This window comes from Mytilus edulis, chromosome 14 (genome assembly GCF_963676685.1).
Source record: "Mytilus edulis chromosome 14, xbMytEdul2.2, whole genome shotgun sequence".
Lineage (NCBI taxonomy): Eukaryota > Metazoa > Mollusca > Bivalvia > Mytilida > Mytilidae > Mytilus > Mytilus edulis.
The window spans coordinates 48011254-48127940 of NC_092357.1; the positions used below are offsets into that span (position 1 = coordinate 48011254).

The 116687-nt window shown below is 31.1% G+C and overlaps 3 protein-coding genes across 15 annotated transcripts; 1 reads left to right on the top strand and 2 right to left on the bottom strand.

The window, feature by feature from the left end:
* Nucleotides 1-3366: 3366 nt before the first annotated feature.
* Nucleotides 3367-17273, top strand: LOC139503784 (alpha-1,6-mannosyl-glycoprotein 4-beta-N-acetylglucosaminyltransferase-like). 2 transcript variants are annotated; one of them, XM_071293664.1, is made up of 5 exons: nucleotides 3367-3640; nucleotides 9614-9729; nucleotides 11959-12026; nucleotides 13822-13948; nucleotides 14898-17273. In XM_071293664.1, the coding sequence occupies exons 2-5, from the start codon at nucleotides 9627-9629 to the stop codon at nucleotides 16064-16066; spliced, it is 1467 nt and encodes a 488-aa protein (XP_071149765.1). In that variant the 5' UTR covers nucleotides 3367-3640; nucleotides 9614-9626; the 3' UTR covers nucleotides 16067-17273. The 2 variants fall into 2 exon arrangements, with proteins under 2 accessions (XP_071149765.1, XP_071149766.1); XM_071293665.1 differs by having other exon boundaries at nucleotides 3412-3640; nucleotides 13831-13948.
* Nucleotides 17274-27292: 10019 nt separating this feature from the next.
* Nucleotides 27293-108574, bottom strand: LOC139503029 (alpha-1,6-mannosyl-glycoprotein 4-beta-N-acetylglucosaminyltransferase-like). Of its 12 annotated transcripts, none has more exons than XM_071292695.1 (8): nucleotides 108449-108574; nucleotides 57221-57285; nucleotides 37048-37114; nucleotides 35819-35885; nucleotides 33403-33517; nucleotides 30786-30853; nucleotides 29821-29938; nucleotides 27293-28495 (listed from the first exon to the last, which is right to left on the bottom strand). In XM_071292695.1, the coding sequence occupies exons 5-8, from the start codon at nucleotides 33503-33505 to the stop codon at nucleotides 27336-27338; spliced, it is 1449 nt and encodes a 482-aa protein (XP_071148796.1). In that variant the 5' UTR covers nucleotides 33506-33517; nucleotides 35819-35885; nucleotides 37048-37114; nucleotides 57221-57285; nucleotides 108449-108574; the 3' UTR covers nucleotides 27293-27335. The 12 variants fall into 12 exon arrangements, with proteins under 12 accessions (XP_071148796.1, XP_071148799.1, XP_071148798.1 ...); XM_071292698.1 differs by lacking the exon at nucleotides 108449-108574 and adding an exon at nucleotides 96448-96558; XM_071292697.1 differs by lacking the exon at nucleotides 108449-108574 and adding an exon at nucleotides 62878-63059.
* A 1662-nt stretch (nucleotides 108575-110236) lies between these two features.
* On the bottom strand, nucleotides 110237-114206 carry LOC139503032 (complement C1q-like protein 4). Its single transcript, XM_071292709.1, has 2 exons — nucleotides 113832-114206; nucleotides 110237-110729 (listed from the first exon to the last, which is right to left on the bottom strand). Exons 1-2 carry the CDS (start codon nucleotides 114157-114159, stop codon nucleotides 110272-110274), a joined length of 786 nt encoding a protein of 261 aa, XP_071148810.1. The 5' UTR covers nucleotides 114160-114206; the 3' UTR covers nucleotides 110237-110271.
* Between the last annotated feature and the right edge of the window lie 2481 nt (nucleotides 114207-116687).

A 116687-nucleotide genomic window follows, 5' to 3' on the forward strand; every position in this document is an offset into this window, starting at 1 on the left:
CAGGTCCGCAATAAGTGGTGCACAGTTAGTCCCCATTGGAATTCCGATAATCTGACGATATACGGAATCCCCAAAGCGAACAAAAATGTTATATAGTAAAAATTCAAGGGCATATATAGTATCAAAGCATGTCCAATTAACATAGTTTTTTTGTTTATTGCTACTAAAAAATGACCTAAAAGAGTTTGAACATATATATTCACATTCTGATTTTTTGAATGCCCATTTAATTAGGTGTGTGAATTTTTTCTTAATGAGAATGTGAGGCAATGTGGTATACAGGGTAGAAAAATCAAAACTTTGAACAGATTCAAAATCACCAATATAAGCATGCAATTTATCAAGTACTTCCAACGAGTTCTTGACACTCCAAAAGTAATTTATTGCACTATTTTCGAAGGCCTTATTTGAACAATTTATTATCAGGTTTGTAATTGTACCAAGTGTGCTGGTAAGAAGAATAGACAATTTAGTAGTTGAACAATGGCTTGAAGACGAAATAAATCTATATTTGTAAGGGGTTTTGTGTAGCTTCGGAAGCCAATACATAGTTGGGACTTTCATTGTATTTGGCTCTGCTTGTAAAGCGGTGGCTAAAAGTTTATGTTTGTTACAGATTTCGTTTTCTGAAAATGGAGTCAGTTGGAATGTTGGTGAATTGGTGATTTCCTTTTTCAGAACCTCAATGTAAAATTTACGTCAAACAATAATAATATTATTAGCAGCTTTATCTGCCGGGACAAAAACAAACTCCTTGGCTAGTTCTTTTAGTTTATGTTTGATACGAGAAATAGGTTTATTGTGGTTATTGTTTATAGTAAAATGTTCTTTAAAATGTCGAATACGTATATCAACTATCTTCATTACTGAATTAAAAAAAGAGTCCAAAGATTTTTTGTCAGCTTTTTCCCGTTTTATCCATTTCATACAGTAAGTATGGAGTGAGTCGTGGATGATATTACGATACTCATTCCAATTAATAATTGACGGGGGACGATATTTAGGTCCTTTACTGAGGAATGATTTTAACTCTCGGTCTTGAATAATGTTAAGATCTCCTGTTATAACATGGGAAATGGGTCCATAAATATATTCAGAATTACTGCAATTACATGAAGTAGGTGTATTTTCACTGATATTAACATCTTTACACAATTGCCTATAATTAAACACAAATTTCCGGGTAGATTTCTTGTAAATATAACAAATGAGAGGTAGCTCAGTATTGTCAAAATATCCAGGAATTTGTTCTTTAACAGAATGGTCTTAAATATACCGGCAATATTTACAAAATCAAAGCCTTTATTGACATACTTAATTTTAATAAAATGTTTTTTATGATCTTCAGGGCGATCAATTTTGGGAAATAATTTAGAATAACAATATGCCATAATAATTTGAACAATTTCATACTTAGGACTGCTATATGAAATTGTGTTGCAATCCTCCAAAATTTTATTTAACTTATTAACCGGTAACGAACAGAGTTTTGTTAACAGATAATGTGTTATTCATTTGTAGCTGTTATAATATGTCGAATACAAATTGTAAAATACATAAACCGATATATCTCATCCGTACCAGTTTTAATAAAATCTAACATTTAAAATCATCATAATACAGTGCAGTTTAAATAGATTTACATCGTGTACTTTTTCGGGTGCATTATATAAACACTTCTCATCGTGACATACATTTTATGAATCATCGTAATACAGTGGGTATGTCACTCATTATAATTTAAGAATGCAATGCTGCTTTCATAGTTTCATGGAATGTAAACAGATTTTACTTAAGATGTAAGCTTTTTAAACCAAGTGAAAAACAATAAGCATTCAAACATAGTACTAGTTATTATATTTTTATGCTACAATAATGAAATCGAGATTTTTTTGTTTGTCAATGCACTAACATTGGTTATTAAAGATAGTTATCACAGTTATATATGTTGTATGTTATATGGAAATAAAATTTGATCTAGGAGTTCCTCGCGATTGTTGTTAGCAAATAAGAATTACTGATATTATTGAAACAAACATGTAATGTTTGAATTGTTTTAACATTTGTCATTTCGGGGCCTTTTAGTTGATCTTCTGTATGTTCAAGGTTGGAAAACAACTTAAGGATGTCTGCTTGTCATGTTTTGGAATTTTTGTCAGATTTTCGGAGTCCTCTAGTTTTATCCATTTGAATGCCTTAAAAAAAATTCACCATGAACCCCCATTTTTCGTTTTATAAATCTTTTATATGTATAATTATAAGTCATTTGTAAAAGTCTTATAAAATTTTATTTATTTTTTAATAGTATTTGAGAACTTTAACTGGCCAATGATAAAGCTATGAAAAATCAAGAGAGAACATTTTCCCGCCAAAATTCCAATGGCTTATATCTCGAAAACAAGCACACGGACCCCTATATTTTTTTTTGCTTTTTTAATTCCTCAATTTATTCCCTATTAGTACATACTAGTTTTATGAAAAGTTATTTATTTAGAAACTGAGCAGCGAACATCCTTAAAACGATTGAACGATGCAAAAGATCGCATAAAAAAACAAGTACTGTGCATGTGCGTCTTATTAGTATACAAGTGATATATTTCTTTTGACAAGAATTGTTTACTGTTAGGCGTGACCGTAAACCATGCATGATGGTCCCTGTCTATTGAATAGACTTCATATTCCTATATATTTAGCCGTTTATTAGCCTAAAGTATTAAAAGAAAAGTTAATTAGAAAATATCACGGACATTTCAGTGTATCCAGTTAATACGCAGATTATTCACACGCTCTTTGTAACTGTTATCTTTGTAATATCATTTAAATGATTTTCTTAATATTTAGTTAATTTAGAATAAAAAACAACTAAAGATGATTCATGAAGGTTTATGATCAATTGATGTAAAAAAAAAATCTAACGACAAATGAATAATGTTTAACGTTCATACGTTTGAATGTAAACAACCTGGTTTCTGTTTGTAAAATAGGAAGTGTAAAAAAAATAAATACCGATATATATAAAATGATTAAAAATGTTAAAAATAAAAATGCTGGTTATAATGACTTATAATATATCTTTGTTTAAATAAGAAATAGCGGAAATGAGAAATCAATTAAATCACAAATTATATATATTTTGAAATGTCAAACCAAGATTAGATATATAAATCTTTTATTGTATTTCCGAAGTATTGACGAAGAAGATATGTCCATTCATTGATCAAATTAGGAAAAAAGTGTAAAGAGTAAATATACTGCATGAATTGATGTGACTATTTACAAAAAGGTACATAACGTACAATATGATTAAATTCAATGTCGTTCTCAGTGATATAGAGGTTTAAATATTAAATAAAATCATAAACCGTATAAATATTTGAGATGTCGTTAGGTACGCAACACCATGAATGGAATGATTGTATGTGATTCGTGGTATGGACAGTTCATAATTTAATCTATATTATATAATATAGTGAAAGACATCGTTTTTCATGCATCATAGATATTGACATTGTTGATTTAATAATCAATCGGTGAATTCTTTATATGTAATCACCTTGTTTTAAATTGTCGTTTATGGTTTTACATCTGAAAAAGGCAAGGAAATTAAGTATTTTAGATATATGCTTAACCAATAATTAAGGTAAGTTTCTTTTATAATTTTGTGTGTATGTTATTAATCTTTCTTGTTCCTAAAAAATTAAGAACTATTGTATTTATTTTGAAGGTTAATGTTTGTTATTAATTTTCTTTCATCGGAATAATTAAATTAAAAAGCAGCAAACAACCGTTTTACTTGAATTTCACCATAATTAGTAAATGATTTGTTTTTAATGTTAAACGGGTATGTCCTCACTTTGACATGAAGTATAATAACATACATTACAGTCTATATTATCAATAAATCAATCTTTCCTCATGCAAGGTATAATCAAGGCTGGGGGTAATTTTTTTCGAAAGATAATGATGAATTTTAACTGTCTGATCAAACAGAATGCCAGCTATCGTCTTGACTGATCGGCTGTTTACGGACTGTACATAGTAACTATAAAAGTTAAGTTGAAGACAAATTAGAGGCCTTGGACTTTTATTGCTCTGGTTGGGTTTTTCGACGCATTTCCTGTTTCTGTTATCAGTTAAATAAACATGTGACCATTACAAACAGTATAATTTACCTGTGCCGATTCCTGACGTAATAAATGTCATTAAAAATCTAACTACGCTCTGTTATGGTTATGAGGGAAAATCTCAAAAACTCATCCCAATAAAATTGATATAGGAATGGGGATTGTTTCAAAGAGACAACAACCGGACCACCGATCAGAAAACAGCCGAAGGACACCAATGGGTCTTCAATACATGCAGCGAAAAAATTTTACATCCGGAGGCGTGCATCAGCTGGTCCCTAAAAATATATGTACTAGTTCAGTGATGATGGACAATAAATGCTTTAGGAAGTACGATTGTTTTTGACTTTATGTCAGATATTCGGAACCCTCTTGCTTTATCCATGTAGTGTTAATACACCCCTTCTTTTTCCATTCATTATTTGTTTACATATAGTTTACGAGACATTTTTGATATTCTTATAAGATATCCTAGTTTATTTTTTTTTAATTTGTGAAAGAAAAGGTACCAATGTTAAATGAAAAAAATATCTAGAGAGAAACATTTCTTGTCATATTTTCAAAAACAAGATCGTGAACCTGTCATTTCTTTTTTCTTTTGAATTCCTTTATATGAATACTACTACTATGTAGTAGTCTTTTAAAACGAGTTTAATTTTAAACAGAGGTGCGAAAAGTAAAATAACAAAAATAAATGAAAAGTCCCTTATCAAATTGCCAAATCAAAGTTCAAACATTTGAAAAACAACTGTAATATTCCTTACTTGTTAACGACATTTCCTAATGTAGAAAATGTTGAATTGAATCTGGTTTTATAGATAACTAAACTACTCACATGTATGACAGACGCATATATCTCAATTATATTGACAACAGTATGCGAAAAAAAAAGACATCAAAAGTTAACAGGTCCCGTATCCCACTTTAGTGCTAGTTGTATTGTTTTATTACCCTTTAATATTCCTTAGCTACAAAGGAGACTAGTCGTTTGAGGAGTAAAACATATAAAGATCTGAAAAGCAAATAGAAAATTAAAAAACCCGAAATCCGAGGAAAATTCAAAACAGAAAGTCCATAGTCATGTGGCAAAGCTCAAAACACACCAAACGAATATATATCATCTGTCATATTCCTGACTTGGTACAGGCATGTTCCTAGTAGAAATATACCATTTTACTATATTATATATCAACCCGTTAAGCAAATATTTTTGATATAATTTCGATATAAATTAAATTTCTGATAGATACTTTATTGACCATTAAAATCTTTAAATTCTATTACCCGAAGACAAAGAAATATCTCAAATAAATTACAAGACATTTGTAAAGTTTATCCTATTCATAGTATAAATGAAGTAAGCGAACTATGTTTTTTTTCACGATTGAACGAACAGTCGCAGTGGAAAGCCACCGTTAATCTTTCACTAAAGGTCAATGGCATTTTAGTTTTCTTTACAAAATTGATTAGGTTCCATCCGATTAATATTCATTATGTGAGATTCGATGAATATTCAAAACCATTGAACATAATTAACATGTTTAAAGATGATACCCATGTAGATTTCCGGTTGATAAAAACTACAAGTAATGTTTTTATAGTAATATTATTGATTTGTTAAATTACAAATATTGATTAACAAGAACTTGTTTATTATCTTTATAAAGTTTAGCATACATACAAATTGATAATACAACTTAAAACAATTGAGTTATCTACGTTAAACAATGACGAGAAAGCCATTACAAACGTACAAAGTAAGTACTTGTAGTCAGCTGTTTTATAGCGGAATGAAGAAAAAGTAACATATTTCTTATCGTGTACTGTTTAGAAATTATTGCGAGGTTTTAAAAATGCGAAAAATGCGACTGAATGAGTATCTCAATGTAAGAAATCGCATTCTGTTATCTGATAAATATCCTACGTTTAGGTCCATTCTACTAGATTCGCAAAAAATAAATGCACGCAATATTTTTGAATAAACAGTATTTATTTTTATCATTTATCGCACTTAGTTATTATTATTCATTTTCTAAGTTAATTTCATTCTTATCCTTTTCAATAAAACTGAGAATGGAAATGGGGAATGTGTCAAAGAGACAACAACCCGACCATAGAACAGACAACAGCAGAAGGTTCCCAATAGGTTTCAATGCAGCGAGACACTACCGCATCCAAGCATGTTTTGGTGCTATAAATTAAAAATGTAATAGCAAACAGAAATAAATGAAAGGAAATTTTTGACTTTTGACTATAACAACATATGTAACTTTAGAAATCTTTATAAATTTCTAATGTGATCATGCCTTAACTTCTCGCGCATGAATAAATATTAACAACATTCACTCAATATCAACTTAAACAGCAGACAGACAGTTTATAAAGCAATATAACCCTGTTTAAAATGTATGACGAGTAATCAAAATTAGACATGTATTAAAGTGGTGTGATAAAGGGTCTGCATCAAAGTTTATCGATACGGATTAAACATCAAGCTATTTATCAAATATTCATAACTAATGTATGTACTACTAAATATCTGATAAAATCTAAGAATATTCTAGAATAGGGCAAATACATGCCGAATAAATTGTAATAATTGTTTTTCGATACATTTCATCAACTTGTGTTTATAAATGAGGTAAACAAAGCCTTTGTAGAAATACATATTTTTATGTCTTTCAGAGAAAATGAAAATGTTTTAGTTTTGGAGGGAGAAATGGTAATAGCTCAATTGATAGACCATGCTTGTATGCTCCTAGATAATCAGTTTGTGTATCAGCCGTTATCATTATCAATAAGTTATATAATGCATATTTTGTGTCGTATAACATACCGATTGGTGTCAGGATTGACCAATTGGAAAGCTGACATTAGAGAGGTCAATCGCTAGGACATCCTGACATAGCAAGGCATTATATACCACAGTAAAAAGCTAAAAATATGGGGTTTTAATTACCTATATTGTCAAAATATATTATTTGCTACACATATTTTGCTGGATTGTATTCTATTTTACCAATAACATCAAAGTGGACATGGTTTTCCTATGCGTTACAGTCGATTTCATTGAGTGTGTTGCCAAAGGTAATATCTTTGGTAAGCTTGCTTGTTAAATGAAATCAGCTGTAAGGCTAAAGTAAGAACTACAGCTCATGCATGATGTGACATTAAACTTATTAATTTAGATGTATACTATAGAAATCACTGTCTAGTTCCAATACAGATAATACATAGGAAAACACAAATTAATTGTTACGGTGTATGAAAAATACAAGTCCCTTTGTAATATCTATTATAATCACTTTATAAAAGTGAAAAACATGTTTTTAAATTTCTCTTGTTGTATGCCATTTTTTTTTAACAATTTCTAATGAAATATTCAGAATGTTTGTTTGCTTTTATACTGCACTCGTTCTATTTGAGCAGTCAAAATGCGTTGACCGTATACTTCTATGTCATATACAGTCACTGACCTGATATCACTTTTCTTCATGAATATTTAAATAGAAATTGTCGAAATTATGTTTAATTATTTATACGACCTCTTCAACCTGTTCTTGTTTTCAATGTAAACAACGATGCGTTTAACGACTCAAACTTGTTTCTTTTGCCAATTTCGGGAAAACATATTTCACTTTTTAATATTTTTTTGTTTGCAACCTATAAATCATTATGTTTTATGTTTATTGTTGATATTTTAATCTGCAACGAATTCGTTCACCATTAATTGCGGTAATGATGTACTTTTCATCGTGTTTTATAATTCAGGCTCCGTCTGTGTGATATGAGGCCTTTTTAAAGGGGAATTTTCCCAATATTTAAATAATAAAAAAATAACATTAACATAATAAACAACAATTGAAAATGTTTTTTTTTAGATTGCAGTATAAAGACAATAATAGTGCATTGACTTGACATATCAACGATATAAGGATTCGGCCCGAAACGGGGAAAATGCTTGGCACAGCCTCGCATTTCCCCGTTTCTAAGCCTCATCCTTATATCGTTGATATGTCAAGTCAATGCACTATTATTGTCTATTTATTAGTCTGGCAATTTATTTTCTATTCAAAAATTGATTATCAGAATGCAATTTGACACCTTCCCACTGTTGTCTCTTGAAAAAAAAAGATAAAAATAATCCTTTGAGCGATTAAAACATAAAACAGAAATTAGAACTGGCACGAAGACAGCATGAATGGATAATATTATCTATCAGGTTATGTGAATATAACCTGGTTTTCAATCTAACCAAATCTCTCACTTGTATGACAGTCGCAATAAATAAGTCTCATGTTAGAATAATCTAATATGATTACTTATTGTGACAATAAAAGGGTTACTTAATTTCCAACAGGGCAACAACGCCATGACTCAACATGAATTAATGGGTATTACCTCGTATTTTCAACCGTTACACATAAATTCTCACTGTTGCGTTGTAATTTTAAATAAATAATTTATATTGCACTTAATTGTAAAATGTACTGCAGTATTTATGTTGGGAAATGATGATATCAATTGACTTTTTTTGAAGTAAAAGATGCTGTTTAATGTATTTAATTTACGCTCTGAAATAACTAATGCGTGAAATACTTCAGGTGTCTTTTAAGTTAACAAAATACACTTTTATGGACTTAAATTAAAGCATACATTTTCAATGCATCTGTCGTATCCGTAAAGTTCAAGGAATAAATTAAGAATAAAAAAAATCAAAATAACCATTAGATTATCAGCATCAAAACCCCAGTTAAACTCATATTAAGACATTGTATAGACAGAGGAAACCACTGTCGATGTTCCTGACTTCAGAAAAGAATGTGAAAATGTGATATTGAAATACGTTTCAGAGTTTAACCCATCCTCTTTTCTAAATCAATCGACCAACGAAAGGTATATATGAATAATCCGATAAAAACAGTATAGGAACAGCACTAGGCACTATTCCACCGGCACACACACATACATAAAGTGATCATTACCAGTCCTGTATCAAGGAATGATCATCGTTATTGAAAGCAAGTTCAAAGAACTTAACATAATATGATATGCATCATATGGAACCGTGCCGTCTAACATCATTTTTTCGATAACCGTAATTCATGTTAGATTTCATTCATGAATTTTATTAACAGTAAAGCAAATTTATCAAAGTATTCGTACTTATTATAAGTAATATAGTTTGCTACTGACCCTCTACGGATCGTATAACAATTTTATCGCACGCCGGACTTTTTATGCTTCATTTTGTAGAAATAGAAACAACAAAACACGACGACATTAATAGATGACGTTACTATTAACAGTAGACGTGACGTCATGAACTCCTATGAAATCCCATACGAGTCCAAAGGGAGGCACTACGGGATTGCGTTTAACCAATCACAAAGTCACAATTTACCGGCGATGGGATAACAATTGTTTGTATTCTGATCGTTTGAAAGTTACGTCAGAAATGGTACAATTCTTTTTTACTTTTATTTCAGGATATCAAGGAATATGAAGAAAAAGAATAATATTCTACAAACAATATTGGGCTTAGTTACAATTATGGTTATCATAGCTGTTATGCAATTAATTTTGTTTTTCGTTCAAATTCAAAGTAAGTACTACAACAATACATGAGATTAAAAGATATGAAAACCGGTTGGCTAAAAATTCTTGAACAACGTTACTGATTTACTTTTATGTTTTTATAATCAGTGTGATTGTTCTCGGGTATTATGGATGCTAATTCTTACAATGCAGAGAGCTGCTTGACGAGCTTTTATTGTGTACCTCTGAAGGTCCCTGTAATCATTGCTTGATACCATATCAGTAACTGTTATTTACTTTCACAATTTGTTTAATAAAACATGATACCTTTGCGCGACTTTTATCATATTCATAAACTTTTAATTTTTCTACACATTAAATTTTCTTTTAGAATACTAGTATAACAAAACACGATTTTCCCTATGTTTGACAGATAAGATCTATCTCCTGTAAAAAGTTGTAGTTCCATGTTGTTTTATCATGAAATAACACTTTGTCCGAAGTGAAAATACGGTATGGTCGTTTGTTCAACTGTGTTCTTAAGGCGATGTTATATAGGCATACATGACCTTTTTCACAGACCTAATACACATTTTTATTTAGGGACCAGCTGAGGCCCACCTCTGGGTGCGGATTTTCTCGTTGCATTAAAGACCCATTGGTGGTCTTTGTTTTTTATCTGCTCTTTGGTCGGTTTGTTGTTCCCCATTTCCATTCTTAATTTTATTGTTGCACGACCGTATGTGATTTATTAAGCACACTTTTTAACTGGTATTTTTTTGTAGACGAGTGGTCAAAATGGTCATATGGGTTCGTGTTTTTGAACTTTGACATGATATCTGTCCAGGGTTTCTTGTGGCTATTTTTACGTATGGTTTTTTATTAGTTCCTATTGTCAATGTCAATGAAACAAATTGGGGTTATCAAAAACCATCGATAAAATTTTGGAATTTTTGGTCCTTAATGCTCTTCAACTTGTTTGGATTCATAACTATGATGAGTCTCATGTGGATGAAACGCGCATCAGGCGTATTACATTTTAATCCTGATACCTTTGATAACTTTAAATGAAGTAAAAAATCCAGATACTGTCAACTTATACGGCAAATTATATTTGAATTTAAGAGATATAACAGTTTGTTATTATAGGGAAACAGATTATTATCAAAGTCTTGGAAAATAATGATATAATTTGGAATGCTTAACGACCGTTAAGTTTAGTAAAATGGAATGATTGGTGTGAATTCAACATTATACATGTTTTTGTAAGAAAAAGGTAACATCACAAAAAAACTTAAAATATCAAAACGGAAAGTCTCTAATCAAATAGCATAATCAAAGGCTCAAGCACATCAAACGAATGGATAACAGCTGTCAAATTCCTGACTTGGTACAGGCATTTTTTTAATGTAGAAAATGATGGATTGAACATGGTTTTATAACTAGCTAAACCTCTTATACGACAAATGATATTGAAGTTAAGAGAATTGACAGGTTGTTATTATAGGGAAACAGTTTATCAAAAACGACTTATACAAAAATAATGATAAAATATGGAATGCTTAATGACCGTTTAGTTTGGTGGAATGGTATGTTTGGTGTCAATTCAACTTTATACATGTTTTTGTAAGAAATAAAGTTACATCACAAAAATGCTTAAAATATCAAAACGGAAAGTCCTTAATCAAATGGCAAAAAAAAAATCTCAATTATATCAAACGAATGGATAACAAATGTCATATTCCTGACTTGATACAGGCATTTTCGCATGTAGGAAATGGTGGATTGAACCTGGTTTTAAAGCTAGCTAAACCTCTCACTTGTAAGAACAGATCGTGTTGGAACTATAATTATTATATAGGGAAACAAATCCTGATACTTTTGTAAACAAGCTTCCGTATTTTGCACATGAAACATACCTACCTCTTTTCATTATTTAACGGGTGAGTACCTATATGTGCAGTCAATTATTTACCTGTCTTGTTATAACCATGACGACGGATGGTAAATTGATAGTTTGCCTTTTGGTATTCTTACTTCTGTAATACTATATAGATATAGGAAGATGTGGTATGAGTGCCAATGAGACAACTCTCCATCCAATTCACAATTTATAAAAGTTAACCAATATGGGTCAAGGTACGGTCTTCAACACGGAGTCATGGCTCACATCGAAAAGCAAGATATAAAGGGCATAAAAAATTATAGTGTTAAACCATTAAAACGGTAACACTAATGATCTCATCTATACAAAAAACGAGAAATGCTTATTTTCTTTCATTTTGTTTTACTTCAGAGAGTGTTTGGTTCTACCAGAATAACAATGACAAAGAACCAGTTTTTAGATATTTGTCAGATACACGGGTAAATACACTAGTTATATGTTTAGTGTAGACTTATTCACTGTACTGTTAAAATATAAATATTATGTAATCCTTATGCGTACATAGTAAATTGTAACTTTTAAACCTTTAGGTGTGTATTCATGAATACAACTAGAACTACAAAAAATGCAATTTATGATATATTATATGAACATGATGTATACAACAATTGTTATTAGTAACGTTATACGTGCATGACAAGTGAAATATGCATGACATTAGATATATGTATGCAATGAGATACAAGCCTCGCACATAATTCATGCATGAAATGGTAGATTGACTTTGCCGATACTTGGCTTTTCAGTCTATACAAATATATTTGTTTTCATCCAATATGAAAAAGAATAATCATTATTTTTTCTTTGTTTACAAATCAGTTAAATGTTCTATTATAACGTTTATCTATAATTCATAAGCCTATCGTCTGTAATTATCTTTTTGTGTATGAAAGAAAATGATTACCGGGCTGAGAAACTTTATCTCTTATCCAGCCGATTGATTTAATATCTTATTCTGCTGACAGATTTGTTTTTGTAGTAATTATTTAATCGAAAAAAATCCAATCATTGAAAATATAAATTTAATCACACTCTGCAATATAAATATACAATACTATGCAAGTCTATAACAGTATAAAGCAAAACTGTTCAATTTAATACATTAATATGTATGATAATGATCAAATTATCACACTCTCCCTTTATATCAAATATGTCTGAACCAAGCCAGGAATATGACATTTGTTATACATATCCATTCGTTTGATGTGTTTTAGTTTTTGATTTTTTCCTTTGATTGGGGACTGTTTTAAATTTTCCCCGGAGTTCGTTATTTTTGATATTTCACTTTTTATTACTATGATGTGAATTTCACCAATTTCAAGTTATTTGATAGTATTTGACCATCTCCCTTTCCACATAAGTAAATATCTGTTCATCAAAGTATTGATATGGTCATAATTATAAATTAACAGTTTACAAACTTTAAATTTAAGAAATACTAGGCTTTTTTTTACCTCAAAATTAGATTACCTTAGCTGTAGTGGCAAAACTTTTAGGAATTCTTGGTTCTCAATGCTCTTCAACTGCATACTTTTTTTGGTCTTTTAAACTTTTTTCTAGTGAAGAATCACTAACGAGTCTTTTGTAGACGAAACGCGCGTCTGCCGCAAATAAAAAATAATTTTAAATTCTGGTATCTATGATGAGTTTATTTAGGGAACATTATCAGATATAATGAACATGTAAGGATCAGAATAGACTTGTTTGATCGGTTGTAATCCTATTTTTGAAAGTTTAGAACTATCCTAATACAAAAAACTGTTTTTGTTTTGTTTAACTAAAATGCTGATTTAAAAGCATTTTCGTAGACAAAATCTAATTCAGTGGTTGTCATTTGTTTATGTGTATTATATTTGTTTTTTGTTCATTTTTTGTACATAAATTAGGCCGTTAGTTTTCTCGTTTGAATTGTTTTACATTGTCATTTCGGGACCTGTAATAGCTTAACTATGCGGTATGGACTTTTCTCATTGTTGAAGGCCGTACGGTGACATATAGTTGTAAATTTATGTGTCATTTCATTTATTGTGGAGAGTTGTGTCATAGGCAATGATACCACATCATCTTTTTATAAATATAATAGTTCTGACATACTTATAACGTCATGTCATGGCGACGTAACATACTTTTCATTCCAATTTTTGAAAAGGAATGACCACTTGAAAGGGCATTCTTTTAAGGTAATGTTTATTATATATTGTGCGTTTTTAGAATCAACAGAACAAACTACCATCTACTCCAAGTCGTTCCTTATTTCCGAGATTTAATTTGGACGCATTATACCCAAACTGGACAGAAAACGCTACTCTGTGGAAATTACAAGGACACACGAATAAACGTAAGTATTATACTGCCCCACTTTTTTTTTAACTTGATGAAAAATGTCGGGTTACATTCACAAATAAGCCGCATTTAGCGTAGTCGCATTAATTTTTCATTCTCAATTACAATTAAAAAAAACATTCTATGCCAAGGTCCCTGAGAAATGATTTACCTCACGTAAAATTAAAATTAATTTCGATATGACGAAATTTTAACATGAAAAATCAATGAATTTCGAGTTATATGAAACATGTTGTAGAAATTAGATGCATTAAAAAATATGTTGCCAGAATTTAGTAACAATTATTTTATTAGAATATTGGAAACCAATCAGATTTTCGTAACAATATTGACGGAAAACATAAGAAAAAAGCAAAGATACAATTGAGAATTTCGGTGAGGTCAATACGAGAGTATAATGTATCCTTATTTTTATGTTTTTTCATTGATCATTGATCTTTATTTCAATATTAAACTTATAAAACGTTTGATGCCAATTGTCGAATTTTTGACACGAATCCTTGAACAACATTGAAATTTAGAAAATCAAAGTAAAGAACTTGTTATTGAAACCCTCTGTAACAAACTACATCAATTACTTTATTTGAGACGACAAAAATGTTGACTATTTTAGAGTGCATAAGAGAAATCGGATTGCTTTTTCAGCTGAATGTCTGACTTATGTACTTTGATGACATGAATTTATCAATCAAATTAAGTATATTAAATTTTATATAGTTTTTTTTTCTAGTTACACATATATTTAGAAAATGAATAAAATAAGGAGATGTGGTATCATTGTAAGTGAGACAGTTATCTATAATAGTCTTATGACGTTGATTCTAGCAACTAAAGGTCAGCACAGACTGCTACAATTAAGCGGATTAAAACAGGTTTAGGAGCATCCCCTTATAACCGGGACAATTACATATAACAATATGACATAATTTATACATCTTTTGTAGGATATTTAACAATAGGTATGGTGACGGCAAAGCGACGAAACAACACTGTTTACCTCTTTGAAACCTTAAATTCTCTCATTACAAATGCCAATGGTGAGGAATTGCTAGACATATACATCGTTATATTGTTGTCTGACATTGACGAAGAATGGAGAAAAAATATATCTTCCACAATTCAAATGAAATATCCTGACGAAGTCAAAAATGGAACAATCCAAATAATAACGAGCTTTCATTGGATGTATCCAAGGTTACAGAATCTTACTCATCATTATGTAGGTCATTCGGAAAATAAAGTCAAATGGAAATCAAAACAGAACATAGACTTTGTTCTATTGTGGTTATATGTATTCAAATCGAGGCTCTCAGAATATTATCTCCATCTTGAGGATGATGTTATAACAGTCCCTGGCTATATCAAAATGATAAAAGACTTTGTCAATGAACAGAAAAAAAGATGGACATGTTTAGAGTTCTCAATTCTAGGAATGATTGCGAAATTGTATCGTACACAAGACTTGGAAGCACTGGCAAAAATGGTGGCTTTATTTTACGAAGAGCAGCCTGCAGACGTAACATTTCTTTATTTTAATCCTCAAATGCTTCAATTTAAACGTATTGTTAGAAAACCGACTCTTTTTCAACATATAGGAAAAACTTCGTCACTTAAGGGTAAAACAATGTTAGTGCAAGATTGGTTCTTTATTGCAAATTTTCGGAAGACATTGAAAGGAGACAATCCGCAAGCAACACTATTGACGAATTTAAAATTCAGCTCTGTATATTCTCCTGAAAATGCGTACAATAAAGACTTTGGTTACTTTTCCTCCGAAGTTGGTCCGAAGAAAAATGACTATTTCAAAGTTGTATTTAAAACACCTCAAATTATTCAAAGAATTGTTGTAAAATCAGGGCTAGAAAGATTTCCAAAAGACAAATTTTACAATGCAGTATTAGAAGTCAGTTCGAGAACTGATAAAACAAACAATTGCACAGACTACCATGTTATAGGAAAGTTTGTGAACGGAACAATTGATGTTCAAAACTTTACCACGGTCACGAATACAAATACTACAATGTGTATTCAAATAAGAGTTTTGAGATCTCAAAAGTTTTGGGTAAAAATTCCAGAAATATCAGTTTTTCTTACGCGTTCAAATAATAAATGATGATTTCAAAATAATACCTTATGGTTATTGAAATTGGGCTTCAATACCGGATAAAGAAGAGAAATTTCACAATGCAGTAGTAGGTCTGTTATATAACTGATAAAACCAACGATTGCAGACTGTAATGCTATAGGAAATGTTTGTGATTGGAAACAGTTCATGTTAAAAACGATCGGAAATACAAATAAAACAATGTGTATTCGAATATTTTTTTAAATTCCAGAAATCTGCGATAGATTGATTTAAATTTGTTAATTGTCATTCCGTAATCGTATGAAAGCTTTGGAAATATGAATTTTCTTGAATGAAAAAAATCTTCATATTCCTCCTTCAGGCCAGAGAACTAAATGTCTAGTATTCTACATTTCATCAAGAATCAATGGGTCAATTTCCTACAAACTTTATAAATATGTATTTATTTGTGGTTCAATACTTGATTTTGAGTTTTGAATTTGAAAATGACATGTTTTGTCGTGCCAGAATATGACATTTTCAACAGTCATGCCTGACGATATTTACTAATTTGCAAAGTGATATTTTGGAGTTCATTTTCTAACACACCCATTTTCCTTACTTGTTCTAAGTTATTCTAGATTATTCTCACAAAAAAATATAATGCACATTTGGGTATCATGTGTTCAAGTTGTAACCGTTAATATATTTTTTTTTTTGCTTTAGTGGCAAAATTATTGAATGAGTATTGGCAGTGATATGTATTTTAGGTTTTCATGTACATAAATATGCAGTCAAATACGTGTTCATGTTCATGTCAAACAGTCTGTACGATTTCTTTTTGACACAAGGCTTTTGTTGACAAATGGATTTATGCCGATATGTTGCTTATCCAGTTTGAAATAAAGTGACATGTAAAATAAAGTAATATTGAATCAAATGACATACTATCAACTAAAACAACACATTACCAACTACTATTAAAAGACTTTTATAGCTGACTGTTCGTATGCGCTTTGACGGTGACCTATAGCTGCTCATTTCTGTGTCATTAGGTCTCTTGTGGAGTGTTGTCTCAATTGCAGTCATACCACATCTTCTTTTTTTTATATTTAATATTAAATGCAATTAATTTAATCAAAACTACGCATGTTATACTTTGTTTAATTTATATTTACTCTATTTTTCATATAAAAATGTAATAATTACGCTTATTTTTTGCGAAGTAATTTGCAAATAAAAATATTAGAATGTTTGTATTGTCTTTACTTATATTCTTGTGTTTTATTTTTTTTACTGAAGTTCAAGATTGTCGATTGTGTTTTATGTACTTTTGTTTGTTTTTTATAAATTGAAATATTGTCTGATTTATTTCCCCTTTATTCGCAAAGTTAAAAACAAATCTAAATCATTAAAATATTCTTCTTTCGAATCACAAATATTTATCAGAACTTAAAATTAAATAAATATATATGAATATTTTTTTTTAAATTGCACTCCTTTATCATATTAATCACAAATTTAGTCCGAATTTGTTCTTTTATTTTATAATTTACTAAAGAAGAGGACATATATACCACCTAAAAGATGTTAACACTTCTTGTTTTTGAATTTTTGAAACATTTTCGGAATTCTCTGGTTTTATCCATGTGTTGTCATTTGAAATTTAACCCACTTACTCTTACTTTTATTTTCATAATATCATTACATATAGGTTAAAAATCCGTGTTGGACAAACCCTTGTTATTTTTTCATATCTTTTTTAAACAGAAATGGCTTACATCTCGAAAACAAGCAAACGGATCCTTCATATGTTCTTCTTTTTTAGTTCCTTTATTTATATACTATAACTTTAGAACAAATTTCTGAAAAGTTTGATATTTTGGAACAGAGTAGCGAACACCCTTTAGTGCGTTATATATGTTAGACTCAGATCGACGTCCGGCCTCTAATCGACGTCCGTTCCACAATTCGACGTCCGTTCCACAATTCGACGTCAAAATCTGACTTCACATTCTCAAATCGACGTCCAATATTTTGATACTCTAATCGACGTCTAATGTGACGTCATATATTGCCAAAACGACTTCTGATTGATTGCAGTCGTCTTTGATGTCCAATATTAATTTACACTTTTACATGTATATGTTTTTAGTGTTCTTATGACTACATTTTCAAACATCTATATATACTTTCCAATAGTAAAGGGTGTCCCATACATTTATTATCATAACTATAGTATTACCAGAATCTAAAACATAGAGAATATAAATATGTTTCTCACTTCTACACTCGTAAATTGAAATTTAAGTCGAGTTTACAAATTTCTGTCTAGCATATTCTATAGATTAGTCTAGTCAATATCACTGCGCATTAAAAATGTAAAAATATCGGAAATTGATGAGACTGTCATTAAAGTGAGAGGGTTAGCGCTATAGAACCAGGTTTAATCCACCATTTTCTACATTTGAAAATGCCTGTACCAAGTCAGGAATATGACAGTTCTTGTCCATTCGTTTTTGATGCGTTTTGTTATTTGATTTTGCCATGTGATTATGGACTTTCCCAATTGATCTTCCTCTAAGTTCAGTATTTTTGTGATTTTACTTTTTATTCAATTTTTGTCTGAAATGCAAGCTAAATAGTATCCTACTTTTACTTATTTATTTTTCTTTTGTATTGTTTTGTTTTCTACATTTCACAGTCTCACAATTTACAATTACTGCCTACATCTTTGTAACTCTAAAACAAAGATTATTGCATGAACACAGACCTTGCTAAAAAAAAAATTCAACAGTATCACAATATAAGTGATAATTGATATCGTTAACATTTGTTATTTATCAATGTTTTCCTATTGTATATATGTTATGTACATGTATGTTTTGTGTTGTACTTTATCTCGTCTAGTTTTGAGTGTCCTGTTAATCAATGCATATGCCAGCTTTTGGTTTCGAAGGTCTGTCCAAAGTGTACATCATGTGCTTATGTTTCACTATATATTCATTATAAGTTTTGATAGTTTTGACTGATCAATGTTTTAACATTAATTTGTAAATTTGTAAACTATAATATTAATCACAAAATAATCCTCCCTATAAGCATAAAAAAATGTTTTTTTCCTCAGTAATATTATACAGTTTTTGTTACTGGTTGCTGGAATTGAGCAAAATCCAGGTCCAGATCAGAGTAACAAAAAGAATTTGAAAATAGTACACAATAATGTGTGTAGCTTACTTCCTAAGTTAGATCTCATTAACAATGAACTACATGAGTATGACATTATTTGTATATCATAATCTCATCTTGACAAGTCAATTACTGATGACCAAATTAAATTAAATGGGTTTCATAAGCCTATTAGGTTAGATAGAAATAGACATGGTGGAGGTGTGACCATTTATGTGAAAAATAGTCTACATTTTATTATACAGAATGACATATCTGTAAGCAATCTTGAGTTGCTTTGGGTTGAAGTGAGGAATGTAATGAAAATTTTTTAGTTGGTGTTTTATACCGGCCTCCGAACTCTAATTCTAATATATGGGACTTATTTAATGAGTCAGTAGATAAAGCACTTGATTGTAATTTGCCAATTTTCCTTTGTGGTGATTTCAATTGTGATATGATGTCAAACACAAGTAACTCTTTTAAAAAGTTACTTAACCGTTTAAACTTAGAAAATGTTGTTTGGGAGCCTACCAACTTTACAACCCAATCTGGAACTTGTATTGATTTATGTATGACTAATCGCAAGAACTTAATTAAATCAGTAACTGTTCTTACACCGATATGCAGTTCTCATTCTCCTGTTTCAGTCGAAATTTCATTTAAAACTTTTCAACAACACTCGTTTAAAAGACAAATTCGTGATTTTAAGCGTGCAGATTACGAAGGTCTTAAAAACCAGTTGAATGATACTGACTGGGATGATGTTGTTTTTAATTCAAATAATATAAATGATGTTTATATGAACTTTGTCAGAACATTCGAAAGTACTGTAAATAGATATATACCTACTAAAACTATTACAGTAAGACCAAATGATAAACCTTTTATGAACAACTTAATAAGAAACAAGATAAGACATCGTAATAGAATTCACCACAAAGCGAAAACTTCAAATAATCCAGATCACTGGAAAAAATTTAGAGAAATTCGTAATGAAATTATCAGCTTAGTTAGAAAGGTAAAAGAAGATTATAAGTGCAAACTGACATCTCAACTTATTGACAAAAATATTCCTCCTGGTAAATGGTGGCGCATTGCCAAGTCTGTATCAAATTTTACTAAAAATAGAGAGTCCCCCCCCTTTTTTGGAACATGATGGCCAAATTTTTATTCATCCATTGGACAAATCAGAGATCCTGAACAATCATTTTGCTAATATAGCTAATATTGATACAGAACCAGAAATTCCGGATAATAACGAGCCTCCTTCATGTCATTTAAATAAATTTGTCATCACTGAGAAAGAAATTTTAGATCAGTTAAAAATCTTGAATGTTAACAAACCAGCTGGACCTGACGGTATCAGTCCTAGAATTTTAAAAGAGGTTGCTAGCTTTATTTCTAAACCATTAACTAAGTTATTTAATATGTCTCTATCAGTTAAACAGGTTCCACTGTTATGGAAAATTGCACATGTTAATCCTATGTTTAAAGGAAAAGGTAGTCCACATTCAGCTCTAAACTATCGTCCAATATCTCTTACTAGTATTGTTTGTAAGATTATGGAAAAAGTTCTATTTAAACATTTATATAATTATATGAGAAGTAACAACCTTTTGTCAAAGTTTGGGTATATTTAGAAGTGGACTGGAAAAGTTTTATAGGACTGATGATATATTTAAACCCTTCAACTATGGGATAAGGAAACTTAATATAAGTCATTGTCAACTCAGAAATAATGCTAGCAACCTAAAATCTCATCTGTTTAATCAATTCTTATCCGAGAACACTTTTTGTGCAAACTGTAATCACCCTGTTGAGGATAACAAACATTTCTTTTTCATTTGCCCTAAGTACAATGATGTAAGACAGATCCTTCTTGATTCCATTAACTCCATTACTGATAATGTTGATATAAATATTGAATTATTACTTTTTGGAAACAGATTATTTTCATATGATATGAATATTGCTATTTTTAAATCTGTTCATAAATATATCAGTGACACTCAACGTTTTGTTTGAAACTAACTTATTTTTTGTTTCATTTAGTTTTATTTTTTATTTTTTTCCTCCACTTAAACATTAATTCATTTAATCCACTAAGCAAGCTTAGTGTCTCTTTCAAGCCATATATATATATACTTCTAATGACTTATAAAGGATATTTGCATGTTTCAAGGTTCTTGAATACATGATGAGTAATTGCCTATATACTTAAATATACTTTGCATTTAGTAAGTAACACTGTAAACATATATTTGCTCGTGTGTGCTCATAAGTAGCATGCATGTTCCACTACATGTATATTGCATTATTTTAATACAGTTGTTATAATGGAATTATACCTTGAACATGTAAGAGAGCTTTTATAGGCTGTGCCTGTTGCTCAATCCTTTTCATATCTTAATGAATAAAATATGTTTAAAATCAAAATATACTTTCCATATAGATTTTTTTCAACCCGAAATGGGTAACATGCATATGCATATATCTTAATAAAAAGTGAATCCAATCTCTTTACATAATAGAGTGTCATTCCTTTTCATATTAATAATGACATTAATAAAGCAATCCAACGACAAAGAAAATCACACGAAATATTGGAGCATTATTCAGTCTTCAACAATAGACAAAATAAATAAGTACAGCCAATTGTTTTTTGAGTATTATAATTCAGAATCTGTAATATATATTTTTTTTTAAATTCTGAGTTTTATACCTGGAGTGAAACATATACGCAAACAGTTGGCATTATATTCTTATGTTGTGCTGTTACACCACTGTTTTATGTTAAGTGCTAACACATATGTTTTACCCCGACATATTCTTTATGGGCCTGTAGTGAAGTGGTTTTCGATTGTTTATGTCTGTCATATTTGTTTTTCTGATAATTATAAATGAGACTGTTAGTTTTGTAATTTTAATTGTTTACATTATTCATGTTGTGGCCTTTCATAGCCTTTGTGGTATGGATTTTTATCATTGTTGAAAGCCATACGGTTGCCTATAATTGCTCACATCCACTTTATTTTAACTCTGGTGGATAGATTGAAAATCATACCACGTCTCCTTATTTTAATATATAAATCTCTAAAATTTTTAAATTTTAAAATTGACAACCTTTTTACATACTTAGTCTAGTATGTAGTAAATTAAAAAAAAATATTTTGTTTTAAAAAGATCTTCACATATAATATGTTTGAAGGTCTAAAGGTTTCAGCTGCGAACGGTTCAGTTCGATTTGTTTTTTTTTTGTGTCAAAACGGACGTTGATTAGAGAAGCCTAAAATTGACGTCGATTAGAGAAGCCAAAAAATTGACGTCGATTAGATAGGCAAAGCATTGGCCGTCGATTTGTAATGTCTTTTTATTGTGACGTCATATTTGGACGCCGATTTGAGGAACGGACGTCGATTAGAGACCGGACGTAAGCAATCTTTCCATATGGTAAAACAAATGTCGCAATGAAAGGTTTGCTTTAAATGGAGTATGATTTTCTTTAAACGTTCTACAGTGGTTTGTTCCCATGGTTTATCTTACCATGAGTCAATGGAGACAATAGTAAATAAAGGCTCAGTAGAATACCGCTGTTCTAAAGTCATAAATCGATAGAGAGAAAACAACCTTGAATCAAGGGAAACACATCAACTGTAAGAGGAAAACAACGATAGAAGAGAAACAAGTGGAACAAAAACAAACGCCAATGCAAGATACAAAGACACGAACTAATTGATAACAACTACCATATCCTTGACTTAGTACAGGACATTTAAAAAAAAAATGGTTAGTTGAATCTAGTTCTATGGCTAGCAAAACCTCCCACTTATAATGAAATGTTTGAACTATCATAACGTGGCAGCAATTTCGCATAAACAAGAACAATCATCATCAGCAGAGAAAAACGCACAAATAAATAACGTAAAAGTCGTTACAACCGCAAATTAAAAACGAACATCACCATTTAACGACAGGAAATTATTAAAGTCATTTTGCCAATTAACGATTTAAATCTGTTATATCAATCTTTAAACACAAGTTTGTTCCATTTGCCAATCATATACTTATTTATAATTGTGATGCTAGTAGTTACGGACGTTGAAATCTCGTCAATTGAGTAAAAAAGGTTAAATTAAGGCTAAAAAAGAGCGAATTGCCTTTATCCCCTAATTAAGTCGGAAATGGTGTGTTGACAGGCCACTTTGCATGCATCACCCGCCATACGAATGTGCACTCAATCAAAATGCAACAATCTCCCACTTTGCAACAGTAAAACATTCTCCAAAATGCCACAGTCCCCCACTTTGCATGCATCACCCGCACTACGAATGTACACTCAATCAAAATACAAAAATCGGACAAAGTTGTTTGCCTTTATGCAAAACACTACAATTTAAAAAGTGATCTAGATGAGAATTTTAATAAATTACAGCTCATCAAAAAGTTTAGATGCAGTTAAAAGATTCCAAAATTCAAAAGTTTACACAAATTTTTAAAATATATGTCACTTTTTACGTATAAACAACGTTATCTGCCATTAAATGATGCAATTCAATAATTAGATTATTGACTGCCATTAATGATTCTTATATGGCGAATTATCTTTTCTAGTATGATATTTGTCGCAAAGTAAAAGAATACAAATAGGGAAATTTCTAATGGATTTAATTAATTACCAATTAATCAAGTTTTGAACAATATAACAAATTCATTGAATGTGTTACATAAACGCATACAGGTTTTGTTTTCTTTAACGTATCTCCTTGTGTAGAATTAAGAAATCCTTCAACCCACCATTTTTCTTCAAATGTCCTGTACCAAGTCAGGAAAATACTATTGTTATCTTATAGTTCGTTTCTGTGTGTGTTGCATTTTAGTGTTTCCGTTGTGTCGTTGTTTTCGTCTTATATAACATTTACCCTTTATAACTGACGACGTGATCCTAAATAAAGAAAAACAGTAGTATACCGCTGTTCAAAATTCATAAATCGATTGAAAAAAACACAAATCCGTGGGTTACAAACTAAAACTGAGGGAAACACATCAAATATAAGACGAGAACAACTTTTTGTTAAATCATTTTACTTATATGCTTATTCATTGAATATTGAACGTGCGTTTATAAAAAAAAATGACATGTCAATTTATAAGCATTTACTTTGAAAAAAATTGACATGTTAGCTCATATAGTTGGGTCACCGTACTTGATTGCTACCAAACATTTAGAAAATAAGTCTCCTGTACATTATATATAAAGTATTATTATCTGAGTTCTTTCCCCTTTTTTTGATTTAGTAGGTAAGCATATCACACAAAATCTATTTTCTTTTTTATATAGTCGTATTAACAAAATGAAAGTAATTTTCTCTATCTAGAAGTCTAGTCATATTCATATTGTTTTCAAGGTGTACACCGATTGTTTTCTGGTATTTTGTAGTTATAATACAAATTGACGGATGACCTCCTTGTAGTCTTTATTTTCTTCTTCTCATTTTTGTAAAGAACAATATATCAGGATTTTCCCCTTGTATTTATTTCATCAGGAAATTGAAAACAACACGTTTCATATTTTTTTGCGTCCGAAGCGATTTTCTGGATTTACCTTCATCAGGAACGATTAAAGCCAAACATTTGAAATCCGAAGATGCATAAGTTCCGGAACCGTTGAAGAGCTATATGTCAAAAATGCCTAAATTAAATAGCCAAATTAATCTAAAGCCAACTTTGCCTGAGGGAATTGAAACCTTAATTTCTTAATAATTTCAAAATTTATAACGTACAATTTAGAAATATGTTCTTTTCTGTTGATTTGTTCTAAATCCGGGCCCCTCATGGGGGGGGGGGGGGGTCCTAGTAATCACATAATCACCATTTGTTTGCCAATATAATCACATAATCATTAAATATTTGCTTATCTTTAATAATCAAATAATCATAAACTAAAAATACAGTCCTAGGTAATCAAATAATCATGAAATATTTGGCTTAATAATCAAATAATCATTAAAAAAACGGCCAAGTAATCACATAATCAAAAACCCCATGAGGGCCCTCTAAATCCGGTTGAGCGTGGAAGAAGCTTTACATTTATAATGCAAAACAATTTAATTATTTTTTTTCTTTTGAAAAGTGATATTTAGGTGTAACGGTAAATGAATAATTACGAATCTGTACTGAATAGCCTCTAACCACATTTGTTTTAAGTCGTGTTTTAATCTAAAGGGTTTTGAATGTCAACCGGAACAAAGTCAAATTGTATCATACAAGCATACTATTTAGTTACACACCATCCTTAAATGTTACATAAGCATTTTTTTCTAATTTGTATAAACTGCGTTGTGATGGATAATACATTTTGATGAATAATGAATATACAGTTGGGAACCAATCCATATATATATATATTTAAACATGATCATTCAATGATTTATAAGTATTTATTTATTTATCTCCATACAAGTAACAATTCATAAAAGTAACGGCCTTCAACACCGAGCTTTGGCTCACACCAAACAGCAAGCTCTAAAGGGACCCAAAAATTACTAGTGTAAAACCATTCAAGTGGGCAATACAATGATCTAATCTATATAAAAACGAAAAACGAGAAACACTTATGAACCACATAAACAGACGACAACAACTGAATATCAGATACCTAGATTCAATATCCATATTAAAATAAGATCTGCCTTCAGCTCTAATGTCCTTTTAACAAAGAAGTCAATAATTCCATCATCTGTATAGGAAGAGAGGTTTACTATAAAATATAATTTATGTTTATTAGAGAAATGAATGAAATGTTCATCATATAATTGTATATCATTACATAAATATTGTCTGATATTTTCGTTTACCTTGCAATTAAGAATTGAATACTTCTTTTTGCAACTTTATTGGGGTGTAAAAGCGTTGACCGGAGTACATTTTGTATGAAGCGCGGAAGCAATCTTTAAAAAAAGAGAAACACATAAATACTAGGATATAGCACACAAAAAATGGCGAGGTTCATGAATATGTGCCGAGATTGAAACATATTTTATTTTAAGGGATAAACCCTTTCATGTTTGAAATGATCTACCAACGAAGATATTAATGTTTATTTTGCGGGGAATGGACAAATCATTCTTTAGAAGGACAAAAAAACCACACATACTTAAACAAACTTTTCTTCAAATTTATGATCATTTGGTATTGATTTAAAACAAATCTAAGAATTCAAAGATGGAAATTTTTCAAAGAGTTTTTTATTAACACACGAATTCACGAATGCATGTTATAATGTTCTTCAAAAAACTTAGGGAAGATAACTGTGTCGAAATACGAAGACATTGATATGTCAGCTGACCAGGATGATCAAGATTTGTGTTTGTTTTTCCAAACTTACTCGAGCATCACTGAAGGAGACATTGATTGTAGAAATGCGCATCTGGTGCAGAACAATTGGTACCATTCATGCTATTACTTCTTGAAGTATGATTTGATGATTTGTATGAATGTTTTTTACAGAGATAAGACGGTGTAAACGACGTCATTGAGGGATGACGTAAAATTATAAGCATTGTACGGGAAAAGTAAATGTAAAACGGAAAGTCGTCAAAACATAAAAACATACAAACAACGAAACAATTAAAGTGGTTTTTCTATTGGATAAAAAATGATACATGTGGGCTTGCATTTTTGTTGATTTTACCATCGGTTGACCCTTAAAGCATATATGTTACTCCTCGTTTTTGTTCTAGGCAACATATTTACCACCAAAGTCAACACGTTGTAAAATCAATATAAACTATTTACATGTATCCTATTTCTTAATGAAGACGCCTATTGTACGTCGCGTAATGTAACATGACACGTCCTGTGATTGATGTCCGCTGCCGAATACACACGAGTCTGGGTGAGGTTTGCAGAATAAAAAAATTAAACGAAAACATTACAGAATGGAGAAAATTGGGGTCCTGAAATAAATTAAATAAGGGAGTTATGACTTTAGAATTCAAGAATACAGAACTAAAGAACCTCCTATTAAGACTCTCCCATCTAGCTGCATACCTTAAGCTATGATTTTCAATGAAAAATATAAACGAATATAATAAACAAAATATGTATAGAGAGAAATCTTCGTTCCTTTATTGTAAGTTTAAATTTGTTAGCGCCTTAGAAAAATTGATATTTCATGAATGATCACCCAAAAGTTTTGTGACTTTTGGAACCGTATTTGAATACAATGAATGTCTGTTGTATTTAATAGATGAGGAACATTTTGAACATCTACTTTACCATTCACAAATTGTCCTATTATTTTATAATCTGTACAATCGTTTTTGTTAATACTCTTAGAGCTTATTTCTAATAAGGCGCTGTATATTTTGTCTTCTGGGAATACATCTAACCCAGAATTGACAACAATTCTTTTAATAGATTGAGGTTTGTTGAAAATAATTCTAAAGTTATCATTTTTCCTCGCCTTAGATTTGGACCAAAAATATCCGAAGCTGGTATTGTATGCATTTTCAGGTGAATGTTTTGAAAGGGACCTTAAACTGGTAAATACTTTTGCGGGTGGATTATCTCCTTTTAAAACTTTCTTTTGATCATTTGCAACAAAAAATCGGTCTTTAAGTGCCTGTACGTGACCCCATTGTGAGGAAGTCATTCCAATATGCTGAAACAAGGTCGGTTTCCTTATTATTCGACGAAATTGAAGCATCTGTGGATTAAAATGTAAATACGTATTGTCTGCAGGTTGTTCCTGGTAAAATAAAGCTACCATTTTAGCAAGTGCTTCTAAATCATGTGTGTGATATAATTTAGCAATCATTCCTAACTCAGAGAACTCTAAACACGTCCATTCTCCTTTTTGGTCGTTAATGAAATTTTTCATAGCTTTGATGTACCCTCCAACTGTTATGACGTCATCTTCAAGATGCAAATAAAACTCTGAAAGCTTTGTTTTATAGACATACAACCACAATAGAACAAAATCTATGTTTTGTTTTGCTTTCCACGTGGCTTTAGATTTTGAATGCCATTTTCGATGGTGAGTTAGATTTGTCAAACTAGGATACATCCAATCAAAACTTCCAATTATTTTAATTGTTCCATTTTTAACTTCCTGTGGATATCTATTTACAATTTCTGACGTCATGCTTGTCCTCCATTCTTGGTCCAAATCCGATAGCAAAATGACGATATATATTTCTTTGAAGTCTTCTCTATTAGCATTTGTTATAAGCGATTTCAGTGTGTTGTAGAGGTATACAGTGTTCTGTGGTCGCTTTGCCGTCACCAGACCTATAGTCAAATACCCTACGAAAGAGATGATTAAGAAATCATACGTTTTCTATATTGTTTAAACAACATGAAATACATTTGAATATGTTTTTCTTAAAATACCACCTTCCTTACATGTCACAGATATTAGAAGATGTGGTATGAGTGCCAATGAGACAAATCTACATCCAAATCATGAATTGTAAAATAAATCAATTATTGGTCAAAGTACGGTCTTTAACACGGCCCTTGGTTTACACCGAATTTCTAACTCTATATGTCAGGTTTGGCTCAGGGTCGTAATTGACTTAGTTAATTTATAAATACTTATTATTAAGTCATTTCGTCATGCGTTGATTTTTGAAACAGTTCGAACTCGACATTTACCCAATTATTTATTAATATCATCTTTTTTACAGATTTTCTAACTAGAAAAAACATGTTCCGTAAACTAACTTATTTCGAATAACCAAAAGATTCTCATTTAGTTTTGTTTTCAAGTGATGCGTTAAGGTGCAAGCACATTTTTCTTAAGATTTGTAACTTTACAATATGACTATGATGACCGTAACATAGAATTTAAAATTTAATGAAACATATCTTTACGTTTATATTTATAAAACAATGCAAAAGGATAAGGGATCTGACTAAATAGATTAATGTCAGTAACTATTTCCTTAGGGAACCTATGCAACGTTTTCTTTTCCATTTTGGAGATATCTTGCCATATCATACCACTAAAACAAATGTATGATAACAGAAAAAAACCTACCTCAATTCAGCAAATAAATGTTACATTAATATTTTAATCTACTTAAATTATCACTAAATGGCTAAATAATAAGGATTTTCTTTTCCTAGGCATAGATTACCTTAGCAGTTTTTGTGACACCTTTTTTGAAGTTTTGGTCCTGAATGCTCTTCAACTTTAAACTTGTTTGGCTTTCTTACTATTTTGATATGAGCGTCACTGATGAGTCTTATGTAGACGGAACGCCCGTTTGGCTTTTTAAATTATAAGCCTTGTACCTTTGGAAACTATTAATAAAAATATGAGATTAAGGTGGTACCTTACACCTTTACTAAAATTAATTTGGCTCGTTTAATTTTCTTAAAATTTTGATAAAGTATTTACTTTGAACCTTTGACAAAAATATAAAAATTTCAAAAAATTTGAACCAACCGTTTAATCAGAAAAAATACACTGGTTATATAGCAGTTTGACAAAAACTTGTTTTGATCATTGAGAAGCTTAATATTCCTTTGACAACACAACGTCATTAAAACGTTCTGCTGATTTTACAGAGTTGTCTCCCTGTAGTGTTAGGTACCACCTTAATAAACATAAAATATACACTTACGTCTATTAGTTTCTATTGATGATCTTATTAATGAAACTGTATCTGTCCAATTTCGATTAACGTTATCCAAATCAAATTGCGGGTATAACATACGTTTTGGGGAACGTTCGATAACTTCCTATCAAATACAAAACACAAAAATATGCAATAAAATAGTAATCAAATAGTTTTAAATCTAATTTTTAAAGCTGATAACAATGATAAGAATAAATATATACAAGTGAAATATAAGTAACACGACGGTTGCCATATGTGGAGCAGGATCGGCTTATCATTCAGAAACATCAGTGTTTAGCCTAAAGGTTTTGTTGTGGTTTATGTTGCTAAGTCTTTAGTGTCCTGTATTTTGTTTTAGTACTGTTGTTGTCTGTTTGTCATTTTCTTACCAACGGCGTTGTTAGTTTATTTCTGACTTAAGAGTCTAAATGTTCTGTTCGCTCCTCTTTTATACCATTATCGTTTTCCTAATTTACTCACTACTCCAATTATACATGTATACAGAGCGGATAGTATAATTTTCAACTACAGTTTTAGTTCGTTTCAATATGTGATCTGCAACCGATAGAAAATGAGCTTCGTCTAATGCAACAGTCAGAGAAGTGACAAGTTTAGCTAGACATAAAACCAGTTTTAAGCCATTCCTTTCTACTTAAAAATATGCCTGTACCAGAAATATGACAGTTACTATCCATTCGTTTGATGTGTTGGAGCTTTTGATTTTGCCATTTACCGACTAAACTTTCCTCGGAGTGCGGTATTTTTGTTATTTTCTTTTTTGTTTCAGTTTGGAAAACGTTTTTATTAGAACCGTAAAAAAAACATTCATTTTTTATTTCGTAGTTTCGTATTCAAAAGTCAATGAAAGTCTTATACATGTACATGTATACGTGCGCTTGTAAAAGATCGATTCCTATCCAAAGCAGTTCATGTGTGAACACGGAGGGTTTTCTTTAATATATATATACCTTTGTTGATGTAATAGGTCTGATAGATGATTCTTTGCTGTTATAATTCTGATAAAACTGTGCATTATCTGAAGGAAAATAAATAAAAAAGTCAACAAAATTATTTGTTAAATATCTGTAAATTAACATGGTAAGTTTCTACCCATCATCTTCCGTGTTTTCGTATCACGAATCAAAGTAATGGGAAATATGATCATCATTTGTTTCTTCCGATGAGATTGTTTTAGAAATAGGACAAAACATTCTTTGACATAAACCAGGTTCATTAAAATTTTGCTCAGACACTGCTGACGTTTATTAAGGTCTTGATAGCAGCTGCTAGTTCTTATACACCGAATCAGATGGAACTGCGTATCCCATATACAGGTAAATTTCTACATTGCAACTTCGGCGGTGGAAATAGATAAATTTAGAATAAAAATAGTCTGGTACTGAGATTATAAAAAAGAAGATGTGGTATGATTGCCAATGAGACAACTATCCATAAAAGACCAAAATGACACGGACATTAACAACTATAGGTCAACGTACGGCCTTCAACAATTAGCACATCCCATATCGCATAGTCAGCTATAAAAGGCCCCGATAAGACAATGTAAAACAATTCAATCGAGAAAACTAACGGCCTTATCTATGTAAAAAAAATTGAACGAAAAACAAATATGTTACACATAAACAAACGACAACCACTGAATCACAGGCACATACATAAATAATGTGGCGGGGTTAAACATGTTAGCGGGATCTCAACCCTCACCCTAACCTGGGACAGTGGTATAACAGTACAACATAAGAACGAACTATAAAAATCAGTTGAAAAAGGCTTAACTCATCAGATGGACAAAAATACAAGTGGACGTGGCCCGGTATTTATACATCCCGACACAAAAAGACACAATGAACAGATATGAGAGTACTCGCAGTTATCTGACAGCTAGTTCAAAAGCCACTAACAACTAATTAAAAAATAATTCATCTTAGACTAAACTATCAATCCGTACACATCCAACATCCAATGGATTTAGTGTAAAGACGTCATAAACAGCCAGAGAAAAACATGACATTGTGCAATGCCAAGTTACAGGTATCGACAGATTGTAGATCCATGAATATGTATATGCATATAACATACTAGTAATATTTAGTTAGCTTTTAATTTACTGATAACAAAATCAATATTTATACCAATAAAAACAATATTCAATGATCTTATTACAGTGTTGAATAGGTAACCTTTTAGAATAAGTTTATTTAGAGGAGCGACAAGTTTACATGGATCATTTCTAAATTTCCGGGCACGGTTAACAACATTTCCGTAAATGAGGATGTGCTATCCCGTTTGAAATAAGTTTTCTACAGGTACAACCAAACTTCAAAACCAAATTGAAAAATTTAGTAAAGGTTTTAAGTAGTTTATGGTAACGATATCCCTGGTTTAATAATTTACCAGTAATACATAGGTTGCGTTCGTTAAAATAAAAAACGTCACAACATGACTGCTTATGTCATATTTAAGTTCTTAGTGACGCGGAAGAAGCAGTGTGATATCTTCTTAAACAGACAATGAGACAACTCTCCATCCAAGTCACAATTTGTAAGGGTAAACCATTATAGGTCAAATTACGGTCTTCAACACGAAGCCTTGTCTCACACCAAACGGCAAGCTATAAAACTCGATCCCGAAGATAACTAGTGTACAACCATTCAATCAGGAAAGCCAACAGGTTAATCTATATATAGAAAACGAGAACCTAGAAACACTTATGACCCACATTAATAAACGACAACCATTGAACATCAACGTGCAAACAAATGCAGCTTTAAACGTAAATACTTAGCTGAAATACAAGTGTACCATCAAAACATAGAGTTTAGAATTGAGATACTGCAGACCATATTTTAAAACGATGTGTTCTGTATCTATGTAACTGATATATTGTTTCGAAATAGATATATTTTCCTTTATGTTGGCCTCTTCAAAAATATCACAGACCTCCCTTTGTCTGTAGACCATATTGGAAAACCTTATACTAAACTCCAAAACATACAAATGAACTAAATTTGAATATCATACAACACTAACAATAATCTACACTTGCTCTTTTGTTAGTTTAGATTGTACTCGTACTGCTGTTGATGTCATATGTTGAAATGCATTGAATTTTATCCTAACAACGATCTAGGTTTTTGTACATTCGATGGTTGGATTTCGCGGCTAAATGGTATACCTAAAACAAACTGAAACACAATATTTTGCATCGCGTTATTACAATCTTTACAGTTTAAACTGTACCTGTCGTTCATATATCTAAGTTTCACCTTATGGTACACGTCTGTTTGTTTTGTTCACACATCGTTGTCAATATAATTGAATTTGATGTGACTGTCATACAAGTGAGAGGTTTAGTTAGCTATAACACCTGGTTTTATCCACCATTTTCTCAATAAGAAAATGCCTCTACCAAGCCAGGAATATGATAGTTGTTATCCATTCATTTGTTGTGTTTGAACTTTTGATTTTGCCATTTGATTGGGGAGTTTCCGTTTTGAGTTTTCTTCGGGGTTTGTGATTTGACTTTTTAAATGTTATCAATCAGCTTTTGTAACTTATACTTACTTTGAATTTGAATAACAAACAAAACTGTTTGAAAAACAACTATCACAACCATAATTGTAACTAGGCTCAATATTGTCTGTAAAATATTCTTCCTTTTCTTCATTTTCTTTGAAATCTAAAACTTAATTAAAAAAATAAATAAAGATCAATTGATCAGTACAAATTCATAGTTATATTAGAAATCACCGTATGAATCAATTAAAACCCATTATCCAAATTTAACCAACTTGACTCAAACTCTAAACTAAAAGATACCAATAAAGATATTTTGTCGAGTGTTGTAAGTTATATAAAGAAATCCATGGGATTGAGAAAAATAGGTCCAAATTAATCAAATATCTATATACTTATATATGTATATTATTAATATTGACTTGTTTAACACGTTTTATGTACTTTATGTATCTTGTGTTCATTAGGTTTGTTTTTAACCAGTCAGGGTTTTCCTTTTTGCAATGCTGTTTATTATTAGGATAATTCTGAGCTGATGATAGTAAATCTTTGATATCATCTGTTTAATTCTTATTTACACTTTAAAACATAATTGAGATGGCAGAAATTTAAAAAATTGGATCTCAACCTGTCGTTTCTTGAGCATTGTATTGATCTCTATTAATTATTATGTCGTTTTATTTCTGAGCATTTATTACCTCTTTTTATTTTTAAGTTATTTATACTTATTCAATATCTTCTTTACTGATTTACACTTGCACATATCATATTGATTTATGTTTGTCTTACGTTTTGTCCGAATATAAACCAAAGGTGTTGAACAGGAATATTTTTCAGAAAATAAGATACTGATATATGTTAGATTTTCAATCAATCTGATATTCCATTGGTGTGTAAATTGCTTCTCTTTCAAAAACTGTCATACGTATATCGATAATATGAAAAAACTATTAGTCTCAAACATTATTACTTTCCAATAAGACAATCGTCAGATGCATCATAGTACATATTTTTAAATAATTTTAATTTTAACTGTCTCGGGAAAGTGTGAAGATAGGCGCCTGTTAGAACATTAGACCCGCCACGGACTGACCCCGCCACATACTTTATGTGCCTGTCCCAAGTCAGGAGCCTGTACCATTACATCATTGTCGCAGGAAAGGAGGCGGGTATGGCGTCAACAAAATGAGTTTATACCCGCTGCATTTTATGCACCTATCCTAAGTCAGGAGCCTGTCGTTCAGTACTTGTCGTTTGTTGTTGTGGTTCATGAGTGTATCTCGATTCTATTTTTTAAATATATATGAAATGGTTGGTTTTTCTGTTTAAATGGTTTTATACTAGTTTTTTGGATGCCCTTTATAGCTTGTTGATCGGTGTGAGACAAGGCTCCGTGTTGAAGGCCGTACTTTGACCTATTATTGTTTTCTTTTTTTATTAAGGGATAGAGAGTTGTATCAATTGCACTCATATCATGTCTTCTTATTAAGAAGCATAATGAGGATCCTGTTGCTCGGGTACATTATTCAACGGATTGAGATAGAAATAACGCCTTACGACACACGAAGTGAGATTTTTAATTAACTGGAATTTCAAAACGCATATTCATTACTAAGATTATATAATAGTTGTATCATGTGCGTCTGTCATACATAATTTAAAACCGGTATATATGATGAGTTTATATACATACACAGTATACACCTAGTGATTAAGTTGATTTAAAAACAATAAAACAAATCTTTCGGCTTTCACCTATGATATTAAATGGGTGGCGTTTAAATTACGTGTCTAATATCTGTTTAATTCAAACGATCTAAACACTGAAATATTTAAATGCAATTAACAAACAATCCTTCCTTTAAACGACAGTTATACAAACATATGTAAACAAGTAATTTGTTGTTCAGGTACTAGTAGTTATTTGTAGAAGGAAATTATTTGTGAATACAACAGAGATGACGTTTGTCAGCACCCATAATTTCATATAAAAAGGGAAATTAACAAAAATACTGAACTGCAATGGAAATTAAAAATGAAAAGTCCTTTATAAAATTGCGAAAATCAAACATGAAACGACAAATAAAACTGTCATATTTCTGATACGGTACAGACATTTCCGTATACAACACACATTTAACTTATTTTCGTTCAATTTAACGCAGACGATAGAAGAGGATGTTTTGCATTCCGGTCTTTGCGTCCGTCATTCGGCAATCATCGGTAGAATCCATTACTCTCTTTAAATGAGGGTACGGAATCGGCCGAATTGTGACGAATTTGTCTCCGTTTGTCTGTTTGTCTGTTTCCTGTTTTAAGTTTAAATGGTTGAAACCGGTCAATCAGGAAACAAGAGACCGCACAGCCACTGCAGCCCCTTGCACTTAATACAAGTCAAGCGGGAATCTTCTAAAAAAAAATTCAGCATAGAACATTTCTCCAGATAGATATACAAGAATCTTACCTTTTGACTAATAAAACAATAAATCTAAATTCTAATAGATGAATATTGTTGTCTTTCACTAAATAGACTGCCAAAAAAAATATCACAAAATATTATTTTTCAAAGTCAATATTGAAACAAACTAATTCACATTTCACTTAATTAAACATTTCATTGTATGTAAACTTATCTGTTAGTTAAAATTTCACTGATGATTTGTCCTCTTTTATGGCTATTTTTCATAATCATATTATTTGATTTCGAGTCATACATGTGAGTGATGTCATTACATCTTATTTGTTTAAATAAATCAATTATGTCGGAACATAGCTTTCCAATTGACATTTTGTATATAGATACGAAGGTGACATTGAACTGGGTTTTTTAATGGAGGGTGACTGTCATTGATACAGATAACCTTTGAAATTATTTTTAAGGAATCTTTAATTTTATGACTTTGTTCTCTTATATGAATATATTGAATATGTACAGCTTGATAATTTATTATTATGAAATATATTAGAATGCACTTATTCATTTGTCTATTTTAGAAATGTATGAAATATGTTTTCTATCTATGAAAAAAATAAACCCGCATGGCTGATTATTTAAAAGTATGCATCACATTTATTATGTTATTTTGTATAAATCCTGTACCTCGGATAAAATCTTCAACGGATTTATAAAGAAATAACGCTTCACGATACACACAGTAAGATTTTAAATTAACTGGAATTAAAAAAAACGCGTTTTACTGAGTCTTCTTTTTATGTAAGTTAGTCTGTTGAATCATGTGCACAATTTTCAGCCCAGTATCTATGATGAGTTGATATGCATATACGGTATACGCCTGGTGATAACGTTGATTTACAAACAAAAAAAACAAACCTTTCTGATTTCGGTTGATTATTTCTATTTAACCAATGTTGTTCTAAGGATGGTATTTAAATTACGTTCTTTGTAATTTGTTCTTTAATACCAACGATAAAGGAGTTCTTTCCATTGAAATATTTAAATACAATTAACAAACTATCATTTTTTCAACGACACTTATAAAAACACATGTAAACAAGTTATTTGTTGCTAAAGTAGTGACTTTTGCAGAAGGAAACTTTCGGTAAATACAAAATTACGAATATACTTAAACTTCAAAACAGAAAGTCTTTTATAAACTGGCAAATCAAAAGTTTAAACACACCGAACGAAAACAAACAACACAAAAAACTGTCATTTAAGAATACATGTCTTACCTTTTGACTAACAGAACAATAATTCCAAATTTGTATAGATGACTATGACTATCTTACTCTAAAGGGACTGTAAAAAAGCCATACAAGAAATTATAGCTTCACATTTGGGAATATATTCCTTAATTCAAAATAGCACAAAATGTCATTTTGAAAGTCAATATTGAAACAAACTGATTCACATTTCACGCAATTAAACATTTTAGTATATGTAACATTTGTAATATTATCTGTTAGTTAATATGACTAATTCTGTAGCTTATTTTATGGTTATTTTTCATAATTATATAATTTTATTTTGAGTCAAACAAGTGCGTGATGTTTTACATCTAATTAGTTTTGAAATAAATTAATTATGTCTGAACTAAGCTTTCCAATTGACATTTTTAAATAGGAAGGTTAAATGGAAATAAACTCATCATAGATCACCGGATTAAATTTTGTATTTTCGCCAGACGCGTATGTCGTCTACAAAAGACTCAGCAATGACGTTCAAATCCCAAAAATTTAAAAAAAAGCCAAATAAAGTACAGAGTTGAAGAGCATGGAGGACCAACATTGCTAAAAGTTTGGCCAAATACGTTATAGATAATGCACATTTAAAGGTTTTCTTGTTGAGAACACACCGAGGGGTGTCAGGATTGATCAAATGAAAGAACTACCGTAGGGAGATCTTTCTTTGGGCAATACTGAAACCCCGAGGTGTGTTTTACAACAAGAAAAACTTTAAAATATGCATTATCTAACTTACATACCGTCAAGAAAATACTGTTTTTTTTTCTATAAAGACTTGTAAAATTTAGCATCCTATTTAACTGACATTACTAAAGTAGGATATTCCTTTCTCATGCGTTTAGGGTTTAATACGCCGTACGGCTCATTTAGAATGTGAAATAAAACTCACTAATTAATTTAGATATAAACCTTAGAAATTATTTTCCATACACAATAAAAAATGTTACTGTAACTGCATGACGAAAGACACAATCGAATTGTTACCATCCGATAACGGTGTATGAAAATACAAGACACATTGTAAGTAGTTTATTGTACCAACTTAGTTTATAGAAAAGAAGGGGGATGCTATGTTGTTTGATTATTTTTTCAACAATTTAAATTGAATCGAATGATATAATCAGAATGATTAATTTTGGATTGCAATACATTTTTTTAACAGATAATCAGAATATAATTATATACCCTCCCCACGCGACAACATATATGCGTGAATGTTATTCAATAGAATATAAGAATATTTTATTAGTTGATCATTTGATAGGGTAAAAGGTATACATAAATGTAAAAAAGTTAAGAACTGACACGAAGGGGAAAAACGGATATAAATGCATATAGTTTACAGTATGATTTCCTATTCAGTGTGTATCGTCTGAACATGCATGAAATATTTTCCACTGGACATGAAGTAACCATCAATCAATCAACCTATTCAGTGTGAATCAATGAGATTTTAAACTCTTTAACACATATGAAACCTCTGGCTTCATATCTCTTTATTGTAGCGATAAATTAACACGACGTCACATTATTTGATTCTAAAATTAAAATGCGGACAAGGACGATTTTTTTTTCACCTATCATAGATTAGAATAAATTCCCAAATCGGCAACAAATAAACTTTCAGAAAAATATAATTTTTATCAAGGAAAATAATGACCTCGCGCAGGTCAATATTATGTGCCTTGGAGCATATTTAATTGTAATATGGTATCGTCCGGGCTGATTCTTCAAAAGAATGACCTATCGTTCTGAAAAAAAATAACTCCATATAGTTATATAAAGCTATAGTAATCTACAAAACCTTAGTATTTCAATTTTTTGTTTTAATAATATGACCATATCAATGATAATTCATGTCAACACCGAAGTCCTGACTGGGCAGGTGATACGCTCGTGAAATTAAAACTCCACTAGCAGTGGCATCGATTTAAGGAAAGACAATATAATGATTTCTATCTATGAAGAAATAACATAAAAAATGTGGTACACAATGATTAACCTGCAAGCTTTATTACTAGTATTTGAAAGGGAAAATCACAAAAATACTAAACTCCGAGGAAAATTCGAAACGGAAAGTCCCTCTGGCAATATCAAAAGCTCATACACATCAAACAAATGAACAAAAACGGTCTTACATGTGTAGACCACATTTTAAAGGTTATGTAAAATACACAGAAAAAATATTACAGTACTCATATATTTCAATTCATTTTTTGATATAAAGGAGTAAATCATGTAAAACGTTTATGACGTCACGAACACATGACAAAGGTGTCCAATAGTAATTCGACATTTTGGATATTACTTTATTGCATAAGCATCATACTGACTGACCAAATTATATCGTGAATATAAAAACAAGAAAGAAGCAGTAGAAACAGTCTTTTTCATAAGAAGGTTGAACTATAATATTGTGTCTTTATTTTGAATCACTTGTAATCATTAGAATGACATTAATGATTGTATATGTTGTATCCATAATCGGTAATAGGGTAAGACTTAACGAAGCAGTATTCTTCATACTAAGGAAATTACCACAAAAGTCAAAGTATTTTTACTTACAGTTCAGTAAAATGTTAAATCAAGATTAACAGTAAATCACTTGTAGTTTGATTCGATTTAAAAAGAATATAAACGAAATCTTTTAAATTACGTTCATATATCACCTGTCATAATTGGTTGTTTTGTGAAAATGTTGTAGGCGTATATTCGGTTCAATGGTTTTATTATATCCCTTTTTGGTCACAAAGAATAAGAAGTATTTCAATTGAGATATTTGACCCGAAGATCATTTTTAAAAGATGATTTTTAAACATCAAAATCACATGTTTTTTTTTCTTCAATTAATTTATATTTCGTTCAAACATTTGAAATATTCATCGCACCATTCATTTGATAAATGCATTCGCGTCAGTCTTTGCTTTACGATTTTTGTTTTAAACATCCCCAATTCAGTTTTTTTTTATCATACGCATGCGACTTCATCACTTTAATAAGTATATCATGTATATACACATATAGAAGGGAACGTTACTTATCTGCTCTTGCGGTTATCTGTCCATTGATTGTTGTTTCTTCTTGTTTAAGATTTGGGTGAACACTGATTAACAGATATATCTCAGTTCAATCCGGGCAAATAAAGTATACATAATTTGAAAAGTTATTCATAAATAAAAATGAGGGATTATTATAGTTCCGGTCTTATTGTCCATCTGTATGTTTACTTGGCGTTTTTCTTGTTTAAGATTTTGAAAAAAAAATATTACCCGGATCAAATTAAATTATATCTATTCATCGAATGGATTATATAATGCACAGAGGAAGTTACACATGACGCGCACATAAAAATGATAATCATGCGTGATATCTACAATACTTATCTAAATATAATACAAAGAGATGTGGTATGATTGTCAATGATACAGCATCCTATGTAGTATAAAAAACGTGGTTTAAAAATATTCGTTTCCACTTACAGAACAGCAGGCCGCATCTTGGCCATTTTGTTTATATATATTATCGATTAACAAATAGGCGGGAATTGATACCCTCTACACTTTTCAAAGAAAAAATAACAATGATTTATGACAGTTTCACTGTATGTAATAAAATTATTCGAAAAAAACAATGTGATCGTTAGCGATCACAATTTTATTTTCTCTTCAAAGAGAAACTAGAGAGTTTAGTATTACTGGAAAAAAATCCAAAAAACAAGAGAAGCAAACACCAAGAAACAAGCAACTCCAAATTAAAAAAAAAATCACCTGGTTATTTGTGGGGTTCGTGTTGTTTATACTTTAGTTTTCTATGTTGTGTCATGTGTACCATTGTTTGTCTGTTTATCCTTTTCATTTTTAGCCATGACGTTGTCAGATTTATGTGTTTGATTGTCCCTCTGGTATCTTTTGTCCTTCTTTAAAATAGTTAATATAGATTTCCAATGGAATTGAATAACGCTTGAAGAAACGTGTTTAGCCAATTTCTTTAAATATTTTTTTTCGTAAAAGATGAATATGATTTGATTTCTGACCGTTTTAGTATTTAAAATAAGTAGACAAAATGATTTGGATTTAAGGAACAATGTTTCAGCGAAAGGCATTCACAAAGATATAATTTCCTTTAGACAGCCATAAACGGCTACACCATGGCAACATGTAAAAATAATTTTAAAAAAAGTAAAAAAAAAAAACAAACGGGTAAAGATAGGGCTTGAATTGTGACAAAACAATAAACAATAAAAATATATTAGACTGAAACCAAAATCTTGATTCATCAGATTGGAACGAAACACAAATAAACAAATTGCATCAGGAAAAACTGCAAAAAGATTCGTTCTTAGAATAAGCCAATTTACTAAAAGCTATTACAAACAAAAGGCATTATACTCTTTTTTTATTAAATAAATTGATAAAAAAAATCCTACCTTTTTCTAATAAAATGATTTCCAAATGGCACTTTTTGTAAATGTTTCACAAAATAATTCAGATATAATCACTGGGTGTTGGTTTCGAGGATCAAATGAGTTTGCTTGAATTTAAAAAACTCATTCACATTTTATTCATTTAAATTTTCTCACGTCAGTTATCTAACCCATAACATTTAAATAACACTGTGGTTTCGTTTTATCTGTTTTATTTTATATTAATTATGTAATTATATATTAAGTCAACCAAGGTCGTGACTTATTTCAATCATCTTATTCAATTATTTTAATATATTATGTTAGATTTGGAATTGATATTTCAACAAGCATCAGACATTCTTCTTTAAAGAAATATTCAAAAGAATTAAAAGGGTGTGCTGTGAAATCATTTTGCATGGATTAGCGTTATAATGCACATGAATAAAGGCAGAAGTTGTTAACCGCTGTTTAAAAGCCACAAATCTATTGAGAGAAAACAATTCCGGACTACAAACTAAAACCGAAGGAAACACTCCAGAAAAAACTGGAACAACAGAAATACTGAATTGCAACAAACATACAAAAAAGCATGAGATGAAAATAAGTTCGATATCTATGTGAGAGAAGTATAAGAACTATTTTTGTTTTGGGGGAACAAATGAAAGACTAAAATGGGGAAAGGGGAATCACAATCGATTATGATATTAAAAAAAGATTCAAATTTATATAGCTTCAAGTGGAGATAAAATTGATATATTCATTATCAGCCCTAAAATTATTGAAATATTATTAAAAACAAAAGGAAATTTAAGTACATCGCAAATCATAAGCAAATTATAGAAAATATTGTTATGAATAATAAAGTTTTACGGTTTCTAGATTATGGGTTCAATTTGGCAATTTCCCGCTTTTTTTATTCTTAACTATTGAACGTTAAAAATTATAATCTAATACACAGACACAAATTTACATTTTTCAAATTTTCAAAACAATGAAGCGGTACGGCAAATTATTTAACGTGACCCTGTTAGAAAATTAAGATACCAAGAGAAACTGTTTATCGTTTTATAAAACAAGCAATTAAGTGCCAGTCTGCCTAAGAATCAGGCAGTGGTGAAAACATGACCAAAAAACCCCACTCAATTTGACATTGATTTTAGTTCATAATATGTAGTTATGCACAAAAATAACATTCATTTCTGTTTTCTGCTCTGGTAATAGAAGATACAATTTGGTTGAAATGCACTAGAAATTAACGAATAAGGGGAGATAAGTCTGTAATTTGCTATCATTCTAACCAATTTTCTAACCAAGTTATTTGATATTACCAGACACACACAAACGAAAGACTAATACTTTTTAACTCAGGATGATGGTTAGTATTATATAGCATGATTAACTCGGTGGGTTTTTTCTTATCATGTTTTAATTTTTACCTAAATTGCCTGATTCTTACAAAGACTGGCAATTAAATTACAAAAACAAAATATGAGAAAACAAACCATAACAAATGATAACATATGAACCGAATGATTAAGTAACGCAAACGCCACACAAATGGTGTTGAATCAAATCCTCTGGAAAGGTAGGGATTGTTGCTTATCGGTGGCAATCCATACCATGTGGTTTCAAACATTTATTCAATGAAAATAAAGCAATTTAAGCCTTGTTATATCTATACCATTTCAAACAAAAAGTTATAATCGGATATGTTATGTGATATACACATAATAATTAAGTTTTGACAATGTACAACATGTGTTTATAAAACGCATCAAAACAATCGTTTTCAACATACCTTATCACTTACCTAATCATTATATTCAAATAGGCACTCCTATCTTATATATTTTCTTTATATCTATTCAGTACGAAATTTTAAATAATTTAAACAAAGTTTTTATATATTTGAAATTGATAACTGTTTTTAATCGTTGTTGAAAAAATGTCAGTTATTTATTAGTTTATTCATTATTCTTTCATGATATATGCAGTTTATATTTTGTTCGTGGGGTCCTGGGTAAAACTCGATGTGGGAGGTCTCCGTTGGTACTCTGCAGTTTACATGTTGTAATTTTCTATGATATAATCTATTTACTATTATGTACTTCTCAGCGCTGAGTGAGTTGTGTTTGTATGTATTATATTCCTGTCACGTAGTATTGTTATTTTAGTGGTATTTTTAGCATTGCTATATAAGCGGAAGTCTGTCTTGCCAGAAAACCAGGTTTTAACTTCTATTTCCTGTATAATTATGGTAACGTTAAATAAAGGAAACAGTAGTAAACCGCTGTACGAACCTTTATATCTTTTTGCTTTTGTATTAAGGAACACTCTTCGACGATATTTAGTTATTTGAAGTTTGCATAAAAAATCTGCGTACCTCTTGTACCATTGTGAACGTTATTCCAGCACTCGAAAATGAGTATCACATATCTATACTTTGATCATAAAGAATATGGAATTTTTTTAAAAATTGAATAGAACGATATAATCACTCAAGTTATATCGTAACTATAAAAAAAAAAAGAAAAATTGTAAAACTAACGTTTATCACTTAATGATCCTTCAAAAATCATAAAATAGTGAATTACTTCCTCCTAATCTGGTAAACTCAATTGCTTGTATTTTCAAATAGCCTACACCGTGTAATCAAAGTCAATAACATTATATAATGTATTTTATAAGTTGTCATTCAAAAATTATAGCTGAAAGCCGAAAAGCCAATGAAATGCGTATCAAAATTGGAAGACACCTATTACGTTTTTAAAATAAAACCCTATGTCAATGATCCCAAACAATACCAAATCCAATTTATGAACAATAATAAGAAACACGTTAGATATTTAAACAAGTCCCACAAGACGATTGCGAGTGTTCTAGAAGCGTCAGCAGTTCTTTTTCACTATTGGTTCATCCTTTGTGTGCTTATGACAGTTCAAACCCGATAAAAAGTGTCCATCCGATGCGGTTAAAACAGAGGAACGAGAAACCAGTTTTATAGTCGCAACCTATTGAGCAATTCAGTGTTATTTATGACAATGATTATATACCATAAATTTTCTATGGTATATAATCTTGACTTCGATTTTACTGTTTAGAACTATTGTTCAATGATTTTGTGACAAAATTTTCTAACTATCTAGGGAATTCGAAAAATGGTATTAAACGGGAAATACATATGCATATACTTAGCTACTAGGAAATAAAAAATCGGACAATTGAAATCATCTCTTTTACGTTAGGTTAAGATCTAGTGCATGCATTTTTATCTTTTTCTTTTGCATGTCAAGATAATAAGAATTCATTGTATTGTTTGTATCCTTAGATTCGATTTTGATTCCATTAAATGCACTTAGTGGCAATGTTTCCTCATAATATAACAAAGGTAGTTGGTTAGAACAGATGAACATTTCGCTCAAATGCAAATTGCGTGTTAAAACACCAATACAAAAATCTAGCATCTTCAAGATTATGCCTTTTGGTTTGTTTTTGTTCAAACGAGAAAATGTAAACAGAGAGATTATTTTAATACATTTTCAATTAACGAATGATACATATCCGATTTTGTGCTTTTTTAGGGGAGATATATTTTAGGTATTCAAACGTCGATTTTGATAAGCTATGCACAATTCTGATTTTTCTTTGAAAATACTGAAATTGTAAATTCTCGATAGAAATAAGCAATTCTGTTCAAACGTATTAATACTCAATGTTTGTTCATTATAATATTTTATAAAATATTTAGCTGAATTCAATCATTATCTTAAAGGAAATTCACAATGAATTTAAATCATAAGGATTGTTAATATACTCAAATGTTTAAAAATAGTTTTCCCCATCTAATAAATGTATGATACCGTTTCATTACAACGCTTTATGTTTTATTAATCTAATAAAAACATTATAATATAACATCCATAAATATTATTGTCAAGATAAATCATTTATAGAACATGTTATTGATTGCATCTTCAATTTATTTTACAGATGTCAAAATATGCGGATATTTTCTTATTTACATGTTTTGAGAGGGATACAAGGGGCTGCTTATGTCAATTGTAATCAATTGTAATCAATTGCTTAGCTATTGACAAATATTAAAAGATGTGCTCTTCATTTAAATTTTCAGTGAAAAAAATAAGCCACTATGCAAAAAAAAATACTGATATTGATTGCTGGATTGATTGGTGTTTGCTTTACGACGCATAAGCGCAAAAAGGCTATATCTCAGCGATAAAAAAAAATGACTGACACGTTCATTTCCAGATGATGATGACCATAGAAACTTTATCAAATTTTTTTTTACACTTTAGATTTCCACGCTATTTTGATTTATAAAATGACATTCTATAAAACAAGTGACTCCGCACCCGGTGATTTTTTTTTTCTAGCACTCTGCAATCAATCTTTACTTCCGTAAATATAATAAGGAATTTTCCAATGAATATTATAGAACTTCCTAACCATTAATGTAGTATTGAACACTATTTCGAAAAGTTGATGTCATATCACTTAACGTAAGTCTAAAATATTCCTTGACAATTCAACTTAATAATTTTATCGTAAGATTGATTTTACACTTAAGATGTTTTGTGAAAAGTGCTACTGTACCCTTAGAATGTACTTGGGTCAGGTTTCCCAACGGTACAGGGTAAAATATTTTGCCTCATGATATCCATGTTTCTTCTCATATAAGACTTCAATAGCTTATCAGGTCATATTAAAATTTAAGCATATTCTATATTCAGTCTCGATTTGAGACCCAAAGGATACATTTTATACAACTGCAAATACAACGAACGAAAAAATCCGAGTCAGTCTTTCCCTCCATTGTTTTAAATTTTAAAGCTCGAAAAAGAGCTTTATAACCTTTCAATAATTAAGCTTCCTTTGTGTCTTACTTAATACTCTTCTGACTTGTAGTACCAATACTAAATTCTAGAGTTTGCTAATATAACCTAAGTAAATATTTAAAACAAGATATGTGACCGTAAAATGTAAAAGCATATTATTATCTAAATTGCATGGGGATTTAAATTAATATTCACTTCAAGTAATGTTAACCTTAGAGAACCTAAGCCAATTTTGAAAATTTGGTGCAAATACACTTAAGGTTTCCATGCTATAATGTTTAATGAAATTTATATTTTTGAAAACTGTCGAAAGTTATTCCAGCATTTTTATATCAGTTTTAAATGTCTTTACCTTCATAATTAAAATAAAACCTTTTCCATATAAATATTTTTAAGAGCTGTCTTACCGGATATCTAAAATATGTTGGTGTCTTGCAATCGACGTTGATCATTTAATAATCCTTTAAAAATCCTAAATTGTTGAGTGCTTCGGTCGACTACCTTCTATCGTCAGAGTAAAATGTTGTCGTGATGTAGCGGAAGTGATTTAGTCATAAAAGAAAAAAAGTATTAACCCGGATTGCTGATGATATGTACTTAAAAAGGGTAAAATAAGCTGGTGATGCATTTATTGATATTCAACCCTTTCATTTTTTTTTAATTCATGCGTTACTGATGCGTCATTTTTTAGAACTTCTGGCGTACATAATATAAGTCTGTTATATTTGATAAGGTTTTCGTAATAAGATTTAAAGATGAATAAGTTCATCTATATATAAAATCTACATTTATCAATCTATTTCGAAGGGAAATGTCTTTAACCATTTCAGAATAAAACAGATAATTTCCTTCCGTTTCGTTGGTTGATATAGTCGAGCGTTTGGGTTTGTCAGATTTATGAATTTATCCTGAAGTTTGGTATTTTTGTAAATACTGGAGTTTTTTTTTTATTTTGCAGTAAAATCCATTTTAAAGAAAAACTGACAATTCAATAATAAAGTAGATTTTTCTCATATAACTTAAGTAAATCATTAAAACAAAATGAGTTACCGAAACGTAAAAGCATATTATTATCTAAATTGCATGGGGATTTAAATAAATATCCCCTTCAAGTAATGTTGACCTTAGAGAAGCTAAGCAAATTTGAAAATGTTGTGCAAACACACATAATGTTTCAATGGTATAATGTTTACTGAAATTTACAGTCTTAAACACTGTCTGTTTACCTAGTGAAAGATCTTCCAGCACTTTGATATCAGTTTTAAATGTCTTTACCTACATAACTGAAATAAAACCTTTTCCATTTGAATTATTTTAGATCTTTCTTATTAGCTGACTTATATACTATCATAACTATCAAAGTATGTTGATGTCTTGCCATCGACGTTAATCATTTAGTAATCCTTTAAAAATCCTAAATGATTGAGTGCTTCGGTCGACTACTTTCTATCATCATAGTAAAACTTAATTTCGTGATGTAGCTAAATCTAAGTAGTCATAATAGAGACAAAAAAAACGGTATCAACCCGGATTGCTGATGATTTGTACTTTTAAATTGTAAGATAAGCTGGCGATGCATTCATTTATCTTTAACCTTCTATCTGATTTGGCCTTTTAATTTTTTATTCATGCATCACTGATGCGTCTTTTTGAGAACTTTTGGCGTAAATGTTATAAGCCTGATATATTTGTTAAGTTTTTTGTTAATTAGATTTGAAAATGAATAAGCTTATCTATATATAAAACCAACATTTATCAATCCATTTAAAAGGAAATGTCTGTACCCATTGAAGAACATAACAGTATATTTCCTTTCGTTTCGTTGGTTAATATAGTCGGGCGTTTGGTTTTGTCCGATTTATAAAGGACAAGGTATGATAAGGGCCGTTTCTGGCCCCCCTTTTTTGAGAATTTTTAAACTTTAAAGTTGAAACCCATCACGCCTGTGTAATGAACTGCAGTATCTGATCGTCCATGTAGAATCTTATTTTAAGGTGTTATGTACTCAAATATGTTCAAACAGAGACCTTGAAAAGCCCTAAACGACGAAAAGTGTAAAAAATCTACAATTTCGTCATGCTCGGAGACAAAATTTGACATCAGCGCCAACGTAGACCATCTTGAAATTTTCAACCATCAACTGTACTCTTATGTATCTTTCACATAATAAAATATCATGTAGGTCTACGTTGGCGCTCATGTCTAAAAATTTGAAAAATAATCCGATTGTTTACATATTTTGACAAGTCATTATAATACGTCACAGTGAACGGCACGGGTACGAAATCATTCCGGGATCCATAACTGATCAGAATATCACGTACGGATTGTTTTATGTCATATCCGTCATCAAGACATGCCACTTTCTTAAAGAAATATGTTGTACGTGAAATTAGACCAATAATGATCAAAATAGTCCAACACTGTGCAGCCAAATACAGAGTTGTGTCCCTTGAAATATGGGGAATTAATTTTTATTCATTATAATTTTCAAATATTCAACGAAATCTTACAAATGAATTTTATAATAAATTCTCAATATATTAAAACTCTTTTTGTAGTTCTGAAGAAAATCATTTCATCAAAACGTATATATTTTGCACTTTGAAATTTTCTATTTAACCATCTACAGAAAAATAGATTTATGTATCATATCAATTTTGTGCACCTTTCGTTCCAGGCCGACCGTGCGAGGGCTGATCAAAGGTATTGAAGTGTCAAGGAATATTGACCCCCCTTTTTTTTCATCTGGTGACAGTAAAGTACTACAAATTGATCAAAAGTGCAAAACTCTTCCATATATTTGTTACCTGACGGTTTAGGACTTCACTAGTGCAATGTCTATAATTTATTAGTTATTTGAACAGACTGAATAAGAATAGTAAAATCACTTGTATCATATATTACTTGCATAAATACAAATTGGATAAGACCCATGGCAAACAAACTTATGAAGTATGTGCAAAAAACATGTGTATTTTGTGTGTCTGGAGTTCTATGTAAGTGACAAAATGTCGAGCACGTTCGTTTATTTAGATCAGTTCGTCCATTCATCCGTCCGTTCGTCTGTTTCTGTCCGGACATATACGTCTAGCTATCTCCTTCAGTTTTGGACCTAAAAAGCTTTTTATTTATAATAGAGGTGTGTATGTCTACATGGTTTTGATTTTTTAATAAAATTTTCTTTAAATGTCCGGTATATTTGTTACAAGTTATAAATATAAAGAGTCGGTTATCCTCCTACAGTTTTTGAGATACAGCTTTAACACCTAATAGGTTTAATGTACACATAATTGAAGCATGTATTGCCATCGGATTTCTATTATTCTTCAAATATTCTAAAAATGTCAGATTTTTGGACTTAGTCAATATTTCTTGCTACTTAAAAAACAGTTATGGTAGTTGTTGAATATTCACCAAAAACGGTAGCTGAACTTGTTTTCCCTCTCACTTGCTATTGTAGGCACAACTTGCACTACTAGTACTATAGTTTTATATCCCTAATGCAATAAATAAGATTTTTTTAATTAACTTCAAATATCTATTCAATACCGGAAAGGTTGAACTTGGTGAATACTACTGCCGATTTCATTGAGTGTGAAGTCAAAGGTAATATTTTTAGTTAGCTTGCTTGTTAGATGAACCATAAAGTCATTGTTAGGTCAGGTTAACTACCCTCCTTTAAGAATATACTACTCCAGCAGATTACCAATCTATCTGTCTGATGGTCTATGCTACTTCGAAAGGAAGGTAGAAAACCTTACATAATAATGACTTCACAGTTCAGCTAACAAGCAAGCTTACCAAAGATTTTACCTTTGGCTTCACACTCAATGAAATCGGCTGTAAACCTTGAAAGTTGAAACCTTTTAGTTGGCTGGACATTCAGTCCTGCAAGTGAAGACATTCAGAATGAAAATAATAAATAGATCAACATTGAAAGGAGAAATTAAGGTTGAAGACGAGTGCACCCGCACCAGCGGGGATCGAACTCACAACATCAGTGTTGACTGGCTAGTGATTACAGAAGTAACTTCTTAGACTACTCAGCCACCGAGACCCTTTAATGAAGTATGTCTACGTTTCTAATCAAATTCGAATGTTTTGGGGTTTCATGAAATACTACTTACCAACAACTGTTTCATTTAAAAAAAAATCATAAAATTTTGGATAAGATAAGGAGATGTGGTATATGATTGCACATGATACTATACACCGGCGATCAATGTGCTAATTTCAGGATATATATCGTAAAAATAATGAATTTTTAGAGAAGCTTGAAGATGTTCATGCCTCTTTCGTCTACGTATCTTAATGAGTTTTTAACGTCTTAAACCCTGACCTCATCGAAAACTTTGAACTTTGTTTTCAGCATTTCAGTCTTTAAAATATTGTGTTAAGTGTTAAAAAGTTCACAGTGTACGATTCTTTAAGTGACAAACAATGACAATTGTACAGGCTGTGCATATTTGCTATACATACTGTATATATCTGATACTGAATCTTCAATAGTAGTTTTAATCCATTTGCGTTTTTTAATGTACCGGTAATCATCATGTAAATGTGAAATGCTATATTCATAACTTCAACTATTATTTATGAATTATAAGTGCGCCACTTCTTTTATAACTTAAAGTTTTTTTATGCCCCAGTTATGGGCATTATGTTTTCTGGTCTGTGCGTCCGTCTGTTCGTTCGTCCGTTAATCCGTCCGCCCGTCCCTCCGTCCGTCCGTTTGTCCGTTTGTTCGTCCATATGTCCCGCTTCACGCTTCATGGTAAAGTTTTTGGTCGAGGTAGTTTTTGATGAAATTGAAGTCCAATCAACTTGAAAATTAGTACACATGTTCCCTATGATACGATATTTCTAATTTTAATGCCAAATTAGAGATGTTGCCCCATTTTTACGGTAAACTATACTGGGGACACATTCTTGTTTATTTTACCTATTAACTTGTTAATGTTTATACTTACTAATTATTATGTGACAATATGATTTGTATTTATCCTTTTTTTTTAATACACCGACCATTTCTTTGATAGCTATCTTTTATTTAATACTAAAATTGAGAATGAAATGGGGAATGTGTCAAAGAGACAACAACCGAAGGCCACCAATGGGTCTTCAATGCTGCGAGAAACTTCCGCATCCTGAGGCATCTTTCAGCTGGCCCCCAAACAAATATGTATACTAGTTCACTAATAATTGACGTCATACTAAACTCCAAATTATACGCAAGAAACTAAAATTAAAAATCATACAACACTAAAAAAGGTCAGAGGCTCCTGACTTGGGACATGCGCAAAAATGCGGCGGGGTTAAACTTTTTTTTTTTTGAGATCTCAACCCTGTTTTTGGTAACAGCATATGATTTAATATTTACATCATCAAGACATAATAATAATGCCAAAAACCTACCTCGGTTTACAAAAAAAAACAAAACATTATTTAACCGTTGCTAAGCACTATTTTGGTTGCTAATCTTTTTATCAGCATGATATACAATTGACTTGCTTTCATTTCTTACTGCTAGTTATTCTTTCATGTATTAATCTAACTAACCTGATTTTACTCTAATTTGTACAATTAAAATCAAAAAGTTTTTTTTCTAGTTCAATTTAATTTCTATCTTTTTTGGCTGTTGCTAAGCAACTTTTAGGTTGCTATGGTCAATTTCATTTTCTTGAGAAAAAAATAATGATGACTCAGACATCATATATATAAAAGAAAAATCATTTACAGTAGCTAAATCTTTAAATATTGCTATATCTATACTTCATATGGCCGAAATTACATATTTTTAACCGTTGCTAGGCAAAAATTTTGTTGCTAGGTTGTTGCTAAGCATTTTTTTTATACTGAAATTGAAGTGACTTTTCATTTGCAAACTCAAGTTAGTGTTAAACAAACAATATTATTTTGAATTATGCAAATGTGTAATGAGAAAGCAATGCTTATGTGATAATTTGGCTATTTATTTAAACCGTTGCTAGGCAACCTTCCTTTCACCGGAACATAAAAAAAAATCATAGTTTTGAATAGTTTCTATAATAAGGCTATCAATGATGTATATATAAACTTATTTGGGAAGGGGGCCAAAAACGCCTCTTATTATACCTTGTCCTTTACGCTGAAGTTTGGTATTGCGGTAATTTTGCGGTAAAACACACTCCAATGAAAACAGACAATTCAAAAAGTTTTTCTTATATGACCCAACTTTAGAACCCGGGGATAACCTTATATTCTCTAAAAAAAAAAGCATATACATGAATAATAAATACCAGATGTGTTTGCCAAATTTAGAGATATATGTTTAGATTAAATAAATAAAACTTTCCAAGATATCATGACAGAGGAAGAATCCTTCTGGGAAATCGCAAAAGCGTATACTATATCATTGTGCTCGGTTTGATAGCAACGACCTTAATTATGAGTACATTGTCAACAGTAGGATTATCAAAATTATCTGTACAAGTAGTCGAATTTATAATAAAATATAGTAAAGTTATCAATAAAGAGAGTGACCAATTTCAGGTTACATGTATTCGATACTCTAGAAAAAGCGTCCAATAAAAAGTGACATTTAATGCAATTATCTAAAAACAAAAAAGTTACTGATTATAGGCTAAATTTCATACAATTGTCTATAAAAACAAATAGTCTAATTTATTGTAAAATTATCAGAGAGTGATAAATTAAAGGTTACCTTTAATACAATTTTTTAGACAAAGTGCCCGATTTATTGTCACTCTATACAATTATCTACAAAAACAATTAAAACAATTAATCGAATTTGTTGTAAAATAATCTATAAAAAGTGGCAGATTTCAAGTCGCATTTAAAACATTTATGTAGAAAGCGTGACTTCTTACAGATTATTTCTAATACAATAACCTAGAAAAAATTGTTGAATTTATTTGAAAATATAGTAAAATAAACAGTAGCCGATTTAAGGTGATATTTAATAAAATTTATGTCCTCGATTATGTACACTCATTGACCTTTCTTTTGATTTTCTTTTATCGTACTTGAATTGTGATTTTGACCTTTCTATTATATTCAAATGTAAGTTCGTGTACATTTAATTTTTAGTCATTATCTTGACAACCGAACTCTATGATAAACTTAAAGCGAAGTCCATTTCGTGCATTCGTGAATTCATGTGTTGTTCGATCACTCGTTGAATATATTTCTATAATTAAATTACTTGATTAGTATTTCTCTAAATATCAGTGTACAGATAACTTATTTCAGATATAATACTACTGAATATTCATCATTTTGATACTCTTATGTCAGATATCTGAAAGATGTACTTAGGTGAAATAAAAAAAATCTAGAATTTAAAATTGATGCGATTAGTCAGTAATAGTAATTTAGTACGCCAGACGCGCGTTTCGTCTACATAAGACTTATCAGTGACGCTCAAATCGAAATATTTATAAAGCCAAACAAGTACAAAATTGAAGTTAAATAATCAAAAAAAATTGATAGAGTATGGAGCTTCTTTTCGAGATATTTAAAGTTTAGAAAATGGCGGGAAAAGGAAGACTCGGACTTTTGCCTTATATTTATATAGATATTATTTGGGTCTCAAATCGAAAGAAAAAAACCTGGAATCTGCTTTGGTTTGGTTAATGGACTTTAATGAGCTTTAATTGGTGTTATAGGTCAAAATAGTTTACCCTGAGTCGTAGGAAAAAAACAAGGTGTCAGAGTATTGTATTGGTTTAAATATGTAAACGTTCACTAAACGCCTTCGGGCCCCGAACCAACCGTGTGAGGGCTTCATGACCAGCCAAGGTAGTTAAAAACTACCGAGATAGATATATAAAGTGGTATAGACTGAAGACTGTAATGACTAACCCCATGAAAATACGCGCGAGTTTGAACTCTTCATATGAAACTCGTTTTTGTGAGGATAAACGATCATAAGTTTAAATTTGAAATTTAAAAGTTATGAAATAAGTTATCTTGAGTCAACACAGCGGTCAGATGATTTTTTTAAAGAGTGCACCACATTTCGTATGTTTTTTCGTATAGATCCTCTACGTCGGACAAAATCTTCAGCGTATTTATAAAGAAATAATGCTTCACGATACACAAAGTAAGATTTTAAATTAACTGGAATTTCAAAACGTATTTTACTGAGACTACTTTTAGTTAAGTTAGCCTGTCGAATCATGTGCATAATGTTCAGCCCGTTATCTATGATGAGTTTATAATTATATATAATTATATATAATTATATATAATTATATATAATTATATATAATTATATATATAAATATAATTATATATATAATAATTGGCGTACTAAATTATAATTCTGATACCTTTGATAACTAATAATACATACACTGTATACGCCTGGTGATTAAGTTGATTTACAAACAATAAAAACAAAGCTTTCTGATTTCGGTTGATTATTTTTATTTACAAAAATAATATCTGAAGGGTGGTGTTTAAATTACGTACTTTGTAATTTGTTCTTCAATACCAACGATAAAGGAGTTTTTTCAATTGAAATATTTAAATACAATTAACAAAAAAAATATTTTTGAACGACAGTCATACAAACACATGTAAACACGGTTTTTTGTTGCTAAAGTAGTGATTTGGTACTTTTGATAACTATTTACACCACTGGGTCGATGCCACTGCTGGTGGACGTTTCGTCCCCGAGGGTATCACCAGCCCAGTAGTCAGCACTTCGGTGTTGACATGAATATCAATTATATGGTCATTTTTATAAATTTTCTGTTTACAAAACTTTTGAATTTTTCGAAAAACTAAGGATTTTCTTACCCCAGGAGTAGATTACCTTAGCCGTATTAGGCACAACTTTTGGGAATTTTGGGTCCTCAATGCTCTTCAACTTTGTATTTGTTTGGCTTTTTAACTATTTTGATCTGAGCGTCACCGATGAGTCTTATGTAGATGAAACGCGCGTCTGGCGTATAAATTTATTATCCTGGTATTTTTGATAACTATTTCTAGTAGGAAAAATTCGGAAGATACAAATGAGATGAAAATTTAGCCAAAAAAATGGCTACTTTTTAAATTGTTATTTGGATGGAGAGTTGTCTCTTTGGCACTCGCACCACATCTTCTCATATCTAATTAACAGATAAACTCAAGGGAAATTCAAAACGAAAAATCCTTTGTAAACTGGCAAATCAAAAGCTAAAATACACCAAACGAAAAAAAAACTCACATATAACCAGGTGCTTTGCAGGGCGCAGCTTTATACGACCGCAGATATCAAACCCTAAACAATTGGGGCAAGTATGGACACAATATTCAAGCTTGATACAGCTCTGAATTTGGATTGTGATACAAATTTTGACATAATATGAGTTTTTGACACAAAACAAATGTTAAGATCTTACAAATCTATTGCGCAATTTTGTGCAATTAAAGATTTCTTCTTCAAACTTTTCAAAATTTGGAAAAAAATATTTCAGAACTACTACCACCCCTTTTTTTTGCAATTAGTCCGAAACCTAAAATTCCTTTATAGATAATTTACAAGAAGTGTAAGGGAGGTATATCTGAAAATATCCAACATTGTGTGTTAAAGGTTTTTGAATTACCTCCCTTACACTGCTTTTAAATTGTCTTAATTGTCCATTGACCAGAAAGACCTATTTTTTCCCTAATTTCCAAACATTTTGAGCCATAATCCCCTCAAAGTCATTACTTACCATCCCTTCATGGTATGGAATTTCAGAAAGATTCATACACTTGAACACAAGTTATTGTTTACAAACTGCAAAAATGATCATTTTGGCACCTAATTACTTAACTATTTGGACCATAACCCCCAAAATCAATCCCAATCTTCCTTTAGTGGTTTTAAACCTTCTGGTAAAAATATATAGAGATCAATTCACTAAAACTAAAGTTAATGTCCGGAAACTAAATGTGTCTTCGGACGACATGATAGCTTTACACGACGCAAAAACAATTTTGCGGTCGTTTAAAAATACATTTCTTATCTTTTAACTAATAGAACAATAATTTTAAATTCCAATAGATAATTATGGCTGTCTTATCCTAAATAGACTGTAAAAACAAGACGTACAAGGAATTCGATCTTTGCATTAGGAAATATATTCCTTTATTCAAAATAGCACAAACTATTATTTTTAAAGTCAATATTTAAACAAACTGATTCACATTTCATTCAATTAAACATTTTAGTATATGTAACATGTGTAATATCATTTCACTGATACTTTGTCCTCTTTAATGGTTATTTTTTATAATCATATAAACAATAAAACAAAGCTTTCTGATTTCATTTGAATATTTTTATTTAACCAATGATATTCTAAGGAGGGTGTTCAAATGACGTACTTTGCAATATTTTCTTTAATACCAACGATAAAGGAGTTTTGTAATTGAAGTACATGTATTTAAATACAGTTAATAAACTATCCTTTTTTTCATCACAGTCATACAAACGCATGTAAACAAGTTATTTGTTGCTAAAGTAATGACTTGTCTAGAAGGATAATTTCGGTAGATACATAATCAATTTTACGCCTGTCCCAAGTCAGGAGCCTCTGGCCTTTGTTAGTCTTGTATGATTTTTAATTTTAGTTTCTTGTGTTTAATTCGGAGTTAAGTATGACGTCCAATAATACTGTACTAGTATACATATTTTAAGGGCTGTTGTCTGCTTTATGGTCGGGTTGTTGTCGCTTTGACACATTCCCAATTTCCTTTCTCAATTTTATATGAGATGAAGATTTCGTAAAGGAAAAATCAAAATAATCTATATACTAAACTTCCAGGGAAATTCAAAACGGAAAGACCTTTATATACTAGGAAAACAAAAGCTAAAATGCACCAAACGAAAAAAAAAACTGTCATATAAGAATACATTTCTTACCTTTTGACAATGAACAATAAATCTAAATTCCAATTGATAACTATGGCTGTCTTACTCTAAATAGACTGAAAATAAAAATCCGTACAAGGAATTAGAGCTTTGCATTAAGGATATATTCCACAATTAAAATTCGCACAAAATATTAATTGTTAAAGTCAATATTAAAACAAACTGATTCACATTTTACTCAATTAAACATTTCAGTTTATGTAACATGTGTAATACTATCTATTAGTTAACATTTTACTGATTCTAGCTTATTTTATGGTTATTTTTCATAATCATATGATTTTATTTCGAGTAAAATAAGTGCGTTTTGTTATTACATCTCATTAGTTTAAATAAATTAATTATGTCTGCACTTAGCTTTCCAATTGACATTTTTAAATAGGAAGGTTAAATGGAAATACACTTATCATAGATACCAGGATTAACTTTTGTATTTACGCCAGACGCGTGTGTCTTATACAAAAGACTCATCAGTGACGCTCGAATCCAAAAAAAAAAAAAATAGAAAAAAGGCCAAATAAAGTACGGAGTTGAAGAGCATTGAGGACCAAAATTCGTAAAATTTTTGCAAAATACAGCCAAAGTTATCTATTCCTGAGATAGAATACCTTAGTATTTCAAAAAGTCAAAAGTTTTGTAAACAGTTTTTTTTATTTTTTTTATTGATATGACCATATCAATGATAATTAATATCAATACAGAACTGCTCACTACTGACTGGGCTGGTGATACCTTCGGAGAATTAAGACCCCAACAAGCAGTGGCATAGATTTAAAGAGCGACTTTATCATGATTTCTATATATGAAGAAATAACATAAAAAATGTGGTACACAATTATTAACCTGCATGGTATAATATTTTAAAGGTAAAATCACAAAAATACTGAACTCCGAGGAAAAGAGGTAGAGCCAATTTGCCGGCGATTTGTTTCATTCGATTAGATAGGTAAATCATGCTTTAAATAGCCCGATAGATGTTAATTATAGTACATGAAAATACGTCACATCATTTATTTTCATACCTTGAACAGGTATTCCTACAAAGACAAGGCCAAGGCTATTGATTTTTTAATATTGATTTTATTTTATTATTAACATCCTTTATGCAAGGTGCCATACCACGTAACATGCCAAGGAGCCAAATAACATGGAACAAATTCAAATCTTGATTTTCTCATTCTAAATATCTGTCTTTTAAGGTTTTATCGCCTATAAGATAAGATAAGATACTACATGTATATATTTTAACCCGAGAACATTTTACCGTCAGTTGGTCATAGATCACCCTGTGTTACTTACACATGTTATATTGCCTTTTCTGTCATTTTAACAAATCGGACCTTCGTTGTGATACAGATGCAACAGCTTCTTGATGTTTTACCTTCAATCACGATTTGTAGTGTAATTGATTGTTCTGTTGTGTTGTTTTATTTTCTGATGACTTAGGTACCGGTGTAGGGACGGTGGTAAATATATCAGTACTAGTATCTAAACAGTTTGTAAATTGGCGACAAAATTGTTGTTGACTGCATTTGTTACATATAATACCATGTTCAAAAAAGGTTTCTAAAAATAGTTTGTGTTGTTTTGAAACTTGTATACAATGGCCTTATTTTAAGTTATGTGTATATAACACCCGCAACATATAGGTTTCATTGCTATAGAATTAATTCTCGTGTTATTGGTTATGTACAGGCCCCTACATCAGTTTGACGGCAGTTGGTCCTTGAATATATGTAATAAATGTAACCACATGGATATAAAGTAAGTCAAGAGTATGGATAGTCTAGGAATGCACACAATAAGCAATACATTATTTTTTTCTTTGATACATGTAAAATGATAAACTAGTAAACTATATAGTCAAAATGAACCAGAATGACTCTATGAATTAAGCAAACATCCGAAAAAATATGATAGAAACATTAAAATTTAATATAACAACACAAAAATGCAAATATTCTGAGCGAGATTCGAACCCTTTCTTTCAAACCATCATTTATTAGTAATTATGTGCTCTACTAATGGAGCTACGGCGATGCTTATACATATCTCTCTTATTAAGCAGCTATATCGGTACAATTTATCGATGATACAATTTTTTCTTTAAACAGTTGTTTTTTATGTAATGAGGACACTCTAAACCAATTTCATTTTTGAGGGAACAAGTAGTATGAATAACAACAGTCATAAAAAGCATAATTTTTTTTTGGTTTAAAATGTCCTTCTGAGGGGATTCCCTGTTTTTCTCACCTAAAAACACCTGAAAATCCGCATATTGGACTTTCATCCTTTTTTAGGGTCAAATTAACTTTTGATCACACATGTCATAATATATGTAAATCGAGATATTGATCAAAAAGCATTTTTATTTTTTGTTTTTATAGTAAATTTTATTCTTTCTGCACTTTTTGAAATTGGCCCTTCTGTGAAAAAAATCATCGGCAAATTGGCCCTACCTCTTTGAAACGGACAGTCAAAAGCTCATACACATCTAACGAATGAACAAAAACTGTCATAAAAGTGTAGACCACATTTTAAATGTAACTTCGAATACATCAAAAAAATATTACTGAGTTCATATATTTCAATTCATTATTCCATTTTAAGGGGTAAATTATGGAAAACGTTCTTCACTTCACGGGCACATGACAAAAGCGTGTCCAATAGTAATTTGACATTTTTGATATAACCATATTGCATGGGCATCATATTGACTGATAAAATTTTATCATGAATATAATAACAGGAATCAAGCAGCAGAAAAGAAGGTGAAACATAGCTTTTATTATATAATATTGTGTCTTTTTCATTTTGAATCACTTGTTATCATTAGTATGACATTAATTTTGATTGTTCTGCTCCTGTGGGCTTTGTGATTATCAAAAAAATATTTGGTTATTTGTTTTTTTTTGTGTAATTATATATAAATAGGTTATGAAACTTTAAATGTGACAAGTAAATTGTTGCCGTGAAGACATTTTCTAATTATCAGAACTCTTTTGGATCGAACGCACCAATATATGCATTGACATTTTTTTTTATAATAAGTATAGTCCTAACGTCATATTTAAAACAAACAACTTTTAGTTCTGTTAAATTAAAATAGCATGTATACATTTGTCTGAACAATTCTCAAAAATTGACAATAAATGTCCCGTTTGTGGTGCTCGAGGCAACACAAATATGTTATAATCTAAAATCTTACAAATTTAGAGCTTATAAATCTAAAATAACAAAAGTATAGGCAAAGCAGGACAAGGAATTAGAGCTTTGGATTTGGGAAGATATATTCCTTAATTTATATTAGCATGTACTTTTAATATATTTTTTTCTCACACTAATTTCTAAATTAATTTTTAACTGTCCGATCTGAATTACTGATTGTACATGTCGTATCTATAATTGGTACTAGGGTGTGACGAATCGAGGCACTAATCTTCATATTAAGGAAATAACTACAACAGTCCAATTATTTTTACTTACAGTTCAATCAAATGTAAAATCAAGATTAACAGTAAATCACTTGTAGTTGATTCGATTTGAAAAGAATATAAACGATTTCTTTTAAAAGTCGTTCATATGTCATCTATCACAATTTGTTTTTTGTCAAAACGTTGTAGACGTTTATACAGTTCAAGGGTGTTATTATATCTTTTTGATCAAAAATAATATAGGAGTATTTCAATTGAAGTATTTGACCCGAAGGTCATTATTTAAAAGATGATGTTTATTCATTAAAAACACATGTTGTTTTCTTCAATCAATTGATAGTGCATGCAAACATTATTCCTCTCCAATGAAACTATTCAGAAATAAATCGATAGAAACATAACAGAAATACAAATCGTGATTTTTTTTCTCACACCATTCATTTAAGATGCATTCGAGTCGGTCTTTGCTATCACATTTTTGTTTTAAACACCCCAAATTATTGTTTTTGTTATGATACACATGCGACTTTGTCACTTTAATAAGTATACCATGTAAATAAATATATTGAATGCAACATTACTTATCTGTTCTTGCGTTTATTTGACCTTTTTTTTTCTGGTTTAAGATTTGGGTAAAAACTTATTAACAGATATATCACGGTTCAATCTAGGCAAATGAAGTATAATTGTTGTTCATCGATAAAAGTAGTGTACATTGTATTTCCGGTCTTCTTGTCCATCTATATGTTTACTTTGGTTTTTTTTCTCTGGTTTAAGATTCAGTTTTAAATTTTAAAAAAAGTATTACCCGGATCAAATGAAATTATATCTATTCATCGAATGGATTATATATATGCGCAGAGGAAGTTAAATATGCAACGCACATAAAAATGATAACCATGCGTTTTATCTACAATAAATATTTTTAATTTAATATAAAGAGATGTAATATGACTGTCAATAATACACTATCCAATTTAGTCTAAAAAAACGCGGTTAAAAAATATCATTTTCCACTTACAGAGCAGCATGCCGAATCTTTGGCACTTGAAATGTTTCTACTTCACTCAATCTAAAGAAGGGTGATATGTAGTTCTGGTGCAAATGTTTACATTCAAAGCACATCATGTGGTGTCCAAGTAATTCATTGTTCACAATTTTTTGGCCAATATAATCACATATTCATTACGGATTTGTTTTGTGGAAAAGGTAATTGAAAATCAAAATTACAGTCCTTAATTGTCAAAAAATAAAATTATCATAAAATATTCGGCCTGGAAACCAAATTATCACTATAAAAAGACCAAATATTCACATTATCAAAAAACCCAAGAGCAGGCTCACAAACCTAAATGATGTCCGATCCTCTGTTTAAAAATAACAAACTTTATCAAAGACAAGTCTAAATGATAGTTTATAAATATTGGAACTTAAAAAGCAGAAAAAGGTAAAGGTCTACGTCTTCGGCATGATTAACAAATAGGCGGGAACTGATACCCTCTTGACTTTTCATAGAAAAAATAACAATGATTTATAACAGTTTCAATGTATGTAATAAATTTATAAGAGAAAAACAATGTGCCTGTTAGCGAGAACAACTTTATTACCTCTTCAACAAAATAAAAAAACAAGAGTAGCAAACACCAAAACACAAGCGAGTCTAAATTTGATTTTTTTTTTTTATCTTAAACTAGGTAATATATATTTTCAATGGAATTTAATAATGCTTGAAGATACGTGTTTAACCAATTCCTTTAAATATTTTTTCGTATAAGATGAATATGATTTGATATCTGACCGTTTTTGTATTTAAAATAAGTAGACAAAATGATTTGGATTTAAGGAATTTTGAGTCAGCGAAAGGCCTTCAAAAAGATCCTATTTCCTATAGGCAGCTATAAAAGGCCCCAAACATGACAAAATGTTAAATAATTAAAAAGATAAAAAAAACAAAAAAACAAAAAAACAAAAAAACAAAAAAAAACGGGTAAACATATGACCTGATTTATGACAAAACAATAAACATTTAAAATGTATTAGACGGAAACCAAAATCTTGACTCATCAGATTGGGACGATACACAAATCAAAAAATTACATCAGGAAAAACTGCAAAAAGATTCGTTCTGAGAATAATCCAATTTACTGAAAGCTATTACAAACAAAAAGCATCATACTCTTTTTTATTAAAAAAATTGATCAGATAAAATCCTACCTTTTTCTAATAAAATGATCTCCAAATGTAAATGTTCGAGTTTCACAGAATAATTCGGATATAATCACAGGATATTGGTTTCTAGGGTCAAATGAGTTTGCTTGAATTTAAAAAAACTGATTCACATTTCATTTATTTGAATTTTCTCACGTCAGTTATGTATTCCATAACATTTAAATAACACTGTGCTTTCTTTTTATCTGTGTTTTTTTTAAATATTAATTATGTAATTAAATATTAAGTCAACCAAGGTCGCGACTTACTTCAATTTTCTTATTCAATTATATTACTATAATATGTCAGATTTATAATTGATATTTCAACAAGCATCAGACATTCTTCATTATAGGAATATTCATAAGGATTAAAAGGGTGTGCTATTAAATCATTTTGCATGGATTAGCGTTATAATACACATGAATAAGGCAACAGTAGTTTACGGCTGTAAAAAAGTCACAGATCGATTGAGAGAAAACAAATCCGGACTACAAATTAAACCGAGGGAAACACTTCAAATATAATAGGAAAAAAAACGGAACAACAGAAACTCTGAATTGCAACAAACATACATAGAAGCATGAGATGAAAATAAGTTCGATGTGAGAGAAGTATAAGAATCATTGTTGTTTTAGGGGGGAAAATGAAAGACTACAATATTGAAATAGGGAATCGCTATCGAGTATGATAGTAAAAAAAGATTCAAATTTATAGAGCTTCAAGTGCAGATAAAATTTATATATTCATTTCAGGCTCCAAAATTATTGAAATATTATTATAAACAAAAGGAAATTTAGGTACATTGAAAATCATAAGCAAACTAAAGAAAATATTGTTATGAATAATAAAGTTTTACGGTATTTAGAATATAGCTTTAACATGGCAATTTCCCGCTTTTTTATTCTGAACTTTTAAACGTTGAAAATTATTATCTAATACACAAACACAAGTTTACATTTTTTAAATATTCAAAACAATAAAGCGTACTGCTTTAACGTGACCCTGTAAGCAATTCAAGATACCAAGATGAACTGATTATATTTTTATAAAACAAGCAATTAAATGACCAAATTGTTGCATTGATTGTTGCTCATCGGTGGCAATACATACCATGTTGTTTTAAACATTTATTCAATGAAAATAAAGCAATTTAAGGTTTGTTATATCTATACCATTTCAAACAAAAAATTATAATAGGATATCTTATGTGTGCTATACAAATAATTATTACGTTTTAACGATGTACATCATGTGTTTACAAAAGGCATAAAAATAACAGTTTTCATCATACCTTATCACTTACTTAATCATTCCGTTCAAATAGGCACTCCTATCTTATTTTCTTTATATCTATTTAGTACAAAATTATAAATTATTAAAATTTTAAACAAAAGTTTTTATGTATTTGGAATTGAAAACTGTTTTTAATCGTGGTTGAAAAAGTGACAGTTATTTATTTATTTATTTATTCATTATTCTTCCACGATATATGCAGTTTATATTTCGTTTGTGGTGTCCTTTTTAAAACACGTCGTGGGAGGTATCTGTTGTTACTCTGCAGTTTACATGTTGTAATTTACTACAATTATATAATCTATTTACTAGTATGTATTTCTCAGCGCTGATTGAGTGTTTGATTGTTTGTACTATATACCTGTCACGTAGTATTGTTATTTTAGTGGTATGTTGGTTTAGCATTGTCATATAAGCGGAAGGTCTGGCTAGCCAGAAAACCAGGTTTTACTACTATTTTACTGTTCCATTCTGGTAACGTTAAATAAAGGAAACAGTAGTGAACCGCTGTTCGAACCTTTATCCCTTTTTGCTTTTGTATAAAGGAACACTCTTCGACGATATTCAGAAATTTGAAATTTGCATAAAAAACTAAGTACCTGTTGTACCATTGTGAACGTTATTCCAGCACTTGAAAATGAGTATCACATATCTATACTTTGATCATGAAAAATATGGAATTGTTCATTAAAGTTTAATAGAACGATCTAATCGCACAAGTTATATCGTAACTATATAAACAATTAAGTCGTAAAACTAACGTTTATCACTAAATGATCCTTCAAAATTCATAAAATAGTGAAATGCTTCCTCCTACAAATTAAGTGGTTAACTCTATTGATTTTATTCAAATAGCTTATACCGTCTAATCAAATTCAATAACATTATGTAACATTATGTATCTTATAAGTTGTCCTTCAAAAATAATAGCTGAAAGCAGAAAAGCCGTTGAATTACGTATCAAAATTGAAAGACACCTATTACGTTTTAAAACTATTTTACAACGTTGCATTAAAACCCATCATATCAATGTTTGCTACCGTATCATTACAACGACTTATGTTTTATATGTTTAATGCATATAAACACATTGTAATATAATATCCATAAATATAATTGTCAGATAAATCATTTTAAATAATTTTATTGATTACACTTTCAATTTATTTTACAGATATTAAAAGATGCGGACATTTTCTTATTTACATGTTTTGAGAGGGATGCAAGGAGCTGCTTATGCCAATTTATAGTAATTGCAATCAATTGCTTAGTTATTGACCAAAAAATAGAAGATGTACTCTTTATTTAAATTTTCAGTGAATGAATAAGCCAATATGAAAATAATTACTGATATTGATTGATTGACTAGGGTTTGCTTTACGCCACATGAGCGCAAAAAGGCCATATCTCGGCGATAAAATTGACATTCTATAAAATAAATGACTCCGTACCTGCTGATTTTTTTTCTAGCACTCTGCGATCAATCTATACTTCCGTAAATAAGATAAGGAATTTTCCAGTGAATCTTAAAGAACTTCCTTATTGTAAAACTAATACTAAAAATATTTTGATTATTTGATGTCTTATCACTTACACAATTCTTCTAAAGATTTTCGAACGTTTTCTAATTAATTTTAATAAACAAGGTCACTCATCAGTTAAAACGTGTGTCCTCGTCTAGCTTGCACTGTGTTATAGCAACTCATTATCGTAATGTAGATGAATTTATTAATATTCTAGATTTTTCTAATATAATCTAAATAAATCATTAAAACAAGACATGTTACCAAAACGTTAAAGCATATTACTATCTAAATTACATGGGGGATTTATATTAATATTCCCTTCAAGTAATGTTGACCTTATAGAACCTAAGCCAATTTTGAAAATTTTGTGCAAATACATTTAAGGTTTCCACGCTCTAATGTTTAATTAAATTTACATTTCTAGAAACTGTCTGTTTATCTGGGGAAAGTTATATCAGCATTCTGATAGTAGTTTCAATATATTCACCTTTATAATTGAAAACAAAACTTTTCCATATGAATATATTTAAGAACATTCTTACCAGCTAACTTATATACCATCATAACTATTAACTATCTAAAATATTTTGGTGATTTGCAGTCCAAGTTTATACTTTAAGGTGGTACCTAACACTACAGGGAGATAACTCTGTAAAGTCAGCTTAACGTTTTAATTACGTTGTGTTGTAAAGGGAATATTAAGCTTCTCAATGATCAACATTGGTGTTTGTCAAACTGCTATATAACCAGTGTAATTTTTCTGACAAAACGGTTGGTTCAAAATTTTTGAAATTTTTATATTTTTGTTAAAGGGTTAAAGTCAATACTTTGACAAATTTTTATGAAAATTAAACGAGCCAAATTAATTTTAGTGAAAGTGTTGGGTACCACCTTAATAATCACTTTAAAATCATAAATGGTTGAGTGCTTTGGTCAACTACCTTCTAGCGTCATAGGAAAACTTAATGTCGTGATGTCACTGAATGTTAAGTCATTATAGAAGAAAAACAGTCTCGAACCGGTTTACTGATGATTTGTATTTTAAAATTTTAAGATAAGCTTGCGATGCATTTATTGATTTTCAACAACTTGTTTTTGATTTAGTCATTCAACTTCTTTAACTCGTGCATCATGATCACTGATACGTATTTTGAGAACTTCTGGCGTAAATGTTAAAAGCCTGGTATATTTGATAAGGTTTTAAAAAGATAGAAAGATTAATAATCTAATTAGCAGCATTTACCAATCATTTTCCAAGGGAAATGCCTTTATCCATTTAAGAATATAATAGTTGTTTTCTTTTCGTTTCGTTGACTGATATAGTCGGGCGTTTGGTTTTGTCCGATTTTATGAATTTTGCCCTGAAGTTTGGTATTCTAGTATTTTTTTCTTTTATTTTGCAGTAAAAACCCCTTTTCAATGAAAAACAGACGATTCAAAAAGCTAGATTTTTCTAAAATAACCTAAGTAAGTCATTAAACAAGATATGTGACCCAGATTATTATCTAAATTACATGGGGGGGGGGGGGGGGGGGGTTTAAATTAATATCCACTTCAAGTAATGGTGACCTTGTAGAACCTTAACGAATTTTGAAATTTTGTGCAAATACACTTAAGGCTTCCTCGCTATAATATAGTCAGGCGTTTAGTTTTGTCCGATTTTATGAATTAAACCTGTATTTTGGTATTTTAGAAAATACTGTTTTTTTTTAATCTAGCAGTAAAAACTCCATTTCATTGAAAAACAGATAATTCAAAAAGCTTTTCTTATAGGACCTGAATTTAAAAGCTTGGGATAACTTCATGTTCTCTAAAAAAAAATATACATGCATAATAAATATCAGAAGTGCTCGCCAATTTTAGAGACATATGTATGGATTAAATAAATAAATAAAACATAGATTAAATAAATAAATTAAATATAGATTAAATGAATAAATTAAATATCGATTAAATAAATAAGTTATAAAGACCGAAAATGAATTCTTCTGGGAAATCGCAAAAGCGTATACCATAGCATTGTGATCGGTTTGACAGCAACGACCCTAATGAGCCATTTCAGACTATTTGTAATTTTATTGTTCATACTCCAAAATTAAATTAACGTCACATCATTGGTTGAATTCCCATTGTTTATGACGTTTTTAACCAATCATGACGTTTTTGTGTAAACTTTTGAAAATGTTACTCATAATGCATTAGATTTTGGGTACATTGTCACCAGTAGGATTTTCCAAAATTATTTGGGTTAATTGTCCTCGATTATGTACAGTCATTAACCTTCTTTCGATTTTCTGTTATCGTACCTAAATTGTGATTTGACTTCTTAATCAAATTACAGAATTAGATTCAAATTCATGTACTTTTAATTCTTGAAAAACAGTCTCAACCCGGATTACTGATGATTAGTATTTTAAAAAGATAAGCTGGTGATGCATTCATTGATCTTCAGCGTTGTATGTGATTTGGCCTTCTCATATGATTGATTCATGCATCACTGAAGAGTCTTTTGAGAACTTCTGGCGTACATTACATAAGTCTGGTATATTTGATAAGGTTGTTTTAATAAGATTAAAAAATGAATAAGCTTATCTATATATAAAACCAACATATATCAATAAATTTGGAAGGAAAATGTCTTTACCCGTTGAAAAATATAACAGTTGTTTTCCTTTCCTTTCGTTTCATATAGTCAAGCGTTTGGTTTTGTCAGGTTTAATGAAATTTGAAATTTGAATTTACCTTGAAGTTTGGTATTGAAGTAAATATTTTTATGTTCAATTTTGCAGTAAAAACACACTCCACTGAAAACAGACAATTCAAAAAGCTTTTCTTATATGACCTAAATTTAAAAACCAGAGATAACCTCATGTTCTCTAATAAAACATATAAATAAATGATAGATGCCAGATGTACTTGCCAATGTTAGAGGTATATGAATAGATTAAATAAATAAAACTTGTCAAGTTATCATGACAAAAGCAGAATCGTTCTGGGAAATCGCAAAAGCGTATACCACAACATTGTGCTCAGTTTGATAGCAACGACCTTAATTATAAGCGTATACCATAGCATTGTGTTCGGTTTGATAGCAACGACCTTAATTATGAGTACCTTGTCAACAGTAGGATTATTAAAAATTAAAAATAAAAGTAGTCTAATTCATAATAAATCATATAAAGTTATCAATAAAGAGAGTGGCCAATTTCAGGTTACGTGTATTCGATAATCTAGAAAAAGTGTCTATAAAATGTTACTTCTAATACAATTTTCCCAAAAAAGTGACTGATTATAGGATATATTAAATACAATTTTCTATAGAAAAAAATAGTATAATTTATTGTAAAATTATCAACAGTGCTAAATTGAAGGTTACCTTTAATACAATTTTCAAGAGAAAGTGTCCAATTCATGGTCACTCTTTATACAATTATCTAGAAAATATTGCTTAAAGAAAGTAATCGAATTTATTGTAAAATCATCAATAAAAAAGTAGCCGATTTCAGGTAGCTTATAAAACATTCATGTAGAAAGCCTAATGTCTTACAAATTACATCTAACACAATAACCTTGAAGAAGAAGTTGATTTTATTTAAAAATATAGTAAAATAAACAGTAAAGAAAGGCGCCAATTTATGGTGACATCTAATAAAATAAATGTCCTCGATTATGTACAATCATTGACCTCATTTTGACTTTCTTGTATTGTACTTAAATTGTGAAATCATGAAAATTATCCAAATGTAAGTTCGTATATTTCAAATCTTGGTAATTATTTTGAGAACCGAACTCTATGATAAGCTTAAAGTAAAGTCCCATTCGTGCAATGAACTAATGTGTTGTTCGATCACTCGTTGAATATATTCAATCGGAATAAAACAAAATAGTCCTCAATGGTCAAATACTGCAACTCCAAACGTTGTTTTAGAAAGAACAAAAATATGGCTATACATATTCATACTTTTTGTATAATTACACGGAATAACCAATAATTCTTGGGAAAGCGATTAATAATTGATCATAAACTTGAATAGAAATGTTCAATTGTCTTTTAAAATTTTAAGTAAAGAAATGTTGAATAATTAATCGTTAAATTGACGTTAATGTTAAAATTGTTTTTAGTACATTTTGTCGAAGTTCAGATTATTAATGTTGATTTTTTTTTGTATTTTATTACATTTTTGTTATATGCTGATAAAAGAGGGACGAAAGATACCAAAGGGACAGTCAAACTCATAAATCTAAAACAAACTGACAACGCCATGGCTAAAAATGAAAAAGACAAACAAACAACAGCACACACGACACAACATAGATACTAAAGAATAAACAAACGAACCCAACCAAAAAACTAGGGGTGATCTCAGGTGCTCCGGAAGGGTAAGCAGATCCTGCTACACATGATAGCGTTGTTACTATAGCGAACAACGAAAAAGGGCTTAAACTTTTGTTAAATGCTTCATCTACATAGTGTGAAGACAATTGTATGACAGTTAATACAAGCTAGAGTAACGTTATACATTTTAGACCAACATATGTACCTAGTTTAGACTATATATATAATATAACTGCAAGAGCCGTTGCATCTTCAGCAAATGAAGCTTTATGATTGGTAATAGCCAAGTGTAAACTTTTAAGTGGTAATAGTTTCGATGTACTGTAAAGTGATATGAGAGTTTGAAGCATATATATGGGTTGTAAAAACATTTTTCTTGTAAATTCAAAACCATAGCGCCTGATTTTTTATGTCTCATTTATTGGCATTATGTTTCTGGTCTGTGCGTCCGTTCGTTCGTCCATCCGTCCCGTCCGTCTTTCCCGCCTCGGGTTAAAGTTATTCTCTAAATATTATTGTACATATAACTTATTCCAAATAAAATACTATTGAATATTTATTATTTTGATACTCCTATGTCATCTATCTGAAATATGTACTTTGGTGAAATTAAAAAAAATCTGTAATTTAAAATTAATGAAATAAGTCAGACAAATAATCTTAAAATATTGATAGAGTATGAAGCATCATTTCGAGATATTTAATGTTTAAAAAGTGGCGGGAAAAGGAAGACCCGTACTTTACATTGGTATTAATTAGGTCCCAAATCGAAAGAAAAGAAATCTAGCATCTGCTAACATTTTGGTTAATGGCCTTTAAAGAGCTAGTGAAGTCTTTTTTGATAGGGCAAAATTGGTTACACTGTATCGTAGGGAAAAAAACAAGGTGTCAGAGTATTGGTTTAAATATTTAAATGCTCACCAAACGCCTTCGGGATCCGAATCGACCGTGCGAGGGCTTCACAACCACCCAAGGTACTTCAAAACCACCTAGATAGATACATAAAGTGGTATTATGCATAGACTGGAGACTGTAATGACTAACCCCATGAAAATACGCAGTTCGAACTCTTCATATGAAACTCGTTTTTGTGAGGATAAACGATCGTAAGTTTAAATTTGAAATTTAAAAGTTATGAAATAAGTTATCTTAAGTCAACAAAGAGTGCACTACATTTCTTATGTTATTTCTTATAGATTCTCTACCTCGGACAAAATCTTCAACGAATGTATAAAGAAATAACGCTTCACGATACATACAGTAAGATATTAAATTGACTGGAATTTTAAAACGCATTTTACTGAGACTACTTTTTAGTTAAGTTAGTCTGTCGAATCATGTGCGTCTTGCAGACACAATTTCAGCCCGGTATCTATGATGTATTTATATATCTACACGGTATACGCCTGGTGATTAAGATGATTTACAAACAATAAAAACAAACCTTTCTGATTTCGGTTGATTATTTTTATTTTAACAATTATATTTTAAGGAAGGTGTTAAAATTACGTACTTTGTAATATTTTCTTTAATATCAACGATAAAGGAGTTTTTTCAATTGAAATATTTAAATTCAATTAACAAACTATCTTTTTTTCAATGACAGTCATACAAACACATGTAAACAATTCATTTGTTGAGTAGATAGTGACTTTTCTTGAAGGAAAACTTCGGTAGATACAAATGAGATGAAGATTTAACAAAAATATCAAATTTCAAGAGAAATTCAAAACGGAAAGTCGTTCGTAAACTGGCAAATCAAAAGCTAAACACACCAAACGGTAAAGGGGGGAAATACAGAATAGGTAACAGGTATGTCTCTTTAGTGGTACTCGGGGTAACAAATATACGCGATAATTTAAAATCCTATAAATTAAGAACTTATAAATCATAAATAACAAAAGTATAGGCAAAGCCGGACAAGGAATTAGAGCTTTGCATTTTAGGACATATATTCCTTGATTTATAAAAGCATGAACTTTTACTGTTCATTTTTTTTTTTCACACCAATTTTTAAATAAATTTTAAACTGTCCGATCTAAGTTACTGATTGTATCTGTCGTATCTATTATCAGTAATAGGTGCGACTAAACGAGGCAGTATTCTTCATATTAAGGAAATGACAACAAAAGTCCAATTATTTTTTCTTACAGTTCAGTCAAATGTAAAATCAAGATTAACAGTAAATAACTAGTAGTTTTGTTCGATTTGAAAAGAATAAAAACTAAATCTTTTAAATGTCGTTCATATATCATCAATCATAATTTATTTTTTGTTAAAACGTTGTAAGCGTATCTTTTCGGTTCAAGGGTTTTACTATATATCTTTTTTATCACAAATAATAAGGAATATTTCAATTTAAGTATTTGACCCGGAGGTCACTTTTAAAAGATGATTTTTAAACATCAATATCACATGTTTTTATCTTCAATCAATTTATAGTTCGTTCAAACATAAGAAATATTCATCGCCAAAGAAACTATTTACTAATAGAAAATAAATAGTTGTAACAGAAATGCAGATCAAGTTTTTTTCTCACACCACTCATTTGATAAATGCATTCGAGTCGGTCTTTGCTACATATTTTTCTTTTAAACACCCCAAATTATTGTTTGTGTTATCATACACATGCGACTTTGTCACTTTAATAAGTATACCATGTAAATAAACATATAGAAGGGAACATTAATAATCTGCTCTCGTGTTTATCTGTCCATTTGGTTGTCTTTTTCTCTGGACTTAGATTTGAGTAAAAATTGATGAACAGATATATCGCGGTTCAAATCAGGCAAATGAAGTATAAATGATCTGATAAGTTATTCATCGATAAAAGTAGGGTGAATTAAATTTCCGGTCTTATTGTCCAGCTGTATGTTAACTTGGTTTTTTTTTTTTTTTTTTTTTTTAAAGATTTGGATTAAAATTGAAAACATATATTACCCGGATCAAATTAAATTATATCTATTCATCGAATGAATTGTATAATGTGCAGAGGAAGTTACACATGCAGCGCACATAAAAATGATAATCACGCGTTTTATCTACAATGTTGTTTAAATATAATATACAAGATCTGATATGATTGTCAATGATACGCTATCCAATGTAGTATAATAGACGTGGTTTAAAAACATTCATTTCCACTTACAGAGCTACAGGCCGCATCTTTGCCACTTGCAATGTCTCTACTTCACTAAATTTAAAGAAGGGTGATATGTATTTCTGGTGGAAATGCTTACATTTAAAGCACTTCATGGGGTGTCCAAGTAATACATTGCTCACAAATTTTGGTCCAATATTATCACATATTTATTACGGATTATTTTTAAAAGGTAATTAAATAATCAAAAGTACAGTCCTGAATTATCAAATAATCATAAAATATTTGGTCTGGTAATCCAATAATCACTAAAAAAAAAAAGACCAAATGTTCACATAATAAAAAAACAAAACAAGAGGTGACTCACAAACCTAAAAGATGTCCGCTCCTCTGTTATAAAATAACAAACGTTATCAAATACAGTTACAAATGATAGTTTATTAATATTGGAACTTAAAGAGCCAAACAAATTAAAGGTATATGGAATCGATTTTAAGATATAATTCATTAATAAATAGGCGGGAAATTATACTCTCTAGACTTTTTATATATTTAACATTGACACCTATTTTCATTTTAAACTTTGTAAAAGAACAATGATTTATAACAGTTGGCTATATGTATTAAAAGTATAAGAAAAATACAATGTGTTTGTTAGCGAGCACAACTGTTTTGCCTCTTCAAGGAAAAACTAGAGAGTTCAGAATATCTGAAAGAAAAAAAAAAACAATTGAAACAAACACCAAGAAACAAGCGACTTCAAATTTGAAAAAAATCTAATATTAAACTAGATTATATATATTTCCAATGGAATTCGGTAACGCATGTAAGATACGTTTTTCGTTAATTTCTTTAAATATTTTGTCGTATAAGTTGAATAGGATTTTATTTCAGACCACTTTTAAATTAGTATTTGAGATAAGTAGATAAAATCCAAATGATTTGGATTTAAGGAATTGTGAGTCAGCAAACGGCCTTCAAAAAATGTAAAAAGATCTCTTGACAGCTATAAAAGGCTGCAACATGACAACATGTAAAAATCAAAAGAAATAAAACGAGTAATAATATAGCCTGATTTATCACAAAAAAAATGAACAATAAAAAATATATTAAACTGAAACCAAAATCTTACCTCATCAGGTTGGAACAAAATACACAAAAATTGTATCAGAACAAACTGCACAAAGTTCCGATCTTAGAAAAAATCCAATTCACAGAGAGCTATTTCAGACAGAAAACATCATACTCAGACTAATTATTTTTTTAATGAATTGATCAGAAAAAATCTTACCTTTTTCTACTAAAATTATCCCCAAATGTCACATTTTGTAAAAGTTCGAGTTTCCCAAAATATTTCGAATGGATTCACAGGGTGATGGTTTGCTTGAATTTAACAAAACTGATTCACATTTCATTGATTTAAATTTTGTCACGTCAGTTATCCATCCCATAGCATTTAAATAACACTATGATTTAAAGTAACAATGCATATCGTATGCACATAATAGAAACATTATTAAAAATAATAACGTTTTACTGTATTTAGACTATATTTTTAATTAAGCAATTTCCCACTTTATTATTCTTATCCATTTACGTTGGATATCATTACTTAATACACAGACACAATTTTACATTTTTCAAATTGATATCAAAACAATAAAGCGATACGGCAAGTTATTTAACGTGACCCTATAAGAGGGACTGCTTATCTTTTTATTTAAAAAGCAATTAAATGACAAAATAAATTATGAGAAGACAAACAATAACAAATTATTACATATCACCCGAATGATATACAAACGCAAACGCCATAAAAAAATAGTGCTAGCAAGGAAGCTATTAAACCAAGAGTTCCAAATGGTGAAGTTGAAATCATCCCTTCGTAAATTTTACGGACCCCATCACAAGTTGGTTGACCGTTATGGAATAACCGTTTCACAAATGATATCGGATATGTTCCTTACGTCGTAAATACAATCCCCTTCCCTTTCATGAATGTGACCTACCGAATAAGCCTATTTACCGGATTTGTAATCACATAAGCAACACGACGGGTGCCACATGTGGAGCAGGATCTGCTTACCCTTCCGGAGCACCTGAGATCACCCCTAGTTGCTGGTGGGGTTCGTGTTATTTATTCTTTAGTTTTCTATGTTGTGTCATGTGTACTATTGTATTTCTGTTTGTCTTTTTTCATTTTTAGCCATGGCGTTGTCAGTTTATTTTAGATTTATGAGTTTGACTGTCCCTTTGGTATCTTTCGTCCCTCTTCCAAATCCTGCAGACGGGTAAGCTGTTGCTGCTCATCGATGGCGATATATACCAGGTGGTTTAAAAAAAAGTATTCAATGCAAATAAAACAGTTTAAGCTTTGTTTTTCCATAACATTTAAAACAACAGGTTTGTAATAGGATATCTGATATGTGCTATACAAATAATTATTACGTTTTAAAGTGGTAAATTATGTATTTATAAAACGCATTAAAAGAACATCATCACGAAATTTTAAATAATGTATTTGAAATTGAAAACCATTTTTAATCGTGGTTGAAAAAATGACAGTTATTTATTTATTAATTTACAAGATTGATCGTTTATCATGTTTATATAAATATACAGTGTTAATTTCCATTTTTTAACCCAAGCGTACATTTTAGATACATAAATTGAATGAAAACTACGGTTACTTATTTGTGCATTGGGATTAAAAATTCGATATGTATCTTTACTTTCTTTTGTTTACAACTCTGTCTTGTATTGTTCTGGTCGTACTATTTCAAATATTCAATTTCATGACTGTTTCATGTGTTTTCATAAGTTTACCATGGTACTATCATATGGTTGGGTAAACAGGAACATTAGAATGATCTAGAATAGAACCCAGATAGAACCAAGAAGTTGGGTTGCCTTAACCAAACAACCCGGATGTTGAACCAGTTACCATGGTTTCGAACCAAAGAACCAAGGTTCAGAACCAGAAAACCCAGATGGAACCAAGGTTTAGAACCAGAGTGTCCGGATATAACCTAATTGCATTCGGAATTCTCATGACCTTTTATGCCTTCAATGTATTTTCCAAATCATTTATTTATTTAGTATATTTATATATAATTATTCTTTCACGATATGCACAGTTTCTATTTCGTTTGTGGTGGCCTGGGAAAAAACTTCGTGGGCGGTGTTCATTGGTATTCTGCGTTTAACATGTAATTTACTATTATATAATCGAAATACTAGTATGCATTTCTCTGTGCTGAATGTATTTGTGTTTGTACTATTTTCCTATGACGTAGTATTGTAGCGGTATGTTTAGCATTGCCATATCAACTGGAGGTCTGGCTAGCCATAAAACCAGGTTTTAACTACTATTTTCTTGAATATCATGTACGAAGACACGAGTATGGCAATTGTTATCTACAGACAGTTTGTATGAATGTTGGATCTTGTTTTTGCTGTAGTTCAGTGTTTCTGTTGTTCCGTTATTCCTTTTACAATGAGTGTGTTTTTCTCGGTTTTAGTTCGTTACCGGATATGTTTTTTGCTTTATCGAACAATGACTATTGACTAGCGGTATACTACTATTGTCATTATTTATGCCGATTAATTTGATATAAAAATAATAAATGGAAAAATTATATTCCATATCATTTGTAAAAGTCAGAGACAATTGGCCCTATTTACAATTCTTTTTAAAATTGTTCTATTAAAATGTGGTATGGTATAGATAATTATTTGGTTTTATCAGGTTATATGTTTAGCTATAGACGTTTTATATGGTGCAATAACGTATCTATGTCTTTAGAATAAAGAGATATAAGAGGCTTTTGGGAGATATAAGTAGCAATTGGTTTTATACTGACAAATATATACTATTTATGTATATTTTTTTTCAGTAAATAAGGAGGACACTTTTACGAAAATTGAATCAAAATTCCTTTCAGGTAATGTTAACCTTTACTCCGTTTTGCTTTTGTACTAAGTAACACTCTTCGGCGTTATTTACAAATTTGAAATTTGCATAAAAAATCTGCGTTCATATTATACCATTGTGAAAGTTTATCCATCACTTGAAAATGAGTATCACATATCTATTCTTTGATCATGAAAATATGGAAATTTTCATAACAATATTAAAGAATAATCTAACCACTGTTATACCATTGTGAAAGTTTATCCATCACTTGAAAATGAGTATCACATATCTATTCTTTGATCATGAAAATATGGAAATTTTCATAACAATATTAAAGAATAATCTAACCACTCAAGTTATAACGTAACTATATAAAACATCAAGTCGTAAAATTAACGTTAATCACTAAATGATCCTTCAAAAATTATAAAACATTGAGTTGCTTTCTCCTTTAAATAACCTGGTTAACCTTACTGCTATATATTCAAACATCTTGTACCGTCATAGTGAGAAAGTCAATGACATGCTTTAATGTATCTTGTAAGTTGTCATTCAAAAATGTCAAGTGAACTAAAACCCGAAAAGCCGATGTATGGCGTATTAAAATTGAAAGACAACTATAACGTTTTAAAATATCCTCAAGGTTACATTAACACCCTACATAAATGATCACAAACAATACCAGATCCAATTTATAAACAATAACAAGAAACATGATAGCTATTTGAACACGTCGCAAAAGACAATCGCGAGTGTCCTAGAAGCGTCAGCAGTTCTGTTTTCACTATTGGTTCATCCGTTGTGTTCTTATAACAGTTTAAACCCGATAAGACGTGTCCATCCGATGCGCTTTAAACAGAGGAAAGAAGGAACGGTTTAGTCGCTACATATTGAACAATTAATTCAGTGTTACTTATGACAAAGATCTTATTCCATGAATTTTCTATGACTTCAACTCAACTATTTAGAACTCACTCACTATCTAAGAAATTCGGAAAATGGTTAGGATGGAAATATATAGTCATGGTACTTCATATGCAGATACTTAGCTACTCGGAAATCAAAAATCGGAAAAATGAAATCATCTCTTTTACGTTAAGTTATGATCTAGTACGACCATTTTCTTTTTTTTTCTTCGTGAATGTCAAGATGATAAGAATTCATTGTATTAAGTGTAACTTAAGATTTGATTTTGATTCAATTGAATGGACTTAGTGGCTATGCTACCTCATTATATAAAATAGATAGTCAGTTAGAACAGACGAACATTTAGCTCAAATGAAAATGCAAATTGGAAGTTAAAACACCAATAAAAAAATCTAGCATTTTCAAGATTATGCCTTTGGGTTTGTTTTTGTTAAAACGTGAAAAATGTAAACAGAGAGTTTACTTCAATACATTTTCAATTAACGAATGATAAAAATCCGATTTTGTGCCTTTTGGGGAGAGATATATTGTGATATATATAAAACTTGACAACTCATCACTACAGAAGCTCAATGTGTTGATGAAATATTTCTAACGTATGCATCTTTGCAGTTCGATTTGCAACAACCTTAAAGATGAATTCATGATCAACATATTTTAGATATTCCAACGTCGATTTTGATAATAAAATTAACGGTACCAATTTTGTTGAACCAGATGCGCATTTCGACAATACATGTCTCTTCAGTGATGCTCGTGGCCAAAATATTTGAAATCCAAAGCTTATAATAAAGACGAAGAGCTTTAATCCAAAATGTCCAAAAAGTATAGCCAAATCCGTGAAAGGAATCAGAGCTTTGCATGAGGGAGATACATTCCTTAATTCATAATAATTTCCATCATTTTGTAACAGCAAATTTTAATAACACAAAAAAATCCGTATTTTCATGCCAGTACCGAAGTACTGGCTACTGGGCTGGTGATACCCTCGGGGACCAATAGTCCACCAGCAGAGGCATCGACCCAGTGGTAGTAATGAAATTAACGGTATCAATTTTGTTGCACCAGATGCGCATTTCGACAATACATATCTCTTCAGTGATAATCGTGGCCAAAATATTTGAAATCCAAAGCTTATATAAAAGACGAAGAGCAATACAATATCCATAAATATTATCGTCAAGATAAATCATTTTAGATAATTTTATTGATTGCATTTTCAATCTATTTTAAAGATGTCAAAAGATGCGGAAATTTTCTTATTTTTTTAATGTGAAATCAACTACCAGTAACGTGTCGCAAGTGACATTGGATATGTTACAATTCCGTCTTCTTGTCATTCAGTGGGAAAATATAAAAAAAATATTACATGATCAACACAACAAGAGCCACATGTGCAAGCATGGTTTACGGTTTTGGTGCATCTAATTTACATTATGATAACTTGGTTTTCGGTAATGTTAAACATCAGACGCACATTTTCTCTACAGAGGACTCGTCAGAAGCTTTCGAGTAAAAGAAATTGAAATGTAATTTCAAATACAGATTTGAATAAATAAAGGCAACAGTATTATACCGCTGTTTGGAAATCATAAACCAATTGAGAGAAAACAAATCCGGGTTTCAAACCAAAACTAAGGGAAACGCATCAACTATAAGAGGAAACCAACGAAATAAGAGAAGATCTAAAGTGAAACAAAAAACAAACGACACACATGAAACAAATCTTCCGAACAGATGTGACAAAAACCAGTTGATGGAATCTTTCATGGAATTACACTTTTGATGAACAGTTTAACAGAAGGTTAACATATTAATTTGTATTTTCTGTCAACACTCCCGTGTTGATAAAATTGAAGAAAACAACCATCATAACTCGTGTTTTTTGTAATTTCTTTATGTATTTAATGTTTACGTATTTTGATAACTTATTTTTTTCGAGAGGGATGCAAGGAGCTGCTTATGTCAATTTGTAACAATTGCAATCAATTGCTTAGATATTGAAGAAAAAAAAATGTCACAAGAAATACTCTTCATTTTAATTTTCCGCGAATAAATAAGTTCCTTAGCAAAACATGACTTATACGTTTTCCTTCAGATGATGATGATCATAGAAACTTTAGGAAATTTTGTTAAAGAACATTTAAGATTTCCATGCTATTGTGTTTCATAAAATTGACATTCCATAAAATAAGTGTTTCCGTACCCGGTGATTTTTTTCTAGCACTCTGCAATCAATATCAATCGTCTATACTTTCATTATAAAAATCGGAATTTTCCAACTAATATTTTAAAACTTCCTAACCGTTCATCTAATATCAAACTCTATTTCGAAAATGTGATGTCTTATCATCTACACAATTCTTCTAAAAATGTTCGAATGCTTTCTATTTCATTTCAATATACTGAGTAACTTATCAGATAAAACGTGTGTCCTCGCCTAGCTTGTATCGTGTATTAGAAACTCGTTATCGTAATGTAAATAAATCTATTAATATTTTATAGAAAATAGCTAAAGGATGGTTTATTTTGATTCTTACCTAATTCTCTTCTGGCTTGTATTATCAAAAATCAAATTCTAGATATTTCTCATATAACCTTAGTAAATCATTAAAACAAGATATGTGACCCAAATGTAAAAGCATATTATTATATAAATTGCATGGTGAATTTCAATTAACACCTTTCAAGTAATGTTAAACTTAAGAACCTAAGCCAATTTTGAATATTTTGTGCAAATACACTTACGTTTTCAATTCTATAATGTTTTATGAAATTTACATTTTTTAATACTGTCTTTTTACCTAGTGAAAGAAGTTCCAGCACTTTGATATCAGTTTTAAATATTTGTACCTTCCTAACTGAAATAAAACCTTTTCCATATAAATATATTTAAGAACTTTCTTACCAGCTGACTTATATCCTATAATAAGTATCTAACATATTTTGGTGTCCTGCAATCGACGTTTATAATTAAATACTAGTAGTCCTTTAAAAACATTAATGGTTAGGTGCTTCGGTCACCTACCTTCTATCGTCATAGTAAAACTTAATGTCGTGTTTTAACTAAATCTAAGTAGTTATAATAGAAAAAAGCAGTATTAACCCGGATTGATGATATTATGTACTTTAAAATTGTAATATAAGCTGGTGATGCATTTATTGATATTCAACCTTTCATTTTTTTAGATTTTATGCGTCACTGATGAGTCTTCTGGGGACGTCTGGCATAAATATTATAAGCCAGGTATATTTGATAAGGTTTTTCAATAAGATTAAAAAATAGATAGATAGATAGATAGATGGATGGATAGATAGATAGATAGATAGATAGATAGATAGATAGATAGATAGATAGATAGATAGATAGATAGATAGATAGATAGATAGATAGATAGATAGATAGATAGATAGATAGATAGATAGATAGATAGATAGATAGATAGATAGATAGATAGATAGATAGATAGATAGATAGATAGATAGATAGATAGATAGATAGATAGATAGATAGATAGATAGATAGATAGATAGATAGATAGATAGATAGATAGATAGATAGATAGATAGATAGATAGATAGATGACCGTTTAAGTATTAAAAAATAAGTAGACAAAATCCAAATCATTTGGATTTCAGGAATTATGAGTCAAAAAGATCTCATTCCTTATAGACAGCTAGAAAAGGCCCCAACATGACAACATGTAAAAATAGTTAAGAGAAAAACAAAAAAAAACAAAAACAAAGATATGACCTCATTTATGACAAAACAATAAACATTAAAATTATATTAGACTGAAACCAAAATCTTGACTCATCAGATTGGAATGAATTTGCATCAGGAAAAAACTGAACAAAGATTCGTTCTCAGAATGAGCCAATTTACTAAAAGCTATTACAAACAAAAAGCATCATACTCTTTTTTATTTAAAAGATTTATCAGAAAAAATCTTACCCTTTTCTAATGAAATGATATCCAAATGTCTCTTTTTTTTAAATGTTCGAGTTTCACAAAATAATTCGGATATAATCACATGGTATTAATTTCTAATGTCAAATGAGTTTGCTTGCATTTAAAAAAACAGATTAACATTTCATTCATTTGAATTTTCTCACGTCAGTTAGGTATTCCATAACAATTTAGATAACACTGTGATTTCTATTTATCTGGGTTTTTTTTCGTTTTTTTAATTATGTAATTATATATTAAGTCAACCAAGGTCGCAACTTACTTCAATTATCTTATTCAATTATATTATTATAATATGTCAGATTTCTAATTGATATTTCAACAAACATCAGACATTCTTCATTATAGGATTATTCATAAGGATTAAACGGGTGTGCTGTAAAATCATTTTGCATGTATAAGCGTTATAATGCACATGAATAAAGGCAACAGTAGTTTACCGCTGTTCAAAAGTCACAAATCGATTGAGAGAAAACAAATCCGGGCTACAAACTAAAACCGAGAAGAACACTTCCAATATAATAGGAAAAAATCGGAACAACAGAAACACTGAATTGCAACAAACATACATAAAAGCATGAGATGAAAATAAGTTCGATGTGAGAGAAATATAAGGACTATTTTTTGTTTTAGGGGAACAAATGAAAGACTACAATATTGAAAGGGGAATCGCTATCGATTATGATAGTAAAAAAATATTAACATTTATAAAGCTTCCAGTGCAGATAAAATTGATATATTCATTACAGGATCCAAAATTATGGAAATATTATTAAAAATAAAAGGACATCTAGGTGCATTGCAAATCATTAGCAAATAAGTAAACATTGTTATGAATAATAAAGTTGTACGGTATTTATAATATATCTTCAATTTGGCAATTTCCCGTTTGAAACGTATTAAACGTTGAAAACTATTAACGTATACACAGACACAAATTTACATTTTTTCAAATTTTCAAAACAACAAAGCAGTGCGGCAAGTTATTTAACGTGACCCTGTAAGGAATTCAAGATACCAAGAGGGTCTGTATATCTTTTGATAAAACAAGCAATTAAATGACAAAAAAAAACCCAATTGACTATATATGAACCGAATGATTAAGTAACGCAAAGGCCACACAAATGGTGTTGAATCAAATCCTCCGGAAAGGTAGGGATTGTTGCTTATCGGTTGCAATACATACCATGTGGTTTCAAACATTTAATCAATGAAAATAAAGCAATTTAAGCCTTGTTATATCTATACTATTTCAAACAAAAATTTATGATAGGATATCTTATGTGTGTTATACAAATAGTTATTACGTTTTAACGATGTATATCATGTGTTTATAAAACGCATCAAAAAACATTTTTCATCATGCCTAATCACTTACTTAATAATTGCCTTCAAATAGGCACTCATATCATATATTCTTTATGTCTTTTCAGTACGACATATTAAATAATTTGAAACAAAAGTATTATATGAAATTCAAAACCGTTTTTAATCGTGGTTGAAAAAATGAGAGTTATTTATTTGTTACTTCATTATTCTTTCACGATATGTGCAGATTATATTTCGTTTTTGATGTCCTGGGAAAAAACTTCGTGGGCCGCATCCGTTGTCATTCTGTGGTTTACATGTTGTAATTTACTACTATATAGTATATTTACTAGTATGTATTACTCTGTGCTCAGTGAGTTTGTGTTTGATTGTACTATATTATTATCACTTAGTATTGTTATCTTTGCGGCTGGAGGTCTGGCTAGCAATAAAACCAGGTTTTAACTATTATTTTTCTTGAAATATCCTGTACGCAGTCATGATTATAGCAATTGATATCTACCGTCTTTTGTATGAATGTTGGAGCTTGCTTTTGTTGCAGTTTCGTGTTTCTGTTGTTCAGTTGTTCCTTTTATAATTGGTGTATTTTTCTCGGTTTGAGTTTTTTACCCGGGTTTTTGTTTTTGATTTATCGAACTATGATTATTGAACAGCGGTATACTACTGTTGCAATTGAACTTTTCTATGACTTTAACTCTGCTATTATGAACTGTTGTTTAATGATTTTGTGTAAAATCTCACTCTCTATCAAGATTATGGTATTTAATGAGAGATCTATACACCATATGCAGATATCTAGCTCCTCGGACTTCAAAATAGGAAAATTGCAAGCGTTTTAAAGAATGATAAATATCTGACTTTGCACTTATTTTTAATATATCTGTATGATTTATTTCAAACTTGACAAGTAATCATTGTAGAAGCTCAATTTTTAGATAAAATATTTCAAACGCATACATCTTTACATTGTGATTTGCATCGTCCTCAGAAATGAATCACTTATCAATAGTAAGGTTATTTTAGGTATTCCAACATCGATTTTAATACTTCATGCACCATTATGATTTTCTTTGAAAATGCTGAAATTGTAAATTTTAATTATCGATAGTTTAGTTTTAAACATATTTATTCATAGTGGATTGGGAAACAAGTTTTGCAACTTATATTAATCCCTTTCCATTTTGCGGGTGCGAGTGCTGCCTTGTAGCGGCATTAGCCTGCTCTTTTTCGAAATCTACAAGGGTGTCTTTAACGAGCAAGATATATGGCTCCCTCTTAACACGGGCCAGCCATTTATCGTCCCCTTCCGACGGACTATCATCGTTTCCCCGAGACCATACTCGCAAATGGTGTCAAGGGAGAATTATCGATAGAACCACTCAATCTGCTTCAAACGAATGAGCATTCAATGTTTGTTCATTATAAAATTTGATAAAATATTAAGTTCAATTTAATCAAAAACTTAAAGGAAATACACTATGAATTTAAATCATAAGAATTGTTAATATACTCAAGGGTTTAAAAAATAGTTTCTCCCATCATATCAATGTTTGCTAACGTTTCCTTACAACGCCTTGTGCTTTATCAGTCAAATAAACACATTGCAATATAATATCAATAAATAGTATTGTCAAGATAAATCATTTTAAATAATTTTATTGATTGCATCTTCAATTTTGTTTACAGATGTCAAAAGATGCAGACATTTCTAATTTATATGTGATATAAACTATCAGTAACGTGTAGCACATGACGTTGGTTACGATGTTACTTTTTTCGTAACCAACATTCAGTCTTCTTTTCAATCATTGAGAAAATGTAAAAATTACATTTTGGTGCAACGAATTCACACTATTTTTAGAATAACAAACGGCAAACCAGTTTAGGTTCGAAACTAGTTACAAACTGGTTCTAAATAACAAATGGAAAGTTTAACAAACTAAAACTGGTTTTACACTAACAAATACGCCTTATGATATCTTGGTTTTGGTTATTTGAAACGCCAGATGCATGTTACGTCTACATACAATTCGTCAGTGGCTTTCGATTAAAAAGAAAATGGAATGCAACTTCACATACAGATTTGAATAAATAAAGGCAACAGTAGTACACCGCTGTTCGAAAGTTATAAATCAATTGAGAGAAAATAAATCCGGGTCACAAATCAAAACCGAGCAAAACACATCATCTATTAGAGGAAACAAACGAAACAACAGAAACACTAAAGCGCAATAAAAACCAAAAAACAATGTAAGACACACAGGAAACAAAATTGCCGAAGAGATGCGGCAAAAACCGGTTGGGGAAATCTTTCGTAAAATTGCACTTTTTAAGAACAGTTTTACAGAAGTGTTGATAGAAATAAGGAAACCAAAATAGTAAAAAAGAACCCATCAACATTTTTTTTTTTATTTCCTTGTGCGTTTGATGTTTACGTGTTTTGGTAACTTATTTGTTTCAAGAGGGATGCAAGAAGCTGTTTATGTCATTCTATAGCCATTGCAATTAATTGTTTATAAAGCCCCAGTCAAACTAGACCACAATAGCACAAAACTATCTAAAATAAATTCAGTTCGTGGTGAGATCGCAGTATGAGGGGCATAAAAATGTAAGTTTTTGTTTCAATCACGTTGCTATTAGGCCCCCATTACGCTTCTACAACGATCCCCTACGATTTTACCGAGACCTTACTACAATTATCACGATCTATCTACGCTCATCACGTCCTCACTATGACCATACTACCATTTATTCGATTGCAACACGATCTTACCTCGCTCTACTGCGATTTAAACAAGCTCTTACCACGACCTTACTACGATCACATCACGTTCATTCCGCGATCTTACTACGCTCCCAGCAATAACGTCAACATCGTGTTCCATATAAATAGTGTATTAATCCTTCGATTCTCACTAATACGTAGAAATTCGCGGATACAACGCAGTCATGCAACCAAAATCTACGTAAGGGTAAGAGTAGAGGCAGAGGCAGAGGCAGATCTGATAGTAACGAATCATGGTCAAAAGATATATGTCGGACCGACCAATCCATCCTGAATCAAAAATTATTTCTGGTCCATCACGATCAAATGACGATACTTCAGCGAACGATAGTAGGACTGACACAGATGTATCAAGAATTTGTGAGTCATTGGAGATAAAGGACAAGAGGTCCAAATCATAAACAGACAAACAAAAGCTTGAGATCTCTTATAAATTTTATATGACAATGAGCATGATGATCTTAGAATGAACGTAGTCAAGGTGGTAATAACAGCGTGATGATGACGGTATGGGCGTGCTTAAATCGCACTATGGTATTCAACAGCGTGGTATAAGACTGGCATAAACGTGGTATAGTCGTAGTGGAAGCGTATTTTTGTCGCGGTAAGAACGTGATGGTCGTAATGAAGTCGTAGTAAAGTCACTGTGAGAGTGAAGTTCAGTCTCCTCGACTAGAATCGCGCTTTCGCTACGCTTTAGCTACGATGGTACAGCGACCTTTGCTATCTAAACACGATCTTACTGCACTCTCACTTCACTACGATCTGATTTCGCTACGACCGCCCCACTAGTGCGTTGAACATGTTCAAAGTTGACCACACTTATCACGATCACGACGGCCTCACCACGACCATATTACGACCTTACTGCGATCTGCACGATTGCACTACGATCGTCAAACTCTTCATTTTTTTCACAGCTCGTAGTGCGATCGTGGCCTAATAGGGCTGCAGTATTAGACATTGACACAAATTAAAAGATGAACACTGCATTTATACTTTAAATGAATAAATAAGCCAGTACGCAAAAAAATATTGGTACGTTCCCTTTCAGATGAGGATGAACATAGATACTTTAGAAAATTCTATTAAAGAACACTTTAGATTTCTATGTGGTTGTGTTTTATAAAATTGACGATCGTACCTGGTGATTTCTTTCTAGTACTCTGCAATCAATATCATAAATAAGAGTGCTCCGGAAGGGTAATGAGATACTGCTCCACATGTGCAAAAATGTTCAAATACTTTCTATCTCATTTCAATAAACTGAGTCACTCAGTTAAAACGTATGTCCACATCTAGCTTGTATTGTGTTATAGCAACTTGTGATCCTGATGACAATGAATCTATTAAGATTTTATAGAAAATAGATGAAATCCAGATTTTGAATGATTTGTACTTGAAAATCTTAGGATTATTATCAAATTTAATGCGTTAATAGGTTTTACAAATGCAGACCCTTTCAAGGTTGCAGACAATATCAATGATTGCATATATAATGCCATAATAAATTGTAAACGAGGAAAATATTAATAATAGTAAGAAAACACCAGTTTCGTGCTTATGACAAGTGCACTGATGGAAAGTTTACATGCACTTACAAAATGCCTAAATTTTGAAAATGTCACATGAAAGTGTTTTTCATGTACAATCCTGAAAATTTAACAATTCCTTAAAATCTGTACCCTTAGGATGTACTTAAGTCAATTGTCGGAATTTTTGTCATATTTTTGAACTCCTTGTTTTTTCCCAACGATACAGGGCAAAATATTTTGCCACATAACACCCATTCTTCTTTCATATTAGACTCCAAAAGCTTATCAAATGTCATTTACTTAAGGAGTAGGTTCAGTAAGACTCCTTTTTGGCCCCAAAATAGAGCAAATGTAATCTTTTAGCTATTTATTGGAAAGAAGAATGCTTCTGCTACATAAATATGTGCTGTTTTTGACAATATAATGCACATATATCGTGTACAAGCATCACAAAGTCATGCTAAATTACTGAAATCTTCACAATTTCAGCATTTTAGTTAAATTTTAGACGGTTTCCGTCTTAAATGAAAGTTGCCGCATTCGTGTTCATTCTTAATATTGAAATGTAAGTTGTATTTGATGATAAGACATAACATATATAAAGGTTGAGGATGAACACGGATGCGGCCACTTTCATTTTTGACAAAAACCAACTGAAAAGTGACATTTTTGGGCATATTTGATATATTTTTTATATTTAAGCTAGAATCGGAGCGTTTTTAATGAGTAAATCAGTCAAAATATTTTATATATACTTATTGAATCAATTGAAATAGACACTTAAGTGTTTAAAAAGTGTCTAAAATCTTTCGTTAGATAAACTTGAAATTTGAGGCCAAAATCGGCCCTTACCGGACCTACTCCTTTTAAGCAGATTCGAGATTCAATCTCTTTCGTTTTGAGACCCAAATGATTCATTTTATAAAAATGCAAATATAGGGAAAAAATCCAAGTCAGACTTTACCTACCCGCCATTCATTTAATTTTTTTTAGCTAGAAATAGAGCTCCAATACCTTAATTACGCTTATTTTGATTCTTACCTTATATTCTCCTGACTTGTAGTACCAATACTAAACAAGAAGTAATTGTAACAGGATGCTGTTACGAAGTCTTCCAAACAAAGCTCCCATAACTCGCCATTCATATGTTCATTTGATTTGATTTTTTGTCCCATACAAGAATATATATGGCTTACGAGTAGGGATCTCCACCATTTACAAGTATTCAAACAGGACGGGGTGGTGGTGACCCCCAGGGAAGTTACCTACATTGCATTTGATTTGTTTTATTGTCCCCTACAAGAATATATATGGTTTAAGGGTGGGGATCTGGACCGTTTACAAGATAATAGAACATTATCAAATTGAACGGGGTGGGCGACCCCCTGCAGACTTCCCTTTTATTTCATAACATTTGTTTTATGTCCCCTACAAGAATATATATGGTTTAGGGATGGGGATCTGGACCGCTTTAAAGATAATAGTACATTCTCAAATTGAACGGGGTGGGGTGACCCCCAGGAACTTCCATTTAATTTCATGTGATTTGTTTTATTGTCCATTACAAGAATATGTATGGTTTAGGGTGGGGATGTTGACCGTTTACAAGTTTTCAAACAAGAGGGGGCGGGGTGACTTCCTAGGGACTTCCTTCTTATTTCATTTCATTTGTTTTATTGTCCCCTACAAGAATATGTATGGTTTAGGGGTGGGGATGTTGACCGTTCACAAGTTTTCAATCAAGAGGATGTGGGCTGACCCCTAGGGACTTCCCTTTAATTTAATTTCATTTGTTTTATTGTCCCCTACAAGAATATATATGATTTAGGGGTGGGGATCTGGACCGCTTAAAAGATAATCGTACATTCTCAAATTGAACGGGGTGGGGGTGACCGCCAGAAAGTTCCATCTAATTTCATGTGATTTGTTTTATTGTCCCATACAAGAATATATATGGTTTAGGGGTGGGGATGTTGACCGTTTACCAATTTTCAAACAAGAGGGGGTGAGGTGACCCCTAGGGACTTCTCTTTAATTTAATTTCATTTGTTTTATTGACCCCTACAAGAATATATATGATTTAGCGGTGGGGATCTGGACCGTTTACAAGGTAATAGCACATTATGAAATTGAACGGGGTGGGGATGACCCCAGGGACCTCCCTTTAATTGCATTTGATTTGTTTTATTGTCCCAATCAGGAATATATATGATTTAGGGGTGGGGATCTGGATCGGGTACAAGATATAAGCATATTCTCAAATTGAAGGGGGTTGAGTTGAACTTCCAGGGACTCCCCCTATATTTCATGTGATTTGTTTTTATTGCCCAATAATCATTTCTGAACACTGCATGTATATATCACTTACAGTTTTCAAGTTATATTCATTTGAAAATTTTTGAAAATAAAATCCCATAGGGTTCTATGGTAAACCCTCCCTTCTTTCTACCCCCCAAAATACCCCTTAATAGACCCCAATGCACAAACGAAAGATTGATGGCTCACCTAGACATATTAGTCTACCATTTTATGAAATCCTAAGTCAATCTGACAAGCGGTTTTGGAGAAACGCTGCGGACAAGTTCATTTTTTAAAGTGGCGGAAGAGGAACAAGAAGAAGAATATTATAATACAAATAATAAGAACTGACCAAAAACAATAAGTCTCTAAACTTTGTTTGGGAGACTTAATTATAGATTTTTTCTAACATAACCTAAGTAAATCATTAAAACAAGATATGTGACCCAAACGTAAATGCATATTATTATACAAATTACATGGGGGATTTAAATCAATATCCCCTTCAAGTAATGTTGATCTTAGGAATCTAAGCCAATTTTGAATATTTTGTGCAAATACACTTAAGGTTTCCCGCACTATAATGTTTAATGAGAGATACATTCTTAAATACTGTCTGTTTACCTGGTGAAAGTTAGTCAAACTCTTTGATTACAGTTTTAAATTTTTTACCTTCATTATTAAAATAACACCTTTCCATATAAATATATTTAAGAACTTTCTTACCAGCTTTAAATCATAACTGGTTGAGTGTTTTGGTCGACTATTTTGTATCGTCATAGTAAAATGTTACCATGATGTCACTGAATCTGTGTAGTCCTTATAGATGAAAGAAGTCACGACCCGGATTTCTAATGATATGTACTTTAAAATTGTTAGATAAGCTGGCGATGCATTCATTGATCTTCAACCTTGTTTTTGATGTGGTCATTCAACTGTTTTAATTCATGCATCATCATCACTGATGAATCTTTGGGAACGTCTGGTGTAAATGTTGACATACCATAGTGACATGTATAATAGCAACTACCTTAATTATGGATGAATGGTCAACAGCAGGATTATACAAAATTCTTTAAGCAAATTGCCCTTGATTTCGTTCAGTCATGATTTTTATGGTCGTTTGAAATTGTGAATTGAGTTCTTTATAAAATCACAAAATCATATACAAATATAACAACTTGTACTTTAATTTTTAATCATTAGAGTAGAAAAAGTAGTTTTAGTTTACTATATGATAAACCTTAACATGCTAACGATAAATAGCTTATAAAACCATACAAGTACAAAATTTACAGAGAAATTTAAAACATAACGTTAGGTATTATAACATAAAAAAATGATATAATTAAAATTTAAATAAATAAGATTTTATAAAATGAACAAAAGTATGATGCTACAACTAAAGTAAATACACATGTATAAAGAAATTTATTTAGTGTTTGAATATTTTGACATGATGGTGGTAAGAAGGGGTAATTTTATTATTGATATATCTTATGAAAGCTATCTTAAGGTATTTTGTGAAAGGGAAGTCCCATTCGCGCATTCATGAACTAATTTGTTGCGGTCATTCAGGAAATATTTTTCTATAATTAAATTAGTATATTAGCTATTCGGTAAATATCAGAGTAATGATATCAGATTTCAATTTTATCATTTATTACATAATCACTCTAGTTTACATGTACATGATGTAACCAAGGATCATGTTGTTTTCTTATCCACATGTTGTCTCAACAACCAGTATCGTGTCGTTTTGAATTACAATGTCATATTCCCATAGGAACATACGTCTGATTTTTAATAAAATTGTACACCTCAGTTTGTATAATAAAATACTTTCTCAACGACAGTCATACAAACACATGTAAAGCCTCGGTCACATCTTACCGGATAGCTCGAACGGACGCCTAACGGATAACTTGTTTTCAATCCGTTTATTTCCGTTAGACGTCAGCCCATATCCGTTGCACGTCCGTTAAGCGTACGTTTGATCCGTTGACGTCCGTTCTGTCCAGTGGAAAATTTAGAGCATGTTCAAAACTGTGAACGGACGTCCAACGGATAAAATGTCCTTTGAACGTCCGATAGGCGTCCGTTTCGTTCTGTTTTCGTTTTGTATCCGTTACGTGTCCGTTATACATCCGTTCGAGGTCTGGAAGATAAATTCACCAACGGACTTCTACCGGACGTTTAACGGACAAAACGGGTATTGAACGCATGAGAAACGGACTTCTACCGGACGTATAACGGATAAAACGGATGATGAACATATCTGAAACGGATAAATGCAAATTGAAAATTTCGCGTCAGAAATGCCAATTATTGGTATGTCAGATTTCTTAAGGTTCATGATTCTTATTATTCATAATTGATCTTAGAGTAAAGTCACGTCATTACAATCAAGCAACTCTTATGAGGCCAGACACTGTCCTTTGGTGGCATTTCGAAGAACAACAGCAACATTTTGAATATTTATGCGATTAACATGTATTATTATTGTATTATTATTGCCGCCTTTAATTTTTCCGTATATCTTGTTCATCCGTTTTATCCGGTACGCTTCCGTTAGGTGTCCGTTTTATGCGGTACTCGTCCGTTGGATGTACGTTCGACATCCGTTCTGTCCGGTACGTTTCCGTTTCTCGTACGTTGCATATCCGGTGTGTGTCCGTTATGCATTCGTTACACGTCCGTTTTATTCGGTCAGTACATCAACTGACTCCCAACGAATAACAATTTTGTTAACGGACAACTTTTATTTTCATCCGTTAGGCGTCCGTTCGTGTAAGATATGACTGAGGCTTAAGCAAGTTATTTGATGCTAACTTACTTACTTACTTACTGCCCTTGTACGCCATTGGCGTGTAGGGCAGTAACGAAGATTTTCCACTTTTGTCTGTCGTTGGCAGTTTTCTGTAGTGTGCCCCATGTCTGTTGGTATTTACTAGCCTCTGCCTCTACAGTTCTTCTCCATGTCATTTTGGGTCTTCCTCTCTTTCTTTTACCTTCTGGGGTCCAATGGAGTGCTGTCTTTGTGATATCCTCCTGGTCTTTCCGTAGGACATGCCCAATCCACCTCCAGCGTCTTCTCATTATTGTTGTGGCTATATCTTGTTGTTGGCATCTGATGAAGAGGTCCTCGTTTGAAATTTTATGTGGCCAAAAGATTCGCAGAATCCTTCTTAGACTTTTAGTATGGAATACGGACAGCTTGTTTTGGTCTTGTTCTGTCATCCTCCAACATTCTGAACCATACAAAAGTACAGGCAAGACACAGCTGCTGTAAAGTTTGAGTTTGGTACGGATGGTATATTGACCAGATCTCCATACAGCCTGCAGGTTGTAAAGAGCTGACCTTGCCTTTGATAGTCTTCTTTTGATGTCACATTCTGCGCCACCATTGGTAGTAACAGTGCTGCCAAGGTATGTGAAGGTATCAACATGTGGTAATGTTTTTCCATCCAGCAATACTGACCCTGGGTTGTTTGCATTAAGTGTCATGACTTCAGTTTTCTTTACGTTGATTTTCAGCCCCACCTGTCCTGAATATTTTTCTAACTCTGAGGTCTTATCTTGAATATGTTGGTGTGTGTGAGACATTAATGCTAAGTCATCAGCAAAATCTAGGTCTTCCAAAGTGGTAAAAGTGCCCCATCTTATGCCTCTTGGTGTATTAGCAGTTGTTTGTCTCATTATCCAGTCAATGACTATAATGAAGAGTGTCGATGACATGACACACCCTTGTCTTACTCCTGATTTAACTTGGAAGTATATATCACTGTATCCAACCCTGCACTGAAATCTCTTGTAGAATGCTTTTATGAGGTTAATAAGATGTTGTGGGATGCCATATGATCGTAATATTTTCCAAAGACTTTCCCTGTGGATGCTGTCAAATGCTTTCTCGAAGTCAACAAAGTTTATGTATAGCTGCCGTTGCCATTCTGTGCATTGCTCTATAATATTTCTTAATGTAAATATTTGGTCGATGCAACCTCTTCCTGGACGAAAACCTGCTTGTTCTTTTCGCAGTATATCATCAATAGAGTTTGCAATTCGTCTAATTATGATTTTTGCCATGATCTTACTTGGTATGGAAAGTAGTGTAATGCCACGCCAGTTGTTACAATCATTAAGTGCTCCCTTTTTTGGTATTTTGATTATAGTGCCATTATTCCAGATGTATGGTATCTGTGCTTTATTCCAGATGTCTTTAAAGATGTTATAAAGCAGGATGGCAGATAAACCTGGGTCTAATTTAAACAGTTCAGCATTCAGATTGTCGTTTCCAGGTGATTTTCCATTTTTTAGACTTTTGATTGCAGATATTATCTCTTTCATTTCAGGTGGTTCTATGCTGATTTCTAGTTCGTTGTTATTTTCTGCAATAATAGGGAGTTCTGTTGGAGTTGGTCTATTTAGTAGCTCACTGAAATGTTCTGTCCATCTTTGTTCTTGTTCAATTTCGGATGTTAACAAATTCCCTTGCTTGTCTTTTACAGGAATATTAGATGATGCTGTGTTTTTGCCACAAATGATTTTGGTTATTTTATATAAGTTGCCTTGCTCGCCTTTGTTAGCTGCTTCTTCTGCCTTTTCAGCTAGGCTATCCATGTGGGCTCTTTTGTCGTTTCGCACCATTCTATTCACATTTCTGTGTATTTGGCTATATTCAAGTTGGTATCTTTCTTTAAGACGTTGTGATTTTGCCTCATTCAACTTTTTCTTTGTATCTCTTCTGATAGTAATTTGATGCTAAGGTAGTGACTTTTTGATGCCACTGCTGGTGGAGATTTTTTTTCTCCTATGGTATAACCAGCCGAGTAGTCAGCACTGCTGTGGTGACTTGAGTTATCATTGATATGTTCATAATTATAAATTAACTGTTAACAAAACTTTGATTTTTTTTTTAAACTAAGGCTTTTCTACCTCAGGAAAAGATTACCTTAGATGTATTTGGCAAAACTTTTAGGAATTGTTGGTCCTCAATGCTCTTTAATTTCTTACTTTTTTTGGTCTTTTAAACATTTTTTGATTCGAGCGTCACTGATGAGTCTTTTGTCGACGAAACGCGCGTCTGGCGTTAATATAAAGTTTTAATCCTGGTATCTATGATAAGTTTATTCTAAATAGAAAATTTCGATGAGATGAAGATTTCACAAAAAAAGGCAAATTAACAAATATACTAAACTTCAAGTGAAATTCAAAACAAAATTCCGTAGACCCTAGCATTCGGGAATATACTCTTAATTCTTAATAGCACAAAATATTATTTTTTAAAGTCAATACTAAAACAAACGGATTCTAATTTCATTCAATTAAACATTTCAGTATAGGTAGCATGTGTAATATTATCTGTCAGTTTACATTTTACGGATTCTTTGGCTTATTTTATGGTAATTTTCATAATTATATAATTTCATTTCGAGTCAAACAACGGCGTGATGTTATTACATCTTATTTGTTTAAATATATTAATTAATCTGAACTAAGTTTTCCAATCGACATTTTTAAATAGGAAGATTAAATGGAACTGCCTTTTAATGGAGATGACGTTTCGTGATAACATAAGCAACACGACGGGTGCCACACGTGGAGCAAGATCTGCTTACCCTTCCGGAGTACCTGAGATCACCCCAAGTTTTTGATAGGGTTCGTATAGCTTACTCTTTAGTCATAAGTGTGGATTACATTTTTAAGGTTATTTCGAATACACTGAAAAAATATTACATTATTCATATATATATATCAATTCATTATTCCATTTTAAGGAGTAATCATGTAAAAAGATGATGAAATCACGGGTACATGACAAACGCATGTCCAATAGAAATACGACATTTTGGATTCATTATATTGTATAAACATCATATTGACTGACCAAATTTAATCATGAAAATGATAACAGAAATGAAGCAGCAGTCTTTTTTATAAGAAGGTCATACATAGCCTGTATTCTATAATATTGTGTCTTTATCATATTGAATCACTTGTAATCATTACTGTTGATTGTTCTGCTACTTTGGGCGCTGTGATTAGCAAACAAATATTTGTTTTGGTTTTTTTAATGTTTGTTTGTTTATGTATAAATATTGTGACGATTTAATTGTTGTCGCGATAACATTTGCTAATCTATAAGAACTCTTTTGGATCGAACACACAACTATATCTATTGACATTTTATTCATAATAAATAGAGTCCTAAAGTCATATTTAAAACAAACAACTTTAAGGCCTGTTAAATTAAATTAACATTATACCATGTTTTTCTAAACCATATTTGGAATTGACAATACATGTCTCTGTATAATGCTCGAAACAGCAAAAAATATTTTATAATCTAAAATCTATTTTACAAGTTTATAGCTTAAGAGATAGAAAAGAACAAAACGTAAAGGCAAAGTCGGATAAGGAATTAGGACTTTGCTCAGAGACATATATCCCTTAATTTATATTAGCATGTACTTTTAATATATTTTTTTCTTCGACGAATAAAATCATTAATCTTCATATTAAGGAAATTACTACAAAAGTCAAATTATTTTTACTTACAGTTCAGTCAAATGTTAAATCAAGATTAACAGTGAATTACTTGTAGTTTGATTCGATTTGTTAAGAATATAAGCGAAATCTTTTAAATGTCGCTCATATATCAACTATCACTAATGTTTCTTTTTGTTAAAACGTTCTAGGCCTATATACAGATCAATCATTACGTTTTCAATCACCCGAAGCATTTTTAAAAGTTGATTTTAACCATTAAAATCATTTTTCTTCAATAACTTTATAGTTCGTGCAAACAGAAGAATTATTCACCGCCAAAGAAACTATTTGTTAATAAAAAACAAAATTGTAATAACACAACAAAATAACAGATCGTTTTTTCTCACACCATTCATCTGATAAATGCATTCACGTCGGTCTTTGCATTCATAATTTTGTTTTAAACATCTACAATTTAGTTTTTTTTAATCATACACATGCGACTTCATCACGTTAATTATCATACCACCTATATAAACCTATAGAAAGGAACATTAATAATTTGAGTAGAAAGTGATGAACTGATATATCTCGGTTCAATTCAGTCATTGAAATAAACATGATTTAATAAGTTGCTCATCGATAAAAACAGGAGAGTATTATATTTCCGGTCTTAGTGTCCGTTTGTCTGTTTACTTCTTTTTTCTGTTTTAAGATTTGGTTTAAAATTGAAAAAAAACGTAATACCCGGATCAAATGAAATCATATATATTCATCGAATGGATTCTAAAATACAGAGGAAGTTACACATGCCATGCACACAAAATAATAATCATGCGTTTTATCTACAATAAATAGTTAAATATAATATATGGAGACGAGGTATGAGTGTCAATGATAAATTATCCAATGTATTCTTGGAGACGTGGATTAAAAATTAATCCATTTCCACTTACAGAGCAGGAGGCAGTATATTTGCCACTTGAAATGTTTCTACTCCACTAAATTTAAAGAAGGGGAACTTTATTTCTGGTGGTAATGCTTACACAACTAAAGGATGTCCGCTCCTCTGTTTCAAAATAACAAGCTTTTTCAAAGACAGTTTTTTGTTTATGGTAGTTTATAAATATTGGAACTTTAAAAGCAGAAAAAGAGAGGTCGTCGTTTTTTTGTTGTTGTTTTTTAAAGATATAATCAACAAACAAAAATCGACGGGAAATGATTCCCTTTAGGCTTTTTCTTTAAAACCTTGGTAGAAATAACTATAATTTAATTAAACTAGGTTCAACCCACCATGTTTTCTGAAATTGTCTTTTGAAACAAATCAGGAATATGGCAGTTTTGTATCAAATAGTTCGTTTCTAGGGTCGTTGGCGTTTGTTTTTTGTTGAACTTCGGTGTTCCTTTTATCGCTTTGTTTTAATCTTGTGGTTGATGAGTTTCCTTCGGATTTGGTTTACAACCTGGATTTTTTTTTCAATCGATTTACGACTTTTGAACACCGGTATACTACTGTTGCCGTTATTTATAAGAGTTTGGCTATATTTAATAAAATTATTTGAGAAAAACATGTGCTTGTGAGTGAGCACAAATTTATTGCCACTTCAAGGAAAGACTAGAGAATGCAGAACATTCAAAAATCAAGAGTAGCAAATTTGAAGAAAACCATGTTATCTTACATTAGATAATATATTTGCAATGGAATTTAATAACGAATGTCAGATACGTGTGTGGCTAATTTCTTTAAATATATGTTCATATAAGATGAATATGATTCGATTTCTGACCGTTTAAGTACAGGTATCTAAAGTCAGTAGACGAAATCCATATTATTTGTATTTAAGAAATAATGAGCCTCAAAAATGAAGAAGATCTCATTTCCTATAGACAGTTATAAGAGACCCTAACATGACAACATGTAAAAATAAAAAACGAATTAAACGGCTAAATATATGGCCTGATTTATGACAAAACAATAAACAATACACATATATTAGACTGAAACCAAAGTCTTGACTCATCAGATTGAAACGAAAAACAAACCTCAAAATTTGCATCAAGGCAAACTGCACAAAGTTCTGACAAAGACAAAATGATTCCAAAATAGAATCATCATTTCAATCAAAAGGCATTATACTCAGACTAATAACACTTTTTTTTTAAAAGAAATTGATCAGAAAATATCTTACCTTTTTCTAATAAAATGATCTCCAATTGTCACAAAATAATTAGTAGCAATTGGTTAGATATAGATATTAGAGATAGTGGTATAGGGAGAGGGTTGAAATCTAAAAAAAAAAAAAAAAAAAATACAACCCCGTCGCATTTTTGCGCCTGTCCCATGTAAGGAGCCTCTGGCTTTAGTTAGTCTTGTATAATTTTTAATTTTAGTTTCTTGCATATATTTTAGAGTTAAGAAGGACGTCCATTATCACTGAACTAGTATACATATTTGTTTAGGGTCCTATGGTCGGGTTGTTGTCCCTTTGACACATTCCCCATTTCCATTCTCTCTTTATTGACAAAAATAAAAAGTAATACTCTTTATGTAAATTTTTCAGTAAATAAGATGGACAATTTTACGAAAATTAAACTATAATTCATTGTTCAGATAATATTAACTTTTATCCCTTTTAGGCTTTTGTCTAAAGTTTGCGTTATTTATGAATTAGAAATTTGCTTGACAAATCTGCGTACCGTTGTGAAAGTTATTCAAGCCCTTGAAAACATGGAATTGTCATGAAAATATCATAAAACGATCTAATCATTGAATTAATATCATAACTATATAAAAGAAATTAAATCGTAAAATCAACGAAAATCACTAAATGATCCTTTATCAAATCATGAAATAGTGAATTGCTTATGAGTTAGCTGGTCGACTCATTTGCACTCTATTCAAATAGCTTGTACGGTCTTATCAAAGTCAATGATTTCTTTGATCATGCATTTTGTAAGTTGTCCTTCAAAAATTATAGCTTAAACCCGAAAAGCCGATGTATTGCGTATCAAAATTCACAGACAACTATTACGTTTATAAATAAAGATATATTCCAAGGTTGCATTAAAACCATAAGTCAATGATCACAAACAATACAACATTCTATTTATGAACAATAACAAGAAACACGAAAGCTATTTAAAAACATCGCACAAGACGATCGTGAGTGTCCTAGAACCGTCAGCAGTTCTTTTGTCACTATAGACCACTTTCGAGTTCATCCTTCACCGGAAAAAACTCGTCAATTATACGCGCCTTTATCATCGTCATTTGTGCGTTTAGGGGCGTCGTCACTTCCTTCCAATGTTGAGCGAGTGGTTGGAAAACTATAATTCTATATTGTACGAATTATTCGACAAATTGAATTCTCAAAATTGACAATCAACACTGCTGTCATTAGGGATATGTCAGTAAGTACCTACAGAGCAACCATTATTTCTAGTTTATCCTGCACAAAGACGATCACTAATACGCTTGATGAACGTAAATAGTGCAGGGATACAGGCGAGCCCCTCTATCTGGTAAATGACGTCATAAAGGCGTGTATAATTGACGAGTTTTTGCCGGTGACGGATGAACTCGAAAGTGGTCTATTGGTTCATCCGTTGTGTGCTTATAACAGTTCAAACCCAAAAAGAAGTGTCCATCAAATGCGATTAAAGCAGCGGAAAGAGAAAAAGGTTTTGTAGTATTGAACAACTTTAACAAGTCAGAAAACGGTATTTAATGAGAGATATATACACCATATGCAGATATCTAGCTCCTCGGACTTCATAATAGGAAAATTGCAAGCGTATCAATGAATAATAGATATCCCACTTTGCACTTATTTTATATATATCTGTATGATTTATTTCAAACTTGACAAGTAATCATTGTAGAAGCTCAATCTGTTGATAAAACATTTCAAACACATATACATCTTTCCATTGTGATGTGCAACGACTTAAGAAATGAATCCCTTATCAATAGTAAGATTATTATAGATATTCCAACGTCGATTTTGATACGTCATGCACGATTATGATTTTCTTTGAATATGCTGAAATTGTTAATTATCGATAGAACCATTCAATCCACTTCAAACGAATGACCATTCAATGTTCATTATAAAATTTTATAAAATATTAAGCTCAATTTAATCATAAACTAAAAGGAAATACACTATGAATTAAAATTCATACGGATTGTTAATATACTCAAGTGTTTAAAAGTTGTTTCTCCCATCATATCAATGTTTGCTAAAGTTTACTTACAACGCCTTATGTTTTATTAGTCCAACAAACATCTTGCAGAATAATTTGCACCGTGGGAAAGGGGAGGGTAATTATGCGACCGGGGCTTCTTAGATATCTATATATTCGCCAATGAGTGAAAAAATTTATTTGTAATCGTTAAAAACAAAATAGTCGGGCCTTTAATGTATATTCAAATAGTAGCTGTATATATACACTTTTCTAATCACTATCCAACATTGCTTTCAACTGACGTGTTCAAGAATATACACACAACTATATATTTTGATAAAGGTGTTTCAACATCATCATCATCTTATTCTCTTCACAGTCAACTATTTCAATTCCTAAATTTACAAAAAAATCACCACCATTTTTTTTGGTGATAAGTCAGGAGTCCAGGGTTCACGTATTGCATTTTTTTTTTTTTTTTTTTTTTTTTTATTAATTCCCTTAAATACACAAAAAACACGTAATATATCGTTTCATCTAGGCCTTTAGTAAGTATTCTCCAATAATCTTTTTTTGGAGTGTAAAAAGTTCTTTGGATGCTTTAGAAAAATTACGAGCATTTGATTCGGTTGACTATTCTGATTTTTTTTTTCACCCTTTATACTACACTACACACAATCTTATCAAACAAAGTTTTTCTAACTTATTAAATGGTCGTTTAGCATGTCTGTTGGCAAAATGTATTTGCTGCAACTCATATAAAGCCTTTTTTTCTCTAATGAGAAAGTCAAATATGCTAGATATACTCACCGAAGGTTTGATTGGATGATTATAGCACTATATTTTCTCGTTGACAAGATTTGTGTACGTTTTGGCAATAAAATTTATCGACAGAATGTAGATATTCCTGTGGGCACAAAACTTGCCGTTTTAATAGCAGATTTGTTCCCTTTCTGTTATGAATCACAGTTATGACCAAACTTAGCAAAGAATCTAATAAATTCTATTTAATTTATAAATGCAACACCACAGTGGAGTGACTTCAACCAAATAATTAAATTTTAATGCACCCACCTAACACACGGCTCAATTATATTTCATTCGAAAGAGCAAAATCTGCTCTATCTGCTTTACACGGCCGTTAAATATTCGTACTGTGTAATTTCCGTCAAATCAAGGTCAAGGACGAATAAATGCATATTTTCCAAGATGTCAACTTTATTGTTTATTCTGAGTTCTATATAATAAAATCACGTATGCTAACAATTTTAACTTTTAGCAAAGAGATTAACAGACACTTATCAAACGCATTTTTAAATATTTAAAGCGGGTTTTTGATAGACAGCACATGCTTCCTGAAATTCAAGTAAAAGTTAACAAAATGAGCGAAAAACAAACTATATGTGTCTAATACAGCTTCTAATCACTTAAAACTAAGTCAAACTCTGTAGTTAGTGTACAAAGAAGATTTTGACATCATCAATTTCTATAATTATGCTTAATAGTACTTCTAACAAAACAGCAAATCGCGCCATCTGCAGAAACACGGCTTCCTTTTTAAAACATCAAATGTGGTCAATATAAGATTGAAGGAACGCTATTCTTAGAATGTGAAAAGATTTGAAGCTTGATAGTACATGCAAATACCATGCTTTTGCTGGAAATTCAGTGGGGGAAGGGACTTTTACCTTTCAACGTGAATTGTAACTGCCAGACTGAAACAAGCATCTTTCCATTTTCGTGATATTTATTTCATTTTAAACATAGATCACGGTGGGTATGGTTGTCCTGCGAGAGAACGTACTGTGCTGGTGATTTGGTCCTGACGGGTGCTGGTGATCAATGAAAAAATGTAAACAAAGACGAAAATAATGATTTCTGACGTTTTCACTCATAAAAAATGGAAGAAAACGGTTGAGATTTTTCAATTTTGTTTCTTGTGGGTTCATATGTAAACCATTAAAAAGTTGACCCTCTAAACTTTTTCAGTAAGCGTAACACAGAAATGCTCATTTTCAGAAAATCTCGAACTGAAAAAATAAAACAAAAATGCTCATAGAGTCCGCTTTCTATACCGCAATCCACGCGACAAAACTATTTTGTGAAAAAACATTGCAATTTATTAACATTTAGCATTTTCTCAATTTATTCATGTCCTGATACTGTGCTGGTGGGTCCTGTCATTGTGCTGGTGGGTCCTGATACGGTGCTGGTGATTTTGGATAAGAAGTTGGTCATATTTGAAACAAATGTTACAAAATCAATAAAATTGGGCAGATAATTGTTGTCACTAGGATCTATGACTCCTATTTTAGCTCTTGTGCATCCATTTGTCTGTTTAATATGTGTTTTGAAATGATCGTAACTTGTATTAAATAATTACATAAAAAGGCAACATCTTTCGTCCAATATCAGATAACAATATAAGTATCTAAAATAAGAATAGTTTTATTAAGATATTTTAAATGCCCCTTACATTGATGCTTCAACAATGATCAAAGCCAATGCCGCATAGACATGTTTGTTAGCGCTCCGCATACCCCTCCCCACTTCCACCCAACCAACCCACCTCATTTCCTCCTTCATTGTTACAGTGGTGTACCAACACAACAATTTATTACATAAAATAATAACACAAAGACACACATTATTGAATAACGAATGCTTGCAGGTACTGAAAGCTAGTTCAAAGCCGCATTTTCAACTAATAGATAAACCATGTTCTCATATACAAAAATCCCAATCGTGTAGATTAAAAAAGTCTCAAAACTTAAGTTCACATTTTAATGTTTGATGAAGCAGAACTTTAAAAGTGTGCAGTGAATCTTGTTCTCACAACAGTTATTGTCATAATTATGTTTACATAAGACTCATAAAGGAATTAAGAAGGTACCAAGCAATATTTTACAGTTCAATTTAATGATCACGAATGGAAGGAAATGGTACGTAAGTTTACATAGGACAAAAAGAAATTGATAGTATTTTTTGGCGAAAGACTTAAACGCTTCCTTGCATTATATAGTACAGCTCTTCTATAAAAAGCATGCAAAAAAAAACTTTGATTGACTTGCTTGCTATGTTTGCTTGGATGTTTTCAAACAATAGGTAGGCGGAGTTTCAATACATACTGGGATTTGATTGGACAAATACAAACTGACAGGAATTGAAGTTAATGTTCATTTTCCAAATAAATTGTAGTATATAGTAAACCGACTACTTACCTGTCGTTTACAAACATCCAAACAATCATAGCAAGCAATTTAATCAATGGTTTGCTTTGCATATATTTATAGAAGAGCTGTAAATTCTAAAAAAAAAGAAATTTTGTTGTCGTAGATGGTTAAATCCTCAACAAAATCACAATATCTTTGTTGGAACGAATAAAGGTTTTAACTCAAATTTTCGTGGACTTTTTAGATTCCACCCTGACGAGACATGTTAGCTGTTCGTATGCTGTTGCACCTGACGCACGGAAACTTTCACATTTCCATCTTCTTTTCTGAAATATTTTACCCAGCTCATACTTGACAGGACTGTTATCCTAGTAAAAGGTGTTACCAATGAATTGAACACAAGTTAACAATTCCATAATACTATATAATTCATTTTATGTGTCAATTTGTTCGAAAAAAGTCGAAAAGAAGAGAGTTTTTTTAATGCCATGATTATCTGCCGCTTTCTAGATCTATGCTTAGCATTTATTTCAGATGACATGGACTCCTCACCCTGGTGACCCTGCTGCCTTTCATAACTTTATCCGTATACATATATTAATAGATAAACAAAAGGCTGCAACTGGTATTTGATTCGTTGTAAAGATATTTGTGGTGAATGGAAACTGTGAGGGTCAAAATCTTAAATTGCTTATAAATGTTGCTGGACCCAGTTTCGTTATCTGATCTGAATTTTCTGAAATGTGCAAGGTGATAGACATTTTGAATTTTTTTACTCGGTAAGTTTTGCCCTAATTGCTTGAACATTTGCAATATTAAAGCCGATTTCAATGAGTGTGTAGACAAAGGGAATATCTTTGGTTATCTTGCTTGCTGAACAGAAAAGTCATTGTTAGGTTATGTAAACTACCCTACTTTAAGAGTAGACTAGTCCGACAAATGACACATCTTTCTGTCTGTAGGACCAGGCTAATTCGAAAGGAGGGTATAGACCTTACCTAACAATGACTTCACGGTTTAGCTAACAAGCAAGCTAACCAAAGATATAACATTTGCCTACATACTCAATGGAATCGGCTGTAACTAAAAACTCGAATACATTTTAACAGACAGTGGTCTGGTTAGTTGATGAATATTGTTTTTCCTAGATTCACTCTTGAAAAAATCATTTGGTAACATTTGGTCATTGTAATACGGACGCCAAGACAATAAATGAACCTCACACGATCCCTCGACACAGTTGAGCTTATATATGATCTTATAGCGATTCGGGTTGAAAATCAGTTGAAATTAAGCCAGTTATTTGTGTGTGTAGATTTGTATTGTTTTAAACTGTTATGACTTTTTAAAGTTAAATCTAGGTGTTTAATCTAAGAATTTCTTTTTTAAACTTATTTACTTGTTTTAGTCTATACTCAATTGGTAGTATGAAGTTACGAGATATTTTAATTTTTGAAATTAAAGGCACAATTAACAAAGCAAACGTTAGTTGATGAATATTGTTTTTCCTAGATTCACTCTTGAAAAAATCATTTGGTAACATTTGGTCATTGTAATACGGACGCCAAGACAATAAATGAACCTCACACGATCCCTCGACACAGTTGAGCTTATATATGATCTTATAGCGATTCGGGTTGAAAATCAGTTGAAATTAAGCCAGTTATTTGTGTGTGTAGATTTGTATTGTTTTAAACTGTTATGACTTTTTAAAGTTAAATCTAGGTGTTTAATCTAAGAATTTCTTTTTTAAACTTATTTACTTGTTTTAGTCTATACTCAATTGGTAGTATGAAGTTACGAGATATTTTAATTTTTGAAATTAAAGGCACAATTAACAAAGCAAACGTTAGTTTCAAATACTTTTAAATAGATTTTTAAGGATAATGTACCCTTGTGTTGATCCCATGCTAAACATAACAAAAATTTCTGTACAAAGGTCTGTGAATTTTCTACAAAAATAGTGATTTTATTTTCACCAAATTCTCTTTTTCTACTAAATACAATAATGAACTATAAATAATAATGCTTTGCAAGAAGTTTCCCCTTGATACATGTATATGTACAAAATTATATCTCTATTATTCATTGTCTGTGCTGTTTTGATACTATTGCAGTTTGCACATTTTCGTAATTGACAGGCCACAGGAGGGGGTGATAAACCATACACGAAAATATAAAATATTGATCTAAGTAGGCTACTTAATTTGCATCTCTGAACCCCCACCCCGGCTTGTTTTTTAGGAGGGTGTCTAAAAATGGTCGATTACAGACAGCCGAGTATGCATTTTACTTTCTAGTCGTGTTTACGTTGATTGTTAAAGTCCTGAAAACGGATAGATAGAAACAAAAATGTTTGATTTATCTGGCTTTAGATTCAGTTTTTTTTAAATATAAATTAAGTCTACATTTTAATATAATAATACTAAGAATTCACAATATAAAAAAATGCAGAAAGAAAATGGAGATGTGAAATATCTTAATAAGGAGTCATTACTACAGAGATGGTGTGTTTGACACACAAAACTTAAAAGCTTAGTGATATTACCAATATTAAAATAAAAATGTAATTTAGTTTGGTAGTTTTTCCATTTACTCATTTTCAATCATAATTAAGGCACATTTGATTTTTTATTCATAAAAATATTTAAATATAGAAAAGTAGGACACATTGTTCACTTCCTCCCCTGTAATTCTTTATCAAAAATATTTATTTATTTTGGAATTTTGAAATGAAAAAGCTAAGAAATCTTAGTTTTGTTAATGTTCTCTAGGTTATCTCGTCTTCATTCTCTGACATATTCTCTGACATATTCTAGTCTGCCCTTTCATAAAATAGTGATTTTTTTTAGTGTTCTATCGAACTTTCGAAAAAAATACCTGATAACCGTTCAGACAAAAAAAATATGTTGAAAAAATCTTACAGATACAGCAAGTGATTTTTAATAGCTGTAAGATACATTTTTCTTTTAAAATACAACTTTTAAATCTTACGGGAAACTATTCCAAGCTTAACACTTTCACTGTAACCTCGCTCTAACTTATCCCCCATCCCCCCCCAAAAAAAACCAAACAAACAAACCCGCAATACTATTGTCATTCTTATAGTCAGCACTCAATTTTTCACAAACAAATGTGTTTTAAGCTGCTAAAGACATATGATTCAAACGCTCAGAAAGTCCTTTCTTCTATATTTTTGCTCTCCATTTTTATACAAAACCTTTTACATTTTTATTTTATGGGTTATTGTTGAAGGTCGTACAATGACGTATGGTTGTACTTTCTTTGGTTTCGTATGGAAATTTGTCCATTGACAACAAACATACAACATCATCTACTTTATATAAGTATTGTATAAATTACAACGTATTTTGGCGATCTTGCAAAATGATCGTAATCCCGAAAATCGTAAACATATTTTCTTATCTTAAAAGGGGGCAAGAAGGGTTCCATTAACAGGCCAATAAATAAAATCACAGTTAATTATAAAAAGAATAAAAAATAGTTTTTTTTTTCTCTCATAATAACAGTAAACAGATTCATAACAATGTCAATTTCAAGAAAGCAGACAACAGTTAATTACTAGTAGTCAATATTAGTACAGCATCAATGATCTTGACTGAATATTTGCCACTTTTAACTAAAATATAAAGGCACAGAACCAGGACATAGGAGCACAGAACCAGGACCGTTTTTCTTATCACCAGCACATCGTCAGGACAATTCCGTTTAACGAACTTGCACGACTTTTGCAATTTTATATTGTTGTAATATACTTTGCATGGTACTTATGACGCATCAGAGAAAAATTAAGCAACAAAACAGTCGTTTTATTGCCGTTCTGATACAATGTAAACAAACCCACCAGCACAGAATCAGGACCCACCAGCACCCGTCAGGACCAAATCACCAGCACAGTACGTTCTCTCGCAGGACAACCATACCCACCGTGTAGATGTAGCGAAGACGTTTTGTCTATATCATGTCAACCATAAACAAATATAACAAAATTCTGGGACTATCATACATGTACTAACTAGTATAATAGTCCCAGCAAAAATGAACTAGAAAAAAATAAGCGAAAATTTAAATTTCAAAGAATTCACTAACAAATATGCACTGTATTTTATGTTCAAATGCATAAACTCATCAAAATTCTGTTAAAAAACATTAAATCGCAATAAATTTAGTTATTATTAGACATTCTGAATAGTTTATATGACCTGTTTCCTTGTTCGCATAAGGCTGGCTTCAAAAAATATCTTCTTAGGACAAATGAAAAAAAGCTAATATTCTGTTTCTAAATCAAAACCAGCCATATTGATTTAACTTAAGGTTATCCGACTTGGCTATCGTATTATATCCGAAAGAAAAGAAAAAAAAATAGAAGTCTGTATTTCTTAATATAATATCCACTTTAATAGCAATTTTGATCAGTTGAATTGTATCCGCGCATTATGTTCCTCGATCGTATGTCACGTGATTACACGGAGAGAGAGGGAGAAAAGAAATGCAGTTCATCTTAAAAATTTAACTTTAATGGCAAAAAGCAAAACAACAAAAACATTGAAAATTATAATGTGATACTCAAATCTCACCCCCCTTTTTTTCCAAAGAAAAAATTAATCAATATATGCATATATGCATAACATGTATCAAGAGACGGTGTACTCTTACATGAAAGAATATAAAAAATATTTTTTACTTACGAACTTAGTTGTCTGTCGAAACAGCTGACACGAAATCGATCGTGACCACTTGTTTTCTTCGAAAACAAATAAAAAGGGAAAGTCTAAGCTTACTTTATTTCCGGCATAAAGAACTTCCTTCTTCGCACAAGTATACTTATCCGCGGAAAATGAAATATGTCAGGGAATTTTAACACACGTGTAAGTGTTTTATCAATATACACTTCAACAAAAAAAGATAGTCGGTAAGATAAATTCGTTACATTGTGTGTTAGTGACCACCTAGAACTATTTTTAGGGGTCGGTTAATTTCGTATGGGGTTCGCACTTAGCTCTCACCCCTTATGAAATTTACTGACCCGCTTATATATCGTATATGTAACCAATAATTTATCCCAACTCGTTCACTATGCTCGTGTCTGCAGTGACCTTTTGGATTTTAATGAGCGTAATCTCTGTTTGGCTAGTTAATTATTGAGCCTGGGATTTCGTTACCACACATTACTCATAACGTTCACTAAGATTTGATCTGCAAGTTTGGATGTACCTGTCGAAAACTTATTTCAAACGAAATAGCACATCATAAATTTTACGGTGATGTCTAAACTGAGCCCAGAAATTTAGATACGGTCCAGGTAAACTTAAATCAATCCTTTATATAACATGTATAAAGCTATTCTAAAAGGTAACGTATTCAACATTGTATTTCAATATTTGAATATTGTTTTTGCTGGTGTAAATATTGATTGTGTTATCAATAGATTAACACCATTATGAATATGACACATATGCACCTTCACGGTTTCTACAATCTGTCGATACTTATACAGTACTCCACCATAAGTATTCGTAAAACAACAATGGCGGTCACGTCACGGAAGGGTAAACAAGATTTGACCGTCTAGTCGTCTCCATGTCACAATCGGGATTGCAATGAATCTATATATAGATGATCATGTGGAAAAACATGTGGTTGTCATGTATCACGTGCGAGATGCCGAAGTTTGGCATGGCACACTGTCATGGTTTTTCTTCGACTGTAAACGACGACTTAACACCAAATCAATTTGATGTTGGAAGCGTATTGATTCATATTTAAGTCTTTAACTTAGATACATGATTTTGTTTCATTAGTTGTAATTGGCTTAGAAATAGCTGTCAGTGACTGCAAGTTTGTTCTTCCAGATCTGTACTTTTTTGTTTTTTGGATGTCCGTATATATATATATATGAATTTGGTGGATATTTTTCTCATTGGCAATCATATACCACATCTCCTAATCTTATAGCATACATATATAGTATCACTAGTAGCCTGTCACCATTAGGGTTTAGAGTTTGAGTCAAGCATCTTGCAGGTGCAGTCTATTCCAATCTTAATTGACTATTATTGAAAATATTCGTCGGTAATTTTCTTAGGTCACCAAGGCTTCTTTCTTTATTGTCAATACATGTTGGCATCGAGTATTTCCGAAGAGACATTATTTGTCACAATGCGCATCTGAAGCATCAAAATGTTTACCGTTTATGTTAAACATGTTTTAGCCTTGCGACAAAGAGTTATTTAAAAGAGGGGAGAAAGATACCAGAGGGACAGTCAAACTCATAGATTGAAAATAAACTGACAACGCTATGGCTAAAAAGTAAAAAGACAAACGGACAAATAATAGTACACAAGACACAACATAGAAAACTGAAGACTAAGCAACACGTACCCAACTAAAAATTTGGGGTGATCTCAGGTGCTCCGGAAGGGTAAAAAACATGTGACCTCGCAAAATTGGTTGTATATGTCAACATAAAAGCCATGTTATTACTAAATGATTTAATAAATTTAATTTGATTTTAGCCAATAAGCCATCCAGCAAACGAAGACCGTCCTTGGTCGTTGCTCTGTATACCACCAAACGGCTGATTTGTTGAATGAGTTCTTATCATCACTGTATCACCTCTTAGAGTAGGCGTAACAATAGTTCCCGTACTATGGGCACTACTGCAGACTGCATCTTGGCTTATCGCATCTACAACCACCGCACCTTGCACAATACCATTTTGCACGATCTCGAATGAGAAATGAGAATTGCATATCACACGGACGGTAAACGTAAAGATGTAAACTCCACTAGTCGGCACTGTAAAGATGCCTGTAGCTCCATTATAGCCACTGTGTATGTTAGTCCTCAACACGTCAAAGGCGAGAGTGTGGCGAGCCCCGGGGTTCCCTTGTGGTTTACTCATGTATGCATAGAAAGCAACAACTTGACCAAAAGCTCTTGGTAGGATATTTTTCTCGATTGCGTTTTCTGAAAACATAAAAAAGTGTGTGTTAGTGGGATTAATGCTGTTAGTATTTTTTCAAATGTATATTTTCTCAGCAAGAACTAATTGATATACATATAGATAGATATAGGAAGATGTGATATGAGTGCCAATGAGACAACTCTCCATCCAAGTAACAATTTATAAAAGTAAAACATTGTAGGTCAAGGTACATGTTTTAAATAGATTGTCGCATTTGTTCAGTTTGACGTATTTTTGATGTCTTGATGTGTGATGTATATAGGAGGTTCTAGATGGTGTTTAAAGAATAGGGTAATAATGGACAAAAAGTAAAGAATAAAGGCCAAAAATGCATAAAGGATAGACAAAAACATGCATACAGGATAGGCAAACATACATAAAGGATAGACAAAAACATACATAAAGGATAGGCAAACATACATAAAGGATAGGCAAAAACATATATAGGAGTTAGGCAAACATACATAAAGGATAGGCAAAAACATACATAAAGGATAGGCAAACATACATAATGGATAGGCAAAAACATACATAGGAGTTAGGCAAACATACATAAAGGATAGGCAAACATACATAAAGGATAGGCAAAAACATACATAGGAGTTAGGCAAACATACATAAAGGATAGGCAAAAACATATATAGGAGTTAGGCAAACATACATAAAGGATAGGCAAAAACATACATAAAGGATAGGCAAACATACATAAAGGATAGGCAAAAACATATATAGGAGTTAGGCAAACATACATAAAGGATAGGCAAAAACATACATAAAGGATAGGCAAACATACATAAAGGATAGGCAAAAACATACATAGGAGTTAGGCAAACATACATAAAGGATAGGCAAAAACATACATAAAGGATAGGCAAACATACATAAAGGATAGGCAAAAACATACATAGGAGTTAGGCAAACATACATAAAGGATAGGCAAAAACATACATAAAGGATAGGCAAAAACATACATAAAGGATAGGCAAACATACATAAAGGATAGGCAAAAATAGTCCAAAAATGTAGGGGCGAATAAAATAAAGTAAAATATAGATAATAAATGAAAAATGGCTTAAGATATAAAGAACAGAGCAAAATGGCCTACACAAATTTTAAAATACAAAAATTGGTGGCTTTTATCAATGTGTGACAGGAGTTCTGGTCAGTTTATCAACCGACAAAGAACAAACACAAAACATGATTTTACTATTCAAATTATCACTTCTGTTTTTCTTAGAAGAACATTTTGTGCTACTCTTATAGAAGAACATTTTGTGCAACTCTTAGAGTAGAAGTTTGTCAAGGTTGGGTCCTATTTTACCTTTTCGAATGGAATAGACGGCTTAGCTCAATATTTCTAAATAGTGAAGCCTCTGCAGTGATCCATCATAGTTCCTTTGAACTATATATTGCAAAACAATTATCAATTTCCGATAATCATGCGTATTAATTGTCACGTGTTACAAATATAGGGCAAAATTCCCTTCCCAGAAACAAAATTTAAAGTTTTTAATTTCTGGAATATGAATACTAAATAGTAAATACACACTATTCAATAATTTTACATTTTCCCTTGAAATCAAACTGTTATCCAACTCTCCACGTTTCTGTTAAAAGCCTTTTGATATTGCAAATATTCCCTGTTTTTGTAACATTTTGTATTCAAGGACGTCTCTTTAACCAATATGTAATGATTTAAAAATAAACCCAAAGACTATATATATGTATTCCATAGGTGCCTATCACAAGCAAAAAATACTGTCCCTGGCTAGGAGGCATTTAGCGATCATAAAAATGTTTTCCAACGAAAAGTCGTTAAGTCGAGAGCGCCGTGTAATTTCATAGGTGTCATTTATTGCTATCTGTCTTATCTAATTTTTGCGCTTTTTTTAAATGTATAACTCAACTGTTAGTTTCTATTTTGAGGTGTTTTACATTTTGATCATGCCTTTTATAGTTAACTATACATTATGTGCATACTGTTGCTTATTTTTGGATGCAATACAGTGAAGCAGAGTTGATTTATACCTTTTAATCATGTGGTCTCTTGTGGATAGTTATTTCATTGGCATTAATGCCACATCGCATTATTATATATGGCGTTTCTTGAAACAGAACAGTGGGTTTGGGTAAGAATGTCATCTTGAAACATTTTTGAAGAGATATTTCTACAAGTTTGGCAAACTGCGTCAAGTTGAAGTTTTGAGATTTCTCCAAGCGTTTTATATTTCAGTTTGTCAAACGGTTAAAAATAAGTAATGATACTGTTGAAACATGAAAAAACATGCATGGGGCTTGTATAAAACTATTGGAATTTTTGTTTTAAAAAGCTTGGACCTTGTGTTACACAAATTAACAAAGTCAGGGGAGATCGCCCCTTTAACTCTTTTATCAACAATTCTACATCGTTAAAATTAACAAATCAAAACAAATCAAATCAAATATTTTATTGTCATATAACCTTTACAGTTTGTGCATGACCAACATATATTAACACAATAAACACAATAAACATATATACATACATATTAAACATACACATTAACAACAGCATCAAAATTTATAACAACAAACAAGCTGTTAAGAGTCCCCTGTCCTCAGTTCTAATGACTTTTTCAAGAAGGATCCTAACTTATTTGTTTGTAAAGGCGATGATGGATTTAGTAAATACTGATTTTTTTCTTCTTCATTTAAAATTTTAAATTATTAAAGTTATTATTTTCAGTACATATGTGATGAAAAAAAATCATTTCTTAGAGTTTTATTTTACTCACAATAGAGTAAAAAATGTTTCTCATCCTCTAGTATTTTACATTTATGGCAAAGTCGTTCCTCTCTTGTGATTTTAAAATATCTCCCCTTTTCAATTAACAATATCGTTTGCATTTTACGTACCGGTAACTAGTTAAAGATAACTATCGGATAAAGACTAGAATATTAAGCTGACTATGCGGTATGAGATTTGCTCATTGTTGAAGGCCGTACGGTGACTTATAGTTGTTTATTTTCGTGTCATTTGGTCTCTTGTGGTGAGTTGTCTCATTGGCAATCATACCACATCTTCTTTTTTTATATATAGTATATGACTTGTATATATAATCTACCTTTTATACTGTGTTCTCCATTATCTAAATTATCACCACTTAGACTGTCCTCATCTCTCAAACAATTTATCATCCTTTGCTTTAGAAATGTTATTTCCTTAGTTTGGTTATAATCCCTGTGTTTCAACAGCTCAATTTCAGATTTCTGAGCATTATTTATCACTTCTAGATTTCCAATTCTAAGCTCCTGTTCTGTTAGTTTAAACATCTGTTGCTTCAAAAGTTTCTCGAGTTCATCCAGTCTGCTGTCTTGGTTGTTTGCAAAAACGCAAACTACGTGAATGAAAACAAGCGCAATGAGCATGGTCCAATTTTGTATACTTTTCATAAAGTAATGTGTGGAACCAAGGGTTCAAAGATAGTAGAGCTTAACTTATTGATGTAATACATAGTTCGCCTTGATCTGGTTTCGGTACTGGTTCAATGATATCAATGTAATGAAACGTGACATTTTTACCTGGCTTTCCAAATTATTTGTCATACTTGGTTTCCTTCTCAGTGTTAGTATATTCATCATGTTGCCGATACCTGCCTTGTGGTTGTTTTTATTGCGCATGTTTTACGACGTGTGAAATGGTCTAGAAAAAAGGTGAGGTTTGCAGTGAGATATGCCAGCAGTGATATTGTTTGCCTTTAATTAATGGAGAATAAAGGCTTTTTCCCCTGGAGAAGAATCCCAATTTGAAAAAAAAATGGCTTAAAATTATTCCCAAAAAGACAACTTTTTTCCCAAACAGTGCAGTTTCACCAGTAATTGTGCATGAATTCAAACTGAAAAACACTCATTTATACTTTTTTCATGGCTAAAATTACTATATGTGCAGATTTTAGGATCTATTTATGTATCATCACTGACAGAAAGGTGTCTTATTTTAAAGCAGGGTTTGACTCTTGAAATGGGGTCTGTAAATTGAAGTTTCAATCAAATTCATGGTTTATTCTTAAATTCCCAATTTGATGAAAATTACGCATACTTTCCCGATCTTTCCCAATAAAAAAGGGTATAGTTCGTTTTGAAAAAAGCCAACAATATCACTGGCCAGTATGTTCCATGTTAAAGGCCTTACTGTGACTTTCAGTTGAAGAACAGGAGTCGAGTCACTTTTAAGAGTCTTTTAGTTCATGTTCTTATTTTGTGCCATATATTTATTCACCTTGTTCTTTCTTTTCCGTTATACTAACATCATGAACATTGAACCATACATAAGTCGTTAAAGGTCTCCAATTCCTTGTTGTTTATATGCTTTTATATAGTTATCAAATGTACCAGGGTTATAATTTAGTACGCCAGACATACGTTTCGTCTAAATAAGACTCATCAGTCTTATTTTAAAAGTCAAGGTATATACATTTATCCCTGAGATTATTTTTACTTCATTTTGTCTCTTTTGAAATTTGGCGAATTGCAATTAATAATTAACATTTTATGGTTCAAAGGGGAGCACCATTACTTCCTTACAAGCCATATCATTACTGCTCATCTTCTCAATTTTAGCTTACCTGATCCAAATGGATACTTGAGCTTTTCTCATCACTTAGCGTTTGTAGTTGTCTTCGTAAGACTTCTCCTCTGTGAAAGTTTTTGGCCACTGTTACCAAACTTAGATGCAATCATTATTGAAAAGGTACATATATCTAGTTTTGAAAAGTTTCCAATAAAAAACCCGCTAAAAAAAACTACTTTGAACATAATTATTTTAAAGCATTTTTTGTCTATTTTCTTGAAAACCGCTGTAGTTACAGAAAATCCAATCTAATTAGTATTAAACTATTCTCCGCACTTAGCGAGTGTGGAGATTAAAATTCAACTAGAACACACCCGTGTTTTGGAATTGTCATCTGATAAAGTCATGCCGATTATAAGATGCACAGTTTTCTCTGCTTTCAAAGTCTTTCTGTTTGAACCCGTCGACCTGGAACCTATCGATTATTGGTAATATTAATCATTTGGGAAAAAAAATGGGCCTGGAATGGAGTATTTTTTTAATCAACAGCATTGTTCTATATTAGTTATAAATAAATTTGAATTCTTTGATTTGCTGTTTTACGTCATACCGGCTAACAAATTGAAAACTGTACCTATACGCCTTATTTTAAGTCCAGATTTTTAGTATTCGTATTGTCATCTTAGAAAGTCATACTGATTAAAATACTACAATAGGGAACAATGTGACAATAATTGAATTTAGACGTGTAAACCCTGTGATTATGACCCTATATTAGCTATACATGTATATATAAAGTTGAATTCTTTGATTTGTCGTTTTTAATCCATGACGGCTGACAAATTGGACCTCGATATTTTAGTATTATAGATTAGATTGAGGGAAATTATGACAAAACAGAATTGTTCACTTGTTGAAATCTACCTATCGTTCATTTACATCAAAACTGTCTTAATAACGACACCATATCGAAGTAATTGTCCTTACATGATGATTTTTTTTTTCATTTTTGTCTCGGTATTTAACCTTGAAAACTGTTATAGATAGAGAAAAACATTGTCAATTAAAATTATCAGGACAATATCTTTATCAAGACACGAAAATCGTGAGTCGACAAATTATTAGAATTATTGCCCTTTAATGACGATTTTACTTCTCTTTTTATAAATTGCGCAATGGATACAGTGACTATGCATTTAGTAAGGTAAACGTAGCATTGGCTAAAACAAGTTGTGGCGCAAAAGGGCTCATTTATTTGTGTAAACAGATTTCTTCCAATTGTGAGGATTTTTTATTTTATAAAATTAGTAAAAACGATAATTAAAAATGTCCAATTTGAAATTTTAATAAAATCTGTAAAATTTGAAAATTAAAAATGTCCAATTTGAAATTTTAATAAAATCTGTAAAAT

Coding starts and splice junctions, on each gene's coding strand:
- LOC139503784 (XM_071293664.1), top strand. CDS start 9,627: ATGAAGAAAAAGAATAATATTCTACAAACAATATTGGGCTTAGTTACA. Junction 12,027..13,821: donor GATATTTGTCAGATACACGG/GTAAATACACTA, acceptor GTGCGTTTTTAG/AATCAACAGAACAAACTACC. Junction 13,949..14,897: donor ACAAGGACACACGAATAAAC/GTAAGTATTATA, acceptor CATCTTTTGTAG/GATATTTAACAATAGGTATG.
- LOC139503029 (XM_071292695.1), bottom strand. CDS start 33,505: ATGAAGAAAAGGAAGAATATTTTACAGACAATATTGAGCCTAGTTACA. Junction 29,939..30,785: donor GACCTATTACATCAACAAAG/GTATATATATAT, acceptor TGTATTTGATAG/GAAGTTATCGAACGTTCCCC. Junction 28,496..29,820: donor ATCAATAGAAACTAATAGAC/GTAAGTGTATAT, acceptor TCTCTTTCGTAG/GGTATTTGACTATAGGTCTG.
- LOC139503032 (XM_071292709.1), bottom strand. CDS start 114,159: ATGAAAAGTATACAAAATTGGACCATGCTCATTGCGCTTGTTTTCATT. Junction 110,730..113,831: donor TGGAGAACACAGTATAAAAG/GTAGATTATATA, acceptor TTATGTTTTCAG/AAAACGCAATCGAGAAAAAT.